We start from the raw sequence: 144,179 nt of genomic DNA, 5'->3' as shown, positions 1-144,179 counted from the left end.
CATTATCAGTTCCTTGTCTGATTCAGAGTATGTTGATCTTCATGGATTGGAGATTGTTTATGAAGTATGGAAGAAACTAGAAAATATCTATAGCAGTGATGAGCATGTTAAGATTACCAAAGAAGAGAGTCTGAGAGGTAAATTTGATGATATGTGGATGGCCGAAGGAGAAAACATTAAGCAGTATGGTCAGAGGATCAACGAGATAGTCAGAGAGATCAAAAGTGTTGGAGGTATAGTGGAGGATACCACAGTGGTTAGCAAGGTGTTGAGAACCCTTATACCGGTCTATGTTATCTGAGTTGCAGCCATTCAGGAACTTAAGTCTATTGATAAAACAAAGGTAACTCTTGACTCCATCATTGGTAAATTAATTGCATTTGAATTAAATGGTTTTGATGGAAGTGTTCAGATATCAAAATCTGCATTTAGAGCCTTAGTTTTAACCCCACCGGTAAGGAAAAGCAGATAAGTGAGCTACAGTCATGAGTCTAGTTCCAGTAGAGAGGTAGATGATGAAGATGGTTTGATTGATCTTGAAGCATTATTGGCCAAGCGATTACCTAGAGGTACCGGTAAGTACTGAGGTAAATTACCTTTGAAGTGTTTTGCATGTAACCAGATTGGATATATTGCTGCTAAATGTCCTAAAGGATATAATAAGAAAAAAACTCAAATTTATAAGATTTATAAAGGAAAAGGTAAAAGAGATTGTCTCATTGCAGTGGATGGAAGAATTACAGATGAGGAATCTGAAGAAGATGCAAATGAGGACATTGTCTTTGTTGCTATTAAAGAAGATACATCAAATCAAAGGGCATTGGTCTCTAGCATGGATAGTTATGATGATTGGATTATAGACAGTGGTTGTTCACACCACATGACTGATGGCCAGAGTAAGTTTCTTACTTTGAGAGAGTTTAATGGAGGTGTTGTGAGATTTGGGAATGACTCACCCTACATGGTGAAAGGAAAAGTATCCATCTCTTTGAATGGTAAAAACAATGCAGATGATGTCTACTGGGTTGAAGGAATGAAACACAATCTTTTGAGTGTTTCTCAACTCAATGACAAAGGTTACCCACTAGAATTCAAGAATGGATTCTACAATATTTATGGAAGCAAAGGTGAATTGATTGCAACGGGCAAACAGACCAGAGGTAACTTGTTTCATTTAAGATCTAAAGTCAACAATTTTTTAATTGCAAAAGTAGAAGATAGTTGGCTTTGGCACCAAAGATTCTGTAATGTAAATTTTGATAACATTATAAAAGTCATAAAGTCCAAATCAGTAAGAGATTTTCCACAGTTGGACAAACTGGTGAATGCTTTGTGCAAGGAATGTCAGTGAGGGAAAATGACATCCTCAACCTTTGAGAGAAAATCTTTCTCAGCAGAACATTTGCTAGATTTCATTCATACCGACCTTTGTGGACCAATCAGGACTAGAAGTATTCAAGGTGATTGATACTTCATGATATTTATCGATGACTACTCAAGGATGATGTGGGTCACATTCTTGAAAGACAAGACAAACGCATTTAGAAATTTTAAGGCATTCAAACCCTTAGTTGAAAATGAAAGCGAAAAGAAGATAAAGTTCTTAAGAACTGATCATAGTGGTGAATTTACTTCAACGGAATTCACTAGATACTGTGAAGACAATGGAATTAAGAGGCAGCTTTCTACACCTAGGACACCACAATAGAATGGTATTGTAGAAAGGAACAATTGGTCAATTGTTGAAGTTGCTAGGACTATGCTAATTCAATGAGGTGTAGCTAAGACATTCTGGAGAGAAGCTGTCAACACAATTGTTTACACAATGAACCAATATCTGGTTAAAAGAGGTAAGGATAAAACTCCCTATGAGTACTGGTATTGTAGATCACCTAATGTCGGTTACTTTAATATTTTTGGTAGCAAATGTTTTATCAAAAGAGGTGATTATGTTGGTAAGTTTGATGCCAAGAGTGATGAAGGCATATTTCTTGGTTACTCTACCAAGAGCAAAGCTTACAAGTGTTACAACAATCGGACTAAGAAGATCATTGAAAGTGTTAATATCTGAATTGATGAATTTCCTGAGAAATCAAGAGAAACCAGTAAAGATAAGGAAGAAGAAGAACCTTACACAGTGTTTTTGGAACTAGAACCAGTGAAGCCAGAAGTTGGAGAACAAAATAGAGTAGCCCCAGTTCAACCGGAACAGTGAGGTTGAATGCAGGTGTGCTAACAAGAACAAGGCTTAGAGAGAACTCTTGTATGATTTACACCATTGAGCCTATAACTGCAAAAGAAACATTTACAGATGAAGACTAGATCAAGGCAATGGAAAAAGAAATTGACCAAATAGAGATGAATAATACTTGGTCATTGGTACCTAGATCGGAGAACAAGAATGTAATAGCTACAAAATGGGTATTCAAAAATAAATTGAATGAATATGGAGTAGTGGTCAGAAATAAAGCCAGATTTGTATGCAAAGGATATGCACAAGAAGAAGGTGAAGACTATGGTGAGACATTTACACCAGTTGCAAGATTGGAAGGAGTAAGGACTCTGCTTGCATTTGTAGCATATAGAGGATTCAAATTATATCAGACGGATGTTAAGTCAACTTTCCTAAATGGAATATTGGAAGAGGAAGTTTGCATTGAACAACCGGATGGTTATGCTTTAACTGTAAAAAAAGGACATGGTGTGCAAATTACATAAGGTATTATATGGACTGAAGTAAGCACCTAGAGCATGGTATGAAATATTGCACTCTCACTTGGTGAAGATAGGTTTTCAGAGAACTAGTGAAGACAGTAACATATATCTCAAGTCAGAAGGAGATAAGATACTGGTAAGTGAGGTATCTTTTGATGATATCATTTTTGGAGGAAATGATGATATGTGTCATGCTTTTGCTAATGAGATGAAGAATGAGTTTGAGATGTCACTCATAGGTGAAATAAAAAAAATCATAGGTTTGCAAATCCAATAGATGAAGGAAGGTATTTTCATTACACAGTCCAAATATGTGAAAGAAGTATTAAAGACTTTTGGAATGGGAGACTGTAAACTAGTTGGAACACCAATAGTTACAGGTTGTAAACCATCTAAGGAAGATGATTCTGCATCAGTAGATGAAAAGGAGTACATGTCAGTGATAGGTAAACTACATTATGTTATCTACAACAAACCGGATATTGCTCATGCAGTAGGATTGGTTGCCAGGATTTCAGAAAAGCCCAAAGGAGACACACATGGTTGCAACCAAAAGAATTTTCAGATATCTAAAAGGCACAATTGATTATGGGTTCTGGTATCTATATGTAGGAGACTTTGATTTAAAAGTCTATATAGATACAGGCTAGGCAGGTAATGTTGATGACAAGAAGAGTACAACCGAGGGAGCATTCTTTCTTGGAGGAAGACTAGTGTCTTGGAGCAGCAAGAAACATAGTTGTATCTCTCAATCAATAGCAAAAGTTGAATATGTTGCAACATATATGAATTGTACCCAAGCAATCTAGACGAAACACATTTTGGAAGGTTTCAAGTTGAAGATATCAGAACTGGTAAGGATTTTCTGTGATAACACCTGTAGCGTCCTAAAATTGCGACACTTGCAATTTCGACTGCATTTGGGTCTTCACGATGGTGGCGCAATGTTGAACCTGAATGGAGACCCTGAAACCTGCTTGCGACACCAAAAATTGCATTTTCTGCACCTTGGCCTGATCCCTCCTTGCACCTTACTGCCCCGAGAGGTGGGACCATGGCGCCCAGCGCCCTGGTCCCTGGCCCTATTTTGGGCCCAGTCTCTTGTTGGGCATCGGGTCTTTAAGTTTGCAAATTGGAAAATATTGTTTCTAGGTCGGCCTAAGGTCGGGAAAATCAGTCTCTCAACCCTAATTGACAAGTATATAAACTACATTTCCTCTTCCAAAAGGAGGGAGGAAAAACATATGTGTGCAAAAGGCGGAAGCGATATTCAAACATTCAAACATTCAAGCATTCCTTCAAGCAATTAAGCATTCTAAGTCTCCATTCAAGGCTAAGTGTTGCATTCAAGACAAGGATTCAACCATTGAAGAGGAGATCACATACAACATACAACATACAACATACATTACACCTTCGCATGTAAGAATACAAACATTCTTACAACAAGGTATCAGTACTTGTTTACATTACAAACATTTACATTTACAGCATTCTCATTTCTTGGTTAATTCCAAAACTGGGGTTTGACCTAAAGGCAAACCCCTAATCCCTAACCCCCTAATCGTCCTCTCTTTTCTGTGTGTACGTTGCAGGAACGTGGCTGTAATTGAAGATCTGGAATCCTTGTGCAGAGACGAACAGATCCCCCTTCGTTTCGCAGATTTTTCGGAGGACCGTGTGCACTCCGGGCACCATCATCCCATCAACTTTCGCTCAAATTTGCAGAACAACATCGTCTCGATATTTTACTGCTAATTTCAGGTCCGTAGCTTCATCCTGTATCCCTATCTCCATTTACAAGCGAATCTTTCTTGCCTATGCATACATTCCTAGTTCAATCATTCTATCTACATTCTTTACAAAAGAGGGTATCCTTGCTATCACAACCATTGGAACTCATTTAAAATCTAGTCTTGCATTGCGTGGGATTAGATCTTGTGGGTTTCAACCCCTCTTTTGAATGTAAAGTCTCTCCTAAGTGAAAACCATCAACCCTAGTGACCTCCCTTCTCTCTCCTTGGAGTTGGGGAGGGGAGAACAACTAGGGTTCGATTTTTTCGCTTTACATTTTGGTGAACCCGACGTGAACATCCTAATTCTGATTATTCACGGTTAGATCTGAAAATTTTTTTTCCTTAATTACATTTCCATGTTTGATCTTTTGCAAATTTTAGAGGTTAATTGCATAAAAACCCTAAAATTTTCTTTTTAGTAATTAAGCTTATGAAATGTTTAATTGTTAATGCTTATTTCAGATCTATCCTTCTATTGCAAATTGTCAATTCATATTTGTGCTTTAATTCTGAAGATTAAGTGGTTAAGTGTCAAAACCCTAATTTTTAAAACCTTCTTGATTCAACCTTTGACTGATAATTTCACTAATCAAAACACCTCCAAATCGGCTGTAACTTTGGATTCCGCAACAAAATCACAATATCTTTCATCCCTGAAAATTTGGAAAAAAGTTGCGAGGACCGTGTGCACCTCGAGCGCCATCGTCCCCGACATTTTTTCCGAAATTTCGGGAGCTAGATCTTACTGTATTTTTCTGCTAAAATCCAGAATTTTGGCTGATTTCATCAATTCTAACACTTTCAAAATTAAAGTCAAAGTTGGTCTAGTGATTGCTCGGATAAAGGCTTATAATCATTCAAAAATTGTTGAAATTGAAATTTGTGTTAAAATTGTGTTTCTTACAGTCTTAAATCTGAAAAGTGTGTTAGCATTCATTCGAAATTTCAGTGCTTTATTCAAATTTTTACAATTTGTGACGTTTGAAATTAAGTGTTTAATTGCAACAACTTTGATTTCCGCTTTCAAATTTGAATTTTGCATGAAATCGAGTCAACTTTTAAATTTCAAAGCTTGCATTGCTTTCAGTATTCCATCTAAAACCATAAAATTCAAAATTTCAGTTTCCCTCTCTTTTTCAAAAATTCAAATTTTGCATTTTTCAACAATCTTGGTAGGGTTCAATTTTGAGATTGCAACTTTAATTTGGCCTATCTACAGATCGTAAAATCACTCAATTTTTTCAGATTAGCTTTAAAATCATCATAACTTTCATCCTTGAAAATTTCAAAAAAAGTTGCGAGGACCGTGTGCACTCCGTTCGCCACGGTCCCTGACATTTTTTCCGAAATTTTGGGAGATTGTCCTGATTGTATTTAACAGCTTAAATCTAAGAGATTGGCTGATTTTATTGAAATTTGCTACCTCTAAAATTCAAAATCTTCTCTCTCTTTAGTGCATGAGTTTTACAACAATAAGCCCTACTTACACTATTCCCGTTAGACGAAGCCTTAGAATTAAGTCCTTCCAAGGTGTAATTACCGAGGAAATGGAACCTAATTTGAATGGCCTTTTTAACGAGGACACGGGTAATTCCTCTAATCCTCTTAATGATGAAGAAGCTCTCCATGAGGTTTCTGTAGAACAACTTTCGAAATTGGATAACCAATTTGATGATTTTCGAAAATGGATGTCTCAAGAATACCCCGATAGCGAAGCTCTTTCATTAATTGAGGGTCTAAAACGTATGGTTCAAAGTGATAAGAATGGAATTGATATTTTGCGTGGTATTGCACACATTGTGGATTCAAATGTGATGCCTATGAAGAGTTGTGCCGAAACTTTAGGTTATACACAACCTCCTACTCAAGTTAATCATTCTATTCCTTTGACAACTTCTATTGTAGTATACCTACTTTTACATCAAACATAATGACTACTTCAATACAAGACATTCCACCTATGATCACCAGTCATGGGGGCAATCCCTCTTCTTCAATCAACCCTCTTCCTTCATTCAATCCAACTTCTTCATTCAATCCTTCAATAAGTGTTCCTATTATATCTCCACAAATGAACATGACGCAAGGGGGCAATTCATTTAACCATTCCATTCCTCCTTGTAGTGTTCCTCCTTTCCAATCATCTCCTATGACTAACTATCATAGTGTCCCACCACCTTACTCTCAATCAATACCCTCTTTCAATAACATAACACCTCCATCACAATCTAACACGTCTAATATGAACTCTTCGACTGAAGCGACCATTAACAATCTTGCACAAACTGTCTCTTCTTTACAGCAACAAATTGCCTCTATGAATCAATCTAAGACTAGTGTGCCCACATTTGATGTTGCGAGCCCACTTTCTCTGGACATTGTTCGAGCTATCCCCCCTAAACATGTTGAAATTCCGCATTTGGAGCTTTATAATGGTAAGGGTGATCCTCTAACACATGTTAAGACATTTCAAACAATATGTACCGATTTTGCTTATGACCAAAGGTTGCTTGCAAAACTGTTTACTAGAACATTAAGAGATAAAGCCCTACAATGGTATTGCTCGTTACCTTCGTATTCTATTACTTCTTTCGAACAACTTGCAAATGCTTTTATTCAACAATTTCAAAACAATATAAGTCCTAAAGTTACTTTGATTGATTTAATGCATTGTAAACAAGGTGTTAAAGAAAAAGTGACTGATTTCATTGGTAGATATAAGCATTTGTATGCTCAAATTTCCTTTCCAGTACCTGACAATGATATTCAAAGAATCTTTATTTCTAATTTACAAAAAGATATTAGAGAAAAACTTTTGTTTTCTGAGTTTACTTCTTTCCAACAGTTGTGTGCAACTCTTCACAATTATCAACTGACTGTGAGTCAAATGGAACAAGCAAATCCTATGGCTCCGAGTGATAAGGGTGATAGTAGTCAACAACCATTTGGGAAGTTTAAACCAAACAGAGAGTCCATTAAATTCAATGAAAACATCATCAACAACAATGTGAATGCAGCATCAGGTGTGCCTCCTATTTCTAAGTTTTTCAAGAAAGAAAGAAAGTTTACTCCTTTGAATGAATCATTGCATGGTATTATGAATAAGTTATTGGAACAAAATGTGCTTACTCTCCCTCCTATAAGGCAAATAGATCCTGCAAAGATTAATTCACCCTACTTTGATAACAAATCTTTTTGTCAATTTCATCGTCAACCTGGGCATGATACTGAAAAATGTTTTGCTTTAAAGGGTAAAATTCAAGATTTGATTGATAATAATACTATCTCTGTTTCTGGTGTGAATGATAAAGGCAACACATCTGTAGCTCCTCCTAACCAAAATCTTAAGATTTTTACCGATCCATTACCTTCTCATACCTCTAATGTGATTGATACTAATGATTCCTCTGTCTCACCTGATGATCTTGTGTCTATGACTCTGAATGTGATTAACTTTGTGGAACAGCAGAAAATCCCTAGAGAACCTTCCATCACATTTGATTCCAGTGAAACTATCAGGGCACCTGTTGGTCCTTTATATATAGTTGCAAAAGTCAAGAATACACCTTGTCGTGGAGTGCTTATTGATCCTTCTTGTATGGTTAATGTCATTACTGAAGAATTTCTTTTTACTTTGCAATTGAATCAAGTGATCTATGATGAAACAAATATGGTTGTGAAATTATTTGATGCATTTTCTTCTCCTACAATTGGTTCTATTACATTACCTATTGAGGTCCATAACAAACCCCTTGATGTGGACTTTTCTATTATTCCGTCGTCCGAACAATTTCGTGTGAAGCTAGGCTATCCTTGGTTATCTTCCATGAAAGCTATTGCTTCTCCTATTCATAAGTGTTTGAAATTTCCCCATAATGGTGAAGTTGTTACTATCAATCATAGTCTCTTTAAACCAGCTGAAAGAACTTCTAGCATTCCTATTGATTATTTTTGGCCTAAACAATTCCAATCTCTTCCACCGCGAAGTGATCATCTTTTCAAATCTTATCAAAAGTGGAAAAAAGATATGATCCTATCTCTAAGTGAACCTAGAACACCCAAACTTGATATTCCTATTGTTCTTGAGAAGGAAGCTCTTCCTTTGAAAGATAAAACTAATGTCTTTCCTCAAGAAGATTCCCAACCCATCCCTATGAATGTGATTATGCCCATATCTAATAAACTTTCTAAAAGTAGACCTATACCTCCTCGTCATGATGAAATTGGTCTTCTTCCTAAACCAAATATTCCTCCTTTATATGGAGCAGTTCCTCCTCCTTCCTCTTATGGAGATAAGAGACCTTCCTCTTCTCCTATTATTCAACCTAAGAGACCACAACCTAAACACCCAAGTGATAAGGATGAGAACATTCCTCCTCCTCAATCTTCTCAACTTCCTGCTAAGACTAGACGAAATCGTTCTGCACATGAATGCCGACGAAAGCATCGTCTTAGAGCTCAGGCAGCTGCTTCTCAAACTTTGCAATCCCCAAAAACACCTTCAGCTAGTATTATTCCATTTTCTCCTCAGCCGAAAATTGAGCCAAAATCTCCTAAACATAAGATGCATGATGGTCTTGATCCTGTGCGAGTTAAAGATCCTATTTTTATAAATCTTGATGATGATATAGATGAAAATGTTATTCATGATGAAAATGTTACTTCTGTTCATTCTGATAGTGAATATGAATATGTTGATGTTGATAACCATTTATCTAATGAATTTTCTAAAGCACTTATCCTAGCTCCTAGACAAGAACAACGTGGCTTGGAACATGAACATAGCCCTTGTTTGGATCTTGTGATAGCTCCATCTGCTGTGTTGGATGTTCCTCCTCTAGCGTGGTTCCTACCTTCCCGAAATATTGATCAGCAAGATCGGGGGGTGGATGACGTGCTAGACTAGTTTCATTAGCATAGCAGACTCTCTCCTCCTCTCTTGATCTCTTTTGTTACTTCTTCTATGTGTTATTCTCATTCTTCTATTTTTTGTCCTTAGTGTTGTCTACTTGAGGACGATGCAAAGCATTGAGATCTCTTTTGGTCTCTCTCATGTTGACTCAAAAGACACATGTGTTCCCTTCTTCTAGGTGACCTTCCTTGATTGGGGAATGAAGAACAATTATGCATACATACATATGATATACATGAATTATCATACAGCATACTGACCCCAAGGAAAGCGAAGTCACCTCGTGCTTTGTGTTTTGTGTCTATTATCCTTGGGCTTATCTCACACTTGGGGGCTAAATCCTTGTGATAACGTGCTCCTTTCCCTTCTCATTTTTATATGTATCACTACCTTAAAGCAATCACCCCCGGTGAGGTGTGTGCGATTGCTTTAACGTAGGGGGGCATACATCCCGTTCATATCTTTTCAAGATACTTGAAAATTTCTTGGTGAATTTAGCTTTGCCTTGAAAATTTTTGGTATTTTTCTTGCATGACTCATAGTGAGGGAACTTTACTACTGACAGTCATGGTTCTCCCTCGTGATCTTCCCTTTTACTTTGTCAATCAAAGTTGTAAGATCCTTAGTCCACTGGGGGCTTGGTGTATCTTGCCTCCTTGACGTGGTGAAAGTCTTTCAATGTTGTTTCCTTGTACTTTACCGGAAGTATGGGCGTATGCTTATACTCCCGCTAAAGTGGGGGCTAAATGTAGCGTCCTAAAATTGTGACACTTGCAATTTCGACTGCATTTGGGTCTTCACGATGGTGGCGCAACGTTGAACCTGAATGGAGACCCCGAAACCTGCTTGTGACACCAAAAACTGCATTTTCTGCACCTTGGCCTGATCCCTCCTTGCACCCTGCTGCCCCGGGAGGTGGGACCATGGCGCCCAATGCCCTGGTCCTTCAGGACTAGGGCGCCCAGCGCCCTGGTCCCCCAGGACCATGGCGCCCAGCGCCCTGGTCCCTGGCCCTATTTTGGGCCCAGTCTCTTGTTGGGCATCGGGTCTTTAAGTTTGCAAATTGGAAAATATTGTTTCTAGGTCGGCCTAAGGTCGGGAAAATCAGTCTCTCAACCCTAATTGACAAGTATATAAACTACATTTCCTCTTCCAAAAGGAGGGAGGAAAAACATATGTGTGCAAAAGGCGGAAGCGATATTCAAACATTCAAACATTCAAGCATTCAAGCATTCATTCAAGCAATTGAGCATTCTAAGTCTCCATTCAAGGCTAAGTGTTGCATTCAAGACAAGGATTCAACCATTGAAGAGGAAATCACATACAACATACAACATACATTACACCTTCGCATGTAAGAATACAAACATTCTTACAACAAGGTATCAGTACTTGTTTACATTACAAACATTTACATTTACAGCATTCTCATTTCTTAGTTAATTCCAAAACTGGGGTTTGACGTAAAGGCAAACCCCTAATCCCTAACCCCCCAATCATCCTCTCTTTTCTATGTGTAGGTTGCAGGTACGCGGCTGTAATTGAAGATCTGGAATCCTTGTGCAGAGACGAACAGATCCCCCTTCGTTTCGCGGATTTTTCGGAGGACCGTGTGCACTCTGGGCGCCATCGTCCCATCAACTTTCGCTCAAATTTGCAGAACAGCATCGTCTCGATATTTTACTGCTAATTTCAGGTCCATAGCTTCATCCTGTATCCCTATCTCCATTTACAAGCGAATCTTTCTTGCCTCTGCATACATTCCTAGTTCAATCATTCTATCTACATTCTTTACAAAAGAGGGTATCCTTGCTATCACAACCCTTGAAACTCATTTAAAATCCAGTCTTGCATTGCGTGGGATTGGATCTTGTGGGTTTCAACCCCTCTTTTGAATGTAAAGTCTCTCCTAAGTGAAAACCATCAACCCTAGTGACCTCCCTTCTCTCTCCTTGGAGTTGGGGAGGGGAGAACAACTAGGGTTCGATTTTTCCACTTTACAACACCAATGCAATAAACATTTCTAACAACCCGATGTTACATGTTAGGACAAAGCATATTGAGTTGAACTATCATTTTTTGAGAGAGAAAGTGCAAAGTAAAGTTGTGTCACTAGAGCATGTATCTACTAAAGAATAGCTACCATATATCTTTACTAAACCTCTACCTAAGGCTACATTTGAGTATCTTAGAGGTAAGCTAAGGGTTGTACCCCTACATGAAGTCAATTAAGAAGATGTGGAAGACACAAGTCCTAGAGCTTATTGAAAATATTGAAGCAGTATTAGTGTAGAGTGGAGCTACTCCACAGGGGGAGCAGCTAGTTGTAGATCGTTGAAGCATGGAATGGTTAACCTTCACTTTGGCATTACTGTCAAAGGACGAGAAGAACTGTATATGATTGAATAGCTAGTTACTAGCTAAAGACATGGAGATATAGTTGAAGGAGAGTATATGGGACAAATGTAAACCAAGATTCATATACCTGTGTATGTGTTTTACTCTCAATCATCACAATCAAAGGGTATTGAAATTTGTATTGCCATCAATGCCAAAGGGGAAGATTGTTGGCATTGCGTAAAGATTGCATTGATGAAGTATAGTGTTGTCATTGATGTCAATAGTAACCGATGAAGTTGTATTACAACCGGTAATGATGTAGTAATGCAACTGGTAGTAAATAAGTGAAGGCAACCGGTATTGGTATTGTTATTGAAGCAGAGTGATCAACCGATAATCCTAACCAGTTGATAAGAAGAACCCTAACCGATGGAGCTTGGTGAATCTGTTGTGATGATATTTGACCGAATGATGATCGGAGGTGAAGATACCCTATATGCATGATGCACGTGATGAGTTTCAAAGTGGATTTGGCACATGAAGAAAACCGTTTATCTTGGGAATGAGAAAATGCATAGCATGGAGTGGAAAATGCGTGATGAGCTACAGGATGATGGTATGATGAAAGAATAAGGATCTGGTCAACTATCGAGAGGGGGGGTGAATCAGTAGATAGAAAACTGATATAAACTTTCACCAATCTCAAAATCAGCCTCTTAAAGCAAACTCTAAACTGACTGGTTTAAACACTGAACTTCAAATGCAATATTACTGACAAGTTAAACCGGTTGACTGTTATAACAGACTAATAGTAAAACAACTTGAAACTCACAAAAAACTTTTAACTGAATCATTCAAATACTTTACTGACAGTAGTTAAAACATATTTCAGATTGTTGTCGGTTAACATAACATATCAAAGTGGATTTAGCAGTTAAGCAATTCAACCATAGTAAACATAACCATAAAAGCATTCACCACTTGACACAATATTTTTGAGATGGAAACCCAAATGGGAAAAACCACGGTGGGGATGAATACCCACAAGTATTCTAAACTCTTCTGAAGTTTGCCCTAATTGGAGCCTAGCCTGTTAAAGCTTTACAAAAGTCCTATTAATAATAGATCCTGTTAGGGACCACCCGGTTAAGGGATTGACTATAATGCCCTATTAGAAGTAATAATCTATTAGGAGTAACCTCGGTAGAGGATTTGAAATCCAAGCTAATGGACCACCTGGTTAGAGGATTTAGATAACACCAAGCTTGTTAGAGCTTACCCGGTTAGGGGATTTGACTGGTGTAATTGTTAGAAAACAACAAGGTTTTAGTGATCTGTTTGAATAGCACTACACTTACTTGTTCAGATCCTTTTCATGCTCCTATCTTCCTTTACACATACTACAGATACATCATCTGGTTTGGCAACCACACTCTCTTACTCTCAATAAAAAATTGCCAACACTACAATAAAACAACTCATCGACCTTATAAACAAATCATCAGGTCGGTAACACATCAAAAACCTAATCATCTCATAGAGATTACAAATAGATAGGTTCAAGTATGACCATTGGATTACATAATAATCATTGTACAATATTCAAGATATCCTTGACCGCTCCTTGATCACCCCTTCATCAAACACTGTAACTCATCATGCGGTTTACATTACATGCAATGAACTTGCTCATTCCCAAGACAAAAATTGTTGTCTCCATGCGCCAAAAACCATTTGAAACTCTTCTCATACAACATGCATACATGTCATAATCATTACCACTCATCATTAGATCATAACCAATACAACTGATTCACCAAACTCCATCAATTAGGGTTTATCATATCAGCTGGTAGGGTTTGCCGGTTGATCTCACTTCTTCTCTAGTAATACCAGTTTCCTTCACAAACTCACATACTTGTTGCAAAAGATCATTATAACAACATTATTACCAGTTATAATTGACATCAATGACATCATAATATTTCATCAATGCAATCCTCATGCAAATTCCAACAATCTCCCCCTTTGGCATTGATGGCAATACAAGTATCAATACCCTTGATTGCTATGATTGTGAATAGAAATCCTGGTTTACATTTTACCATGTACTCTCCTTCAACTAAGTCTCCATGTCTTCAACTATAGATCTTCTCTCTGTCAATCATACAATTCGTCTCCCCAATCATATAGTTCTTCTCCCCCTTTGACAACAATGCCAAAATGAAAGTGAAACATGCAATGTCAAACTTCACTGTTAAGCATCAACAACCTGCAACTTAATGCGCCCCCTGTGGAATAACTCCACTCTACACCAATCCTGCTATAAAATTCTGCAAGTAGCTCCAGGACTGATGTAATCTACATAATGCTCAATTGACCTCATGGAGGGGTACAACCCCTAGCTGTTGGAAATGTGCCTCTAATTCACTTGACCTTTGTTCATACTGATCAGGTTAACTCTGGCCGATGAAACAATGTGAAGAAAATATGTGAGCTCTATCGTTATAACCTTTGTCGATGAACTTGACATATCCGAGTAGGTATTGGCCATCGGGAGTGGTTTTGGTCTGCTATACCAATACCCGATGAGTCCATCTTTCTATGTCTTGAAGTATAACAAAGCTCGAAGAAGCAAGTTTGAAGTCATCTTGATGACCCGATGAAGTCGTCTTCGGTCATCAGGGTAGTATCGGCTATCGGGTGGACTTGTTCGGTGTTACGCCGATACCCAATGAAGTTTCCTTAGGCGATTGGGTTGACATCGGCTATCAAGAGAGCCGAATTATTATTATACCGATGACCGATGAGATCGCCTTCGGCGATTGGGGATTGATCAGATATCAGAGGGACTTGTGGAAAGCTATGTCGATCATATGATGGATCCTCCTTGATTGACTTCTATGATATCAGGAGATCGGGTCTACCTGTTGAAGGCTATCCTGATGAGCTGATGGAGCTGCATTAGTGGAGTCATCTATTGGTTCATCGGGAGATCAGAGCAACGCATTTGTGGTCTTTTAGATGGCCGATGGAGTAGAGACCGACTACGGGTGTGCGCTCGAACCGAAGTCCAAAAGGTGAACACTTGGACACTGAAGATGGTCTTGTCGGTGTATATGAATACAAACCGACCCAACTTCCTGGTGCATGTGGGATTTTGTGTTTCTCATGAATGCAGAACCATTGGTGCAGTCGCTCAAATGAACTGTCAACAATTTGGTATATGAAGCCATTGAATAACTATTGTGTGGTAACTGATTTTGTGAGCTAATTGGAGTATCCAGTTCATGAGAATCTGAGAATGAATACATGTAGTTGCAAACTAAAACTTTGTTGTAAATTTATTTATTGAAAATAAAGTGTTCAACTGTTGGTGGTGGTTTTTTTCCCGAAAGGGTTTTCCCACGTAATTCTTGGTGTTCAGTCTTTGTGTTGATTCTATTTGTTTTTGTCTATGTTATTCTTAATGTTCTGTAGAAATTTTAAACTGCATTCTTTTATGATCTCCCCTGCTAATTGACATTAGGAAGGCATTTTCGCACTCTACTTTCCTTACAAGTGGTATCAGAGCTTGGCCCATTTTGTTATCCTTGTTGGGTAGGGTTGGTTTTTTGTGTTAGTTTTGTTTCAGTGGGAGTCTTGCAGAGTGTCTACTTGTTTGTTTTATAGGTTAAGATGGTGAGCACCTCAGGGTGCATAGACATGGAGAAATTTAATGGTTCCAGTTTCGAACTATGGAAACTCAAGATGGAAGACTTGTTGGTCGACCGAGACCTTTGGATTGCGGTGTCTGCATAGAAACCTACAGGCATGAAGCAAGAGGATTGGGAATTAGCCGACCAGAAGGCAAGGGGTCTAATCAGGCTATGTCTTGCTGATTCTATTATGTTAAACGTCCATGAGGAGAAAACTGCACATCTTCTCTCGAAGAAGTTGGGCGATATTTATCAAGGCAAGTCCTTGGTGAATAAATTTTTCTTGAGAAAGAAGTTGTCCTCTCTGAAGATGGATGCAGGAACACCATTGGCAGACCACTTGAATGCATTCAACATGGTTCTTGCACAGTTAACTTCTGTTGGTGTGACCATTCTGGAAGAAGAATGTTGCATGTTGTTGTTGTGTTCATTGCCTGACTCTTGGGATCACTTAGTGATGGCTATCGGTAGTACTACGACCTAGTTCAAGATGGATATTGTGGTTAATACTCCTTTGTCAGAAGAAATGAGAAAAAAGTCTTCTAAGGCGACAAAAGATGCACTCTCTGTTCAAGGCAGACTGAAGGACAAAGACAAAAAGAAAGGAAAGAAGTCTAAGTCCAAGTCTCAAGAGAGATCAAAATCTCCAGGCAAGAAGTCAAAGGTGAAGTGCTGGAACTATGGGTAGAAAGGGCATATCCGAAAGGATTGCAAGGAGGAGGAGAAGAAGAAGAAGTATTTTGACACTGAATCTTCTAAGAGTGATGCAGATGCATTTGTAGCAGCCCTAGCAGTGCCTACCTCAGATGACACCTGGTTAGTAGACTCTGGCGCATCTTTTCACATGACCTCCCACAAGGAGTGGTTCTCAAGTATGAACAGTATGTTGGTGGAAAGGTATACTTGGCTAGTGATTCTACGTTAGAGATTGTAGGGAGAGGCAGAATTAAAATTCAATTCCCAGATGGTAGAGTGAAGGGGATCAATGGAGTTCTTCATATACCAGGTCTGGCAAGAAACCTTCTCTCTGTAAGTAAACTTAATGATGCTAGAGTACAAGTTACATTTGTATCTGGTGGTTGCAAGATGAATAGGGGTTCCATTATATTGGCAAAGGGTGATCGCATTGGTACACTGTATAAGTTAAATGTTGAACCTATATATTGTAATATAACCTTTAAAAAGTTTGTTAAGGCAACTATAATGATGCATAATGCTAATTCATTGGAAGCTAAACTTCCTACTGAAAAAACAATGCTCTGGCATAATAGGTTAGGCCACATAAGTGAAAAAGGTTTAAAAGCTTTGAAGAATAAGAATCCGGTTGAAGGTATGGATGATTGTAGTCTTGAGTTTGATTTATGCGAACACTACATATATGGAAAACAAAACCATGTTCAGTTTTATTCCAGTTCTCATAAATCTTCTAACATTCTGAATTATGTTCACTCTGATGTGTTTGGTCCAGTGGATGTTCCTTCTTTGTCTAAGTCTAAGTATTATGTATCGTTTGTAGATGATTATTCAAGAAGGGCATTTGTGTACTTTCTTAAAAGTAAATCAGAAGTGTTCAGTCGGTTTAAGGAGTTTAAGAACCTTGTTGAAAATCAGACTGGGAGAAGGATTAAATGTTTAAGAACAGACAATGGTGGTGAATAATGTAGTGCAGTTTTCAACAAGTACTATGTTGATCATGGAATTAAGAGACATAAGACCGTACTTTACACTCCACAACAAAATGGAGTTGCTGAAAGGTTGAATCGGTCTCTAATGGAGAAAGCAAGAAGCATGTTGAACAGAGCTGGGCTGGAACAAAAAATCTAGGCTGAAGCAGTTGCTACAACATGTTACCTGCTGAATCGCTCTCCTACTTTAGCATTGGTTGACAAAACACCTATGTAAGCATGGTCTGGTAAGAAACCTTCTTTAAGACACCTTCGTGTTTTTGGTGCAGAGGCATATGCTCATGTGTCTGATATTAATAGATCTAAGTTGGATAATGAAGCTGTGAAATGTGTCTTCATTGGCTATGAAGTTCGTGTGAAAGGATACAAACTTTGGAATCAAGTGACTGGTAAGGTTATGTACAACAAAAGTGTGATTTTTCATGAGCTAAAACCTATGTCACTAGATCACAACATAGGAAAGAAAGGAGAAGCTGAGGTTGAAATTCCTCTAGCTAAGGAAGAATCTCCATAGATACTTGAATATGAGGAGAGTTCAAGCAGTTTGAGTAGTTCTGAAGAAGAACATGATGATGAGCCTCCTGTTGAACCTCAAGGAGCCTCAACACCAGAGTTGAGAAGATCTACTTAAGAGAGGCGACAACCTGATAGGTATACACCTGATAAGTACAGTCACTCTATGTTGAATGTTAATTGTGCTTATGCTTTACTTGCAGATACTGATGAGCCTAGGACTGTCAAAGAAGTCATTAAGATGCCTGATTTAGATTCCTAGTTGAAAGCCATGAATGATGAAATGTCATTGTTGGATAAAATGAAAGTTGGGATTTGGTACCATTGCCTAAAGGCAGAAAGCTTGTAGGCTACAAGTGGGTATTCAAAAAGAAGTATGGTCTAGATGGCAGCATTGACAAGTACAAAGCAAGATTGGTTGCAAAGGGGTATTCTCAAAAGGAAGGTATTGACTATGGAGAGATCTTTTCTCCTGTGGCCAAGCTAACATCTGTCAGATTTCTCTTGTCACTTGTAGCAACATATGATTGGGAGATTGAGCAGATGGATGTGAAGACAACGTTTCTTCATGGTGATCTTGAAGAAGAGATTTATATGTCTCGCCTGAGCATTTTGTGAAAAAAGGTAAAGAACATTTGGTATGCAGACTCAAGAAGTCTCTGTATGGTTTGAAATAGTCTCCCAGAATGTGGTATCAAAAGTATGATACTTTTGTTTTGTCCTTGGGATTTGTGAGATCAAAAGCTGATCATTGTGTTTACTACAAAACTGAAGGTGATAGGATTCTTATTATAGCTTTGTATGTAGATGACATGTTGTACATAGGAAATACAAAAGGTATGATCTCAGATTTAAAATCTCAGTTATCTATGAAATTTGAAATGAAGGACTTAGGAGCAGTAAAGTACATTCTGGGAATGGAGATCAAAAGGGATAGATCTAAGAGGAAACTTTGGCTCAGCCAGAGAAAGTATATAACCAATGTTCTTGACAGGTTTCATATGTCTGACTATAAATCACAGGTTGTTCCCATCTTGTAGGGAACTAAGTTGTTTGTGCTTGACAGTCCAAAATCTCCTAAAGAGATTGTTGACATGAAGAACATCCCTTATGCAAGTGCTATTGGCAAATTGATGTATGCTATGGTTTGTACAAGACCGGACATTGCCCAACCAGTGGGAGTACTTAGCAGGTTTATGTCGAATCCAGGAAGGCTGCATTGGGATGTTGTAAAGAGGGTGTTTAGATATCTGAAGGGAACTTCAGATTTTGCTCTAGGCTATCATGGTAATCTGAATGATTCAAAGAGAACTCTCAGCATTTGTGGTTAATTGGATTCTGATTGGGTAGGGGACATTGACAGCAGAAGATCCACCAATGGATATATTTTTGTTCTGAATGGTGGAGCAATAAGTTGGATGAGCAAGCGATAGTCTGTAGTCGCTTTGTCCACTACAGAGGCAGAATACATGGCAGCCACACATGCTTGTAAAGAAGTTGTTTGGCTCAAGCGTTTGAGTACAAATGTTGATTTTGATGTAGAGCAGGTTGAAGTGCGATGTGACAGTCAGAGTGTTATATGTTTAGCAAAGGATCATAGATTCCATGCTAGGACTAAACACATAGATGTGCAATTCCATTTTGGGTGTGACATGGTAGAAGATGGAAAGGTTAATTTGAACAAGGTAGACAATCAGGAAAATGTTGTGAATGCATTAACAAAACTGGTGAGCACTCACAAGTTCAAGTGGTGTTCTAACTCGATGGGTCTCAATACCCATCCCTCTCTATAATGTTTTGGAAGTGCTCAAGTAGTCGAGTGAATTCCTTGTCAAGTGGGAGTTTGTTGGAAATGTGCCTCTAATTCACTTGACCTTTGTTCGTACTGATAAAGTTAACTCTAGCCGATGAAACAGTGTGAAGAAAATCTATGAGCTCTATCGTTATAACCTTTGTCGATGAACTCGACATATCCGAGTAGGTATCGACCATTAGGAGTGGTTTCGGTCTGCTATACCGATACCCGATGAGTCCGTCTTCCTATGTCTTGAAGTGTAACGGAGCTCAGAGAAGCAGGTTTGAAATCATCCCGATGACCCGACGAAGTCATCTTCGGTCATCGGGGTAGTATCGGCTATCGGGTGGACTTTTTCGGCATTACGCTGATACACGATGAAGTTTCCTTAGGTGATCGGGTTGACATCATCTATCGAGAGAGATGAATTATTGTTATACCGATGACCGATGAGATAGCCTTTGGCGATTGGGGATTGATCGGATATCAGAGGGACTTGTGGAAAGCTATGTCAATCATCTGATGGATCCTCCTTGATCAACTTCTGTGATATTGGGAGATCAGGTCTACCTGTTGAAGGCTATCCCGATGAGTCGATGGATCTGCATTAGTGGAGTCATCTACTGGTTCATCGGGAGATCGGAGCAATGCATTTGTGGTCTTTCTGATGGCCAATGGAGTAGAGTTTGACTACGGGTGTGCGCTCGAACCGAAGTCCAAAAGGTGAACACTTGGACACTGGCAATGGTCTTGTTGGTGTATATGAATATAAACCAACCCGACTTCCTAGTGCATGTGGGATTTTGTGTTTCTCATGAATGCAGACCGATGCAGATGGTTAAACTTCCAACCGTTGGTGCAGTTGCTCAAATGAACAGTCGACAATTTGGTATCTGAAGCCATTGAATAACTATTGTGTGGTAACTGATTCTGTGAGCCGATTTGAGTGTCCAATTCATGAGAATCTGAGAACAAATACCTGTAATTGCAGACTGAAACTTTATTGTAAATTTATTTACTGAAAATAAAGTGTTCAACTGTTGGTGGTGGGTTTTTTCCCGAAAGGGTTTTCCCACGTAATTCTTGGTGTTCTATCTCTGTGTTGATTCTATTTGTTTTTGTCTATGTTATTCTTAACGTTCTGTAGAAATTTTAAACTACATTCTTATATGATCTCCCCTGCTAATTGATATTAGGAAGGCATTTCCGCACTCTTCTTTCCTTACACTAGCTGACTTCTAAGATACTCAAAAGTAGTCTTAGGCAAAGGTTTAGTAAAAATATCTGCAAGCTTCTCCTTGGTAGAAACATGCTCCAATATCACATCTTTACTCTGCACTTTTTCTCTCAAGAAATGATGCTTCAATTCAATATGCTTGGTTTGTGCATGTAAAACAAGTTTCTTTGAAATATTTATGGCATTGGTATTGTCACATAAGATCTTACCGGTTCTGTAAACTTCATCTTGAAACCTTCCAAAATGTGTCTCATCCAGATAGCCTGGGTACAATTCATATAAGCTACAACATACTCAGCTTCAGCAATAGACTGAGATATACAACTCTGCTTCTTACTACTCCATGAAACAAGTCTTCCTCCAAGAAAGAATGCTCCACTGCTTGTGCTTTTTCTATCATCAACATTACATGCCCAGTCTACATCTTTATACACCTTCAAATCAAAGTTACCTGCATATGGATACCATAAACCATAGTCAATAGTGTTGGCAATTGACACTCATTGGATTCATATGTTGTCATTGATGGCAACACTTATGTGAAAAATGGATTACCTACCGGTTCAACTGAAACATGCTCCCCCTGAGCTGATTGACTATGTTTGCAATATATTTTGTCTAATATCCTCCCCATAGGATTATATACATATACATATTTTTCACATACATATACTCCCCCTTTGGCATCAATGCCAAAGACCGGTGAAAGAATTAAAAGAATAATTACAAATGATTTTACAATTAAAACCTTTCGGATCCAGATTGATGTCGGCTTCATTGAAGTGTTAGATGTCGGTGTCGGTGTCGGTGATGAGCCTGATTATTCCAATGTCAGTATCTGTCGGTGTATGCCTCCTACACAAGAGGGAATGTATGTATATGCTTTCAAAACCCACACCGATAGAAGTCACTGAGAAAGAAACACTTACACATTTACTGAGTGGACTTGTATCCATATCTGAAACATTCAAAACCAGCTGGGATACCCAGATATAGTTGCTAGAGAAATCTTACCCAGAAATCTTGAAATTGGTCAAGCTCCGGTAAAGTAATATTTAATTATTCTTTCAATTATTTCACTGGTCTTTGGCATTGGTGCCAAAGGGGGAGTATATGTATGTGAAAAATATGTATATGTATATAATCCTGGGGGGAGGATATCAGACAGAGTATATTGCAAACACAGTCAATCAGCTCAGGGGGAGCATGTTTCAGTTGAACAATTGACATTCATTGGATTCATATGTTATCATTGATGGAAACAAGATTCTATTGAAGGCATATACCGGCAGATACTGACATTTGGAGGCATACACCGATAGATATTGGTATTTGGAGGCATACATTGACAGATACCGGCATTGGAATAATTAGAGTCATCACTGGCACTGGCACTGACATCCAACACTTTAGTGAAGCCGACATCAGTATGGATCCGAAAGGTTTTATTTGTAAAATCATTTTTTAATTATTGTATAGGGCTGACATTGAATATCTTTTGCAATATATTGTAAGCTGACATAAGGCATATTGTTTGAAGAGGGTATATACGTCAGTCTATTAGTTCATTTTGACATATGACAAGGTAGTAGAATAAGGCGATGCGAAGGATATGTACGTAGGTCATTTTGTATGCAAAATTAATATCATGCTATGATCAGTACATGGTTTGTAAAGAATTCTTGGAGGAAAGGAGATACCGGTAGAAGGGTTCAGGGTTTATGAACCGGTACAGAATAGAGCTTTAACCAAAACTCTTTTTGGCATTGCAGATGCATTTTGTGAGTTCACCATTACTGTTTTATCTCAGCAGAAGCTTGTAGTCAGTGAGACTCTTTTGTGTTGAGCAGTGTGCTCTAGGCAGTGTGCCTTCTTGCATGTGCAAGCCCCCATGCTATGTAATATCTTTCATATGGCTAGTGGATTGATATTTTGGGTCATAAATCCCATCGTGGTTTTTCCTCTTTGAGGTTTTCCATGTATAAATTTAGTGTGTTATGGTGTTCATTCATGTGGCTGGTTTATTTACTTCATGTTATATGTTTCTTCATTTATCGGTTTAGATGTGTATGTTATAATAAGGTAAAATCTTATATTACTGACAAAACACTGATTCACCCCCCCTCTTAGTGTTCTTGGATTCCAACAAATAGTACCTTTCAAATATTTGAATATCCTCTTGGTTGCTATCAGGTGTGTTTCCTTTGGATTCTTCTGAAATCTAGCAAATAGACCAACTGCATGAGCTATATCCGATCTGTTGTGAACAACATAGTGCAATTTCCCTATCATTGACTTGTACTCATTTTCATCAATAGATGCGGCTTCATCTTCCTTAGACAATTTACAGCCTGTAACCATTGGTGTCCCAACTAGTTTACAGTCACTCATACCAAATGTCTTTAATACCTCTTTCACATACTTACACTGTGTGATAAAAATACCACTCTTCATTTGCTGAATTTGCACCTATGAATTTTTTATCTCTCCCACTAGAGACATTTCAAACTCACTTTTCATTTCATTTTCAAAGTCATTTCTCATGTCATCATTGCCTCCAAATATGATATCATCCACAAACACTTCACTAACCAGTATCTTATCTCCTTCAGATTTGAGATATATGTTGTTGTCTTCATTCATCAGGTGTGAATGTAACCTCTCATACCATGCTCTTGGTGCTTTCTTCAAACCATATAGTGCCTTATGCAATTTTTATACCATATCTTTTGCATTAGTCAGAGCATAACCATCTGGCTTCTCAATGTATACTTCTTCTAGTATTCCATTTAAAAATATTGACTTCACATCCATCTGATATACTTTGAATCCCTTATGTGCTACAAATGCAAGTAAAGTCTTGAAACCTTCCAGACTAGCAACTGGTGCAAAATTCTCACAATAGTCTTCTCCTTCTTCCTGTGCATAACCTTTGCATACCAATCTAGCTTTGTTTCAAACTACTACTCCATCTTCATTCAATTTGTTTTTGAATACCCACTTAGTACCTATCACATTTTTATTCACTGGTCTGGGTACTAGGGTCCATGTGTTGTTCTTCTCAATTTGATCAAGCTCCTCCTCCATAGCTTTGATCTAGTGATCATCTCCAAATACCTCCTTAGCAGTTCTAGGCTCAATAGTGGAGATCATGCAAGAATTTTCTCTGATTCTTCTTCTGGTTAACACTCCAGCATCTTCATCTCCAATAATCTGATCAGGATTATGATTGAGTCTCACATTCCTCGGAATAATATTATCATTATCTTCAGGTTCTTCTTCTTCATTATCATCATCTTCTTTGAAATCTACCTATTTCGATTGAACTGGTACAACAACATTCTCTTTACTAGTTTCAAGTTTCGTCGGTTCTGGTTCCAAAAACAAAATGCAAGGATCTTCTTCCTTTTTCTCCACACTAGTTTCCCCTGATACTTCAGGATACTCATCCACTTGAACATCATCACTCTCAATGATTCTTTATGTTTGGTTGTTGTAACATTTGTAGGCCTTACTCTTGGTGGAGTAACCAAGAATTATGCCTTCATCACTTTTAGCCTCAAACTTACTAACATAGTCACCTCCCTTAATAAAACATTTACTGCCAAATATCTTAAAATAACTGACATTAGGTGATCTACCATACTAGTATTCATAAGGAGTTTTATCCTTACCTCTCTTTACCAATATCTGGTTCATAGTGTAGATAGTTGTTTAGACAACTTCTCTCCAAATTGTTTTTGCTACACCTCCTTGTATAAACATCATTCTAGTAGCTTCAACAATTGAGCGGTTGTTCCTCTCTGCAATACCATTCTATTGTGGTGTCCTCGGTGCAGAAAGCTACCTTTTGATATCATTTTCTTCACAATATATAGTGAATTCCTCTTAAGTAAATTCACCACCTTGATCTGTCCTCAGGCACTTTATCTTCTTACCACTTTCCTTTTCAGCTAAGGCCCTATTTGCCTTGAATTTACCAAAGGCTTTTGTTTTGTCCTTCAAGAATTTGACCCACATCATTCTTGAGCAATCATCAATGAAGATCATAAAATATCTGTCACCTTGAATACTTTTAGTCCTTATGGGTCCACAAAGATTTGTATGAACAAAATCTAACAGATGTTCTGCTGAAAAAGATTTTCTCTTAAAAGTTGAGGATGTCATCTTTCCCAACTGACATTCCTTACATAGAGCATTAACCGGTTTGTCCAACTGAGGCATACCTCTCACTGACTTGGACTTACTCACTTTGACAATGTTCTCAAAAATTATATGACAAAATCTCCTATGCCAAAGCCAACTATCATCTACTTTAGCAATTAAACAGTTGTTGACTTTAGGATTCAGGGGAAACAGGTTACCTTTAGTATGCTTGCCGATTGCAATAAGTTCACCTTTTCTCCCATAGATTTTGCACATTCCATTCTTAAATTCCAATGGATATCCTCCGTCATTGAGTTGTGCAACACTCAAAAGATTGTGCTTTAATCCTTCAACCTAGTAGACATCATATGCACTTCTCTTTCCATTAAGAGAAATAGCTCCCTTACCTTTTACCATGCAAGGTGAGTCATTACCAAATCTCACAACTCTACCATCAAATTCTTTCAATGAAATAAATTTACTTTGGCCACCGGTCATGTGGTGTGAACAACCACTATCAATAATCCAATCATCAGAATTATCCATGCGAGAAACTGATGCTTTCTGATCAGATCTCTCCTCTTTAATGGCTACAAAGACAATGTCTACATTAGCATCACCTTTAGATTCCTCATCAGTGATACCACCATCAACTGCAATGAGACAATCTGTTTTGCCTTTTCCTTTGTACTTCTTGAACTTCTCACACTTGTGCTCATTGTCACCATGAGGATAGTTAGTTGTAACGTGTCCAATCTTGTTACATGCAAAACATTTCAAAGGTAATTTGCATCTGTACTTACCGGTACCTTTGGGCAACTGCTTGGCCTACAATGCTTCAAGCTCAACCAAACTGTCTTCATCATCAACTTCTCTGTTGGATCTAGATTCATAATTATGACTAACATCTCTACCTTTTCTCATAGATGGGTTAGAAACTGAAGTTAGAAACTGAAGCTCTAAATGTAGATTTAGATTTTTGAACACTACCATCATAACCATTTAATTCAAAAGCAGTTTGCTTACCAATGATGAAGTCAAGGGTTACCTTAGTTTTATCAGTTGACTTTAGCTCTTGAATGGTTGCAACTCAGATAGCGTAGATTGGTAGAAAGGTTATCAACACCTTGCTAATCACTGTGGCATCCTCCACTTTACCACCAACACTCTTGATCTCACCAACTATCTCTTTGATCCTCTGACCGTACTGTTGTATATTTTCACCTTCAGCCATCCGCATGTCATCAAATTTTCCTCTTAGACTCTCTTCTTTGGAAAGTTTCACATGCTCATTACTGCTGTAGATCTCTTCAAGTTTCTTTCATACCTCATAAGCAGTCTCCAAACCATGGACATCAACATACTTTGCATCAGACAAAGAACTGATAATAGCCTCTAGTTCTTGATTGTTTTCTTGTTGCTCTTTCTTCTGATCATCAATCATAATCCCACTAGGTGCAATATATTGAGTACCAACATGTTCCCAGTATTGACTTCCTAGACTCTTGATATAAATTTTCATTCTATCACTCCATATTTTGTAGTTCTCTCTATTAAAATTCAGACCTTCTTTCTTCATCATGTTCAACAAGATCTTTACCTCAAGTTGTTAGGCTTAGACCTTAGAGGACCTGAAATGCTCTGATACCAATTGATGGTATGATGAAAGAATAAGGATTCGGTCAAGTACTTGACAGGGTGGTGAATCAGTAGATAGAAAAATGATATAGACTTTCACCAATCTCAAAATCAACCTCTCAAAGCAAACTCTAAATTGACTGGTTTAAACACTGAAATTCAAATGCAATATTACTGACAAGTTAAACCAATTGACTGTTATAACAGACTAACAATAAAACAACTTGAAACTCACAAAAAACTTTTAACTGAATCATTCAAATACTAAACTGATAGTAGTTAAAACATATTTCAGATTGTTGTCGGTTAATATAACATATCAAAGTGGATTTAGCAGTTAAGCAATTCAACCATAGTAAACATAACCACAAAAGCATTCACCACTTAAGACAATATTTTTGACATGGAAACCCAAATGGGAAAAACCATGGTGGCGATGAATACCCACAAGTATTCTAAACTCTTCTGAAGTTTGCCCTGCTAGGAGCCTAGCTTGTTAAAGCTTTACAAAAGTCCTGTTAAGAACAGATCCTCTTAGGGACCACCCAGTTAAGGGATTGACTATAATGCCCTATTAGAAGCAATACTCTATTAGGAGTAACCTCGATAGAGGATTTGAAATCCAAACTAATGAACCACCTGGTTAGAGGATTTAGATAACACCAAGCTTGTTAGGGCTTACCCGGTTGGGGGATTTGACTGTTGTAATTGTTAGAAAACAGTAAGGTTTTACTGATCTGTTTGAATAGCACTACACTTGCTTGTTTATATCCTTTTCATTCTCCTATCTGCCTTTACACATACTCCAGATACATCATCTGGTTCAGAAACCACACTCTCTTACTCTCAATAAAAAATTGCCACTACAATAAAACAACTCATCGACCTTATAAACAAATCATCAAGTTGGTAACACATCAAAAACCTAATCATCTTGAATAGAGATTACAAACAATCGGTTTAAGTATGACCGTTGGATTATATAATAATCATTGCACATTATTCAAGATATCCTTGACCGCTCCTTGATCACCGCTTCATCAAACACTGTAACTCATCACGCAGTTTACATTACATGCAATGAACTTGCTCATTCCCAAGACAAAAACTGTTGTCTCTACGCACCAAAAACCATTTAAAACTCTTCTCATACAACATGCATACATGTCATAATCATTACCTTTCATCATTAGATCATAACCAATACAACCAATTCACCAAACTCCATCGGTTAGGGTTTATCGTATCAACAAGTAGGGTTTACCGATTGATCTCACTTCTTCTCTAGTAATATTGGTTTCCTTCACAAACTCACATACCGGTTGCAAAACAACACTATTACCGGTTATAATTGACATCAATGACAACATAACATTTCATCAATGCAATCTTCATACAAATACCAACACAAGATCCAATGTGCGGTGATCCAGGAGCAGTTGAAGTTGTCTAGAACAATGTGTAGTTGACTGATATGCAATCCAACGATTATGATTGAACCGATATGTTGATAACTTAATGATGAACCACTAGTACCAAACCGGTACTGAGAGGGGGGGTGAATCAGTACAAGCACAAATACAGTCCAAAACCGGTTTGACAGCAAATACTCCAAATGACTGATAAACAGGGATACTGGTAAAACAGAGTGCAACCGGTAACATCCAGTACAACTCAATCAGTCATGAACCGGTCACTCAATAAGCTTCCCTCTTAGTTCAATACTACAGTATCATTGTATTCTCATGCATAAACAGATAAACTTAATCATTAGATCTTCACAATAGTGAGTTCAATATGTTTTATAGACAGGCATAAAACATAGAACCTTCATATGCTTAACAAGTAAAACAAAACATCACAAGACAAAAGCATTTCACATGACACACATATTTTTCACGTGGAAACCCAACTGGGAAAAACCACGGTGGGGATGAATACCCACAAGCTGCTTTTTGAACTCTTTAGAAGTCTGCTCTATTAGGAGCCTTGTCCGGTTAAAGACATTACAATAGGTTCTGCTAGGAACTGGTCCTGTTAGGGATCACCCAGTTAAGGGATACCCGGTTAAGGGTTAAACCCGATAGGGTCACCTTGTTAGAGGATTTCAAGAACTCAATAGCTGAAAGGATCTCCTGAGCTCTATAGCTTCTCATAACTCTTTAACCTCGAGTTACCCGGCTAAGGGGTTTGAATCAAGCCTATTAAGACCACCCTGTTAGGGGATTTTGTAACAAGCCAGTTAAGGCTACCCTGTTAGGGGATTTTACAACTATTGAAGTGGTTAAAGATCAACAGGAATTACAATGATCTGTTAATAGCACTCAATGCTAATGCAGATCCGTTTTGGCTCCTCTTCACCTTCTGCACATTCACTTTGTAGGTATCTCTTCTCTCCTTTGGTCTGGCAAGAATCACGTATCACTTCCCTAGGATACACACACACAACTTTTGCCAACAACCTTAGAAAGAAACACAACATCAACCTTATAGGAAACATACAGGTCGGTAGCAAAAACCCTAAACCCTAAACCTGTTAGGTTAAGCAATTCAAGCAGTTCGATCCTGACCGTTGAATCATACTACATTAAATGCAACAATCTTGAATTGATCTCAAGACATTCTCCATCGTCCATTTTCCACCGATTTCATGGCGGTCGATAACCCATCACGCGTTATCACCGTTTGACAGACTTCGCACATTCCCGAGGTAGATAGGAATAGTCTTCTTCATGCAAGATCCTTCACGCGCACAGAGCTTACGTGGCAACACGATCTATCCTCCATCATACTGCTAACTCATCACACAAAGATCACTGATTGAGTCACTTGAGGTGCTCCAATCGGAAACCCTGAAGTGGAAGCTACCTACCAACCGGTAGTCATACAATGCTTCCATGTGTCGGTTCCCATAACTACATGTCGGTTCATCTTGGACAAATATGCTGCTTCACTTTGGCATATAAACCGGTTCATACATATGTCGGTTCCTCTCTCTTTTCACCTATCACATATGCTGGATGTCGGTTCTCTTAATAACACATATTGACATCAATGACAACATACAATGTCATATGTCTTCATGCCGGTTCACATAATGCCAACATATGTTTGTAATCTCTATGAGATTTGTATGTTTTGTGTCGTGTTACCGACCTATTATATTTGTATTTAAGGTCGATGAGTTATTTGTAATTGTGTTGGGAATTTGGTTGTGGTAGTGTGATTGTTGCCGAACCAGAAGAAGTGTCTGCAGAATGTTGTGAATGCAAATAGGAGTAGAAAAGGATCTGATTAAGCAAGGAAGTGATATTTCCAAATCAGCAAAGAACCTATTATTCTCTAACGATTACAACAGTTAAATCCCTTAACCAAGTAAGCTTTAACAGGCTTGGTGTTGTTTAAATCCTCTAACCAGGTGATCCATTAGCTTGGATTTGAAATCCTCTACCGTGGTTACTCCTAACAGGGTATTACCTTTAATAGGGTATTGTAGTCAATTCCTTAACCGAGTGGTCTTTAACCGGATCTGTTCTTAACAAGACAATATTGTATAAGCTTCTAACAAGGCTTAGCTCCTAACAGGGCGAACTTTAGAAGAGTTCAAAATACTTGTGGGTATTCATCCCCACCGTGGTTTTTCCAATTTGGATTTCCATGTGAAAAATCATTATGTCAAGTGGTGAATGATTTTGTGGATGTGTTTTGATATGGTTGATATGATTAACTGGTAAAGCCACTTAGATATGTTTAGATAATTGGAAGTGATATGAAAAGTACTATTACTAATGTTAGTAAAGTGGTTAAATGGTATGTGAGTTTTAGATTTGTTACATTGTATCTTTGATATTTTGGTCAATCGGTAAAGTTTGACAGTGCAGTTGCAATTTTTGATACAGTGTCTAAACCAGTTAGTTTAGCAAGTTGTTTCTAAGTTGGAATTAAGTTTGGTGAAAGTTTAGTTTGTTTTCTATCTATTGATTTACCCTCCCCCCTCTCAATAGTTGACCGGATCCTTATAATTTCATCATATTATCAGATATCACTGCTCAAATATAATGGCCCAGAAGGCTACAACCCTCAGGGAAGTCTCACTGACTTACAATAAGATTTAGACTACAATCCAGAAGAAATGAACTAAAGGAATAACATCTCCAAATGCTTGATTACACTTTTAGTTAAGCACAGATGCCTGCCCTGCAACACCAAACTCTCCTCAATCACAACACCGAAGGATGAATCACTTGTTCACACATAAACCTCTCTTTGATAATGCAGACATTACATCGATCACCAAATTACATGACAATATCACCTATATACAAATCATCAACCGTGATAACAAGGTCAACTAAACCCTCAACCCTCAATTACACAATTACAACACATGATACAGAGATCGACCACCAGACCAATATAATGGTTTACATAGCATAACATGGTCGTAAATTTTTTTCCCAAACACTCAACTCCACCAGAAATCATGCCAAGATCAATTGCAACACGCTACACCACCAGGAAAACTACATAACACGAAAATCATCACCGATTCATAGAAAACACCAAAAACTCGCACAACAATCAAAGAGGATCATCAAAACAAATAGGACACAACTAGGAAACACCAACAAGCACGTTAGAATCATCAGGAACAACTGCACCAACACCACTTATCAAATCTTCATTGGTCAACGTCTGAAAGCTCAAGAACACAACCATTCGACAACTGTCATGAAGAAAGATAACTTGTGGAGAACCAAACCACGATCCATCTGAAATGAAGATACACAAGACCATCCCAAGCAATATCCCAAAATCTCGGCACAAGATCTGATCACATCGGAATATACCAGAGGATATATCAAATTCTACAAAACATTGATCAACAAAAATAACACTTCAAACCGGATCATAAGATCTTCCCAATTTGCAATCACCAGAGCAATACAGAGGAATATGTTGAAATCAATGACAACAACATATCCTAGTAGTAGCAATGACCAACAATATCCAACATTATATATATATATATATATATATATATATATATATATATATCTCAAAAAATTATTAAAATAAAATTATATAACAAAAAATATTAAATATAAAAAAATAAAAATTATTAAATTATGTTAAAAATTTATAGATTTCAAAAGAGTAAAAATTACTAAAAGTTAAAAACAATAAAAAAAAATATTGTAAACTAAAAATTTCTAAGTATGTATATGTATATGTAATAGAAATTTTAAATGAAATGATTGAAGTGCGAGTTAAATGGGAAGGACGATTTGAACAGCTGATAGTTTTTTGCAGGCCATCTACATGCAAGACAAAAAATGAAATATAGTTAGAATTGTGAGGGACCAACACTAAACATCAAGGCTTAGTGTGTGTTCATTAAGGCATGCCGCAAGACATGCCCCTTCAGTTTTGACACTTTATAAAGTAGTGCATTTTACAATACAAATAGGTATAATAGATGAGAAATAACAAAATACTATTTTTGCAAAATACAGACTTAGTTTTGAGTTACCATTCAAAAGTTATTACAAGAACAATTTTTTACTTAAGCAATCTATTTTAATTACAAAAGCACTAACTAATTATGAAATACTTCAAGACCTACATGCATGTAGGTACTCATTGGACTAAGGACGAAAAGAGTTTCACAAGAGTATACACTTTCATAAAAAACTACCACTCCAAATTCAAGTTATGGTGAAAGCAAACAAGGATGCAATGCGTCAAGTTCCTGCCCATAATGTTAATAGAAGAGGAGAGAGAGAAAGAGATGGAGAAATAGAGATAGAAAGGGGGATATAATGAGAGAGGGAGATGGAGAGATGAAAAGGTAAAGATATAAAACCAAAAACCTTTATTAGAGATATTTACATAGAAGCACTAAACTTGTCATCACACAGTACACAATAATGGTCAATCTAGTCTTCATTTCTTATGATTCATGTTTAACCAATCAATATAAACATTAGAAACATTAAGCTCCATGCATGCCTTGCAGTCTAGCATCGTGATTATTAATTAGCAATTACTAGCATCACAATTATTCATTCATAACAAAATAGAGAATATAATAGACTAAAAATACTTTGTATGTTGTTTGGAATATAAACATTATCATTGATATCCATATTCATGAAGCTAGTTCAGTGTCTCAGCATCAACTGTCAGTTTAGGAACATGAATCAAAGCCACACAAATTAAAAGGTGCAGGTAGACTAGATAGCCATCTTTCATATTAAATAGTCATTTTTTGGTTCACTATTGAAAGTGAACTAGAAAGTCATATCTGACATCTGGTGGACTCAACAAAATAGTAATAATGAAATAATATGGACATCGTTAATCAGACTAAGTTTGAAACATAAGTGCAATAGTCATACACATGTATCAACAGTAGTACCATTTGAAACAAAGTAGTCGTCTAAGTTGCCCAGTCACCATAAAGTAGTTAAGTATATATATTTGTTGCATCAACAAATAAGAGACGAGTTTTGATTGCTATTTTGTAGACTAGTATTGAACAATATGATTTTGTAAATGAAAATCCGAGCAAAGCCTGACTACAATGTGAGGAATGCACTATTCTTTTTTGTTTGATGATCTTGTGCCTGCAAAATTTGTGTTAGGATTATTGTAACATAATTAATATTGTATTATATGCGACAATGTATGGAAATATGTGTAGTATAAGAAGTCTTTGAAAAAGTATCATATTTACCTTTAGTAGTATTCTTTGATTATTCATCAAGGTGTATAGCATGGGTGATGGTATTGTATTGGCTCAATGTGAAGTTCCCCATGACTATAAAATCTCATAGAATGAATATTATTGCTGATTTGTCTTTAATGTAGTCTTCTTAACCCATGTTATGGAGACTGGGAAAAAGTTGTTGTATGATAGATTTGTCAGTCGAACAATGGATTGTCTGTTTGTCATAAGATAATTGTTTTAAGATGAAGAGAATATTTATAAGTGACATCTTTGTCACATATAGTGCAATGTGTAGCTTCCTCTTCCAACATTCTATAGTCGTCGAATTTATTGTTGCATTTGGGGCAGTATGCATTAAATGGATTAGAAAAAGGATTTGCCACCTTTAACACACCATCAAAATTCAAGACATGTTAAAGTGTTATTCATGAAAAGGAAAATATCTATAAATTTAAGAGTAGAAGTGCTTAGAAATAATTACCTGAAATGTTGATTGTAGGAGTGCATTGAGTCCTGTTATGCCCTGCATATTCGATCCCATCATTTTCCTCGCCTTGAAAATATGGGTCTCCCTTTTTGAGCTTTTGCCTTTAGTTTTTCTCTTTTTGTTTGTTTATTTTTGTTCACTTCAGAACCCCGGAGTTCTGGGGTGTGTTGTGCTTTTCTTTGTTGTTCACCTTGGAACCCTGGAGTCCCAAAGTTTTGAGGTGTTTTTTGCTTTATTTGTTTTGGTTTCACCTTGGAAGTTCGGAACCCCGGGATCTTGAGTTTTTGTGTTGGTTTCACCTCGGAATTCTGGAACCCCGGGCTCCCGAAGTTTTGTTTTTGTTCACCTCGGAACCCTGGAGTCCCGAAGTTCTGGGGTGTGTTGTGCTTTTCTTTGTTGTTCACCACGGAACCCCGAAGTCTCGGAGTTTCGATATGTCTTTTTTTTTTTTGGTTTCACCTCGGAAGTCTGGATCCCCAAGCTCCCGAGGTTTTGTTTTGGTTTCACCTCGAAAGTCCAGAACCCCAGAGTTCCGAGGTTTGTCTTGTTTTGTTGTTGTCTACCTCGAAGGTCCAGAACCCCGAAGTTACGAGGTCGTTTTAATGTCTTTGTACAAACAACGTGCGATGGGGGTATAAATAGTGAAAATGAACTATTTTGAGTTCATTTGTGCATTCAAGTTTCTAGGTTCTTTGGCTCTAACCTCCCGAGTTTTTGTGCCCGTGTCTACTAGTTTCGCGTGTTTCCTCCTCCGTTAGGTTGGTGTATTTTGTTTTGTTTTTCTTGTTGTTTCGGTAGTTTTGGATTTCTAGTTTTTGTAGTTTAGATTTGGTTTTCTTTTTGTTTATTTTCATTTTTGTTTTAAGTTTTTTTGCCTGTTTAAGTTTTTGGTGTGCCCTAGCTTTGGGACTCTGAATCCCTAGAATCTCGAGGTCCTTTATCATGCCCAAACTATGAACCTCAAAACCTCTAAGTTCTAGGATTCCAAAGTTCATTCCATGACCGCTTTCCATCCCACCTCCGAACTCCAGACTTTCAGAGTTCTGGGCCACCTTTTCACTATCCTTTCCATCCACCCCGAAACTTCGGACTCCCAGAGTCCCAAGATCCATTGTCATTCCAAAGGTTTTGCACCTCGGAAGTCTAGAACCCTAGTCTTGGCAAGCCCGGGACCCCAGAGCTCTGGACTTTGCAGTTTTTATCCTTTTCCAATCTTGGAACCCCGAAGTTTCAAAGTTAGCTATCTTTAAAGGGTTTTACACCTTGGAACCCCAGAGTCCCAAAGTGGGTTATAAAATTGATGTTTTGACAATATGATAAGCTAATTTTTGGTTTCTTCTTGTAGATTAAAGTGATTGAATGGACCCAACATCCAACAAGAAGGCCAAGGATATGGATAAGATACCTATAACCATGAAGTACCATTACCAGGGCCAAACCTATGCTTCAAAATTGGAAGATCAGATCAAATGGGTAATTGATACAGAAGTAGATCATATAGATCTGGGAGATAGTAGAATACAATTGGACAAACCAAGATTGGATGCTCCCCATAGGAGGATCAAGAGGTTAGGCTTGGTGGAGGCAACAATTTTCCCACAATCTTTACAAGCCTTAGAGTTCATCATGACTATTGCATAATTTTATGATGCTGACACTAGGAAATGTGTAGATGACAAAGACTGGGCAATGATAGATTTCTCAACAGACATGTTGGGTTTGGTATTTGGCATTCCTTCTAGTGATGAAGTGTTGTTGACCACCGAGGAAGGCTGCAGGAGTTTGGGATAAGGATGTAGCCACTCGTAAGAAGCATATGAATGAGCATTGGCTAGAAGAAGAGAGAAAGACGGGTTTGAAGGAAAGTAATATATTAAGAGCTGATTTTAAGGAGCCACAAAGAGATTTGATTATCAAGTTGAGTAAGGTCTTCGACAAACCATATTGTCGACAGTTTCACTCATGGATGTTCCAGTTCATGACCTCTATTTTGATTAGGAAACAATATTATGTCTGGGCTCAAATATTATTAGATAACATACATAACCAATTGATTAATATGCACAAAACAAATAAATTCTTCTTTACTTCTTATGTTATCTGGGTAGCTGCTCGAACAAGTAAGTTCTCGAGATCACAAATAGAAGGTAAACTCGAGGATGAAGAAGGGAAAAAGAGAGTATGGGAACACTATACGCAACTCCCTTTGTCTCAGGCAAAAGCACATTTTAAGAGGATAAATGATGCATTCCTCTTCCATTTTATCATAAAAATCACGAGTGATGAGGGCTACAGGATAATCTCAGAGGTAATGACACTAATAAAGGAATGAGGATGTTGGTTCCTTTAGAATCAATGATCTACATACATCTGGGTCAGTGGCTTTACAGGAAATCCAATACTGCTCCCCAGGTATTGTAATGACAGGGTGATGCTTTTGGAACATGTCAGGCAAATGGTTGGGTTACAATCGTTGTTATCCTCAGAGCACAAGTCAAGTGTTGATTTTTCAATAACAATTGGTTACTTTTCTTGTTCAAAAATACAAGTAGCTAAGACAACCAAGCAGGAATTGAAAGATTTACATTTGAAAGAGTTTAATTATACTAGAGAATATTATGATCCATATGGTAGATTGAAGGCAATGATCCCTAAAGCATATGATGGACATAAACCTGAGTTGGAAGACTTTTGGGCTAACCTTCAGGACAGTTTTGAAGTTAGAGAGATGAATTATTACTGGCTTACAGTACCACAAGTAAGAGATTTTAAAATAGAGACAAATATCCCTAAGGAATTAAAGGATGATGGCGAATTGTTAGATCCAATGTACAAGGAACAAGAAATGGATAAGAAGCCCCTTTCCCCAGTAAGATAGTTAGGACAAGAAGAGGTAGATATAGATACAATAAGCCAAAATGTAATAAAGAGAACTAGGCAATGGTTGAGCCTAAGGATTAGGCCTAGTGCTTCAAAGGGGAAACTGAAGGGATAGGATACAGACAATCCTCAGTTCAAGATACACAAGGAGTACACTCAAAGAACGAGGTTTGGTTCTAGAAAGAACACATCTACAAAGCCTGATGAATCCACAACACCTCAACCAACCCAAGAAGAACTTATAGAACAAGTAAAGAAACAAATGCAAAGGGCTGAGTTGTTAAAGAAAGTAGCGGATTTAGGAATAAGGGAAGGATTGGGGGCCATACCACAAGCAAAAATACATCTCATTCGAGTTTCCATTGGACAAGTACTATGAGAAGGTGCCACAAAGATAGATGAGCAGGGAAAGACTGATGAAACAACAACAACATCAGCTCTGTTGATGGGTGTTTTGACACACTCACCAACAATTAGGTAATTTATGTGAACACTCACCACCTCTCCTGAAAAGCAATAAGTTTTGGGAAACTAACCACTCCGAGGTCTCTATAGTCAGGTCTCAATGGTGATGGGAAACTCAATGGTTGATGCGATTGTACCTGTCAAGGGGCCTGTTGGTTGAAACAACTTCCAATAACTTAACTTATTTTTTTTTTGTATTTTTTGATTTAGATTCTCTCTCAAAATAAACAACAAAAGATAGATCAGGGGAACAAGAAAATAACAATGAAATCAATACAATAACAACTGAATGATCCACACAGTGAGAATTTCATAACCCAATATTATAAACATCACTAAATCAACATTCAAATGATGAATTCCAAAAAATATATAAAGTCAGACAACTTCAAATATCAATGGAAATGAATAACATCAAACCAATAATCACCCTATCAATCTAATCCTCGTATACCATTTACATGCGCAATATGATTCATAAAATAACAAAGTATCTAGAAGAAGTATCTATTTTGGGTCCTTGTGTTCCAAAATCCATAGCCATTCCTCCATCCAAATCGCAAAATTCAAAATTAGCTTTTCTTCCATCACTCCACCACCCCTCAAGGTGTGTGCCAATGTTGATCTCGCAAGTTTTGTTCTCCACTCATGCACGAGTCTTCCAACATACAATCCATTATCGAATACCTCTTTTCCACTCTTCCATCCCTCTTATTCAATCCTTTGCATAAATCCTTATCCCATTTCATCCAATCATCCATTTTATTATCATACCAACATCTTTGAGAATATCCTCGTAGCCATGGTCTATTGCAACATATCTTTCAAAGGTACCATCCAAATGACAAGATTCTTGGGTCCTTTCTCCATGTCCTATCATGCATCCATTATCTTCTTAGAAAATAAATCCATGTCCCATTGTGCATCCATTGTCTTTCAAGAAAATGAAAAAGAAAAGAATAAAATATCAAAGAGAATCACCTTGATGAAAACTTGGAAAACATGCATCTTATGGGACAAAAAAAAATAGTAAAGAGAAATATTCATCCACTAGTGAAAACTTGGCAAACAGGCACCTAGGCAAGTAACATGACGAAAACTTGGCAAATAGATGTCCTTCATCTTCTTGCATTCCATAATTGGGGTAGGTTCCATTCAAGCTATCTTATCACATCCTATCCTATCGTCCTTCATTGTCCCTCATCCCTCATATCCATTATCCTATCCACGTCCATATTCCCTCTTCCATCTTTGATCTTGAAGAGGCTAAGGATCTTCCTAGGCATCACACGTCCTATTTGCTTCACCTTGTCCACATCCCTTTTATCCATATTAGTTCCCTTATCGTGCCCTCATCCTATTCATATCACATCCATTTTTTATCTTGCTTATCATATCCATGACCTCTTATTATCCCCCCAATCCATCCTTGATCTTGATATAGAATAAAGACGTAAAATGCAAAAAACATAGTTTCACCTCTTGATATGTCTCTTTGTATGGACCACACACCATTTACTACCATGCTATCATCTTATCTTGTTATGTCCAATCCCCTAGCTTGGTAGAAAGCATGTTATCCCATCACTAGATAGTCCTTAGAAGCTAGCTCATCTTTAATTCCATAATATTCTTCCCTTATTTTCCCTCTATCCATTACAATTTCGTCAGTCCATTCATTCATCCATAACGTCCTTGCCTTGCTAGACAGTGGGGGCAATTCTCTTATCATTATCAATTGATGGAATCCTTCTTGTAAAAAGATTCGAGTATGACTCTTGTACATAGAAAAATGTCCAAAAAAAATCCAAAAACATTGCAAAACATCCTGAAAAAAGATAAAAAAACATCCAAATAATGTACTGAAAGAACCCTTTCCAAAAAACATTCCAAAAAGATCATGAAGAAATCACAAAAACATCACATAAACAAAAAACCCTAAAAATTTCAAAATAATTAAAACTCCAAAAAAAAATCAATCATTTACATTTCATCAATAAACTTGTTCTTTGCAACAGACAAACACTTCAACAGACACGAACGAAAAAACTCATAAAAACACAACACTTACCAAATCACGCATCAACATACAAACTATCAATCACGTCAACAGTCAGACATATCAACTTTTCGTATCAATCAATCAATCAATATTATCTGTATCAACTATCATTTGTCTTATATGGGATGCAGTATACTTGAAACCAAACAACGTCTATCTTAAATGGGGTACTTCATTCCCGAAACCAGACATCATGATTGTCCTATTAGACAAACTATCAAATTTGACAAGAAGATTAGAATGGTTGTTGACTCGCTTGGTCTAGCGAGTCTTATTTTTTTCATTGATTTATCTTTGACCATGTTTCTATGTTGCTCGAGGATATCCGCAAGTGATGAGAGTGGTGAGGATGGTTCATGATCTTTTTGTTTTTGTTTTCTGCTTATGGGATGTTTTTGTGACATTGTGGGGGAAGTATGTTTTTGGGTGTTTGTGTTGGTACATTCATTTTGTGACTATCACACATACCTTGACCCTTGGCATACACACCCAACATTTCAGATTGGATTTGAACATTCCTTGTCTGTTTTATGTCAGTTTTTTTACAAAAAGGATCGCATTATCGCTCTGTCCTCATATTTCACAACGTGATGTATCCACTTGCCATATCAAATAAAGCTCTCTAAAAGTAAGGTGGACTTATGAAAGCAAGGTTTCATCATTACTAATTGTTCCTCATCTAATATTTTTGCTTCTTACTAACCTTTTTTCTCTTTAATCATATTTATTATTTCATCTAATATTCTTGTTTCTTTTGAGAGATCATTCATTTCCTTAATACAAAAACAATCTCTTGAGGGGGTATCCTACCTCCATCCCTTGATCTACTGGGGCATGATTTTTTACAATTTTCTTTGAATTTTTTTTTCTAAATCACATTTTCTCAAAGAGGGGCAAAATGTAGACACTAAAAATTGGTAAACGCCCATGTTCTTCTTTTTTTACCTAATCGCGCATATAGCCTTTATTATTTGTCGATCTTGTTGCTTCCTACTTCCCATTTTATGTTCCGTTGGCATCATTTTCTCCCCATTTTGAATCTAGGATTTCATTTTGTCCTCAGATTCATCCCCTTGGTGTTAGTTCATTCCCTTCGATCCAATGATGTCAATTTTGCCCCAAACCCTGCCCCGATTAGGTTATTTTGCTTCCTTTTTGGTCCTATTACTTCTTGATTCCCATTTTTTTTTGGTCTTGTTGGCGTCATTTTCTCCCAATTCTCATTATATGGGATCATTTGACCTCTTCTCCCATCCCATGGCGGTGCATTCGTCCCTTTTTCGTTCATTAACCTGCTTTGACCTAGTTTACCCGCTTTTACTTGGTTTTACCTGGTTTGACCTGATTTTCTCATTTTCACTCAATTCTTCCCATTTCTTGTCCGAACCTTCCCAATTCTTCCCGATTTCACCCATTTTGACCAAAATTGACTTAATTTGACCTAATCAAGGTCTCCAGATGTTAGTCTGACTAATTTTCCCTTTTAGGTTTAATTAATTAAGCCCCTTTTACTAATTCTTCTTCTTAATCTTTTAATCTTTCATCATTTAACTATCTCCCTTTTAATGTTAATTAAACAATTTATATTATTTAATTAAATGTTCAATTTCTATCTCCCATAATTGAATATTTTATTTAAGTTATTTAATTAGCTAATTGGGTCATAATTAGATAAATTTATTTATTTATTTGTCCTAATTATCCTCTCAATTTTTGAAAATGGCAACAATACCTTAGATAAATTTATGGGATTTTCCCTAATATCTTCTTTGATTTTCGAAAATCCATCTTTTTGGAAATATCTCATTAATCTTAATTTTAAATTCATAAATGAGGTATGCATCCTCAAAAATCTATTTTTTTGCTTTTTCTCTGCTTTTTCCTCATCACCTTCTCATCACCTTCATCCTTCCTCGAATGATAGCTCTGTCGTGCATTCAATTTGGTCCATCCATATGTCAGAAATCCTTTCGATTTTGGAACTTCTCTTTCAATCAAATCATCTAACTTTCAAGCATTTTCATTTTGTCCCATTAGCAGTCTAACTTTCAAGTAGTCTTATTTTGTCAAATTGTTTAATCCTCTAGTTTTAATATTTTCATGCATTGTTTTGAAATCACTTCATCTTAGAATAACGTTTTCAAGTATTCCTTGATATCACCCTTGCTTTCATTCATACTTGCACCTGCACAATTAGAGTGACATCAAATTAGAGGAGAACGAAAGAATAATGGAGCCACATTGAAGGAATAGTGATATTTGTTACTCATTTTTCATGTTATTTGCATTTCATTTCAATGTCTCTGTTGGTTAGATTAGGGTAGTTTATCATAATCATTGAGTTCACGATTCACTTTGGTTTTCACGATTAACTTGATTAACCCAATTTTCCTGATTTGTAATCACCATTAAAGAATTAACAACAATAGTTTCAATATTCTTTGTAACAACTAAACTAAACAAACAAAACCAACAAATAGAATCATAGACCCCTAGGGCTTAGATTGATCACTACTTAATATCATTTGTAACTATAAAACTAAACCAAATAATAAATAGGAGGAATCTTATATTATAAAATAGTAAAAAAATATCTTTGGTCTCTTGCTAACTTGCTAATGCTTGTACTTGCCTTTGACTAAATAAAAATAAAATTATAGGTACAAAGTATGCACTAGGCATTGAAAAAACCAAAGAAAGATTTTCAAAATATAATTATTTTAAGTACACAAAGATTCAAGAATTATGTTATTACGAATTAAAAGTTGAAGAAAATGTGTAAAAGTACATAATTCAAAGTTTTAGTTGTATTTATATGAATTTAATTTTGGTGAAATTTATAGAGAAAAAATGTGGCAAACCTTGTGTGATTGTAAAATGGTTGATATAAGTGTTGGGTGATTGGGGCAATGATCCAAGACATATGTGGTGATTTCAAGGCTATTATGGCCCCAATCATAGCATGATGTTATAATCATATTGATAAAAGTGGTCTTCATATAAGCTAATTTTTTTATGAAATTGATGAATGTGTCAACTAACTGGCATATGCCTCCAACATTCTAAGCAATTACCAATTACAAATGTGTAGTTTACTATGGCAAAAATATTATGACATACTTGCTTCTAAAAAAGTTGCAATAATTTAACATCAATTGAATTGGTAATGATAATTTCTTAGCAATTCGGGCCCTTGACCATTTCATTAAATTTATCAAAATTGATTTGGCTTGTACATACTATTCACAAATTGACAAAGATTCACCACTAAAAACTACTATTGGAGTGAAGATTCAAAGAAGCCATAGATAAATGTGCAAACAACCTATATGTAGTTGATGCAAAGTTGAATTTTTCACGAATTTTTTATCCCATTAAAAAGGGAAGTATGTATTGAGATTTTCTCCTTGTTATCACATATTCAAACTTTTTATACATATCAGTGACTCAATGAATGTCTTTACATACCAAAATAGAACAACACACCACATCAACATGTATCAAGTTAGCTCATAACAACTAATAGGAAGAGGTGAAAAAGTTAGAATTTAAATTTGAGGTTCATTCCTACATGTTGTGGGATTGATCTCGATTGCAAGAATGAATTTGGATGGTGAAATGCTAATCTCAAGGTAGACAAAGAATGTATAGAGGTAAGTGTAAATGATATGCAATAAATAATGGGTAATTATCGAGCATGCGAAAACAAGCACAAAAGAGAGTAAATACAAATGGATTAAGGGATCAAGGCCCAAACCGCACCTAACACAAGAGTGAACCACTTGTTGATATGTAATTGCATTAAAGACATTTCATCAATGAACATAAAATTAAATGAAAAATGACATAGATATGTAAATTTCACCATTGCAAATATATAAACAAAATTATAAATGTAAAGTAGCTGACACTGTTTTTTGTAGCAAGCCAATTTATGTGATATTTTGTTAGTATTCAACTACATAGCTTTTAAGTCAAACTCATTGAGTCATATTTCATAAGTAGTGGTTAACAAGAACTCATCTATCATGAATATGAACATGTTTCATTTAGCACTTATTGCATTTAGGTGATGGCCATTGGGTGAAGTATCAAACTTTTTGGGAGGTCATTATTTTAGCACTAGAAATCAAATGAGCTCAACAATTGATTTTCCCCAAGATCAATCCTAAAAGACATCACATAAATGTTGAATATCTGAAATACTGAGAGGGGAGGGGTGAATCAATATTCCCTTGAACTTATTAAAACTTTGAATTAACCAATCAACTAACATAATTCAAATGTAGCAAAGGAAAAACAACACAAAACTCATAACATTGGATTTATACGTGGAAAACCCAACATGGGAAAAACCACATAGAGGATGAACTCTCAAGTATAGTGTAATATGTAACTGGTTTCACAGTACAAAGGTGGCTCATTGCTGATGGGGGCTCACTGCCCAAATACAAAAGGCTCACTATCGGAGGATAGACTTATAGCCAAAGTACAAAAATTAAACTTCTAGAATTGCATTTGTCATATGCATGAGACACAATTTCGTTGAAGTATACAAATGCTTTTACATCCACTATACATCTACTGCCTAAGTAACATTCACATTCACAGTCACAAAAACTTTTGCATATACAATATGTACACATTAGTTGTTTTTCAACAACCCTACACATATCTCACAAAACTACTGATTATATAGATCCGCACCAAAAACTCTGATAAGTTGGCTCAACTGGAGAGGGGATAAGACCGAGATACACATACGCTATTGCAAAATAGCTTCATACGATGTTGGCTACAATCTTGAATCCAAAACACCTTGTAGAGAACGCCTCTTTCATATACGAATAGGACTGGATCCAAAATTGCCTTGTAGAACATGCCTTCATCATTTTTGGATGAGACCAGATCAAAAGATGCCTTGTTGGATCACAAAATTGCACGAGCTAAATACCAAAACAAGTGAACATACTCTGCACATTTAATGGAGCAAAGACCGGACCAAAACATATGCCAGAGCAAACAACCGGACCACACCAAAGCTATATATGTCAGACTGGATTACATCAATAACATCAATGACAACAGGGCAACAATAAATCCTAAATATCATAAAATCTCATAACCTAATACTTTGTCAATTTAAGTCCACATTAGACAATCAAATTGGAGCCTTCAACAACATTTTGAAATAAATAAAAAATATTCTTCCAAATTCTAAATAGAAAATCTCACTAGGATAAATTATTATTATTTTTTATTAAGAGAATAAATAACCTTTTATCATTTTTATAACCCATTGATACCAAAAACATAAATCAAAGGTGCATGGATAATTTATCTCTTTCAACTAAGAGCTAAAAATTGAGGGATATATATTCCACCAATGCCATCCAATATACAATCATAACCTCATCCCTTTAATCTTCAAACACGACATATTTAATAAAACTTATTTTTTAATAATTTCTTTATAAATCATTCAACTTCACCAATCAACCAAAAACCAATTTTCTTTTTATTTCCACGTAAAAATAACTTTTAAAATACTCTCTCTAAACATTTAATTTTTTTAACATCTAAGCCTCAACCACGTATGTGCTATATACATCAATTATTTTCTTGTTTATTTAGACTCAAATCACTTTTTAATAGGGCATTCTAAATTAAACAACAGGAAAATTAGTGGCATATAAAAAAAGGAGTTTGTTAAATTAGATTAAATTGGAACGTGTGGACAAAGAAGAAACCTGTATTAACAAGGAACTAAATCCGGAAACATATAATACAGAGGAGGACAAGGTTTATAGAAATGGTGGAATGTCGGTACAGGTGAGAATGCAGACGTGGATGGTGACAAGGCAGCATCCATTTCCAGTTGGGCCATGGATTGGCGCCAGGGGAGCTACAAAGTGTGCTACTGTAAGCATGGCAACAGTCTCTCTGTATGACTCTTTATCATCAAAGGTATTTGTACCACTACTGCATGCAACTTTATTTAATTCATATTAGTTAGTACTAATTATAGTGTAATTCATATTCGCCAGTACCAATTATAGCTTTCTGCCCCTTCTTTGTGTGGATGTTGGGTTTACAGAAGGGTTGCCGATTTAGAAAACGTGCAGACTGGAAAGTGAGAGCAGCAGCCGTTGTATATAAAAACCTTCGGCCGGATGATTTCATGCATCCTCTTGACAAACAGGTAGCTGCCTTGCCTTTGCATCATTCATTCTTCTATAATTATAATTAAGCGTTTAATAAAATAGAATATTAAAATAATATCCACGAGACCAAAGCAGCCTATAGAATCAAGAGTAGCATGCAAGCTTCACCTTGAGACACAAGGGTACTAAAGCTTTATAATGCTTCACCTTGAGACACAAGGGTATTAAAGCTTTATAATGTTTATAAACTCCTCTTGATGTTAGATCTTCAGCAGTGGATTTTGATAAAAGAAAGTTTGCAGCTTTGTTCAACTTGGCCTCTTCAAATAAGGTGTTTAGATTGTCTATTCTCAAGGTATTTTTATAGTTGATACGGATGTAATTATAAGTCAAATATTTTAAAGTGTAGTGCTATTTTGTCTCTACTACACCTTGTTGTAAAATAGGCATGTTCTTGTTTCCCACTTTTCCTTAGGTCTCGATCATTTGCTGGTTTCACATCTAAGATGGTTTGAGCTAGTTCTTAATTGAACTATCAACATTTTTGCTTCTCACTTAATATCAACTTCTATGTAAGCTTTTTCACTATGGTCCCATGTGAAATTTAATTTGCTTGATATGGTAAGTTTTCTTCCGATCGATTTGTTTTGTCCACATAGCAGTCTTGAATTTTTCTTTGACATACTTTTTATTTTTTCAATGTTATCTGAACATTCTTGCAAATTAATGTTCCATTTATTTATCCACTTGTTGTTTTGTTTCATCCATGTGTTTTCTTCTGCCTAACTCTTCTTCAATAACAAGCCTAGGTAAATAGTGGTTCTCCACATTTTGCTCTTTTTTAGGTAGCTTAACAAATGGACTGTCATTGATACTTTCAATGGGAAAGTACTTGTTTCAGTTAATAAAATCTCATATGGAACTGAAGTCTTAATTTGGAGGTTGCTTACAATTAAATCCTTTTGAATTTTTGCCACTTACCTTCATTTCTGATTTGACATGTTGTGCCCCAAATTTCACACCCATAATTGATCATTGGAGTGACAAGTAGACCAAACAAAATTCTCTTGGTTTTCAAATCCCATAATTCCACACTCCTGCATCAATTTGTAGTGAATATAAAGCTTTCTGTCCCCTTTGAATTCTTTTTGCTTTGCATGCTTCCTAGCTGAGCTTTTTGTAAAAATTGAGTCCAAAGAACTTGTATTCTTCCATTATTTCTAGAGGTTTACCTTCAAAAAGAAAATTTGTTTATTTTTTCTTTGTAATAAAAAGATCATGACTTTGGTTTTGCTAATGTTCACTTCCATCCCTACCTCCTAACAAAAGAGTTCTAGACTCCTCAAGTGCTCTCTCAACTATGAGCTGTTTTTGCAATTAGGATGAGACCATCTGCATATAACAGTAATATTATTATGTACCTATGTCATGTCCCCTTTTTGGAAATAGGGCCATGAACTGAAGTCTTAATTTGGAGGTTGCTTACAATTAAATCCTTTTGAATTTTTGCCACTTGCCTTCATTTCTGATTTGACATGTTGTGCCCCAAATTTCACACCCATAATTGATCATTCGAGTGACAAGTAGACCAAACAAAATTCTCTTGGTTTTCAAATTCCATAATTCCACACTCCTGCATCAATTTGTAGTGAATATAAAGCTTTCTATCCCTTTTGAATTCTTTTTGCTTTGCATGCTTCCTAACTGAGCTTATTGTAAAAATTGAGTCCAAAGAACTTGTATTCTTCCATTATTTCTAGAGGTTTACCTTCAAAAAGAAAATTTGTTTATTTTTTCTTTGTAATAAAAAGATCATGACTTTGGTTTTGCTAGTGTTCACTTCCATCCCTACCTCCTAACAAAAGAGTTCTAGACTCCTCAAATGCTCTCTGGGCTGTTTTTGCAATTAGGATGAAACCATCCGCATATAACAGTAATTTTATTATGTACCTATGTCATGTCCCCTTTTTGGAAATAGGGCCATGAAGAAGACTTCTATTTCTTGTATGCTAAAAGGTAAAACAAGGGAAATAATTTTTAATATTATTTTGAAGTTGAGCTTGATAATTTTTAATTTAAGGGGCAACTTAAAAAATATTATCATTAAAATAAAAAGTGTGTTTAACACGAATAAACTAAAAATATTTTTAAATACTTTAAAAATATTTTTTTTAATATTTATGGAAATTGGACCCATGGCCCATTTGGAGCACTACAATAGGAGGGTGCTTGGATTCGTTTAAATCTCATGTTTTATCATCACTTTGCCATTCAATTTTGAAAATTTGAGCTTTGTTTTCAAGTTTGTATATGAGAACGAAAATCCTTGGCTATTTTGGAGATATTAGAGGACAAAAACTCTCTTGATTTTCCATAATTGGATTAAGAATGTAAACCTTTATATGCATTGAGGTGATTCTACCCAAGGATCGCGAGCTTATTGATTGTGGTTGTTCAATTTATATTTGCAAGCAAACTACATCACATCATCAAATCAACATCTTTGGGCCAACTTTCAGGTGTACATGTTGCTGCTACAGTGTTGTTACAATGAAATCAACATTTTGGGCCAACTCTAAAATTGTGAAGATTTCTAAATTTATTAAAGATCTCAAGGGTTATAGAAGCAAATTGAAGGTTTCAAAAATCGTGTAGATTGTAGCAATTTGTAGGTTTTAGAATTGATTTTACTTGTTCATTGCCATTTTATAATAGGTCTAGTGTGCCATCATTTTGGAGACTTTTCGGATGGGTTTGTTATCATTTATTGTCACAACAACATTTCTAGCCACTTCCCTTGGTAGCGCTGCTTGGATTCATTTGGATCTCATGTTTTATCTTCAATTTGCCATTCAACTTCCAGAACTTGAGCTTTTTGCTCAAGTTTGCATCTGAGAACAAAAAACCTTGGCTGTTTTGGAGATCTTGGAGGACAAAATCCCTCTTGGTTTTCCATAATTGAATTGAGGATGAAAACTTTCCTATCCATTGAGGTGATTCTACCCAAGGATTGATTTGAGCTCATAAATTGTAGTTGTTCAATTTATATCTGCAAGCAAATTGCACTACATCATCAAATCAGCATTTTTGGGCCAAGTTTCAAGTTTACATGTTGCTGCTATAGTGTTGCTATGGTGAAATTAGTATTTTTGGGTCAAGTTTCAAGTTTACATGTTGCTATAGTGTCGCTACAACAAAATCAACATCTTTGGACCAAGTTTCAAGTGGTAAAGATTTTCAAATTTATCGACGACCTTAAGGGTTATAGAAGCAAATTGAAGGTTTCAGAAATTGTGTAGATTGCAAATATTTTTAGGTTTCAGAATTGATTGTACTTGTTCATTGCCAATTTATGATAGGTCCAGTGCACCACATTTGGAGGGGATTTCCTAGCATCGTTTTCTATTGAAAATTGAGGGTAATGAACATTATCTGCACGATATTCAATTTTTATTGTTGCTGACACTAGGGTGCCAACATTCTGAGGGGATAGTTTACCATTTTTGTGGATAGCTATTCATCTTTTGTTGCAGGGATTAACATCTAAAACTGCCTACTTGAGTACACCAGCAATGAAAGGGCAGATCCATCAACACAACTGCATATTTCTCAAATTAAGTTGCAGCACCAACATCATAGGAGGTTTTATTTTTATAACATTTTGTGCGAAACATTTTACTTCATGCAGCCTCAATCTGTTGTTTGCAGGTTTGCTTGTGACTGTATCGCTGTTTGGCATGGGCTTTGGTTTGCTGTAAAGCTGTTTTTACTGCTCTGCAGCTTCCTCTGGACATTTTCCAGCCTCCACATGGTCTCCTAAACCTTGCTGCAGCTGTTCATTTCCACCATCAGCCATCCAACAGTCTGTACAGGGCTTTTTACCAGCCAAAGAAGGGCTGTAAAGACTTGCAATTGATGTATTGGTATCCAATCTGCCAGCTGTACATTTGTGAGTTAATAAAATATATCTGTAATTTAGAATTTGTGATTTTGTGCATGCTGTCAGTCAATGTAAATCCTCCCAGATGCTACAAAATTGAGTTAAATCATTTTCAAAGGGTGAAAAATTGATACTTAACTCAGATCCAAGCATGATTGATCTTTTAGGGTACCATACTTGAGTGTTATTGGCATTTGATGGTTCAATTCATTCATTTTCAGTCATATCAGCATTGGTATTGATATATGCAAGCATAGTTTTTTAGAATTGAGCATGGTTGCATGCTATAGTGTTAGTGGCTGTCCATTTCACATCAGACTTAAATCAGCACTTTCATTTGAGTAATATGTCATCAATAAGTAACGAACTTTCCTGACAAGCGTGAAGACTGTGATGGGGGTGGAATACCTGGAAGGAGGGTTCAAATACTGTACCAATGCAGACATAGTTTCAATGTTCTTGGCGTGGTGTTTGGAGCTAGAACCGCATTAGTCGGCAGAGGAAATCATGTGCAGTTGCGTGAAGAAAGAATGGCTGGGCGGACTTGAGGAACTGCTGGCCATGGTGAGGGACATTGAAGGATTTGTAAGCCCCCAGGGGGAGATGGATACATGTAAGCGAATTTGCCCCCCCTCTCCGACCATTCTTGGTGTGGAGTGCAACATGCAACAAAGAAATCAGGCTAATGGCGGCACAAATTGGACTACCGGGAGGGGGGGGGAAGGCAATACATGTCCTCTGTCATCACCTGGGAAACTCATTTGGAAATTGCCAAGTGGGGACCCCATGAGGAATGTTGAGCCATCAAGGCTCTGATTGCTCCACCGAGGAGAAAGCACGAGAGGCTGGCAGGGAAGGGGTGGACAAGATAGAATCGAATTCTACTGCTTGGTGAGAGCTCCGGTGGAAGTGGTAGTGGCGAACAAGAGGATGGGTCTCAGGAACCAGAAGAGTTGCAACAAGAAGCTGAGGGCGAAGTAGAGGACGAAATGCAGGTGGAAGAACAAGTAGAAGCAGAGGATGCAAAAGGAAAGAAGGTGGTGGAGGGGGCATAAAAGGAGGCGAAAACCACCAATTTTGTTTTTTGTACTGTAATTCCAGTCGCATATGGCACTGTTTGGGTCTGGGCGGGAAGTTTGTCTATATGGATGTAAGTTTTTTTTGGGTTTGCTGTTGCCCGTTTTTGCAAACATGGGCCTGAATTTTGTAATGTACATGTTTTTTGAATTAATAAAATTATAAGCTTTACTGATAAAAAAAAATAAAAATGTCATCAATAAGTTGAAATTTTGCTATTTAGGTGAAGTTGAAGGTGTATTCTAGCCATATAGGGGTTGACAAGCAGTTTCTAGTTAATTGTTTCTCTTTCAGTCTGTTGCTTCCAATGTATTTTCATTGCCAAAAATCAGAAAAATAAAAAAAGACTAAAAAATTGTCAAAAATTGTAAAAGGGGACATTACAATCTAGCAAGTTGAACTCCCTCCCTACCAACTTTATTTCATCCACTCCTCTAATTTATCAATGTATAGCCCAAACAAAGTTGGGGAGGGTGGGCAACCCTATCTGATGCCAATATCACTACCAAAGCACTTGGACATTCCTTCACTTCCTCTAATTTTATGTAATAACCCACCAAAATTTGATCCAACAAAAATTGAGTATATTTTTTTTTTCTCATTATGTTTTATTCAATTGCATACTCTGGGCATCCATCCAATTAGGATTAGGCATTCATCCATTCGGGATGAGCTTCTAACCATACGGGTTAGGCAATTGTCCATACGGGACGTAAATTTCCATCTATCCAATACGGGATAGGCATCTACCCATACGGGGTAGGCATCTATCCAAACGGGATAGGAGATGCTCTGGCCAGAGACTTAGACTCATCGGGACCATTCGGGTCCTGAGCCACTCACTAAGTACTACATTCTTCTAACAAGAATGCACCGAGGTCGCCGTCCTTAGGAGTAATTAAAAAATAATACAAGCTTGAATTCCGCCTCGGAATTTGGCTTGAAGCCTCGGGAAGTCAAGCGAATCCATACGGGATTCCTTCCGAGTATGCATTGAATTAAGTTTGATTATCTTATCTTTCAATTAGGATTCTTACTCAACCAAGCCTAGACCCCACCCACGAACGCCTGAGTACGAGGGACAACTCCGTCCCAAGACTGCCTACATACCCGCTTCGGCACGGGATCAAGGCGTAAAGTATGTAGTTCTATTTTCTAATCTATGGTTTGATGTAAACTGATTTGTGGGTACGCAACCCTTTCTAGGGTCAGTGTCCCAGACAGTTTCTCTGCGGTTGCTACCCACGATGGTAGCACTTAAGCGAAGGCTCAAGATGGCCTATTGCTTGTGGCCTAAACAAAATAACTAGATCCTAATACTTATCATGAGCGTCACCCAATTGCAAATCACCAATATCCCTTCGAGATGAATTAAATAAATAAAGAAGTAAATTTCATGAGAGCTTTTAACTTGACCATCCCTAAGAGGGGTTTACTATGGTTTATCTCAACGGATGTGAAATTCATTTAAGAGTTATCTTATTAAATTATCGATCCAAGAGGGATTACCCGCCCCTTGGATTTTTAACTTCCAAATGTCCCTTATTACTCCCCGACGATTTATAGGGACGATGCCACAGACGTCGTTAATGCAGCTTTATTAAGCGTTAAGTGCAGTAGTTCAACACGACGGCATTACCCGTAAGCGTGACCCAGAGGCACCATATATACCGAACGCTGCTAGTTTTGGTTTTCCAACTTCCTTTGTTTAGTTTTCTAACTACGAATAACAAAATGAAAGCGTAATTAATCGAAGTAACTACTTGAAGTATAATTTGCATAACAATGAAACTTGCATAATAGTAATTGCATGAAGATATAATTATTCTATAATTCGCATGCTATGATCCATTAATAAAAGCAATTAATCTATGAGAAATTTGCATGACGTAAGAAGGTTTAACGAGTCCAAAATAACAATTAAGTTTAAGCATTTGTATTAATGTAAGTTAGTCTCTAAGACCAATCAAGTGTCCCAACGATTCTTAATGGGTTGAGTAACTAAATTTTAAAAGAAAATAGTCCACAAATTTAAAACTTACTAAGGCAATTTAATTGTGAGCTTGCTACATATTAGCCCAAATTTTTTTTCTAAATCGTAATACAATATCTTATAGCTAAAATAAAAAAAGAATTCGTTATTCCTAAATGCCATTTCTATCAAATAAAATAATACAAATTTTTTTTTTTAATTAAATAACAAGGGATATTAATTTACATATAAAAAAATCTCCAATTTAAAATTTTCGACTTACAATTTTAAAAAAACAAAAAACGAAAGGAACTTTTAATTAAATAAGTTTATTTGGGTAGTATGAGGGCGCGGGGTGGGGACCACGGGTCCCATCACCCCTGCGGCCCTGCATGCGCAGGTCCGCAGAGGTGAGGGGACCCGCGGGCCCCTCCGCACTACTGCGACAGTTACGACGTACTGTCCTTGCATGCCGACGTCTGCCTTGTGCGAAACGCCAGGCGATACGGGGGTTTTAAGAGGTTTTTTCTAAAGTTTGAACAATTTCCATTTTTTTTGTTATATATATATATATATATATATATATATATATATGTTTTTATAATATTATTGTTATTATTTTTTTCTTACAGGAGTATTGCATTTTAATTTATTGTAAATCACCCAGAGCAGGGTAGATAGCAGGCAATAACAATGTTGCAGGATAATTTCAGGGACAAAATGAAGCAGTAACCAGAGGGATTTTTCCATTTCTTTTGTTTTCTACACAGGGAGATTCATTCACAGATAAAGAGATAGTTTATTCTTTTTCATTCCTTTTGTTTTTCACACAGGGAAATTCTTTCACAGAGAAAGGAATAGCTTATATCTTTTTCTTTCATTTCTTTTGTTTCCTACACAGGGAAATTCATTCACAGATAAAGAAGTAAATTTGTTTGTACACACAGGGAGATCTGTTTCACAGAGAAGGGAGATGATTTATTTATACACACAGGGAGATTTGTTTCACAGAGAAGGGAGATGATTTATTTATACACATAGGGAGATTTGTTCACAGAGAAAAGAGAAAATTGTTTGTACACACAGGGAGATCTAATTTTTATCAAAAATAAACTGAAGGCAATGAATCTAATTTCCATTTACTCTACTTCTTTCAAATCTGAAACTAATTTCTTATCAGAATTAAAACAATGAATCTCATTCTCTACAAAATCTGAAACTAAGAATTTAAACAATGAATCTCATTCTCTACAAAATCTGAAACTAATTTCTTATCAAAATTTAAACAATGAATCTCATTCTCTACAAAATCTAAAACTAATTTCTTATCAAAAATTTAAACAATGAATCTCATTCTCTACAAAATCTGAAACTAATTTCTTATCAAAAATTTAAACAATGAATCTCATTTAAACAATGACTCTCATTCTCTACAAAATCTAAAACTAATTCTTAACAAACACAAATGAATTTCATTCTCATAAATAGTTTAATCAAATCTAATCTACCACAAGAATAAGATACACATACTAAGTTGAAGGAACCTGGGTGCTTGCAAAATGGTGTAGAGTCTTCCTTGATCCTCCAAATTGAAGAGAAATCCTCCCAACAAAATCTTGGCTGCCAATGAAAATGGACTACAAAGGAGAATTTAACTTGCAGAATTTCTTATGGAATAGCCAACACTCATTTTGAAACTTGTACCTATTTTATAAAAGAAATTTCAAATTCCCACTACCTAATTATTAATTGAAAAAAAAAAAAAAAAAGATTCTCTCCCAATTTGGCCTCCATGCAAATTGATTAGGCTTAGTGGGAGGAGTTACATGCAAGGAGGTGGAGAAGCCTCTAGAAGCTTCTTATTCCTCCTACAACATGTGCCTTAATTTGGGTGAGGGAAATTAAATAACAAATTAAAAAATATATATGTACTTTCCATGTGTGTGTGGTTTATTATTTTTATTCCCTTACAATATTCATTCAATAATTTATCCAAGGAACATAATAGAGTTTTGTATTTAAATCAAAATGGTGATAAAGGAGGGTTGTGACATCCTCCCCCCCTTAATCTGTGCATCGTCCCGATGCACTTATTAAATGCATTCAAAAGAGTTTATAGTTCATGTTCAAAACAAAAAAGGAAATAGCTGCTGCATCTCCTTAGTATCCTCCCACGTGGCATTCTTCTCGTCATACTGGTCCCATTGCACTTTGCATTGATCAACCTCTCTGTTGCGCAACTGGCACTGGCGCCTCTCCAAGATTCTGAATGGCTCTATCATTATTCCCCCCATTTCTTGGACCTGCAAAGCATCCCAATTCAAAATGTGTTTCTCATCAGGTACATACTTCTTAAGAAGAGATACATGGAAGACATCATGGATTCGGCTCAATTGGGGAGGTAAGGCCAACCGATAAGCAACTGGATTAATTCTTCCCAATATTTCAAAGGGTCCGACATAACGAGGTGCAAGCTTAGTCTTTTTCCCAAATCTTATGGAACTCTTGTGCGGCCTAACCCTTAGGAAGACTTTCTCTCCTACCTCAAACTCCCTTGGTGTTCTGTTTTTATCTGCATAACTTTTCTGCCTATCCGAGGCTTCCTTCAATCTTTGCCTAATTTCCTTAGTTTTTCTTTCCATTTCTTTCAACATATCTGGCCCAATAATCACTCTATCTTCAAGACTATCCCAACTCAGAGGTGTTCGACATGGTCTACCATACAAAGCTTCGAAAGGTGCCATTCCCAAAGATGTTTGATATGTATTATTGTAGGCAAACTCTACCAAAGGTAGGTACTCTTCCCATTTTCTCTGTTGATCCATGCAGTACATGCGAAGCAGGTCTTCCATAATCTGATTTGTCCTTTCTGTCTGACCGTCGGTTTCCGGGTGGTATGCGGTGCTGAAATTTAGTTGAGTTCCTAGAGCTGATTGAAGAGTGGTCCAAAACCTGGAAGTGAATCTTGCATCTCTGTCTGATATGATTTTCTCTGGTATTCCATGCAACCTAACTATCTCCTTAACGAAGCGTCTAGCCAAGGTGGGTGCATCATCCGTCAGATTTCCTGGTATAAAGTGTGCCACCTTAGTGAGTTTGTCAATTACCACCATTATTGCATCATGCCTAGAAGGTGACATGGGTAACCCTTGTACAAAATCCATGCTAATAACTTGCCACTTATGTTGAGGTACATCGTGCAATTGTAACAATCCAGCTGGGTGCCTATGTTCTGCCTTTACTCTTTGACACTCCAAACATTTAGCTACGTGCTTGACAATATCGCCTTTCAACCCTTGCCAAAGGTATAGCTTCTTTAGATCTGCATAAAGTTTGTTAACTCCTGGGTGGCCTGAATAAGGGGCATTGTGAGCCTCCGAAAGGACTACTTCCCTTAAGTTCCCTGAATTAGGAATATAGATTCTATTATTATATCTGAGCAACCCATCTTCATCGAATGTGTACCCTTCGACCTTAGGGTCGGTCAGCTTGTGTCTTATAGTTAATTTGACTCATTCATACCATGGGTCATGTCTTTGTTCATCCATTACTTGCCTTTTGAAAGAGGTTTTGAAGGTTGCTATAGTCATCAAGTGTCTCCTCCTACTTAAGGCATCTGCCACCCTATTTTCTTTTCCCTTAATATATTCAATCTCAAAGTCATATTCACTTAGAAACTCTAACCACCTTCTTTGTCTGGCATTTAAGTGAGGCTGAGTAAAGATGTATTTTAGTCCTTGGTTGTCCGACTTAAGCTCAAAGGGCTTCCCTAGTAAGAAGTGTCTCCACTTTTGCAGGGCATGCACAATTGCTGCCAACTCTAAGTCGTGGGGTGCATAATTGACTTCATGAGTCTTTAGCTTCCTAGATTCGTAAGCCACTACCCCTTCATCTTGGACAAGTACTCCTCCTAACCCTTCAATAGAAGCATCTGTTACAACTGTGAAGTGTCCATTTGGGTCTGGTACCTTTAGGATGGGTGCTGAAGTTAGTTTTCCCTTCAAGATTTGAAATGCCTTATCACTTTGCTCGGTCCATACAAACCTTTTGCCCTTCCTTTGCAACGAGGTGATGGGGTTTGCTATCTTAGAGAATCCTTCCACAAACCTCCTATAGTAACCTGCTAGCCCCATAAAGCTTCTTACCTCTGAAACATTCTTAGGGATTGGCCATTCTACTATCGCCTTTATTTTATCTGGGTCGACTGCTATTCCTTCCTTTGATATTATATGCCCAAGATAGTGAATCTTTTCCTCAAAGAAGGCACATTTGGACAATTTTCCATATAACTTATGTTCTCTCAATCTTTGCAAAACAATTTGTAGGTGCGCTAAATGTTCCTCTTCATTTCTAGAGTAAATCAATATGTCATCCAAAAATACCAAAACAAACTTATCCAAGTAGTCATGGAATACACTATTCATCAGGTTCATGAATGCAGCTGGGGCATTAGTTACTCCAAAAGGTACTACTGTGAATTCATAATGTCCATATCTCGTCCTGAAAGCTGTCTTCGGAATGTCTTCTTCCTTAATTCTGAGTTGATGATACCCTGACCGAAGATCTATCTTTGAGAAAACTGCCGCTCCTTTCATTTGGTCAAAAAGGTCCTCTATGCGAGGTAAGGGGTACCTATTCTTTATGGTGACTTTGTTCAACATCCTATAGTCGATGCATAGCCTTAAGGTTCCATCCTTCTTCTTAACAAATAAAACTGGCGCTCCCCATGGTGATACACTTGGCCTTATTAATCCCTTGGCTAAGAGTTCCTCTAATTGCATTTTGAGCTCTTGTAATTCGGTTGTGTTCATCCGGTAAGGTGCCTTTGATACTGGTTCAGCTCCTGGGAGTACTTCGATAGAAAAGTCAAACTTTCTCTTAGGGGGTAAACCGGGTAGTTCTTCTGGAAAAACATCCTTAAACTCCTTTAAGAAAGGGGTATTTTCAAATGTTGGGGTATTTTCCTCCTTTCCTTCATCAATTTCAACTATAAAGATTTGTCCTCCTCTTCTCCTTTCCTTCTTTAATTGCATTGCTGAGATAGTTTCTATATTAATGGGTTTAAACTTTCCTTGGATTTTGACCCTTTTCCCCCCATCATCCAAACATTCAACAACCTTGCTATAACAATCTACATTAGCTTGATGGTCTGCTAACCAACTCATTCCCATAATCATATCATATAATCCTAAGGGTGCCACATAGAGATCTACCCTTGTTTCGAACTCAGGGAATTGTACCCTTGCCCTCGGTAAACACTTAGTTACTTCCCTAGTTGCCTTATCCCCATATTGAACCGTCCATGATGACTCCATTTGATTAACTTTTAATGCATATTTGTTCACTAATTCAGGTGAGATGAAACATTCAGATGATCCAGTGTCAATTAGAATTGATATTGGTTGTTCAAATAGTGTACCTGTAGTTTCCACGGGAACATTTTGGTATCTTCTTCTTTGGTTCCTAACTGCTGCATGAATCCTCTGTTGGGGCCCTTGTTGGGGTTGATTGGCTCTAATTTGTCCTTGCATCCTGGGGCAATCTCTAGCAAAATGATTTTCCCCGCACATAAAGCATCCGCCTGGAGGACCTCTCCTACCTTGATTTCTAGGGGGATCATTCCTTGTTTCATTTCCCCTGGGTGGATAAGTTATCCTGTTCTGCTGGTCATTTCTGTTATAGTTGCCCCTGTTATCATTGCCCCTGTTGTTATTGCCCCTGTTGTTATTGCCCCTGTTATTATCATTTCCATTCCTCTGATATTGGTTAGGCGGTGGTCTCCTTTCGGAAGAGTTATTCCTTTGACCCTTGTTGAAATTAGTGTTTCCATTGAATTCTTGCTTCCTTTTAAATGAGTGGTTCCCATTATAGTTCCGTCCTGCTAGTGTTTGAATCTTCCTCTCTTGCCTTAGGGACTTTTCAAGTACTTCATTCATATTTCTGGGTCCATGCATATCAACCTCTGCCCCTATGTTGGTATTCAGCCCCAAAATGAATTTCCTTGCTTGGCCTCCTTCATCCTTTTGGTACATAGGCACATATTTAAGCAACTTGGCGAACTTATCCCAATATTGTTGAACGGATAGGGACCCTTGACGTAGATTATGGAATTCTGTCACTTTCTCATCAAAGAACAATTGAGGGAGCCACCTATCTCGAAAATGGTGAACAAATTGATCCCATGTGATCGTATCCCTGTTATACCCATTTTGTTCCTTGGTGTTGGTCCACCAACTAGCCGCCTCCCCTGTGAGTTGATAGGAGCCCCATAAAGCCTTAGTTGTTTCGCTAAAATCTCTTAGCTCAAAATATTTTTCCATTTCATTTAGCCAATTCTCAGCCCCTTCACCAATCTGCCTCCCGTCGAACTTAGGAGGGGTGATTTTCTTCAAATCCTTGGAGAGTTCCAATATGTTATTTTCCTTCCCATTACCCATCACATTTCCTTGATTGCTACCAGGGTTTCCATTCTCGGTACCACTTCTATTCTCATAGTCATTCTGCCTTTCCCTAAGGTCCTGCAGTGATTGTTCCAGGAAGTTGATTTTATCTCTTTGTTCGGTTAGAAGGTCGATTATAGCTTGGACCCCATCTCCGTTATTCCCTGGGTTGTGTCGAACCTCTTCATGATCTTCCTCATGGTTCCCTTCATGGTTTTCCTCATGGTTTTCCTCATGGCTTACCTCCCTTTGACTCCTAGTACGTCTTCCATTACCCCTTCCTCTTCCTCTTCCTCTTCCTCTTCCTCTTCCTCTTGCCATTCTGGGTTTTACCTGAAAGTTAAATTATGTAGTTAGTTTTTTTTTTCCTTGTAGAATAAAATTTAATTTCTATTATTGTAAAACATTCCCTTAGTTGAATAAATTGAAGTGAGCACAAGGCCTAGATTTGAACCTTTGCTCTGATACCACATGTAATAACCCACCAAAATTTGATCCAACAAAAATTGAGTATATTTTTTTTTTCTCATTATGTTTTATTCAATTGCATACTCTGGGCATCCATCCAATTAGGATTAGGCATTCATCCTTTCGGGATGAGCTTCTAACCATACGGGTTAGGCAATTGTCCATACGGGACGTAAATTTCCATCTATCCAATACGGGATAGGCATCTACCCATACGGGGTAGGCATCTATCCAAACGGGATAGGAGATGCTCTGGCCAGAGACTTAGACTCATCGGGACCATTCGGGTCCTGAGCCACTCACTAAGTACTACATTCTTCTAACAAGAATGCACCGAGGTCGCCGTCCTTAGGAGTAATTAAAAAATAATACAAGCTTGAATTCCGCCTCGGAATTTGGCTTGAAGCCTCGGGAAGTCAAGCGAATCCATACGGGATTCCTTCCGAGTATGCATTGAATTAAGTTTGATTATCTTATCTTTCAATTAGGATTCTTACTCAACCAAGCCTAGACCCCACCCACGAACGCCTGAGTACGAGGGACAACTCCGTCCCAAGACTGCCTACATACCCGCTTCGGCACGGGATCAAGGCGTAAAGTATGTAGTTCTATTTTCTAATCTATGGTTTGATGTAAACTGATTTGTGGGTACGCAACCCTTTCTAGGGTCAGTGTCCCAGACAGTTTCTCTGCGGTTGCTACCCACGATGGTAGCACTTAAGCGAAGGCTCAAGATGGCCTATTGCTTGTGGCCTAAACAAAATAACTAGATCCTAATACTTATCATGAGCGTCACCCAATTGCAAATCACCAATATCCCTTCGAGATGAATTAAATAAATAAAGAAGTAAATTTCATGAGAGCTTTTAACTTGACCATCCCTAAGAGGGGTTTACTATGGTTTATCTCAACGGATGTGAAATTCATTTAAGAGTTATCTTATTAAATTATCGATCCAAGAGGGATTACTCGCCCTTTGGATTTTTAACTTCCAAATGTCCCTTATTACTCCCCGACGATTTATAGGGACGATGCCACAGACGTCGTTAATGCAGCTTTATTAGGCGTTAAGTGCAGTAGTTCAACACAACGGCATTACCCGTAAGCGTGACCCAGAGGCACCATATATACCGAACGCTGCTAGTTTTGGTTTTCCAACTTCCTTTGTTTAGTTTTCTAACTACGAATAACAAAATGAAAGCGTAATTAATCGAAGTAACTACTTGAAGTATAATTTGCATAACAATGAAACTTGCATAATAGTAATTGCATGAAGATATAATTATTCTATAATTCGCATGCTATGATCCATTAATAAAAGCAATTAATCTATGAGAAATTTGCATGACGTAAGAAGGTTTAACGAGTCCAAAATAACGATTAAGTTTAAGCATTTGTATTAATGTAAGTTAGTCTCTAAGACCAATCAAGTGTCCCAACGATTCTTAATGGGTTGAGTAACTAAATTTTAAAAGAAAATAGTCCACAAATTTAAAACTTACTAAGGCAATTTAATTGTGAGCTTGCTACATATTAGCCCAAATTTTTTTTCTAAATCGTAATACAATATCTTATAGCTAAAATAAAAAAAGAATTCGTTATTCCTAAATGCCATTTCTATCAAATAAAATAATACAAATTTTTTTTTTTAATTAAATAACAAGGGATATTAATTTACATATAAAAAAATCTCCAATTTAAAATTTTCGACTTACAATTTAAAAAAAAAACAAAACGAAAGGAACTTTTAATTAAATAAGTTTATTTGGGTAGTATGAGGGCGCGGGGTGGGGACCACGGGTCCCATCACCCCTGCGGCCCTGCATGCGCAGGTCCGCAAAGGTGAGGGGACCCGCGGGCCCCTCCGCACTACTGCGACAGTTACGACGTACTGTCCTTGCATGTCGACGTCTGCCTTGTGCGAAACGCCAGGCGATACGGGGGTTTTAAGAGGTTTTTTCTAAAGTTTGAACGATTTCCATTTTTTTTGTTATTTATATATATATATATATATATATGTTTTTATAATATTATTGTTATTATTTTTTTCTTACAGGAGTATTGCATTTTAATTTATTGTAAATCACCCAGAGCAGGGTAGATAGCAGGCAATAACAATGTTGCAGGATAATTTCAGGGACAAAATGAAGCAGTAACCAGAGGGATTTTTCCATTTCTTTTGTTTTCTACACAGGGAGATTCATTCACAGATAAAGAGATAGTTTATTCTTTTTCATTCCTTTTGTTTTTCACACAGGGAAATTCTTTCACAGAGAAAGGAATAGCTTATATCTTTTTCTTTCATTTCTTTTGTTTCCTACACAGGGAAATTCATTCACAGATAAAGAAGTAAATTTGTTTGTACACACAGGGAGATCTGTTTCACAGAGAAGGGAGATGATTTATTTATACACACAGGGAGATTTGTTTCACAGAGAAGGGAGATGATTTATTTATACACACAGGGAGATTTGTTCACAGAGAAAAGAGAAAATTGTTTGTACACACAGGGAGATCTAATTTTTATCAAAAATAAACTGAAGGCAATGAATCTAATTTCCATTTACTCTACTTCTTTCAAATCTGAAACTAATTTCTTATCAGAATTAAAACAATGAATCTCATTCTCTACAAAATCTGAAACTAAGAATTTAAACAATGAATCTCATTCTCTACAAAATCTGAAACTAATTTCTTATCAAAATTTAAACAATGAATCTCATTCTCTACAAAATCTAAAACTAATTTCTTATCAAAAATTTAAACAATGAATCTCATTCTCTACAAAATCTGAAACTAATTTCTTATCAAAAATTTAAACAATGAATCTCATTTAAACAATGACTCTCATTCTCTACAAAATCTAAAACTAATTCTTAACAAACACAAATGAATTTCATTCTCATAAATAGTTTAATCAAATCTAATCTACCACAAGAATAAGATACACATACTAAGTTGAAGGAACCTGGGTGCTTGCAAAATGGTGTAGAGTCTTCCTTGATCCTCCAAATTGAAGAGAAATCCTCCCAACAAAATCTTGGCTGCCAATGAAAATGGACTACAAAGGAGAATTTAACTTGCAGAATTTCTTATGGAATAGCCAACACTCATTTTGAAACTTGTACCTATTTTATAAAAGAAATTTCAAATTCCCACTACCTAATTATTAATTGAAAAAAAAAAAAAAAAAGATTCTCTCCCAATTTGGCCTCCATGCAAATTGATTAGGCTTAGTGGGAGGAGTTACATGCAAGGAGGTGGAGAAGCCTCTAGAAGCTTCTTATTCCTCCTACAACATGTGCCTTAATTTGGGTGAGGGAAATTAAATAACAAATTAAAAAATATATATGTACTTTCCATGTGTGTGTGGTTTATTATTTTTATTCCCTTACAATATTCATTCAATAATTTATCCAAGGAACATAATAGAGTTTTGTATTTAAATCAAAATGGTGATAAAGGAGGGTTGTGACATTTTAACCTTGACTTGTTCATAAATCCTATGAACAATTGCTTGAAGTTCATTTGGAACTCAAATTTCCTCCATGCTATTTCAAAGTATGTCACAACATATCATGTCAAAGACCTTTTTGAAGTCCACAAAGTAATAAAAGGACTTGATAGCTTGGATGTCACATTTCTTTTCGATGAAGTACCTAAGGGTGACACAATGATTGATAATGTAGTGTTTTGGTCTAAAGCCTACTTGTGCCTTGTCCCTTATTTCCTTTTTTCTTTCAACCATTCTACATTCAATCATGCTCCTCAATTTTTTCCAAGAAGACAATTAATCATAATAGTCTGGTGATTTGACAAATATTGATATCATCACTTTAATAGAGAGGGGTAACTACACTAGTCATCCAATCCTCCGAGAGGCCCTCTTGAATGATATTATTGAAGATACATTTGATGTGAGGTGTAAGGATCCATATAACCCATTTTAAATATTTTTCTTGTAGCCCATCTATATCCTACACTTTCCTCCTTCAAGTCTTTTTATGCCTTGGTTAATATCTTTAGCTACATTGCTGATTATGCAAGTATGGGTACATGTACGAATCCATGGGTACGACAATTTTTTTCCTTGGGTACGGGTATGGGTACGCCCATATATGTATGCATGCATGCATGTATATGTATGTATGTATGTATATACATATATTCATTTATTTATAGATACATACATAGATAGATACATAGATACATAGATAGATACACACACACATATATATATATATATATATATATATATACATACATATATATACACACACATATATCTTTTAAATTATAAGTAATAAATTTAAAATGATAGAAACCTTGCCTTTAACTAATTTTTTCTAAATATCATTGGAAAAGAAACAGTCAAATGGAAAATATTGGTTTCCACAATTGTACTTTATTCCATCACAAGGAAAATAACAACCTTGAATTTTTAAACATCCTACTAGAAGTGACCTCAAACTATAAACTATATTTTGGGATGAAAATCCCTTTACATGGATAAACATGTGAAAGAAGAAAGTTTTCAAGAGGGAACTAGTAACATAATGCATCGATAATGAACTCATTAGAACCATGAGTATGAATTTGAGTTTCAGTTAACTAATTAATGTTGTTAGAAAAGAAAAGAGAACTTCAAGGTGAGCATATCCAGTCTTTTCAAAAGACCAAAGGCAATGAAAATAAGCAATTGATAAAATTTAGAGCCTGGTATGCCCTTGGGTTTGCCTAGGGTACTACTTGGGCACCTAGGCAATACCCTGGGCAAACCTAGGGGCATATCAGAACTGGACTAGTACTCATAAAGGACCAAGTTCAGGACTGGAGGTTGAGGCAAAGAACCTGGTAACTGAGATCTTTAATAGAGAATAGCTTAGTGGTTGCATTGATTAGCTGGGGGTTGTGTTTGTCTTGAGCATGTTCATATAGCAACTTTAAATATACAAGCCATCAAGCATCTATGATATTGTTTTCTTTTTCTTTTCTTGTAGTTCCTTCTAAAAGCTCTTGGGGTTATGTTTTCTAAGAGTAATCAGTTCCTCCCTTCTATTCATGTACCTTTCTTTTTAAGACCGTAACAAATTTTCATACTCCTTATTTCCTGTCTATCCTACATTCTCTTAGGTTTCTTTTTGTCTATTTGCACTTTTCATTGAACCAAGGGTTTGTTGGAAAAGTATTTTATGTTCCTCCTTTGGGTTTAACCCTTTTACATGCACTTAAAGCCTTGTGTGCAAAAGGAATCAGCATAATTTTGCTTATTGGATGGCTCTCCATCCAAATTGTATTGCTTTAGATTCACAAAAAAATCGTTCGAGGGAAGTTTTGAAGAATTTTTTTATTTTCTTGAGTTACGAGGACTTTACTTTGTAGAGACACCTTCTAATTGAAGTGGACTTGTTCATATTGAGTAAAAGTTCAAAATTGTGTTAAACTTTATAAAGGAAATGACCAATACAAATACAAATTTTCAACTTGGATCGTCTAAAAGCGATGATTATGTTTTGAATTTTAAAATGATATAAATTAATGAAATGTAGAACTCTTAATGTAGTTTATGTTTATAATTTTTTAATTTTTAAAAAATTAGTTGGATATATATATTTTTTATAAATTTAATAGAAAAATATTGATTGTTGAATTATTTTGAAAAAAGTAAGGTCAATGGGATGTTGCAAATAAAAAGCAATTTTTTTTCTCTGATATTTTTCCTACATAGATACCTTGAAAATCTAGTGCATGGATTTTTTTCAAAATTTTTGATGAATATTTTTTTAATTTTTAGTAATTTTAAAGTCAAATTTAATCAAAATGTCATAGTTTTCATGGGACGTCAGCTTTTGTCTAAATTTTTTTATCATTTAGAAAAAAATATACTCTTAGAGAAGATTCCCTCCTTTAGTGCACTATATACTTTCAAAATTTCTAAACAACCTCATGTTTGATTATAATAACCTACTTGCAATAAATTAAAAAAATTATAAGAAAACTAGTTAAATATCAAAAAAATATATTTTTGGATTCTAGAATCCGAGCTTTACAAAAGGGTTTTTTAGGTTTTCATGGAAGTACCTTTGGTTGGAGAAATTTGGAGTTGAAGTTGAATTTGCCCCAAAAGAAGTATTAAGCTACCACATAGACAACCTTGAGTGAAAGTGTTTCGACTTGAACACTTTTGCCCAAAAATGTTTCAATCAAAATAATGCATGTAAATTCGATTTTTCTCATATTCTAAAATTAAAATATAGCTATTTAATAGTTTTGGACAAAAGGGTTTCACCCAAAACTCTTTGTGCCACATAAGTGTCAAGTTTCACTTGAAACTATTTAGGGCGAAATAATTTTGCTCAAACTATTTTGTTGGTCAAAAGTGTGACATATTTTTGAATTTTGACCCTTTTGTTGCTTGCTTATGTTTATGTCAAGCTTTACATTTATTGGACTATGATCTGATTTCATTTCTAAAGGGCAGTCCCCAACTACTAACTCCAACAATCTGGGGATATAGCTTTGTGAGAAAATAACATATTTTACTACACGAACATTGTAAGTTTTATAGGTGACGCTGTTCGATTTTGGCCATGTTCTCATACCATTGCTTATGACCATGTCATATAAACTACATAGCACCAATAATTTTTCTTTGTAGTGTGTACATCTTGTGAAATCCTTTCCCAAAGTTGATCCCTTTCTTCCTCCAACTACAATGGATTACTTTTCTCTTTGTACTCATTTTTCAAATCGAGGGATAGAATGTTTGCCGACCTTGCATTGAAGTCACCTATTATTAGGACTTCCCCCATGGTACTAAAAACTGAAATGTCCTTTTAAGCAATGCATAAGGGTCTTCACTATTTAGGTTCCCTCCGTTATATTATTTTAAACGTTTTGGTGCAAAATTGCAGGCAACCAACCTTATTGTTACCTGATTTTTTGTTATTTTCAGCCATATGTATTGCTTGTTAGACCTTTCTCCATTGTTATAATTCTGCACCATGATTCTTTGATTAGAATCGTTACACCTCCATGTCCTCTACCACCATTTGTCCTTTCATTCCACACTGAAGCATTTTTTATACATCTCAAACTCTGAGACTTCGTAGCCATCATGCTCATGTGTTTTCGCAATGATAATGTCTTTTTTTCTTGCTATGGTTTAATGTTCCCAATTGAACAACTCTAGGAAATGGATGATTTATCAAAGATATGCAAGTTGAAACAATAATCAAATGATCAATGTAGATGCCAAACTCTAATTGATCAGCAATAATGCAATATTGCAAACCCTTGTAAATCAAATTTACTGTAATGTCCCTTTTTGCCTAGGTAGTTAGTTTGTCTTGCCATTAGCCTATTCTTTAGGTTCCCAAGGCTAAGCGGAGATAATTAGGGGACTTCGTTCTGATGGAGAGCTAGAGCATGTGAATTTAGCGAGTTTTGGCTGGCTTTCTATTTTTAGCTTTTCCACTATTTATAGTAAGTGCTATTTTGGGCAACTGATTATAGCTTCAGTGTCCTCTTAGCTTTTGTGTGCAGCATCTTCAGTTTTAGGGTTTCAACAATTCTTGCTATTTTTTAGCATATTACTATTTATAGTATATTGCAAGAGCATCCCAGAGAATCTAACTGTATCATACTACATTAGACAAATTTCGTTTGCGGAATGAAATGGAGATAGTAGGGCAAGTCTACTACAACATATCAAGATGGTAGCAGTTGGGGATTTTTCGTTTGAAAGATCTCTTCACCAAAAGTTCGCCCTATCAAGCAGCCCAAAACTGGACCTATAAGAGATAGCATGTGGCATTCGTTCGTACCTTGCGGAGCTTGCACAACACATTACATGGTAGATATGGGGCAAGGCAACCCTTAGATGAACCCGCACCCCCCCGCATTGAGCTTTGTGACTTCTTCATCTTCTTGGAGCCAACTTAGACGTTTTGCTAGTAATAGGACTTGGGGCCTAGTTGAGGCCGATGCAGATTGCTCCTAATGCTTGGAGCTAGTATTTAAACACCTTCTAATTTCATTGAAAAGCAACTTTTGTAGTTAGGGAGTTAGGACTTGGGGAATTAGGATTCGAAAGATATTTCCAGCATTGTTTGTAATAAGCCTAGGGCAGCCTATGTGCTTGCATGTGGGGACAATGGGGCCTGATGTATTTTGCATATGGGAAGGCTTGTAGGCATGTATGAACTCTGGTATGATCCATAAAATTGCATTTTTCTTATTTGTGCTAAGAATTGTGTTGAATTATGCTACATTCCATTCCTTCCATTCTTAACTACATCAAGTGTTACTAGAGCTAGAGTTGAATCATTTGGGAGCATGCGTTCCAGAAGAACCTAGCGTAGATAGATCGCTGACTTGAGGTAGACTGTGGGTGTTGTCAACCGAGTGTTGAATTGAGGGAGTTGCAACCTTGAGTTAGACTGCCGACTTGAGGCAATCACATTTAATATGAAGGAATGTAATCATCGAGGGTGATGCCAGTGATGGCAAATATTACCATAAGGTTAAAGGAGATGATGGGCATGATGAGGGCAATGAAGAACCAATCAGATGTTGTAGAGGATAGGAGAAAGCACATAGACCCTAGATTGGAAGAGGAGAGCGAAGATGAGGAGCCAAGGATCTAGGACCAAAATGAGGAGACTCAAGAGGAAGAAGAATCAAACCAAATCAAGATGATTGAGGCTGTCACCAAGATTGGGAAAAGGCCTAGGATAGGGGTCCCTAGCTATGTTGTAAGTTTGAATCCGGAGGGACTGATTGAATGGATAAATGAGATGGAAGAGTACGTTGAGTGTGAAGAGGTTGAAGGTCTGGAGCGAGTCAGATTTGCCAAAACTAAAATGAAGGAACATGCTACTATTTGGTGGAAGGAGATACAATTGGATAGAAACCGGAGAGGAAAGGAGCGAATCACAAAATGGGAAAGGATGGTGGCAAAACTTAAACGTCAATTTATACGCGTTGACTATGAGTTGGAGATGCTGAAGAAACTTCAATACTTGCAGCAACGGGAGAAGATAGTGAAGAAGTACACTGAGGAGTTCCATGAAATGATCATAAGGATTGGTCATAGTGAATACGGAAGGGAGAAAGAGGCGTGATACATCAATGGTCTCAAAACCAACATCCAAGAGGGATTAAGCCTGGTCCAGATGACCACCATGGATGAAGCTACCAGTTTGCATTGAAGGTAGAGGAAAAGCTAGTCAAGAGAGAAGAGTAGATGCTAGGGAGCAGGAACTGGAGGATTCTAGAAGGCTGGTCATAATGCAATGAGAAGAGGTCTTACACTGAATGAGACAGAGAGCAGAGAGTCAGAGACCCTACCGGAAGGAGGAAATAAGACCTAGGGAAAATTCTCATTGCAACTAGAGAGAATGTGAAGACTGTTGTCATGATGTTGGATATTGGAAGAAGGAAAGAATTTGATCGAGGACTATTTCGGGGAACTTGTTTCAAGTGGAGGGAGGTAGGACATTGTGCCTTTGAGTGTTGCCAAGAAAGTGCGAGGAAGTGTGGGGGGCCCAAAACCAAAACAACATACACTGAGGAAGAATGGCACAGATCATCCAAATCCCTAGGATGTTTGGAAAGAGGAGAATTGTCGGTCATGAGAAGAGCCTTGTTGTAGATAAAGGTTAAGGAGAAACGACATAGAGGAAGAGCATGGTCCGGGTAAGTGCAAGTTAGGAGGCAAATGTTTTGTAATGTCATCATTGACAATGGAATCACAACAATTTGGTCTCGGAGGAGATCATCCAAAAGCTAAACCTAAAGAGGATGAAGCATTTGAACCCATACCAGATTGCTTGGATTCAAGATGATCACAAAATCTTGGTAAGTGAACAATGCCTTGTCAAATTTTACATTGGATCCTATAGGGATGAAGTGTTGTGTGATATTATGTTGATGGATGCCTGCCACTTGTTGTTGGGGAGACCTTGATAGTATGATAGGAGAGCCATACATGATGGGAGAAAGAACACCTATACTATGACTATGAATGGAAAGAAGCATATCTTGATTCCCCTAGAGGAAGAGCAAAAGAAAGTAGTGTACAATAACACAAGAATTTTTTTGGTAGATGGGAGGAAGTTCCTAGATGGATTGAAGCATGAGAATACTTGTTTTACACTCATTCCAAGGAAGTGTGATAGTAAGGACTCAAGAGGTATCACCACAAAAGAAGTTTTGTAGAAGGAGGTCTCGGAGTTGCTTAAGGAGTATTAGGATATTGTGTCAGAGAATTTTTGGAAGGATTGCCACCAATCCAGAGTATTAGTCACATAGATCTCATATCCGGGGCAAGTTTTCCAAACAAAGCAGCACACTGGATGACATCGACAGAGAATGCAGAGTTGAGTAGACAAGTATGGGAGTTATTGGAGAAGGGGCTGATTCGAGAAAGGTTGAACCTTTTGCGGTACCTCCTGTCTTGGCACCAAAGAAAGATGGGGAATGGAGGATGTGTACTGATTGAAAAGCCATCAACAAGATCACTATTAAGTACCGGTTTTCTTTGCCAAGAATGGATGACATCATGGACTGTTTGGGTGGTGAGAGATACTAAACCAAGATTGATCTCAAGAGTGGGTACCATCATATCAGAATTTGGGAAGGTGATGAATTGAAGACCGCATTCAAGACCAATGAAGGATTGTATGAGTGCTAGTCATGCCATTTGGAATCACTAATGCACCAAGCACATTCATGCGGTTGATGAACAAAGTATTGAAGGAGTTCCTAGGTAAGTTCCTCATTGTTTACCTAGATATTTTGATTTTCAGCAAGACAAAAGAACATATTTGTCATATTAGACAAGTGTTTCAATGACTGAGAGAAGAAGTTGTTGATCAATATCAAAAAGTGGAGTTTCACGAAGAGAAAGCTGGTTTATTGGGGATTTGTTACCACTCGGAAAGGATTGAAGATGGAATTGTAGAATGGCCAACACCAATAGACATTGGGGAGGTAAGATCTTTTCATGGCTTGGCAAGTTTTTACCAAAAATTCATTAAATATTTTAGCACCATCTGCATATGATGGAGACCAGAAGGAGTTTAAGTGGACATTTGGAGCACAAAAGAGTTTTGAGTTGTTGAAAAAAAAGGTTATGGAGCAATCGGTATTGGCCTTATTGGATTTCAACAAAGTCTTTCAAGTGGGTTGTGATGCGAGTGACGGTGCTATAGGAGCAGTCATAAGTCAGGAAGGCCAATTGCATATTTCAGTGAGAAGTTGAATGATGCCTAGAGAAGATACTCAGTCTATGATTAGGAATTCTGTGCCATAATTCAAGCCTTGTAGAAGTGGAGGCATGACTTGCTACCAAAAGGAGTGTGTGTTGTATAGTGACCATCAAGCCCTCTAGTACCTAAATAGTCAAGTTAAATCAAAGGCATATATGGTGGGTGGAATTCATGTATAGCTAGACATTTAGCTTGAAGTAGTAGAGTGGGAAGTCAAACAAGGTTGCAAATGCACTGAGTAGAAGAAGAAACCCGATGATGCAAGTGAGGGTGGTAGTGATGGGATTTGATGAGTTAAAGCATTTGTATGAGGCTGATCTTGTTTTTGTAGAGGCTTGGAAGGCAAGAAGAGACCCAGTAATGTTTATAGAAGCAAGTGGCTAGATTATTTCATTCAAGATGACATGTTGTTCAAAGGGAACCGATTGTGTATTCCCAGGATTTCAATTGAGATAATCTGATCAAGGAGAAACATTCTGGAGGACTAGTATACATTTTGGTATTGACAAAATTGTAGCTTTGGTGAGTGAGAATTACTTTTGGTCTCAAATCTATAAGGATGTCCAAAAATATGTTTAGGAGTGCAGGACATGTCAAGGGGCTAAAGGAACCAATCAAAATGCCATTTTGTATCAACCTCACAGTTTCAGAAAGGCCTTGGGAGGACATTAGCATGGACTTTGTGTTAGGTTTGCTAAGGACTCAGTGAAGACATGACTCCATATTTGTGGTAGTGGACCAATTCTCCAAGATGGCACATTTCATTCCCTATAAGGAAACTCATGGTGCAATGCACAATGCTGATTTGTTCTTTCGGGAAGTGGTGAGATTACATGGAATATTATGGAGCATTGTTTCAGACCGGGACACCAAGTTTACTGGATATTTTTGGAGAACATTGTGGAAGAAGATAAAGACAGACTTAAGTTCAGCTCCACATGCCATCCCTAGTTGAAGGACAAACAAAGGTGGTAAACAAAAGCTTGGGAAACCTACTTAGATGTTTGGTAGGAGACAAGGCTGGAAATTGGGATTTAATTCCTACAACAAGAAGATTTTGCATGCAACAATTCAATAAACTGAAGTACTGGAAAGACACCATTTGAGATTGTTCCTAGATTACATTCGAAGGGAGTGGCAAAACTCAAGGACATTAGCTTAGAAGGTAAGAGGAGTGCGGAGGCAGAGGAGTTTGCATACCACATGGAGGCTGTGCACAAGTCAAGCAACATCTAGACACCATGAGTGACAAGTACAAGGACCAAGCAGATACCAAAAGGTGGCATAAGGAGTTTGCTATTGGAGATGAAGTCATGGTGTACCTCCAAATGGAGAGGTTTTTGATAGGCATGTACAACAAGCTGAAGATGAAGAAAATTGGACGTTGCAAGATCCTCGGAAGATTTGATTCCGGAAATGCTTATGAGGTGGAGTTACCAAAGGGTATTGGCATTTCATCAATCTTCAACATTGTAGATCTCTACTAGTTTTATGGAGCACTGACTAATGAGGACAACACATAAGCCTCACCTCGGGACCAACTACTAAAACAACAACTAGAGTAGGTAGAGGAGATTTTGGATAGCTAGACTAAGCATAGCACCCAAAACAAGGAGTATAGGGAATACTTGCCAAGTGGAAGGGCAAGCCAGTAGAAGATGCAACATGGATCTCAAAGACTAAATTGGAGCAACTTGGATCATTTCTAGAGCTCTAATGTGCGAGGCACACTTTTAAATAACCCCAGGGGTTTGATACAGGAGCACCCTGGAGAACTTGATTGTATCATATTGCATCAAACAAATTTTCTTTGTGGAATGAAATGGAGACAACATGGCAAATCTACTATAACATATCAAGATGGCAGTAGTTGGGGACTTATTGTTCAGAAGATATCTTCACCAGAAGTTCACCCTATCAAGCAGCTTGGAACCTAACCTATAGGAGACAGTGTGTGGCATTCTTTTGTACCTTATGGGGCTTGTACGACACATCACACGATAGTTATGGGGCAAGAAAACCCTCAAATGGACCCACACCCCTCCGCATTGAGCTTTGTGACTTCATCTTCCTAGGGGTGACGTACATGTTTCGATGGGAATAGGACTTGGGGCCTAGTAGAGGCCAATGTGGATCGCTCGTAATGCTTGGAGCTAGTATTTAAACACCTTCTAAGTTCATTGATAAGTATCTTTCATAGTAAGGGAGTTAGGAGTTAGGTAATTAGGATCTGGAAGACATTTTATGCATTTGTTTGCAATAAGCCTATGGTGGCTTGTGTGTCTACATGTGGGGCTAATGGGGCCTGATGTATTTTGCATTGGTTGAGTTTGGTAGAGATTTAATACCCTTTCAGAGTGATGATCATTATTTTCAAAGATTCATTTTTATGCTCCTATTTCTCTGGGTAAATTTAACATCATTCTGGGTGTTGATCCATTGGACTCCTTGCAGCTGGGCGCCCTATTTCCATGTGTCATATGTCAATTTTGGTGGACTGAATTTACAAAGAAAACTGCCCTTTCTAGGGAAGTGCACCGAAATCCCTCTTGGCACGTGGGAACTTTCAGAAGCTAAATCTGCATTTGTTGAAGGCCTATTTCCTCTTTCAGGAGTGTTTGAATACCAAGGGTCTGATTTGAATGTGTGGGTGCAGATTTGAAGCTTTGTATGTGCCTGGAAATTACTTGTAGGAATCGCCTCTATGATGCTTGGCTTCCAGATTTCTGTAGCAGACTTCTGAGTACTCTTTCCTGAGTGTTTTGAAGCTTGTTTGTGAGGTTTATGAATGATAACTTGATTAAATGTTCATGACAGACCCGTGACTACTTCGTATGACCCTTTAACGGTGATTGGTTAATGCATCAGTCTTACGACAGCAAGTGGACATTCTATCTTGAAGGCATTTTATGTTTAAATTATCTTGTCAAGTATTTACTAGTTTGTTTTACAAGGTTGAAAGACAAAGGAAATCAGATTTTATGAACAACAGTACCATTAGCTTTTGTATTTCAGTTTGGATGATGTTCATGTTGCTTTTCATAGATATATGTTTGCTTTGAATGTTTGGGAAACAATGATATTGGAATATTGCTTGCAAATCCTATGTATTGGTAAAACATTTCATGCTAAACTTACATCAGTAAGACAAAAAAAAATCCGGGTAGCACATCTCACTTACACTTCCAAACAACAAATTCAAACCCTCATAATGCTGGTATACATCCTCATTGTATGTGTTAAATATATCAAGTATAACTGCTGATCTACTATGTTACCCCGAGTTTCCGAGACGGGGACGGCAGGGGGCAGGGGGATGAGGTTTCGGGACGGCAATTTTTTTGCCAATTTTGGGGACAGCAAGGAGACGGCTATATAAAATATAGGAAAAATTTAAACTATATAGGAAAATTCTAAATATTGATATGAAAACATGGATATTTGTCAATATGCATGTGATATTAAAAAACTAACAAAATGCCCAAAGGCTATGCTGCTGCTATATAGTTTTATTTTCAAAATACCAAAAAATAAAGTATAAACATAAGATTTTGAAATCATGGCAAATGCAAGGATTCTAGCAAAATCAGCCTTCAACATCATGGGCCTCACAAGGCTGCCATGAAGTTTCCACTTTAACGTTCAGGATGTAAGGGTTGTAAAGGAGTACAGAATATTAGTATTCGTAGAGATTATAGGTTGCAGTACTTCAACTTCAAATCTGAATAAACACCTTTGACTGTAAGCATTTCCTATATCAACAATATTTATTGCTGAAGAAGCAATATAGCAAAATTACCTAATCAAAATTACCCCCCAAAAATTTATTAAAAGTCTGAATTGTAAATATAATGCAACATGCCTCCCAAAATGTGGGCAGCCAATAGATTCGAATATGTAATAACTTATTTATTGAAACAAACTGAACAAAATTGCCAACCATCAATATTTCACTATCAAAATATAGTTAATCCCCCATCTGGAAATGTACTATTGCTGAGGTGTGGGGACCACAAAAAGAAATAAATTTTTTTTTTTTTAAAGCATTTTAGCCTTTTTTTAATTTCTAAATGTGCTGGGAATTGGGAGGTGGTTGGCCGTCCCTGGGACGGTTAGGGGATGTCACAAGCGTCCCCAATTGTCTGGGGGGTAGGGGGACGTCCCCTTTGAGAATCACTGTCATCCCCAAGTTTATGGGACGTTTCCCACATATTTTGCAATTTTGGGGATGGTGGGGTGACGTCCCCAAGTCCCCGAAACGTCCCTGGTACGGGGACAGGGATTTTAGCCCGGGGACGCATCCCCGAGTAACGTAGCTGATTTTTGATTGATTTCTTATAGACAATGATATACACTGAAATTAACTAAATATGAAAGTAGATAACAAGTTGTTGGATGAATTATGACAGCAGCAATAAACATGGAAACACCAATGTAGAAACACCAAATCTAATTTTTATTTATGACAACCAATGTAATCAGAAACAAACCATAAAAATTACCCACATTAGGTTTGGAAACAATTTGAAAATGCCTTTCAATCAGCCATTAAAATATATATTTAATTTGCTTGCAAATAATAATAAATCCAAATCTTGACAAGATGAAATCTTTATAAGTCACTTTAGCAACAATATAGTGGCCCTGTCGCAGCAACATGTAAACTTGAAAACTTGGCCAAAAAAGTTGATTTGATGACGTGGTACAATTTGCCTGCAAATATGAATTGAACAATTGCTGTCAATAAGTCCAAATGTGATCCTTGAGTAGAACAATCTCAAATGATGTGGGGGTTTTCATCACCAAATCTAATTATAAAAAAGCAAGAGGCTTTTCATCCTCCAAATCTCCAGCACCAGAGTTTTCATCCTTGAATACTTTAATTTTCAAAATGAAAGGAAATAATGAAATTATAAAATCAGTTGACTTGATGTGAGCCTTGACCTCTTTTTTATAAGTGCCTACTTTGGGGCCGCTTTTTATTTTATTGACTTTTACCTCCAAGTATTTAAAAATACATTTAAATTACATCCAAAGGCCCCTTTTGAATTACATTTTGAATAGTGTTAAAAACACTTATTTAAACGCTACATAGGATCTATAATAATATTTAAGTTGCCCATTTGAAAATAGAGTGATTGGGTCTGTTAATGTGTTTTTAGGACACAAACACAAAATAAAATATCAAGGTATTCTATCTTCTCTTGAACAAAGAGACCTTATATGCTGAATGATGTGATCAAATAAGGAAACTCCAAGGTTTACAATGCGAACTATGCAACTTAGTTGCTATGGATAGACTCAGTGATATGATGCAATTTTGCTGGAATCACAAGGGGACTTATGTTTATGAACACCTGGAATGTGGAATCTTACCTATCTCGCTTGGAAAATAAAGATTAAAGAGATAAAGGGTTTCAAGATCCTATACTAATCCTAAGAACAATGATGACAATGGATGATACTTAGATAGACAAATTCTCAAATCAAGCTTTGCTTTGCCATGATGACAATGGCTACACAAACTTGATGCAATCTTCTAAGGAAATGGAAGATTTTCACACTGTGGCTACATCACCCATATATCCAATGCTAGTGCAACTTGAGCAAGCATCCACAATCGAATTTAGCATAGTAATGAGGTTCAGGCTAACTTTACACTGCAACTTACAATCGACAAACCACAAAAATTATGAACCAAGGAATTCATCACAATTGTAATGAAAAACAATGCACTTTATTGAAAGAATAACATGCCTTTTATAGGCAATTATAAGGCAGGTGTCCAAATTGGGACTAACCATTCTTTGAAGTTAAATTGACTCTAAAAATAGAAACTCTCAATTCTATCACGAAGTCTCTAAAAATATAACAGCCAACTAAAGAACTCACTAAAATATAACCAACTCTAAAAATATATTTAAATAACCATTAATAAACACATAACTAACAATAACAATTAAATATTCTAATACTCTCCCTTAATGGTCATTCTATCAACTACCTAACTGATGACAAATTTGCTTATCAAAAAGCATAGAAGGTTGACTCCTCTTCAGAATGCTCTGCGACATGAGTCTGCTCCTGCTCCTGAGACCCTCCCTGGTTGGACTTCTGATCAGCCAACCTCTTTCTGTAGAACCTTTAGATATGTCCAGGTCCGCCACAATAGTGACACTCGCAGTGTTGGCAGCTAAGGCAGACTGGCAAACCTCCAATGTCTTCCCAACTGAAATAGGGAATGTCATGCCTGTCCTATGCTTCTCTTTCTGAATGAAATCAATCTCTAGAAGCTGTCTCACCACTTCCAACAAGATCATTCTGTCAGAAGGATACCTAGGAAGCCTGTAGGCTTCGGATTGAAACCCATGAATCCTAAGGTATGTGAAAGTGGGAAACTGTATATACCACGATCCATATTTCTCTATTAGCTCTGTTGCCTCCTTGGACAACCTCCTGTGGATTCCGCCTTGCAGCATCTGCGTGATGTACATTGTGAATACATCATTCACTCTCTTATAATCTTCAATTCTATACATGTTCAATTGGGGATAGCACTCATAACTCCTGAATTGTCCTTGCCCATTCCCGACTTCACCTCTGCATATCAATCCTTTGTATGTAACAAACCGTGCAAGCAGGTATACCAAGTAGGAAGTCATGGCGAATGACTTGGACTGCTCTACATTCCTTAGCTGAAAGTCCAGATTGTCACTTATGATTCTAGACCAATTTATCAATGTCCCTCTAAGACAATCCTGGATGAAATAGAACATCCATCCATCGTATATTGCACCTTGCGGCATCCCCATCACTTGGTTAAGAAGGAATACTAAGTCACTATATTCCTCTTTGAAGTCTGTACACACGAGTGTCTTGGGAGCCTTGGAATGATGAAGCCTAGGCTGAATCATCCACTCTTTATTCACTACATTTTTACACGCATCCATCTTCTTCGTGTATCGATCTTCATATTCATCCTTAGTTACATTCTTCATATCTGCTCCACGTGGAATTCCAAACACCTCAGCAATCGCATCCTCAACAAGGTAGGCAATGACAACGCCCTTAGGAGTTTTGATCATTCGCGAGCGAGGATCATAACATCGTGCACACTCCAGGATAAGCTCACTGCACTGTATGGACTGTGGGAAACCAACGGCTTGAAAGATACCACTCTTCATAATGTTTACATATGCTGGGGAAGGAATTTGATTTCCAACTCCGAACATCCGCTATCGCATTAGGTTCAGGATCAAGAAATGCATGTTTGTATCCGCAATCTCCCTCCATTTGGATGACATCTTGGATTCTATCCAGAATCCAGTCTCCACAATTCTCTGTTGTTCTCTTCTTTCCTTAAATCCGGACTTCGACATCTTTCCTGTACGAAGCTTGAAGTTAGAACTTAGGAAAAAAAAATACAATATTCTTAATAAAATTCCTGACTTCTTAATGATTTAGATCAATTAGGGTATGGAAATCAGGAAAATAGTCCACACTCTAGGTAGATTTTAACAATTTTAAATACAAAATGTGACAAGATTAGGATATGAAACCCTCATGAAATCAACACCTCCTTACACTTAGAAATTTTGTGCAAACCATAATGCAAAGGAGTATACCGGATCAAGAGTGACTAAGGAAAGGCGTGAAAGATTGTGTTTTCAAATAAAATTATGTTTGAGGACACCTTCCAAAGTCAACAATGGAGGTCAACAAAGTCTGAAGACAACCTGCAACTGCAACAGCCCTCAAATGGTCAAGTGATTGACTGAAAATGATTTGAAAACTCTCCCAAATGCAAATCGTTAAGTTTGGAGTTGGCTGGCAATGAAAGTTTAAGTCTGAAAATAGATGGACAGCCAACAATGGAGGTCACCCCTGCTGCAATAATGGCATTTAGGCTCAGATCTGAGGCAATGACAGAAAGTAGGAAGCAATGGCGGTATCAAGCATGCATGAATCCACCAAAATATGTCACAAAACACTTGCCAAATAGAAATCGTATTTTCCCAGCTATGGCGCCACCTTCAAATCTGAAACATGTCTTCAATATGTATGCAATCTGCCAACAATGAAGGTCTGAGAACAACAAATAACCAAGGTGATCTCAAGGAAAATCTTCAAAGTTTGGAGTGTAGGAATTCAACACAAATCGCCCCTTCACCAAAATTGTGGCAAATGATCTTCAATATGCACTCCAAATCAATTGATCAGGTCTGATAACAGCAAGTTGAATGGCGGACTTGAGGGAAAATCGCAATAAGAATGCTCTGAAATCACCAAAAGTCGCCAAAGTAGAAAGTCGCCACTTAGGAAAAATCGCTGTCTCCAAAATCAAAAATCTGAAAACAATGGAGTCAATAAACTCCAATGGCAGCAATCAAGTGGATTGCCAAGATGGAAAAATGGAGGAAAAATATAAGTCTTCAATCAAACACCTCTCCAAAGCACTTCATCAAAAATCACCAATAAGAGAGAAAATTGCCCTTGCATGGAGACACCTGGCAAATTCAATAATAAAATAATGCTGGACTCCTCTCTTTAAACTTGCTTTCATCACCAACTTTCACCACACAAGCAATGTGGGATAAAACACTTGTTCTTGTACTTGCTTGGGTGAAACTGATTTGCTTCTAGAAGGTTGAAAACATTAAATGCTTATTGCAAATCATTTAATTGTTTTTTAAATTTATTAAATAATCGTTGCTTTATTAAAAAGAAAACAATTAAAACAAGGCTCACTTTATTAAAATATTGCAATTTAAATCAAAATTTGAGCCACTTGGGAAAATCGATCCAAGTAAGGATTAAAAAATCCCATCAAAATCATTTAAAACGTCAAAATATTCCCCATAAGGGAAAATTGATCTTAGATTGGATAAAATTCGCCAACAAAATCCATCAAAATGCACACAAAATGGGGCTAGGGGAAAATCGACCTTAGTCTGGATGAAAATCTGGACTCAAAAATCACTTCATTCACTCAAACTACCCCTTGGTGGAAAATCGACCTCAGTCAAGATGAAAATCCGGACTTAAAATCATTATAAATGCTCTCAGTGGAAAATCGCCTTTAGTTTGGACTGAGAGTCTGCACATAAATCCTCAAAACTTGTCACAAAAGACTTGGTGGAAAATTGACCCAGGTGTGGAATGTCATCCGCAATCCTATCCATACTTCCTTGGTGGAAAAATGTGGGTAGTCAGGACAAATCCTAACACTTAGTCAAAATTTAATGCTTCGAGGGGAAAAACGACCCGAGTATGGATTCACAGTGGTGGAAAAATGGAGCAAGTATGGATTCCAAAGGAAATCCATGTCCAGTTTGGATTCTGGGAGGGGAAAACCATGGGTAGTCAGGAATATGAGGGGAAAAGCACCTCTAGTATGAAATTTTGACCTTTTAACCCTCTTAGGATATGGATTTTCATCTGGAAAATGATGATTTTTCCACTCAGAATCACTAGGAAACTTCGAAACTTAATAAAATTCAACTAGACTTAGGCAAATTCATCAAAAATTGGAGCGTAACACAAGGAAATCCATCGGGATAAAGTGCGAAATCAACTTGAACAACTCCCTAGGAGCGAGAAAACAACTCCAAAAGGTCTAAAAACACCTTAGCACTTAAAATCACCGATGAGTACATTTAAAAACACGTTAACGCTCCAAAAGGGTCTACACTTAGACAAAACTAGGATCATCTAAAAATCTCAATTTTCATGCGCTTGATCCTATAACCTCAAAAACCCTAAACGACACTAGGCATGATCAAAACTTCGAGACTCGGGCACGGGAAACACAAAATTGCCCATTAAGCAGTTAAAACACTAACCTAACAATGTAGAAAGCAGGAAAAGAGGGGGTCCTCGTTAGCAATGGGGCGATGTGTGAAAAGGTCACAACAGGTCACAAGAGAGATTTTAGGGCTTACCTTCAAGTGCTAATTGTTGAATTGTAAAACAAGAGTACTAGGTTGAAAATTTATTCTACCTTAGTGCTTATTGTGCTAGAATCTCCTTTTCTCACTCAATTATCCATTTAGTCATTGCTCTTCATTGGTCCAATATATTTAGCTGTAAGACTTTTTACTTTCCTAGTAATTGAGTTTATTTTCCACTACAAAATGTAAGCTTAGAACAAAAAGTTCAATGTTAGAATTAATTATTGACTATATATCATATGGAAAGGATTGTGTCATGGTCACTTTCTAGGCCACTCTATGCCCGTAAATCTAATAAGAGCCTCTCTTCCCAATCCAATACTTAAATTCCATATGACTTCTAAATCACGCTAACCAAGATGTTAGTTATTTCCTTTGTTTGATCATTTGCTTTGGGGTTATGTGGACTCAAGAGTGAGTGGAACATTTTAAATTCCACCATCAAGTGTCTCATATTTTCAATCACAATGTGAACCTCTCAATCCTTTGTAACTTCAACATTTGAATTTGTAGCGTTGAAGGTTGAATCCAAACCATCGCCCTCATTTATTAACTGCAAATTCTCTTTTGACTCCATTGGTACCCCTGCAAACTCCATTTTTAGGCCTCTTGTTGTTAGTTTTTTGTTGGTAAATTCTCAGTTTTGCATTAGGTACAAGTCAATTATTGTCTTTCCAAGTCAAATTTGCCAAAGTTGTCTTATTCGTGGTCTTTTCAAATTGACTTTTTTGCAGGATAAAATACGACTTCACAAAGTTTGATAAAGACTTAGGATGGAAACCTTTAATTAGCATGATTAAAGAACTCTTTAGCTTCCTATTTGGAAGGGAATGTCAACAAACGAATAGTGAAGGGAAGATAGTAAATTGTCGAAGTTCAATGCACTTTCAAGGTGTCCAAGCCAGCTCAAAATGGTGCTCATGTAGTGGTAAATTTGTGAAGAGGGTGTAAGACTCCTTCAACTGCTCCTTAGGTACACTTTTAGCATGGCCAAGCCATTGGGAAACCATGACCAAGTGAGGATAAGTTGGCAAGTGCAATAAAAAATCAGCCTAATAGGCTAACTCTATGAGTTGTATATTTAACTCGGTGAAGCCATGGCAAATTCATGCCAAATGAGTAGCTAAGTGGCTACTAGAGCGTGGTTAAAGATGAAATAGGGAAATGCCACAAGTAAGATGCACATTTATATGGGTCATATTGATGCCAAAGCACACCTAAGGAGGGGCAAAAGAATACCAAATCAGATCCCAAACACGTAAGTGAAAATGTCATTAAAAAGGCATGTTTTCTAAGTGGTTGACACGATATGAAACTCTTCCTCAAACATGGCTAAGTGTCTGCAAAAATGTACCAAAGCACCTAAGTTGAATTGCCACTTAAGTTGTGCACTTCTAGAGTGGTTGAACCACTTAAAATATCTGCCCCAAATGTGGTTGTACAGCTACAAAACTGTGCTTGAGTTGAGGACACAAATCATCAAGTTTTAGGCACACTTTTGTAGTGGGTCAGCCTGTGATGACCCTGCTTTCTGGTTGGGTCGGCTAGCCTCAAAAATTAAATAATTAATTATTAAATATTTTAAAATAAAGTTTTGGGCCAACTTTTCCAGCTTGTGGCAGTGGTGTGTCGGCCCAACTAGCATCTTATAAACATTATTAAATATTATGTTTTTATCTTGGAGGCCGACCTGTTTGGGAATTTGTTTGGGTCGGTTTTCTAATCTTGGCCAACTTAAAGAGCAATCTATATATATTTGGGTGGCAGATGTGAAGAGGGCATGGAAGTCTATTTCGCATAATGGCATTACCCGAATGTTTGACTTTGGACTACTGAAAGAAAAACTTCAGTAATCTTTCCAGGTGGGATGGTACCCCTACCTGACTCATCTTGCACAATGCAGTGTTTAATTGTCATATCTTTGTAGGTCTAAGCGCCATTCATTTGCTAAGGAGATTGCCAACTCATCCCTAAAGGAATAAAGACAAGATTTCTGAGTTTGGAAGCCAATAATAGAGGCAATTCACAACTGGATGTTAAGTAAGGGACTGTAGCACACACTAGTCTCACGTGGGCTTCAGGGCTGGGGTTGGAGACTATTGTCTTTCATCAAATTATGTGAAGCAACCATATTCATATGTAGTTTTACCGCAAACAGAGATATATAGACATTTTGATATCTGGTGTTGGCCCTTCAAGAACACCTTGCATCTCACACACATGTTCCTTGAGTGCATCATTGCAAGGAGGATTCCTAAAGATTAGAGTGCACTAATACTTTATATTGGTAGCTAGCAGAGCACAAAACTGAGATCGGGTATCCAGAGCGTGGCTGTTGTAGCTTGCACCTTAAACCGCAAGCCCAATCGGTAATTGATCTGCCTCATAGCAATCAGTGGAGTACAACAGTCAGGTGGCCTATTTCATATATACATTCATAATTTCCAGATCTAAATGTTATTATTGTAAGGAAGTGTTTGTGTAATAGAATGGTTTCATGAAATGGAATTCTGATTATGATTGAAGTCGAATAGTTTGAAACTCTTGTTTATTGAGTTGATGTGCCAACCTGGAAATTAGTTAGATTGCAATTGTAAATACTGTGAAAATTTGTATTCTTTTCCTACTTGGTATATTTTAGTGGTATCAGAGCCACCTTCCTGCCAGCCTGTGAGGGTTTGTTCATGCAGATCCATGAAAATTAGAAGCTATGGATCCAATTGCGTTCTTCCGCTATTTAAAGCCAAATTGCTAGAAAGATGGGACAGAGAATCCCTAAAGGAAGAATTGCGACCAGATGAACCTACTAGGGAAGTGGCCTAATGTCATGCCAATATATGAACTTAAGGCCATTTATAGGTCAAGATCTGTTCTTTGCTGACTACTTTGAGCTTCAAACGAATGCACGAAGGAGTAGATCTAAGGAGGAACCCGACAAGGAGAATTTTGGATTGGAACGATGAGATCCAAAAAGGTACACATTTTAAGCCATCAAAATCTTTGAAGAGTATTTAGGGCTGTGTGATCAAATTAAATATGTATTTGTTTTTTATGATTATTTGAGATATTTGGATTGGATAAATTAAGGGAAAGGGAACTTGAATATAACATAAGACAAATAAGAACAAAAGAGAAAAATTTAGCAGCAGCAAAGTGGAATCTGAAAAGATGAAGAGTACAGAAGCACAAGAGGAGAAGTGATAGTGGAGCATAAAGAAGGATCGGAAATTTAAGCTCTAAAATAGGAGGACTCCTCAAAAACAGAAGATAATGATCAGGAATCATCAATCCAAACTTTAGTTATGAATACAATTGCCTCATGTAATTATGATGATTTTCAGCTTATGAGAATGATTGGCCCAGGCAATACAATGCAATATAATAGTTGTGATGTTGTGATAATTGCTTTGTTTAAGATTGAGGGCCATAAAGAAGAGCTACAGATTCATCTAGAAAATCCCATGATTATGCACTATATGGAGGTGGGTTGAAAAACATTACATTCCTTTGTTCTAGGATTGATAAATACAATGATGGAGTGTGGAAGAGAGATGTTTATCTTAGAGTAGCACAGTTGAGTGGTGGAGCAATGGTCTCAAGGTTGGTATGGGACCTTGGCATTCAATTTGGGTATGCAGGTGCAGATTGCTTGAGGACAAGCAATCTTGGGATGGGAGGACTGTGATGACCCCGTTTTCTGGCTGTGTTGGCCAGCCCCAAAAATTAAATAATAAATAAATAAAATTATTTAATATTTAAAAATAAAGTTCTGGGCCAACTTTTCCAGCTTGTGGTGGTGGTGTCTTGGGCCAACTAGCATTTTATAAACATTATTAAATATTTTGTCTTATCCAGTGTTACTTGGAAATGCGTTTCCGGCCTTAAGGCACCCGTTTCAGGGACTTGGGGACAGCCGGAAATGTTTCCAAGCCATCCCTGATCCTCGAAATTTTTGGAAACTGTCCCGGAAACTTGGAAATGGTCAACTATTTTTCCATGGACCGTTGACCGTCCTCGGGACAGCAGGGGATGCCCAAGCCGTCCCCTAGCCGTCCCGGGGACAACTTGTGGTTTCTGACGCTAAGGGAAATTAAAAAACAATTTCTTTACTAAAAAAAAATATTATTTTTCAGTTTTGAAAGCAATTAATTTTTTTAAAGAAAATCTGGATCCTTGATCGCAGCGAGTAAAGTTTTTCTGATTTTTTAAAATTAATCGCTTGTAAATTATTATAATATTTATTAATAATTATTAAATATAAATTTAATAATAAATATTATAATAATTTATTTATTATTTATTAATAATTAATAAATTATCAATTTAATAATTATTAATAAATAATAAATATTATAATAATTTACAAGTGATTAATTTTTATTTTTTTGCAAAGTTTCGTTTTGTTTAATATTTTAGATAATATTGATATACTTTGATATTGATATAGTATTATATCGATATCAATATAATACTATATCGATATCATAGAGTAATTAGTATATGATATTGATATAATCTATAATATATATTGATATCATATTGCTTCCCAAAGTTCAAACGAAAAAAAAGAAAACATTGCTGGGCGTTGGACGGGAGGAGTTCACGGCAGGTAGGGAGGAGTTCATGGGAGGCAGCGCTCAGGAAAAATTGGAAAATAAAAAAAATACTGGTGAAAAATGAAAAAGTGAAGTCAGAGACTTAGAGTGAAAGGGTTTTTTGATTTTAGTCTGAGAAGGAAAAAAGATTATGAAATTAGAATTAGAATCAAGACTCTAATTTATAAATGTTATTATGTTGCTATGATTAAATTTCAATTATATATATATATATATATAGCCTTCTCTGTTCCGGGAAAAAAAAAACGTTTCCGAAACCCGTTTCCCCGTCCCCCATCCCGGAAACTCGGGGTAACATAGGTTTTATCTAGAGGCTGACCCGTTTGGTAATTTGTTTGGGTTGGTTTTCTAATCTTGACCGACTTAAAGAACAATCTATATATATTTGGGTGGCGGATGTGAAGAGGGCAGGGAAGTCTATTTTGCATAATGGCATTACATGAATGCTTGGACTATTGAGACAAAAACCTCAGTAATCTTTCTAGGTGGCACAGTACCCCTACTTGACTCACATATCTTGCACAACACAGTGTTTAGTTGTCATAGCTTTGCATGTTTGAGAGCCATTCATTTCCTAAGGAGATTGCCAACTCATCCCTAAAGGAAGACAGACAAGATTTCTGAGTTTGGGAGCCAATAATAGCGGTAACTTACAACTAGATGTTAAGTAAGGGACTTTAGCACACACTAGCATCATATGGGCTTCAGGGTTGGGGTTGGGGACTGTTGTCTTTCATCAAATTCTGTGAAGCAACCATATTCATCTAGAGTATTACCACAAGGGGAGATATATAGACATTGATATCTGGTGTTGGCCCTTCAAGAATGCCTTATGCCTTGCATCTCACACGTGTTCCTTGAGTCCATCATTGCAAGGAGGATTGTTGAAGAGTAAAAGTGCGTTAATACTCTATATTGGCAGCTGGCAGAGCACAAAACTGAGATCGGATATCTAGGGCGTGGCAGTTATAGCTCAAGCCTTAAAACACAAGCCCAATCGGTGATTGATCTGCCTCCTAGCAATTAGTGGAGTACAACACAGTCAGGAGGCCTATTTCATATATACATTCATAAGTTCCAGATCTGAATGTTATTATTATAAATCTCTTGTTTACTGAGTTGATGTGCCAACTTGGAAATTAGTTAGATTGCAATAGTAAATACTACGAAAATTTGTATTCTTTTCCTACTTGGTATATTTCACAGCCAAGGAAAAAGTGTTCCTAAGTGTGGCGAATAGGAGACAAAGTTCCACCTAAAGAGAAAACTTGGCTAAGTCAAGAATTTGGTGCTGAAATAAGGAGGTCAGCCATGAATGATGGTTTCAAGGTTGTGACATTCATAGACAAAGAAAACTTCTTTTCCTTTGTGAAAAAATCAGTGAATCAATCAAGGATTCTAATAAAAAACTAGTAGTTATGATACTTGTTGTGAGGTATTCACAAATCGCCCCATTGCAAATGGTGACCCCCACTCTTTTCTGCTTTCTAGGATAGTGTTAGAGTCCTTTGCTATTAGCCTTAATGTTGAAGGGGCATAGTTGGTTGAGGGGCCGGGAGTCAGGAGGATAGCTCTTCTTTTGGGGGTGAAATGAGGTCAAAATGAACATAAAGAGAAAGAGGTCTGATGGAGGAACTCTTCAAGATCAAGCCCAATCAAGCAATGCAAGGAAAAATCAATTGGGTCAAGTACGTAGGCAACTTCAAGTGCCCCTCTCTTAGAGCGAACTTCACTCTTATTGCCTCAGGTTGAAGGTAAGATCATATCAAGGCAAGTTTTGAAGTCTTTTAGTACATAAGAGCATAAACTAAAACATAAAGTGATAAGGTTCAACTCAAAAGTGCATTTTCAAGCTACTTCAAGTGCCCTTAGTTGAGAGTGAATTTGTTCCTAGAACGCACCATGAGCCTAGTTTCAACAAGCTTGAATGAATAGAATGAAGGAGAATGAGCAAGAAAACACTAAGTGTCAAGTTTCAATCCACTTCAGGTGCATGAGCTTTGGAGCGAACCTCACTTCACGTGCATCCACTTTGGAGCTAACTTCACTTCATCTGCATCCACTTTGGAGCGAACTTCACTTCATGTGTATCCACTTTGGAGTGAACTTCACTTCATGTGCATTCACTTTGGAGCGAGCGTCACTTCATGTGCATCCACTTTCGAGCGAACTTCACTTCATGTGCATTCACTTTGGAGTGAACTTCACTTCATGTGCATCCACTTTGGAGCAAACTTCATGTGCATCCCTTGTGGAGCGAACTTCATGTGCTCAAGACTCAGAGCGAAATTTTTCCTAAGACCTCATGCTGAGCATGCTACGATGTGTTGGAAATTGAGAAAGTGAGTGTAAGTGAGAGAAGGAAAGTTAAGTGTTGATTTTAAATAAACTTCAAGTGCTCCTCTTGAGGAGCGAATTTCACTTCATGTGCTCTTTGATAGGAGCGAATTTTCCTTTTTGGCATTCCATGAGGTAAGTTTGACAAGTTTTCATGAATGAATGTTTGAGAAACCTAAGGTTTGAGTCAATGAAGCAATGAAAATGATTGAGAGCAAGTTTAGTTCTGATTTGAAATTCACTTCAAGTGTATGCAAATTGGAGCGAACTTCAAGTGCATGCAAATTGGAGTGAACTTCAGGTGCATGGATGTTGGAGCGTACTTCAAGTGCTCCACTCTCAGAGCGAAATTCCTCTAGAGGCCTTCCCTAAGGTTAGTTAGTTATGTTTTCATCAATGAATGGCTAAAAGCTTTAAGGTTGAGCTCATAGAATGAAGAGAAATGAGTGAAAGCAAGTTCAAAGACAAGTTCGAAGGTAACTTCAAGTGCATGGATAATGGAGCGAACTTTACTTAATGTGCTCCTAGTGGAGAGCGAATTTACCTCATTTGCCTAAGAGAAGATGCAAAACTACTTATAGATCATTCTCTTGAGCCGATTTGATGCTTAGAAAAGAATAATTGAGTTAAGATGAGGAAAGGCAAGTTTTGAAGGTCACTTCAGGTGCATCCAAGTTGGAGCGAACTTCATGTGCACCATCTTTGGAGCAAACTTCATGTGTACCATTCCTAGAGCGAACTTCAAGTGCTCCACTTTAGGAGTGAAATTGCTTGTAGAGCCCTCTTCCAAGTAAATTTGATGCCTCCACTTGCATGAATGACAAAGTATTCAAACCTGAAGTGATGAAGGGAAGAATTGGACTAGGTTTGAGAAAACTTCTATTGTCCACTATTAGGAGTGAAATCCTCTTATCAAGCCTGCAAAACATATAAAAGTAGAAATTATATCAAATTAGGAGATTGTAGAGGTTATATATCACGTGTGTTTGATGCTTATTTGTTTGTTTTGCAGGAGATGAAGAAAGAAATCAAAGGAGATTACGTTGGAGGAGGATCAAAACAAGTGTCCTAAGGAGAAAATTTCAACATCAAGACCAAGATACAAAGAAGATATCCTCAAAGGGACTTCATAGACAAGCACAAGAAGGTGACTATACAAGAAACATTCACTAATACAAGAGCAAGATCTACACCATCATGCAAAGGAAAAAACTTCATTTACAAGCACAAAATGCGCAAAAGGAATCTCAACTCTCACCACACCATGGAGACATGAAGAGATCAAAGGAGTATGAAGGAGAAGTCATACAAAACCCCAAGGCAAGTAGGTGAGGATGGAGGAATTACGCAACTACATCAATTCTTACCATCACCACTACTTTGAACGAACTTGAAAGGTTGAGTATCAAGAGATATCTCTTAACATCCCTTCATGGTGATGAATCAAGTCTATGAGACCAAGTTGAAGATGGTGTCCCAATCACCACTAACAAATAAGAGGAATTCAACATCAACATGTCTAGATGTAATGTACCTGACTCGTCCATGATGGCACAAACTTCGAGGCACCTACCCCCATTATACATTGGTCGAATGTTCGAGATATGACATGTGTCAAAATGTTGTAATTATTTCATTGGCCAGAATTGAGTTTGTTGTAACAAACCCTTATTAGGGTTTTATTGTAAAATCTCGGCCATTGATCTCAAATTGATCTAACCCATTGAATTGTATTGAGAGAAATATAAAAGGCTCAAGCTCTTCATTTGTAAAGGTTAATAGTAGTAGGAGAAGAATAGAACAGAAGATAGAATAGAAGTTAGAATAGATTAGGAGGAGAATAAATTGTTGTTAAAGACTTTTAAATGAGATACTCTTTTCATTGAAGTTATGGTGAAATGTATTATTTCAACAAGTCTCATGGTTTCTACTTCTCAATTTACTTTCATGTTGATTAGATTGAATGGAGGAATTTGTTGAATGCATTTGTGTGGAATCCGTTTAGTCCGTACCACTAGCCCTTTGCTGATTGTAAGTGTGCCTTGTGTGGTCAACTGGAATGATACGAGCCTAACTTCAAATTGTTATACGTCTATTGTGTATGCATTAACTTGAATGGTAATCAATGTTTGAGGGTAACGATTTGAACATCTTTGAATTGCACCTTAGAAGATTGCATTGATCTTGTGTCAAATTGTTTAGTTTGATGGTGAGACCTTGCCTAGTAGGATTCCATCTAATCATTCACCCATCTTCTTGCATTCTAGGCTTTAAGATAGAATTCCTCAACCCTTTCTCTTTTGTCCTTTTTTTCAATTCAAGCTAGTTTAGGACAAAAAGCATCTCAAGATTGCAACATCAGATGATTGAGTTCCAGCAATTCAAACATTCAACAATTCAACGTAAGTCCCTTCGTGATTCTAGCATAATCACATCAAACCAACAAGCTTATCCACACGTCGTGACCCGACATACCAGAACCTTGGAGTTATCTCAAGTGATCCTTATGCAAATCTTCAACATTTGAGTAACTTTGTTCAAGAGAGGATAAGATACTTTTGGGTATTTTATTCTCTATTCGCATGTGCATGAAAAACACATCAACAATACTGAATTCACAATGAGAAGGATTGTTTGTGAATAGTTTCTATAAATCATATAGAATAATCCAATGCACTATGGTCGAAATTGACAGAAACCATCATGATGTCTAGTTTGGGGTCAGAATTTTTAGTTTCAAAGTGTTTGAAAAAGTGAGAAATGTTTGTCAAGTTAAAGATGGGGTGTTTAGCAAGTCTCATATGCTTTAGAAAAAGTTTGCCAAGATTGAAGGATTCAGCCAAAATTGCGAGTAAAGATATTTCAGCTTTTTGAAAATCACTCAAAGTGGCAAAAGTTGTTATTTTTCAAAAGGGATGGATGTGAATTTATTTTTAAGCTTTTATTTATTTAGTTGTTTCAGCATTAGCTGGTTTTATAACCTTAATTTAGAGGATAGAGATAGGGCTGCTTTAACATGGTGCTTTAATGGGATTGTTTTATTATTATTTTTCCTTAAAGCTTCCTCTTGGGAGCTTATAAATAAGTGTCTTGAGCACAAAAGTTGAGAATAAGAGTTGATGTTAGATTAATGCTATGGAAATTGTTATTCCAGCTATGAAGTTAAGTCTTGTGTTTTGTTTTGTGAATGTATGTAAATTGATGTTAAGCCTATGTTGCAAACACTTATGTTGAGGTCATTGATCTTGTGTTTGTAATTTCGAGTCTGAAATTGAATTTACTTTGTCAAGCTATGCATTGATGCTCATCATCCATTAAAATTATTAACTTTGCTTATTCCTTTAGAAATTTATTTTTTGGAATCATGTGATGTTTGTCCATTTAGTCATTTCTTGTTGATGTAGAATATTGGTCTATAGTTTAGCCAATAGCCGGCATCCATTGGTGTTATTTTGTCAAGTCTTTGTTTACAACCAAATATTGGCCTTTGCTTTAAATTGTAGAAAGTTGTTGTCATTTGTGCTTGAATTGTTTAGCCTCCTTAATCAGAAAATCTCATTGTAGGTCTTGATTGTTGATAGTCTAACACTTGCATCGGAGAGGAAAAAATATAGTGAGTTAGATATTTACATAAAACCTCATGAAATCTTGTATTGTGCACATAATTGTAAATTCTATTAGTTTTAGGTTTGAAGAATTCTTATATTGTACACACTATGCTATTTTGTGTTGTCTTGAAAAGGACAAATTAAAACTCTAACTGACCCCAACTTGGCTTTGATAGATGTAGGCCTTTGATACTTGATGTCTCTAACTTTTGAAGCATTGAAAGGCGGCAGCAAAAGGAGATTGAAACTAATAGATCTGAACTAGATGCCTGGGTTGAGGAGGAATGTAGGCTTAGAGGAACTCGTCATTGTCTTAAGAGGGATTCAACAACTCTTAAGATTGAGCAAGTATATTCTCTTGGGACACCAAGAGTTGAGCATTCAATAGTTGTCAATGAGATGATGCTAGGTTTGGATGTTTGAAGAAAAAGAAATGCTACTGAAGGCTTATGTTCTCACATTGTCCTCAAGACAATGGTTACACAATTGATGAGGAGTCTAATTGTTTTCTCCATTTAATGGACCCAAAAGTACATTGTCATGATGAAGGTGAGGAAATTTCTGAATTTTTCTCTCAACTTGATGTTTGTAGAGGAAATGAACACACTAGAAGATTATGTTCTTGCTTCTTTGTGATAGAAGATTATGGATGACAAAGTTTGTTACTGCTTTAGCATGTATATTTTGATAACAATCTAGTGCTTGAAGATTCAATTTTCAGTGGGTTGTTAGATGTGGATTCACTAGATAAGATGAAGAAGTGTTCACACCATGAAATGCATAGCTAATACCCATATAGATGTAGAAAGTCGAAGGTAGGTGATGGGATTTTCTTTCAATAACTTCAGCTTTTCTTGAAGGATGATTCTTTGATTGAGTTCAAGGTTGAGTATGTTGAAGTGACGGGTGAAGAGAATCAAATTAGATATGTGGTGATTACCATTCCTATATGTGCTATTGCCATGGGATCATACTATATACCTTTAGGAGGCACAATATCTTCACATTCTAGAGAATTTCTTCCTTATGGAAGAAGACTATCTAGAACCATTGCCCATCAATTATGGTTGTTCCTGCTTGCTTGATCCTTGGCTCTTCATGAACATGTCATATAGTTTCTTAGGTTGTGAGCTGCCATGGTTAAAACCTTGACTCAAATGGAGGTTTTGTTACTTTTCCTAGCCCATTAATGGCTTTGTCTAGTCAATGTGTTTCCTTTTTGCCCAAAGTAGGTGACTAATGTCATTTTCAATCTTCATGATGTTGTGTTGTGTTTTCCTGTTCTATGCTATATTTTCTTATTGTTGCGTTTAAGGTTAGGTGTTTGTTGGTATGCTTGAGTCTATTGCTCTCATATAAGACATTGGCCAAAATTTTTACTAGAGATTTTGAAGTTATCCTATGATCCAATTAAATCCCATGGTCTTCAGAAAGAGCCATTTGTTGGCATCAAAGTTACAAGACGTGCTAAGACTCGCCTAGACTAGGTGGGTTCTAAGGCAATTAGAGAAAATTGAGGCCTAGAGATGCAAGACTGATGTACATTGTGAGTCTCATTGTTGAGACTCAACCATCTAAGTCAGGCTTCAAATTAAAATAAAAGAATGAAAAACAAAAAACATTTAAAGCTGACATTCTAAAATGATGCAAAATGTTGATGCAAATAAACACTACACAGTTGTATCCAAAAGCACAATACAATTTTTAAGATTCTAAAATGAATCCAACATTCTCAAAAGTTTCATTTCATTTGCAATCACAATGAAGAAAAAAAAAGAGTTTTGGAGATAAAAGCACATGACAATGAAGCAAAAATCAATAGACAACTCGAGCAACAAACATTGATTGACTACAACTTGAACAGGTTTGTAGCAACTCTTAATGCATCTAAAAGCATCTATGGTGCATTTGGAAGAACCCACCATTTATTTGGAGCAGCTCATCATCAGGTTGAAACAAATTTGATGAGGCATTTTCCTATTTCAATTTTTTTGTGTGTTTTTGTTTTAAATTTTGTGTGTCTTCTACATTTATTTATTTTTTATTTAGATTCATGGAACAATTTCTAGCTGTTTTTCTAATATTCATCCATTTTTAGTTGCAAAACCTAACTATTTTTATTTAATTTTTTTATCGTAGTTTATTTAGAAACCCTAAATGTTAATTAATTTTCCATTTATTTGTTATTGTAGCATACTTAACATTTATAAATTATTTTAATGTCAACCCTAATTAGAAAGACCCTTATTGGAAACATGTCTTCCTAGGAGCAAAGAAAGTGGAGTTGGCTTGCAAACATTGCAAGACAAGAATTAGTGGGGGAGGCATTAATTGATTGAAATGCCACCTTGCACAAATGCTATGCTGATATGTTGAAGTGTTCCAAGTTTATGAGATTTCCATATAATCATTGACTTCCAAAAATCCTCATAAATCAGTCATATGTATCTAATTTTTCCACTTCAAGATTATATCACTCTGCAGCATACGTTATTCCTAACAGATTTTTGGTTCTAGTGTGCAATTTATCTTCGTATAAGACATAGCATTCATGACATAAAAGCTATTTTTTGCAACTATTATCATAGGAGGTTTGGCAAGCATTAGTAACTCATAGGTTTGGTGTGTATTTTGTTTTGGTTTTGTTTCTTAGCACCTTATAATTTTTTATGTTCTTTTGATTTTTTCCTTTGAAATTACATAAATATTGCATCAAACATTTTTGAGGATGATGATATGTTTCTTCTTCTTGTTTACAGAATACAGCACTTCTAAGAGCTCTTCCAGGCTTGAATGAATTTGGCAAGATGTTATTGGGTAAGTGTTTGGGTGCATCTAAATAGTATATACTATAATCTGAATCAAAAGATTAGTTTTAGGTAAGATTTCCATTTCTATTAATCTATCTTAATGTCATAAGGATATAAACACACATTTACTGGATCGTTTTTGTCTGCAATCCATTCTCAATACAAGGAATAATACAAAAGATAATTGCTGACAGTAAAAAAGGCATGTCTCCTTTTTTCCTGTGATTTGCATGACATTAATGGTGTGGGATTAGATTTAAACCTCTATTTTGCTTTCATAATTAATCCATGTCCTGTTAAAATAACCTCTATGGTATTTGAACTCCTTGACTGCCAGCTGAACTACTCATGGAACAAATTTTAGGCTGGAATCCTTAGCTGGGTCTGAGGATGTTAACTTTACAAATAATCATGCTTACAGTAAGATAAAGAGTTTAGAAATCGACAAATTGGCACTTAGTTGGGCTACAAAAGCCATCTTGAAGAGCAAAGAACACACCTTTCATCCATATACCACCGTCAAGAGAAATTGAAAGGCATTATGTTGCTCAAGAGTGAAGGCACAATGACCAGCATGTTGAATATCCGAGCTAGTTAAATTTTTTATTGCTAAGTGCTTATTTTCTCCTTTGTGCTGGATTGTATGTGAAATCTCTGAATTTTGTCTAGAGCTGCATTTATATTACTTAGAAAGTGTGTTGTTTCTCTAGAAAGACGTGCACTACACCTGTAAGATTAGAATTGACTTCTTTGTGTTAAAGAGAGGGAGAGGGGATTAATGTGTTATTAGTAAGTTTTTATTTTCTCCTGTGTCCTGGACTGGAAGTGAAATTTCTGAAGTTTGTCTAAACCTGCATTTATATCACTTAGAAGGGGTGTCCTTGCTCTAGAAAGACATGTACAGTAAGCCTGGAAGATTGGAATTGACTACTTTGTGTGTGAGAGAGAGGTCATAAATGTACTAATGTAATTATGAACCAACCAATTGTAATACTAGAATATAATAATGCAAGAGTGTATAAATAATGACTCACATGAAATAGATGAAACAAATGTACATACATGAGAGCTCTCTGATCAACTCCTAGTTCATACTACAAGTCTCCATGTCAACCTGAGGTGTTTCTGTTGGACCTACCATCTATTCCATACAAAGTCAATGGTTCACAACATTTCAGAAAATTCTCTACAAATTAATATTTAATGTTTTCTTATAGTTTCCTTTTATTAAGGAGAGGCAAGGTCTTACACATACAATATTAAACGGTCTAAGAAAAGTGAATAGTCATCAACATTTAAGAAAACTCTATAATTATATGTTGTCGAGTCTTGTTTTTATATCCTTTTTTACAATTGAAAGGAGGCCTTTTTTCTTTATTATATATCATTAAAATACATTGTCATTATTCCTTATAATTCTTTTAATATTTGAGAAGGGTTCTCTTTGCTATACATATGATTTAAATATGCGTTTTCTTTCAATTTCCTTTTAAATTATTGAGAGGGAGTCTATTTGCCTATGTTCTACACACACACATGAAATGACCATTATAAGCAAAGTGATAGCTCTCTTATTTAAGAAAACTGTCCATTATCTTAGCATATCGTGTTGATTTTTCTTATAAATACTCTTCCATACTTGAGAGGGAGTCTCTTTTCTTTTGCTTCTGCTTTGTGCATCGCAATCTCAAGTTCATATGTATTAAATCTATAGATTTTAAAGGTTTACTATCATTGACATAAATGGATATTAAACGTAAGGTACTGATAGCATGCAGGGCCAGTAGCAGAGCAGATTATGCTTCTGGAGAACATAGGAACCTCAGTGCTTGTGACTGAAAATCAGGTACAGTTACTTTCTTACTACAAAATAAAACCAGAGTTTTTTCCATCGTTGTTGGAATGGTTAAAATGTTTTTTTTTCTCAATTCTTTTCCATACTGTTGTGTGAAAGTTTAAATTTGTGACGTGAAAATCAATTTTAGAGATGCACGGAAATGGGTACAGTTTCGAATAAGGGTACACCAAATTTTCAATATCCCTTTATACAGATGCAATTGGATATAACTATTATAAAAATTGCATATATATTCAATTGTTAATACTTTATACATCCAAGATTCTGACAGAATAGAGCACAAAGTAGAAATATATTTATACAGATTTTGGTTTTTATATTTTTAAGTTTATAATATTCATTTTGTTTGATTATATTTGTGTCTTGTGATATGTGTGTATGTTTGCACATGTCTGTGCATGTTCAATTTATTTTTTAGGGTGTTATTTCTTTTGCAAATTTTAAATGCTTTATTCCTCCCCTAAACTGTATATGGCATTGGGCAGTGTGTTACCATTTTCAAACATATTGGTTACGTCACAAATATAGGATCAGAAATGGATATGATATCATTGCCATATCTGTGAGTATCGTATCTGTATCCAGTATCTAATACATGAATACGTGTATTTGGGCATGGGAGGGGATACATCTATAGTTTACAAATTCTGTGAGTACTCTTTGTTTATTGTGCTGCATGAGTTTTTACAAGTTTAACTAGTGACTTTTGATAGACAAAAGAAAAGCGCAAGTAAAAAAGCCGGAACGGGTAAAATGCTGCTTAAAATGTGTTTTTCACACATCCTTTTTGCTATAAAACCATGCATTTTCTCTTTCGAGATGTCAATTTTTAATTTAATACTTCGTAATTAAATTTTGCATAAAAAATATGTTTTTTAAGAAATTTTAATTTTTAGTACTTTCTAAGTTGCTGAGTCAAATATTTTGGGCTTTCCAAGTACTCTCCAAGTTCGAGTCATGCAATTTTTTTTGTGAAAGTACTAAAATAATTTAAGTATGCAATTCTGATCATGCCAAAATGATCTTGAAGTTGTAAGATGATGATATGAAGGAATTGGGTCACTTACTAAAAATAGCATGCTCCTCTAAGAAGTTTGGAGAGTTCCCAAGAAACTGGAAATCAATTCTGAAAGCAACATAAGGCTCACCAAGACCAACTAAGCTCACTACCAACAACATCTTTGCAAGAAGAACTTTGGAGTTCTCCCCAATTCACCAAGTAGCTTATGGGAAAAATCGGAAACTGAGCTAAAAGATCACAAATCAATCTTTCTTAAAATGGGTACATTGCAGTCCTCTCCACAGAATTGCTTGCCCTCAAGCAATTGCAAGTCTCAAACAACTGTACGTTGCTAAATAACCAATGTGGTCTAGAATCCGGAATCAATCTAGAAGGTTTGTGAACCTTTTTGTTTTATGTGCTACGCTAGGCATACCTATAATAAAACCTCTTCACATTTCTTGCTAAAAGAACAACAAATTTCTGCAAAAATTTAGGGAGCTCCTTGATATTTGACTTTCCTTTACCATGATTCCATTGCACCATTCAAAAAACTTCTAGAAAACTAATGCTAAACTTATCATATTTAACTTCTTGAACTCTAGCATGATAGTCACAACTGTGTAGTGGTCTGCGGTCCAAACCGCAAAAGCAAGTTGAGAACAAGAAATTACAATTGTGTGGTGCTTGAAGTCCCACATGATAAAACACTTGGTTAGTTGAAATTCATATCCTTTTTAGCTGAAACCATACGCTACCTATCTTCAATGTTTGAGTGGTCTGAAAATGCACATTCTTGCAGCTATTCAGGTCTGATATCAGCAATATATAATCTAATTTTCTCAAAATTAGCACCTTGAAAGAATATCAACTGCTGCAAAAATGAAAATCTTTCAGTAAAAATAAGAAATCTAAGCATTCTATCAATTGAAAATACCTCCCCATGAGTTGCCAATTGAGCAATGCTTCAAATCCTAATTAAAATTTCTCTTCAATCCACTCATAAATATACAAAAGGAATCATATGATGGTTGATTGAAAAGAAAACAGCAACATTAACTCTGCAATTTTGATTCATAATCCCCCATGGTACATTCCTTCCATCATCATTGATATCCAACAATTATTTTTGATGATCTCTTGCATACACACTCACCAAAGAAGTAGCTCCATCAAGTTTATGCTACACTATTCTGATATTCATGTGAACTTCAAAACTAGAGATAATGCTCTCCATACAACCAATCTCAAAATCATGATAGTGCTCCTCTCTTTGTGGCGATCCCACAAAGTCTATCATGATGCCTTGATGATTCATGCCATTCAAAGTAGGAAGTAAACCATTTTTTAGATAATTGTTCTTCTAATCCCATGAGCTTATACTCTTGATGTTCTTCCCAATTACTATTAACATGCATCACAAAACCGGATTGTAAAATGTTAACTCAACATCCATGTAAGAAAAGGGATTATCAAAAGATTGGAAGTTATTCCTATCCTCTTTTCTTGATTTTGTTCCTTGCCCATGATGGAATATTCTCTCCATTCTCTTGCATGTAACAACACGAGATCCTCCATTAGACATTCCTCTCAACACCATCCTCCTTCCATCAACTTGGAATTTCAACTCTATTGTATGCAAATTCAAAGTAATCTCTCCCAAAGAACAAAGCCATTGGATGTCAAGAACAACATTGGTGTCTCCAATGCTCACCACATAGAAATTGTCATTGAATTCATAGTTGCCCAATTGTAGACTCAACAATGGTATCCTTGAGCAAGAAATAGTGAATCTGTCAGCAACCATGACTCTGAAGCCTTTACATTTTTCAGTCTTGAGGCCTCTTCATGCTACAACTCCATCAATGAAATTGTGTGTAGCTCCTGTATCAATAAGAGCAACAATTTTCTGCCAACAAAGCACTCCAAGAACCCTAAAAGAATCATTCTTTTGTAGACTTGAGAGCTAGGTAAGGGTGCCTTCACTTTCCTTTTCTTCTTTAAACTCTTCAAGTGCTTCTTTCTCCTCATTTTCCTCTGAACCAGTTTTCTGTTCTGAATTTTTTGATTCAGATTCATTAGATGAAAATACTCTCAAATGATGAATACTCCCAAATGATTTCTCAAAGCACTAATGGCTTGGGGCCCATGGGTCCTTGCGTGTGAAGCATAATTTTTTCCTCCTTAGTTCCTTTCCAAGGTCATCATCTTTATTTGAAGAGAGACCTTTGGGCTGATTTGATTCCTTGTTAAAATGTTCCTTATTTTTTTTCGTGTTGAAGGGTTTTAAGTGGAAATTTTCTCCTTGGAGGAGCGAGCTTCATGCTCCTTTCTTTCTTGATGACTTCTTGGAGTGTAGGTGGGTCAAAAGCCTTTACCCACAATCAGCACTTCATTGGAAAGGACTGCAAGTCTTCTTTTTGAAATGTTCAGCACTATCACTAAAAGTCTCTGGAAATCAGCAATGTGGGAATCAACTGTTCCATGCTGTCTCAGCTGTTCAAGTTCTCTAAACTGCAATTGGGGGTCTTTTTTGCCAAACTCTCAATGAGTTTATTAGTGAACTCATCGTAGGTGGTAATGAGGAAAACTTCATTCCAAAATTCATTTCCAAAACAATAGAAGAAAAAACAGTCCAAGAAGAATATGTCCTCCGAGGTCAAACAACAAGATGCATAGCACTATTATAATTCAAAAGAGAAGATATAATGTACCTCAATGCAAGATGAAACAATAACATATGATGCAGGAAAGCTTAATTATGAGTGGGAGAAGTTTTTTCACATGAGTCCAAGTTTTTTTCATATATCGGAAAGCTAAATGCTCATTTTTTATTTTTGTTCTGAAAAGACCATTCTAAATGAAGTTGTTTCAAAAGCTTGTGTTCCAGTCATACAAACATCAACAACCATATCTTCTGGGAAGGTTGCATAAATATATTGGATTGTAAGTCATTAGGAAATCCAAGTTCAAGTTTACTATAGAAGCAAATGACATTGATGAAATAGAATGCAATGTAGTACTGCTTGAGTGTAATGTTGTGTTTGGAACCCTCACATGTGGGACAAGAATGTAATTTTCTTGAAGATAGAAACGAACTGTTTGATAAAGAAAGGTTTTCCTTGCCTCAATAGTGCATACAAAGGGAAAGAAAACAACACTCCTGTGTCTGCTAATTGAACAAAAAAGTTGATGAATGCGAGGAAGATATATCTTGTTTCTCTTTGTATTTCAAACAAGATGAAAGAATGTTTGGGGTAGAAATGTATAATGTAGGTTGTACAAGGGAGCAGAGGAAACAATCAAATGAATTGATTTAACAATGCAAAGAAGTTTTCCAAGAATTGAGGTTTTTGCCTCCAGAAAGAGAGTTGGAACATGAGCTTTTCTTCCCAAATCTCCATTGTCCAACATTCATTTGTATCAGCAATCTATATTTGAACCTAAAGAAGTGAAGTAATTACAATAGACCTTGGACCAAGATGTGATTAGGTCAAATATGTTACCATGCAGTTTACTGATAGTTTCAATGCCCATTTGGAATTGCTCATGGAGGATATGCATTGATTAGAGAGCCCTCAACTATAAATTAAATAGTATCTACTAGCTTAGATTGATGTTTTTGTTGATCGAGTGTAGCATGCAAAATGCTTCATAAAGTTGGATTTTAATTGATTTGTCATCAAGTTTTACTAAAGAAGGCAATATATGGGAGATTTTAGGACAAATCGTGGCTTGAATGTGGCTTGTACTTTTATTTGGGTTGCATAATTTGTCTATTACTTTCATAAGAGTAATAGAGGCTATGCTTCACCCATTAATTGATTCTCATGTCATTTTGTATGCAGATGAAATTCTTCTTTTCAATGAGTCATGGTTGGAACATATGCAACATCCACAATAGGTGTTGGAGTGTTTTCAAAATTATTTTTCAACTCCAAGAAGTGTGATTTCTCAAGGAAATCATTTTGTATATTTTCTATATGCTTTTGTTGGATTATAGTTAAAAAACATACTGCTAGGATAGAAATGATCCTGAAATGGCAAAAAACCAAAGAAATTTTGGGTGTCTTCCAGCATCTTTGCAAGTTCAGAGTCTCTTTCTTTAAAACTACAATAGAAGGAATTTTGGTATATGCACTGAAGAAATAGAAGGATTATGTGATGGGGTAACTGTAGTGCGCTCTCAATTACGAAGAATTTTAATACTTGAAAAAACAGAAATTGTTGCACTCAATTTTTTGTATGAATTGGTTTCCTTTGGCAATTCAACTTGGTACAAAGTACACGAAAGGGACAACCAATAAGTTAATACATATGCTATCTAGACCTCCTTTTCTTAAAATGGATATAATAGGCACTACCATGCTACTTGAACTAGTCAGGTGTCAGATGTACAGGGAGGAATATGCAGAAGATGTTGAGTTTTGGAAAGAATTTCATAAATTATAATATTCAGAATCACATGATCTAGGAGGATTTGGAACTTTTAACTTCTCATGCTGTCACGGTGGTACTTCAAATTTAGTTTAGTCTTTGCCTCTAGCTTTGTCATTTTTTCACTCTCAATCATGTTGTTAAACAGTTAAACCATGAATTTCAAATTTCTTGTATCTGATGTCACCCATCAGTGTCATCCTTGTTCAACATATATTTTCAACATTATTTGTACAAAACAACATAACATGGTATATGAATTAGCAGAAGGTGAGTGGTTGGTTTTCTTGTGACTGTAACGTTATCTCATTATCTTCCTTACTAGTGTATTAATGTACAATAGATATTCATTGATTGATTGGCTTAGGCTAGATGGTTCAATTTAGTTGATTCATTCTATCTCTCTATCATAATACAAAACTTGCAGATTCCAAGATATTATGATTCTTCCTTACAGCACTACCATGTTCCATTATTCCTTCATCCTCTTTGTTGTAGCACTCTGATTATTTTTATTCTGATGCTCACTGTGGAATAAACTGTTTCTGCTCATAACACATTAGAATTGGTTCTAGTGAGGTGTCCCCTAGGTCATCCCTAGGCCTTGGTTCAGTGTTACTAGATTCTTATCTCGCTCATCTTAATCCTTCTTTTTATTTATTCTCTCGCTCATATGAGGTCTAGCTATAGGAAGTTTAGACTTGAAACATGTGGCTCATCATCTTACCTTCCTATCTGTTTTACTGTCTACATGGCCCGAATAAATGCGTACTGTTATTTCAGACATCTAATTGAACAAAAATAATGAAAAATGTTTATGCTTTCAGTTTTCACAGTGAATCATTTATTTACGAGCTTCACCTCTACTTGGGAACTTCATCAGAATGATATTAAGCTTTTTTACTATTTATTTTCTTTGCTTTCTCATAGTTAAATTTGACAGCCATAAGACTTTTGGTGAGATTGAAAAGTTATTTTTCGTTGACTCTGATTGCAATGTAACGTAAATTACTGATTACATTTTGAAACTAATGCTTTACACAATCTAACAGCTTTCTGATCTTCATCAAGTACTGGTTGAAGCAGCAAATCTTCTGTGTGTTGAGGCTCCTGACCTCTATGTACGGCAGAATCCTGTGCCAAATGCATATACCTTAGCAATAGGAGGACGAAAGCCATTTATTGTGGTTCATACAAGTATTGTGGAGCTTCTTACCCTTAGGGAGTTGCAGGTACATGCTTCTTCTCTACCCCTTCACTTCTCATACACAAAATAATTTGTATATATAACCATTGAAAAGAAGATTAAAAACAAATTCCTAGTGTGCATGTTATCCAGTATGCTTCTATAACTTAGTTTTATGTACTAAAGGCTACCACCATTTATGGAGGGACTAGGTAAGTACGGATAACTGATTTCTAAATGTACTACTAATTATTAAGATTGGCACGAGTACTGCAAAAAAAAACCCTTGTTAGTTCCTCCCATGATCCATTGGTTCTGTGTGGGGTATAAATATGTTTGGGTAATTAGAGGGCATCCTTTATATCTTGGACAATTTTCTTTTTGTGCAATTAGAAATATGGTTTTGTAAGATTCGGAAAATTGTACGTATTCATTGTCAAATCCTCCTTTCACTTGACTCTTATCCTAACCATGTCAATATAGATAAGAAAAAAATTGGAGAGGGCTTGTGAATGGCTGCATTGAAAGATAAACTAGTGTAAGGATTGGGACACTTTAAATAAGAACAAATTTCTCGCTGATAGGGCTATGGGAAGTTGCTGGTGGATAATAAACATGAATGGAAAATAAAGACCAATCTTATCGTCAAGGAAAGTTCACATTCCATGTAAACATTTGAATTCTTATGGTGTGCATATAGAAAGATAAAAGCCAAAGGTAAAGGTTGTTTCTAGGTCATGGCCAAGCGAGACAGAAATTTGACATATGAGACCCACCTTTTGGAAATTAAGGGAAATTTCTTAAAATTACATTATCTATTGTATAAAATCTGTACTATTGGATTTCAATATATAACTAAGGTTGGCAGAAAACCCAAAATTGAGCTAGTCATAAATGATACAAGTTATTGGGCATAAGCAATTTGCATATATCTGCTTACACTGCTTATGTAAGAGAGAAAATGACAACAAGAAAGGATTAATGCAAGGGGTTCAAATGTAGAGGACACAAATGCTTCTTATAGTTGGTATAGGGGTTGACACATTGAGGTATAGAGCCTAATCAATTGCAAACTAAAATTGGCAAATTTATGGAAAATTTAATTAATATTTTACTAAGATTAAAAGTTACCTATATGGGATGATTTAGATTGTCTGACGTTTCATTCATATCAATGAATGTATAGGAGGTAAAGTATTGATTTTGTATATTTTACTTTTAAGCGAATTAAAAGATTGATGGAAGAGCATTTAGTCTAACAAAGGAAGCAAAATAAAATAGAGATGATTTGAGGAACAATTAAACTAATGTAAAGGTTGAAATAATAGTTGAAAAAGTGAGCGAAGACTTGCTGGACTCGTGAGTGCTTTTGAGTTTATTAGATATGTATGTAACTTAACAGTGGCTTGCTAGATGAATCAGACAACAAAACTTGTGAGATACTTGGTGAGTTTCCCCTGCCAAACGAAAATTCATCTGATAGAAAATACAAGAAAGCTAAATCCCCACAAATTGTCACTTTTGCCTTTTTTTGTAATTTATCCTTTGTTTTTGTCTATTAAATCTTATCTGCCTGAAGCAATCACCAAGCAATTTGAAGAATTTTTCAATGTTTGAAGTGCAATTTGATAGGTTTGTCTTTGGAATTTTTCGTTCTTTTTTGTTATTTTTTCTTTATTTCAAAACCTTGCTTCTTATTTTGTCCTTTTTTCCAATGCCTAGGTTCTTTGCAATGTGCAAGACATAAACCTTGGCAAGGTGTAAAGAACCCCGCATAGAAGCATGACACTCTAGGTATGATCAAGGGCGTGGTGACCTATAATTATTGTGGATTTAATACGAGAGGAGGCATCAATCACCTCAATTGCCAAGTTGCTTGAATCCTTGATCCAGATGTCAAGTTGTGTGACCAAGTGGAGTAGGAATTGGAAAGAAAATCAATGCCCAACTTTCCAGCAATGAGGACAAGAAAACAAAAAGGAAGAGGGTGAGGGATGCCATTATATTTGTGATGAATACTACCCTTGATTCAGTAGGAGACTCTCCCATTGCTTGTGGATTTAGTGTTCCTCCACTCACGTTGAAGAGAGTTCAAGTCATTTTCATTCCCTGTAGTGTTCCCAATTAACAATCTTTGCTCAAAGATAGTGCTTGAAATTGAGAGAATCACCATGAGATGAGGATGGCTGTTACATTTTTTTGGTACTATAATAGTACACCATTTAATGTGGCTAGTAGTTCTTATTGGGATGCATAGGTAAATGCATTGATTGTTGCTAGTGTAGGATTGAAGGTTGTCATGTTCCTTTTTTAGAATTAGAATAATTGGGGGAACTCGTAGCCTATTTCTTCATTTTCCATAGGCTAAGGGATAAAGTTAGGGAAATGATTAATGATGATATTTTAAGATGGGTCTAGTAGCTTTATTCTAAAATAACAACTCAATTATTATTATAATTTTATTATTTAAAAGTATTTTTAAACTTTTTTGGAGGGAGTTTTAAAAGGGAAAAGGAAATTCAAATTAAAGGGCCTAAAAGGAATTTATAGGAGGGCAAATTGATCAAAGGTAGCCAGAATTGTTATTATAATCAAATCCTTTTTTGGATTGTAATGTCCCATATTCAATTAATTTATGTTTGTGTATCAAAGGCCTATTTCCTATTGTTAGCGTCTCCCTTGGTTAAAGTTTAATTTGTTCTCCCTCTTCATCCCTCATGTGCCTATCAGGTTCAAAAGTTGCTAAGTGTTGAAACTAAGTAGCTTCGGTAAGATAAATGATTGAATGAGAGACTTCATTTATCTCTCATTCAATCATCTACCTTATCAATATAACTACAAGCGAATGGTAGACTTCATGATTATATGCATTCCACAATTCAAACATCGGATTGCACAGTTCGATATGTGGACATCATTACCAAATGTAATCGATTGTGCCATGACCATATTTCATATGCTATGATTGCAATAGAACAGATCGAATATATGATAACTATCATAGTTATCATATGATAGCATCGATTGATGTTATCATATGATAACTATAAATAGTTATCGTATTAATCTCATCATACCGATTTGTTATCGGTTGATTAATGTAATAGCATTTGACGTGAACCGATTTGGTATCGGTTGTCAAATATTAAATAGCATTTGTTTTAAACCCGATAGTTATCGGTAAAGTGCTTCATTGAAGCGATGCCTATGAACCGATCAAGACATGTCTTGATCGGGCATGTCAAGAGACATGTCCGGTCAAGGCATGCCTTGATCGGTGGGCATCACATATAAGTAGATGCCGTGTGAAGTGCTGTAGATAATATATAAATTAATCAATGGCATCTACAGCAATCTGAAACATAAGAAGCAACAGTCAATAACATTAAAAGAATATCAAACCTCCTACAACTTAGATTTGAATATAAATTTGAATAACATTTACACTAAGGTCTAGATAGTTTCTAAGTGTGGAGGTAAGTTCAATTTTTTAAGTGTGCAAATTAGAGTTCTGGAGTTTTTGGCATTCTTTTTCTCCAAGATTTGGCTTTCTCTTTATTCCTCTTTATTCCAATTAGAATATTAGACTTTCCCATACCAACATGTCTTTTTGCCCAACTTTGTTGTTTCCTTTATTCCTATTGGGATACAAGACTTTCCCATTTGGGCATACATTTCTTTCTAATTCCTTCTTTTTCCCTTGTTCCCATTGTTATTTTGGAGTTCTCCATCTCGTAATCCCTTTCCTTGACCCCTACTCTTTTCCCTTTCCTTTGTCAGAGATTCAAAGTTCCTCTTAATAGCATGCCTCAGAGTCAAACCCCGATCCTTGGCAAGTGGTAAGAGTCACAAGGCATCCTCATTCACTAAACTCCGAAACTCATGCATTTTGCATTGTTTTTTTCCCACCTACCTTCCTGCATTGTTGATTTTCCCAAGTTTTATTGGATGTATTTTAATGTATATATGTGATTCAATCTGATACTTGCATTTTTGGAATTCTATGTGTTCTCAAATTGAATAACATTATACTATATATATTCCTTTGCAGAGGCATGTCCTTGAACGGACATGTCTCTCCTTTAATTATAATAATTTAATCAATATTATAATGTTTCATCAATCAATTATTAATCTAGAATAATATAATAGATTAATATTGAATATTAAATTTTATATGATTAATAATAATATAATAATATAACATAATAATATATTATTATTAATCAACATATATTATATGTATTCTAAATGATCATTCGACTGAAGCTACAAACATTAACACTCCCTCTTAGCTAGGGAGGATGATCAGACAGAATGTGTAGTGATCTCCCATGTCAACACTTATGGCCCTCACCATAGCTACACAAAACATAATTAACACTCCCTCTTAGCTAGGGAAGATAAAATCAATGCAAATGCATTAAGTCTAGATTAATTATGGAATAGAGAAAATATTATCTCACTATGATATTAGGAAGTATGGTATAAACAAGAATATCAAGGCACATGATATTCACCATAACTCAAAAATATCATCTCATGATATTGGGAGTATATGCATCAACCTTATGATGCTCATCATAGGGGACCATAGTCTCAAGGTGTGAATTTGCCTCCGTCGGCGATTCTATTCACAAGCTCTTGCGTGGATTGCCTCTGTCGGTGATTCTATCCATAAGCTCTTGTGTGGATTGCCTTAGTCGATGATTCTATCCATGAGTTCTCACGTGGATCGCCTCAGTCGACGATTCTATCCACAAGCTCTTACGTGGATTACCTCAGTCGGCGATTCTATCCATGAGCTCTCACATGGATTGCCTCAATCGGCGATTCTATCCACAAGCTCTTATGTGGATTGCCTCAGTCGGCGATTCTATCCATGAGCTCTCACGTGGATTGCCTCAGTCGGCGATTCTATCCACAAGCTCTTAAGTAGATTGCCTCAGTCGACGATTCTATCCATAAGCTCTTGTGTGGATTGCCTCAGTCGGCGATTCTATCCATGAGCTCTCATGTGGATTGCCTCAGTCGACGATTCTATCCACAAGCTCTTACGTGGATTGCCTCAGTCGGCGATTCTATCCATGAGCTCTCATGTGGATTGCCTCAGTCGGCGATTCTATCCATGAGCTCTCATGTGGATTGCCTCAGTCGGCGATTCTATCCACAAGCTCTTATGTGGATTGCCTCAGTCGACGATTCTATCCATGAGCTCTCACGTGGATTGCCTTAGTCGACGATTCTATCCACAAGCTCTTAAGTGGATTGCCTCAATTGGCGATTCTATCCACAAGCTCTTACGTGGATTGCCTCAGTCGGCGATTCTATCCACGAGCTCTCATGTGGATTGCCTCTGTTGGCGATTCTATCCACAAGCTCAAGTTATTGTAAGATCATCACCTTCCAATAACCTCAAAAATACAAGTGGAAATCATTTGGAAGTCGTCACTTCCTTATGATTTACACAGGGCCCATAAGGCATTAAATGATTTCATTAGTATAATAATCAATTGAATCAAGTTTTACCTCATAAGTGTTTCACCTTCAATAGTGAAAATCCCTCTCAATCACTATGATCGAAATTGTCACAAGTTGACTGAACCATCTGCTCCCTCTGAAGCTCAAGTTCTTGTATCAACCTCTTGTCCTCTTTTGAAATGTCAGACTCCCTCTGCATCTGGTCTCAATCATCAATTCATTTATAAGCATCAATTTATTTTTCCCTTTAATTCAATTTTATTGTGCTTTCATCCTGAAGGTATGTCAGAGAGAGATTACAAATAGCTCATAAACTAAATTATCTCGAACAGAAATACCAATGATAGAAGTATACAAGATTTTACTAGCCAATATTATAGCATAAATTACAAACTCAATAATTCATGTGCCTTAATAAAACATGGAATACTTATCTTAAGTTTAAAACATTTCCTTTTATAAGGTGAGCCCATATAAGAAATATCACGCATGAATCATCTCTCATCATAATTCCCTTTGAATGATGTAGAACATTTTCATAATTTTGATCAACACTTTCATCATGATCTGCCACACACAGTTGTTAATAACTTTTTAAATTTCCAAAATTTATCCGATTGCTTCGGTGAGATGTTAGAAGATATAATTACAAACATTTCCTCCAAGTTATAGCCAGATCCAACGGTTAGAACAAAAGTTATGACATTTTTCCCAAAACTGCTAACCCTAGGTAGGGTTTCAAGTGACCTGCACCAAAGTCGTCATATCTTGCACAAAACTGAATCAAATTTGATGAGATAAACATATTTGAAAACTAGAAACACAGATCTTTCCATCCATATATTATAGTCTTCATTTTGAGGCCAACCAAGGGCCGTACAATGGCATATTTCAGACTGAAAATTCTAAAAAAAACTGAATTCTCCAACCCTCTCCAACCTCCAAATTAAACTTCACAGGCCTGAGCTCTGATATCATGTTGATTTTCCCAGGTTTTATTGGATGTATTTTAATGTATATATCTGATTCAATCTGATACTTGCATTTTTGGAATTCTATGTGTTCTCAAATTGAATAACATTATACTATATATATTCCTTTGGAGAGGCATGTCCTTGAACGGACATGTCTCTCCTTTAATTATAATAATTTAATCAATATTATAATGTTTCATCAATCAATTATTAATTTAGAATAATATAATAGATTAATATTGAATATTAAATTTTATATGATTAATAATAATATAATAATATAACATAATAATATATTATTATTAATCAACATATATTATATGAATTCCAAATGATCATTCGACTGAAGCTACAAACATTAACATGCATGACTGAAGTTGCCATTGTTGACCTGATTTGATGTCACAACTCCAAAAGGGTTTTTCCTGCCTAGAAACAATTGTTCTTCTCAAGGGTGCAGATTCACATATACTTCCAAAAATTAAAATAGGTCAAGATGACCATGCAACCATTAATGCGGTGGTTAGGGTTTCAAGCTCTAATGGTCCTCACACCATCTTTGGACTGCCGTTACAACAATTTCACTGTTGTGATTGGAAGGAGAAGGAGTTCCCCTCACCTCTAGGTACATTTGCACATCCCAAGCAATTTTTGCACAAGGGCATTGAAAATAATGGGCATGGGCGAACCTTGTAGTGCAAAGAGACCTCTTTTCTTCTTCCAAGGTTGCATGAATAAGTTGAAGGAGGTTTATTGTGAGATTTTCATTATTTCAAAGAACATTTATTCTACACAAAAGAACATCTCCCCAAAAATGCTCTTGGCATTGGTGTTCAAGCAATCATATCTGAGAATGAAAACCCTTAGATTGGCTAAAATCAAAGGATAAAAAGCTTTTGGTTTCAAGGATCATAGGATGAAACCCCTTTGGTTCTGTATGACAATCTCACTCAAAGGTTGTGAATGAAATTTCATGGTTGTAGATTTAGTTGTAACAAGTTTGTATGATTTGTAGTTGTTGTGGAATCAAATAATCTAGCTATTACACGTTGTTGTGTTGCAGCATATTTTTATGTATTTCTAGACTTCATCAATAATAAGAAAATTTCTAAAATTTATCTTTCTTAATTGGCCCCATTTGTTAAGATTGGGTTCTAAATGTCATTTTGTAAACTTTGAATAATATTTGGGTTATTAATGTTAATGTAGAGTTGTGAAGAAACTTGAATTTTTTACAAAATCTTTTTTAAAATATTTAAATCTGAAATTTATTTCCTAAAATAATTGTGGGTTTATTACATAAGAATCTTGCCAACTTGTAGGGCAAATTGACTTGAAGTTTGAGGTAGAGCTTGCATTGGTTCCTTCTTTGATGCTTCATTCTATTGGTTTTTTCATGATTCATGGTACTAATCAAAGAGATTGCAAAGCAACTCTCAGAGTTGCAGATGATGATGATTTAAAGAAGTTAGTTGATAGACAAACTCTTGATGCTTGGAAGCAATAGTGCAATTTCTTATGGAAAAGGTCAAAATTTGATTATTCAAAACCCTCCTAGGGTGGTTAACTCCAAATGGAGCATATGAGAAATTAGCAGCATCATAATCACATTAGCTCAAGTATGCAGATGATTTTCACAAAGGGAAAGATATCTCAATAAATATAGAACATCATATGGCATCTACAATTAATTTTCCTTCTATTTATTAAAGTACTTTCAAGACCTTTTTTGGAGATGTTAGGGTTTGTAGCCAAGAGCAAGACAAGAAATGTCATTTTTTCAAATATTACACAGAAGCCCAAGGAGCTACATGAATAGAAAGATCAACTGTTGGTAATAGAAGAGAAAGAGGTAAAGTCCTAATTGAGTTGGAAAGCACAAAAAGGCTCATTAAAGAGATAACTCTAAGTTTTAAGAAGGTACGAAAGGCAAATGAAGTAAATGTTGTTGGGACTAAACATACAATCACTCTTGTAGCTTTGCAAGTAGTGAAAATTAATTTGGAAATGATGAAATCAGAATATCTACATTTGATTAAACATAGAGATACGGTCATCAGATTTGTAGAGATGGCATAAATGCATCTAAGGAAAAGGTTGATGAAATCACCTTTGAGCTTAAATCAACCAAGCACCCTTTAGAAAGGACCTAAATGGCACTTTTGGAGGCAGAAGAACAACTTGATGCTGTAGCAAATTTCATGAAGCTAGAGAATGAAGTAAGTTCGAAGGAAATTAAGTAAGTAATTAAAGAGCTTGATAGGCTTTGAGAGAATTTTGATTTAGAACAGTTTTTGGGAATACTAAAAGTTGCAAGTATAGAGTTGGGCTTAACTAAGATAATTGGGCAAGGAATTGACGATTACTAAACAAAGCAGCTTGAGGATGATGCAGTTAGTTGGGAATCAGAAACGATGACTTGAAAGGACAACTACACAAATGACCCACCCTTTGAAATCAATGCAGAGGTATATTCTAGTTTAGAATTTTCAGCTTGTGATAATATGAGAATAACATAGTAGAAGCCAACTACACCACAAGAAGGTTTGAGCATTGAGAATTGCAAATTCCCAAGATTGATTTGGGTATGAAAAAACCAAGATGATGATATTAATATTAAGGGAAATAGAAATGCATTTTTTGACGTCCTTCTCAGAATGTCCATTCCTTATTTTATTTCTATCATGTTTGGTGACTAGACAGGTTTTAGAAGATAGAAAATGCCAAGAGTATATTTGTTGCTAGCACCCTAGATGGAAATGGGATTGATGATGAGCATGTGAGATCACATGGTCTTATGGGGTACATGTTGATGTGTATTTTATGATACCTCAAACACAAAATAAAATACTTAGTATTCTATCCTCTCTTGAACAAGGAAATCTCAAATGCTAAACTTCGTCATCAAATAAGGCAACACCAAGGTTTCTTTAGTCAAGTCTTGACATGCAATTTAGATAGTCTTAGTGAAGTGATGTGATTTGCTGGTATCACAAAGGGACTTATGCTTCTGCAAAACAGCTGGAACTTGGAAACTGACTTTACTTCTACCAAACAAAGATCAAAGGGAAAGGGATAGGAAATCTAATTTAAGACCTTAAGACAATGATAATGATGAATGATGCTTAGATAGACAAACTTCTTATATCAAATTTTGCTTCGTCATGATAACAACAACCACACAAAACTGATGCTATCTCCAAAGGTAGTAAATGATTTTCATATTGCAAGCATCCATTCAAATACCCAATGCTGGCACAATCCAAATGAACATCCTCAATCGAACTATTGTAACGATGAGGTTCAGACTAACAATGCATTGCAATATGCAATCAACAAATTACAAATGGTATGACTATGAACACCAAGGAATTCATCACATATCATCGCATTTCTCCATCAAAATCAATGAACTTTAACCAAAACTTGAGAAGTAGAAACAATGCAAAATGTTGTGTAATGTCCCTTTTTTAGCGCAACATGATATGGGGTGTCGTTAGCCTATTCTGACACAGTCCCGAAGGCTAACAAGGACATTGGTGGGATCCTAAGGTGTTTTGGCCTAGGTGTTTTCAGTTTCAGGCCAATCGGTGCTGCTCTGACAGGGTTTCTAGACACTTACTATTTATAGTAAGTTAGTCTCCAAGCAGTGACTTGAAATTTTTAGTGTTTCCCTAGTTGGCATAATTATCAGTAAAAAAAAATTTGAAGGCGACAATGATCTAAAGGGATTATCAACAATGTTTTAATATTTAACGATAAAGTGTTAAGTTAAATTAAATATTTAACTTTATCGTTATATTATAAGGTTGGGAATATAAAGTAATGTTTAAAATATTAAAAGTTTCCTTTAATGTGTGCATTGTGGGAAATAATATTTTATTCTAAAATGTATTATCCCACATTTAGGAAATGAAGTGTTTGCATCCAGGAAGAAGATATAAATTGAGGTTGAGAGCTCTCTTTTGGGGTATGCTTGGATGAGATTAATGTTATGCTGTTGGATTTCGTAGAGATCTGATTATTGGGCTTGGAGGACGAAATCCCTCTTTGCTAGCATTCTCTTCGCTGTTGAAAGACACAGTCAGGAGGATTAATGGTGTTTTCATTTAGGAAATACATTGGGCTTCATCTGGTGCTCTCGCATGAAGTTTTTACAGGGGTTTGAAAGTGCAGATTTGAAGATAATGTTTTTGCTACAGTACCGCGTGAATAGTGTTTTGCTACAGTACCGCTTGAATAGTGTTTTGCTACAGTGCCGCGTGAATAGTAAAAATGCTACAGTGCCATGAATAGTGCTGCTATAGTGCATGAACAATGTTGGTATGAAGTTTACTTGTTTTTCCTGCTGATTAGAAGTTTGGAAGGCTACCATTACATTTGCAGACCACAACTTTCAATTCCAGATTTTTTCTATCATATTTTCATAACTAAGCATTGTAATTGTTGAATACAAACCTGAATAATTGTTGCAGCCCATAAGGCAGTTGAATGTGCACATTTATATTGCAAATCAGTATTTAACAACAAATAAGAAGTTTCGGGTTTTGCATATATTGTTGTATGTTTGTCAAGTGTTTGATAAAATGCCATGTTGATTATTAAGCAATTTAATTGATATCACATAGTAGTTTGCAAGTCTCTTTCAAAATGAAAATAGGGGTGGCCATTACATGTTGAAAGTCAAAGAACACACAAAGATCCACCATTTCTTCGATGAAAATCATGTATTTATTTTGACATAGTCTTGGTAACAATCTCTGTCTCCTCCTCCTACTGTTCTAACTCCTACTACTCTACTCTATTAACCTTACAAATGAGAATAGAAAGCCTTTTATAGACTTTGAATTACAATTCAAGGGCGAAGATTGATTTGAAATCATGGCTAAGATAATTCAAGGCAAACCCTAAATGGGGTTGTTACAACAACCACCACCTACATTGAATATTTGACCAATGAGATCATTACAACATTTTGGATACATGTCCTTCCCTTTAATTCAGACCAATGAGAAATCTCGTTAGGTACATTGAATAATATTTGATGTAGTGCCACGTCACTTGCTCCTCCTTTAATGAGTTAGGTTCAATGCACCTAAACATGCTGACTTGGTATCATTGAATTGGTTGATGATGATCAGGTGCCACCTTAGCTTGCACATATCCCTAGCAATATCTCTTGATACTCAACATCATCCAATTGCTTTATGTGATGGTTCATATTCCTATTGGTGGTGGTTTTATGCACGCTCAACACAGAATAAAATACCGAGAGATATCCTTTTCTCTCTTGATCAAAATCTTCTATGTGTTAATCAGCTGAACTATGTGATCACAAAGACGACTCCAAGGTTCCCAAATGCATATGAATAGTCTCAATTCGTTCGTTATGATTTGCTGGTAATCTCAAGGGGGACTTCATAATTCTTTGAGGAGTTAATCAATCAAAGGATCCTGTTGATTCTGGACACTTATAACTTCTTTTTTTTTTTTGGAATGATTTTGCAATAAGCTCTTTGCAATCCTACTTCTACTAAGACTTGAAAAAAGGAAAAAAGGGTGAGGGTTTAGGAAGATAATTTTAATCCTAAGCTAATCCTATGAACTCTGGAGACAGAAATTGCAAAAGTGGAATTTAAACCAATTCTTGTTTCGTGAAGTTCAACAACTACACAACAACGACGCTATCTTCTAAGGAATTCAAAAGATTTTCATATCACTTATATTCACCACCACATTGAACAATGAATATAGTAATAGAAGTTAAGTTTTCATTCTTGTTCAAGCTAACTTTGCAAAATAATTGAAAGCCATCCAATTAGAAAAAGTATGAACACATCAACTCCACATTAAGCAATTTTATCAATCTTTCATTCAATCTATCAACTAGAAATTAAATCTATTCTAATGAGAACCAAGAAACCATGCTAACTTGCAAAAGTGGACAAAGATTCACCAAACTTTAATGAATTAGGTCTATTACTTAAGAAGTATCACTACAACATTTTTTCCGAAATCTCTCTCTAACAAATGAAAAGAGGAGGGTTTATATAGACACCCCAATACAAAGCAATGGCCCAGCTTGATCCAAGATCAACGACCGAGATTAAAACTTTAAACTCAAATTAAGGTAAGCTACAACAGCTACCCAAAACGGACCAATGAGAAATAAACAACAATTAAATCCAGCTTTCTTCTAGAGGTGAGCATCCCTTATCCTATTCTTTGGCAGAAAATTTAATGAACCTGGTCACTATGGGGTCGAGCTCATCCATTGGGGCACTAGGCATAATGCCAATCTTGTATTCCATTGGATCCATCTCATCTTCACATGTGGCAAAAGTGGCTATCCAATCTTTTTCTTGTTTTCGAAAACCATTCTCAATGGGCAGAAATGAGGATGCCTTGCTAAAATGTTGCTTCTGGATGGGATTTGTAGAATTGAAGAAGATGCTCTGAACTTTGGCTTTCAGGTTCTCTACATCCAAGTCCTTGTTTCAAACTATTTCCTACTCAAGCACATCGGAGACTATGACGAAGACCTTATCTTGGACAGCTTTGATTGTTTCTTTTGTTCTGGCACCATCAATCTTCATCCTCTCCAAGACTTCTCCTCTAGCCAACAAGGCGTGGTACCATGCGCTGAAGCCATATGATGTCCTAGCATCAATTACATTTCCATTGACCAAGTCTTGTTCAGGGATTCCTTTTAGCACCTTTAAACATGGGATTGACTTCTCTTGAATAGTTTGAAAATCATCCTAGAATTCAACTATGCTCTAGATTCTATATATGAATGAAGAGATCTGACCATAGACCTGTGCCAATTCTTCCATGAATTTGATGGCCTTATCTGCAACTTCTGTAATCCATTCCTTGGCTTCTTTGGCTGCCATATTCATTCCTTCAAAGCTCTCAACTGATTCTTGTGGAAGAGCCAAAGGTGGAGTGACTGTTGCCTCTTCTCTTCTAATAGGATTTATCAAATGTTGCATTGTAGTATCCCTTTGTCAATTCTGACCTCAAAATGCTGATTAGAGGCTCAAGGAATATCGTCAAACACTTTGCATAAAACCTCTTTACATCATGTTTCTATGTTTCAGTCTAATAATGATTGCTTGAAATGATGTCAAATTTGATTTAAATGCTTTTAAATGGTTAGTAAGATGTCTAGGCAAAGAACCATAATGCAAACGCACTTCTTTTTGTCTTTTTGAATGCATATAGATGATCCACACAATGTAAATATGCACCTACAACAGCTAGACATTAATACAAACAGTTGGCATGCAAACTAAATATGAGAGATACAACTCTTACATTCAAACTCCTTGTCACTAGAATGATATTAGAATGCAATGAGATTGCTTACAAACTGAAATGAAATGCAAAAGGCCAAGACTCTTGGCTTACAATGATGTATCCAATGCAAGTACTAAACTGATATAAATGTGCATCCATAGCTGCTTAAGAACAGCGACTAATACAACTGTAAAAAGATGCCAACTACACTAGAAAAACATGAAAGAACCTGATGTAAATAAGTTCTTTGATTGATGAAGATGTGGCAGATCCTTATGCAAAGAATGGAGTCTCTTTGAAGCCAAATCATGCCTCTCATGCAGCCGCCCCTGTTCTAGTATGAACTTCTGATATAAAGTCGTAGCAGCAATAATAAAGATCTTCAACAATGTATTCTTTCAATGTATTTAAATATGCCAAAGATATTCTCTGAAAACCCCTTGAAGATTCAGAAAGAAATGTAAATCTTATCCAATGAAGCACCAATTGAACCCATGTATGAAGCCCATAGTCAAGCAATGATTCAGTTGGTCTTTCACAACCTCAAGATTGCATAAACACTGAAGAGATTTCGTTCTCTAATGGTGAAGTTGCCTGAAATCCTAGGTCTCAATGCACAACACCCAAAAGCAAAGACAAATGATCATCAATAATGAGTTTGGTTTGCTTTTTGAAACCTTTTATATCCTCTCAACTCTTAAATGCCTTTTATTCCCTTTTGAAATCCACTTTAGGGTTTTAATAAAATTTTATGATAATTTTTCAAAAGGGTTGATCCCTTTATTTGGTGCAAAACAAAATAATATAAAGTATATATATTAATAATCACCTATATCTCCCTTGAAATTGGTACTTTATATTATTCCTCATATGCACTCTATAATTTGACTTTATAATCATTAAATGGCCTTTTATAATAAAGTCATTAAATCCTCCCACTTTATAATTTGACTTTATGATATTAAATCCCCTTCAATTATAAAGTCACATGAAGTCAATATAATATTCCCTTAAAATAATTAATTATTATTAAAGTAACACTTTAATAATAATTAAATGTCATAACTCTATTAATAACCATTATCTAATGATTTTGACTTCATCACTGGCTAGCCCATTGCTCCCACTGTCAATCTGGATGCCTTACTAAAAATGGTAAGGGTCCCTTTCTAACATCTACTGACTTACTATAAATAGTAACTCCCTCAAAACGGAACCAGAAACCTCTGAATATCAATGCTTTATAACAAATGAAAGATTTGGTGAGATAAAGACTTACAACGACCACCTAAAGAGCTCCAAAACTCCCAAACTGGACCCTCTAATCCACCATACTAGCCTACAAGGGTCAAAATAATAGGCTAACCCCTTGAACTCTGATGCTCACGAAAATGGGGACATTATAGTCTGCCCTCTCTGAAATTGCGTGTCCTCAAACAATCTCTACTACGAAGCAACTCCACTCCACCAGAGGTCCAAAAGATGAACCACTAACAACTAATAGTATTTTTGGTAGTATTAATAATTTATACAAAAAGAAAATACATTAATAATTGATAATATAATTCAAATCATTTATATATATAATGCCTTGAACAGTAAAATAATAATCTCAGACTGATATTTAGGAAGAACTCTTAAGGTAATAGTCAATAAGAGGAATATGTAATTGCAATTTCATTCTTGCTGTTACTGTTAGCTGCCTGTGTTGATTGACATGATTCTAACATCTTTCCAATGAAAAGGGGAAAAAAAAATCCAATGTTTTTCTTGCCTCTTTGGATTTTCTCATATGTGTCTAGCTGTCTTATCATCTTCTAGTAGCATCATCTTATTTGTAGGATATCTTGGACCCTCAGGCATGTGATATTGGGGAATTGAATATACCAAGATCCAAACTTGCTTATCAAATCCTTGGCCTCCTGTGTCAATCGTTGATGAGTGCCTCCTTGGAATATACATTAGGAATGCATCATTAACTCTTTTGAACTGAGATTTCTCTTGTATATGCAATTGCGGATAGCAATCATATGCTTTGAATTGACCATCCTTGTTTCCCATAACGCCTTTGCAAATCAATCCATTATATCTGTAACATCTCGTCACCATGTAAATGATGTAGGAACTCATGTAAAAAAAAATTGTGTGCTCCATGTTGCTCAACTGCTCATCTATTCTATTATTGATTATTTTTGCCCAATTTATCATCTTGACACCGGAAGTGACCTCATCGATGAAGTAGAACATCCAAGGAACGAATGGGGATGCTGGAGGGATTCCCGTGACTTTGTTTAGCAACAGGATGAGGTCTCCATACTCTTCTATGAAATCTGTCTGGAAAAGTTTCTTAGGCATTTTGGTATAATGAGCCCTTGGGTTTTGCAACCATTGCTTGTTGATTGTTTCAGGAACATGAGTCAAGATTTGCTTCAAAAATTATTAAGGTTTCCTCTTTGGTCTTGTATATGGTGGAATGGTAATCTGGAATGCCAAATGCTTCTTTGATGACCATTTCTCCAAGGTAGGCAAGCACTCTACCATCAGGTGCCACAACTTGTCTCTCTTGGATGTTGTAATGTCTGGTACCTTCTACTATCAACTTGTTACGTTGCATAGCTAGAGGAAATCCAGCTGCTTGGACAATTCCATTTCTCATCATTATGCATGCTAAGGGTGAGGGAAAGCATTCATCGAGCCCATACATTCTTTTCTTGAAGTCATTGAGGTCCACATGGCCAAGGTTGGTATCTGCAACCTTCTTCCACTTTGTCACAATCTTGGACTCCAGTTGTGGTCCTTTATTATTGATCTTCATCTGCGCCTTTCTAGAAATTCCTTCTTGAGCTGACATCTACCATTTGAAAAACATGAAAAATATCTTAGTTTTAAAAATGGGGGTTTGATGTTTGTTTCTAGTTTGGAGTGCAAGGTTTGATGGAATTTCAAAAGATAATTCTAATTGAAATTAAGTTTGATTGTGAAATTTTTGCCTCCAAATCTGCATAAAGCGTAAAAAGCAAGATGATCTAATGTAAAGATATGTTCGCTGTGCCTAGGAAAGATTTCGCTGCCTCTGCTGTCTTGTAGATGAGCTTCACTACACCTGCAAATCAATTCGCTGCCCTAGACAGACAGTCTGCTGACTTTGGATAGGGTTTGTTTACTTTCTCCAATAGTTCGCTGATGCTAGAAGGAGATTCGCTGATGCTAGGAGTATTTCGCTGATAGAAGATTGAACTTGCTGAATGGAGAAGTTCGCTGAAGGTGTGTGGATACAATGAATGATACTTGCATATATATAGGAGACTTGGCCTCCTTAATTCACCTAAGTTGGCTAGCACATATAATCTTAATTTTATCCTTTAACTTGGCACCAAAACCCCACAAGTTACATATAGGGCATGATTAATTACAAGACTTACTTTTACCGCCTAGAATAGGTCCAGACCTTTTACAGTTTAATTACAATTATTTTGGGCCCAGCCCTAATGAGTTTAAACGCATAGATAATGATCAAACTTTAATTGCTTTTAGCAACATTAAAGTTTGATAATCCGAGCTAGCTAGATAATTTCAACATTGAGTAGTCCCAAACTTGACAATTTATTTCTTATAGAGTTGTTAATTATTAAGACAGTCAATGGGTGCACAAGGCATGCATTTTGGTTAGAATGGGTCCTAGTATAAATTGTCTGCGTAGAAACTTGTTTCTCTTGAAGTATATGTGCTAAATTATAATAAATATATAATTTTTTTTTTGTAAAAACCAAGTCATTTAAGTTCATGTTGATTATTTTTCTCATCTAAATAAATGGCGTGTTCTCTAATTTTATAAACCCCAAGGATAGAGTATCTTTTGTTTATAGTTACTATCCACAAGTAAACATTGATCACTACATTAATTTAATTTTCCGAGATTCGAAACAATTAATATTTTATCTTTCAGGCACGACTTATCTCTCCATGTCTAATCTCTAATATTGATCAAAGCATTTTGAAGGTTCGTAAGAAATAGATAATAGAAAGAACAAGAAGCATTTAACTTGTTAAGAGACATGGCTTTGAGTTGTGCTTATGGCTACAAATGATATCAAAGAATTATTCAAATGGTAGTGTTGAATAAATTTCAGGATTCAGAAACTTAGCAATGGTCTATCTCTCATGAGTATTGGTTCACAAGAATCTGGCTCTAATGAGCTTGAATTATTTACTTTAGACTCATTGCATCTAAATGATGTTCCCAGCAGTAAAGCACTGGGATTTCATAGATCACCATTGCAGTACTATCATGTCTCAAGCATGCTTAATAATGAATTTTGCTCTACAATTATTCCCACTTAGCATGCAGCCCCATGTGCAAAACTTGAGCATGTATTGTATCGAGTATTGACAATTCATGGCGGACATCTAGCTCTCGTTTTTCGTGAAATTGATGTTTCCTTAGTGCATCATATGTAGTATCATTTTTCCAGAAGTTCAAGCGCTTCACCCTTGTGAGCATCACCTAAAGCAATGAGTGTAAAGTGGATTGTGCTAAATCATGAGAGATGGCTTCTTGTGCCCTGCTCACAAAAGATGGTCCATGAAAACTGTCTCAAATTGACAAATGTAATTCTGAAAAAAGATATTATAATGGTGCATTGTAGAAACACCAACTGCATAAAAATGAAAGAGCTTGGTAACTCATGGTCCATAAGGGATAATACTTGCTGAAGATTTTGGTATTGAGATGGATGACCTCCTGAGAGGTCTTAGGGCTTCACCCTAGTGAGCATCACCTAGCTGCAGTGACTGACAAGTAGATTATTCAAGCTTGTGGGAGAGGGGTTTTGGTGAATCACTACACGGAAGATGGATCATGAAGATTGACTTAAATTTAAGTTGTAGCTAATTATTGAAAAAGGATATTAAATAATGTTGCACTGCAGAAATGCCAGTTGCATCAAGAAATTACCAATGAATTTGAATCAATCCATCAAATCTTTAGCAATAATGTTTTCATAATGTTTAATAAAAAAATCTCTATTACCAAATTTTAAATGGACATGAACCTGTAACATTACAACCATTTTGTACAGCTAAACCAATTCTTTGACTAGGTGATAGCACCATCATTAAGAAACGTCTATGGTATTTGGTGATTCTTATTTCTGTTGTTTTGTTACGTTAATTACTAATTTGCTGATAACATGCCAAATGCTTGTTTATTTTGTTAATACAGGCAGTGATAGCACATGAATTAGGACACCTCAAGTGTGACCATGGCATCTGGCTCACTTTTGCAAACATTCTTACATTGGGTGCCTACTCTGTACCTGGTAGGTTTATGACTATAGGTAATATTTAATTTTGTTGGGCACCTTTTAGAACGAGCTTAATAGTTACTGAAAACTAAACATTGGATTCGATCATCTTCAGGTTTAGGTTCTTTTATTGAGGAACAGTTATTCCGGTGGTTGCAAGCAGCAGAACTGACATGTGATAGAGCTGCCTTGCTTGTGGTGCAGGATCCGAAAGTAGGTATTACACTGGAAATACGGGGATATCAACTTTATGTTTTGTTTTCAGTTGTTGAGGAAATTATTTTTGTATTTGAAGCTGTAAATATGCAGATTCATCAATATATCAATAGACATTTTTCTCAAAAAATGCAGCTTATATTGTTTGAGAGAACAAAGATTTCATCAATCTAACAGGATTACATGGAGAGTCTCTTCCTAAGAAAACTAGAAAACTAAGACTTGAGCCTATGCTGCAAGATAGAACGAAGCAACCTCTTTACAAAAACAATTGAAAGATTTTTGACCAGCAAAGTAGCCTTATTCATCGATTTTACAGGAATTCAACAAGAAGCAACCAAATCATGTGCTGCAACAATTTGAAACTGTCCGTGCTCGTTCAAGTGTCCACATGTAATGATCCTTTCTGAGAAAGGTGCACATTAAATAGTTTATATAATTATTTCCATGCCCAAAAATTCTTGGCATTTAAACATCTCCAAAAGACTGATCAATTGTTTCGACTCTGGCACACAGACTGCATGAAGAATCTATAAAGCCAACTTTTTAAAGTCTTGTGTTGACCACCAATCCCTATTGGAGCATTAATCGCCCCAATACTTCATGCCTTAAATATTATTGCCATTTCTATCTTTTTGCCAATACACTTTTGGATCTCTCCTTGCCAACCTTTTTATTCAATATTGAAGTAAGATTGGTCTCATGCCTAAGTGACAAGGAACTTTTATGACGGTTGTATAATACCTTCCCAATTCCTTTGGGAATTTCTCCAAATGAAAGTTACATTATAAAAAGACAAATTTAGGGGATAGATCTATAAAGGTACTGATAGACTAGGCATGCTCTATTAAACTTTTGGGCTCAGTTTAAATATCACCTAGTGACCACATCCTCATGTGATTCCGCAGAACCTTATAATGACAAATCCCTTACTTTGGCAATCTTTTACTTGCAAAAACATCAGCAAAGACTAAGCCGAATTCTTGTATAATGAAATCTCCAGAGAGACATGACAACTAACTCCGAACCATCCCATTGTTCCTCAAATTTCAATTGAAGTTAGATGCCTTTTGCAAATCATCCAACTCTCTTTAAGTGGGACTGAAAATGAAGGCGAAAGTGCCTTTGCATTATCAATAATGTCACAAAGCTTAAGGAGCCCCTAGTACCTTAATTTTGCTTCCTAACGATTTTATGTTGGGCATATTGGGTGAAGAATGTTGGGTATATGAAGCCCAACAGTCACATGGCTGTTTGTCTCCCCCAGAAGACTCTTCATTTCATATTTGATATGTTTATATAAATGGCTATGTGCAGCCCATACATAATGTACTGTGTAATTAGATATTGGTTAATAAGAATCCTCCCTGCGTTTCTGGTGGACGTAGCCACTTAGTGGTGAACCACGTTAATCTTGTGTCTTGAGTTTTTTGTTGTGTCTATTATTCTTTCTGCTGTTTTCTGTTCATTATTATGTGTTTTTTTTGCTCGTTTTTAAACAAACAATTGGTATCAGAGCTTAGGTGAAGTGATTGAGCAGAGATGGAAAGGTAGATAGATAAAGGATTGAAAATTTTGAGAAGATGCAGAAGTTCGAAGTTAGAGAAATTAGTTGCTGGTATTGTGGCAAGCGAGGCCACGTCAAAAGAAATTGTTGGTTTCTCGAGAAGGCTAAAAGGCAGCCAAAAGATGAAGACACCGATCTAGTCATCGAAGATTTTCTTGCAAATTTAGACTCAGTGGAGAGTAAAATTGTGCAAGCAAAAGTTAAAACAAAACACCATGTTCATTGGTGGGATGGCTGGAAAAATGAGGAGACTTCGGCTGAAGAAGAAGAAGGTTTGAAGTATTCGTTGTTTGAAGATTTTTTTGATTCGACTGAAAAAGAGGATGTTGAAGCAAGTGAGGATGAAGTTGATGAGGTTGAGACCAAGACTCAGGAGGATTATGAAAAAAAAAAATTTATGAGGTTGAACGAAGAGAATCTCCTACTCACCGACAAACTGATTTGTATGGAACAGAAGTTGATGGTTTTGTGTCGCATCATGAATATTGGAAAAGATAACTTTGAGAAAGAATGGGATTTTTCTGAAGAGACCGTATTTCAGCAAGAGGAAAGTGATGGGAAGCTCCTAACTGAGGACTCTTTCCTCACAAAAATGTATGCCTTGTTGATAGGAAAGCCTTTCTTTGGTGGAAAGAATCTACAAGAGGATTCAGGGTGCCTGGAGATTGAGTATCCCAGGAGCGCAGGGATTATAGAGCTCACGGAGGTGGGAGAGAGCCTCTGGCTCAAGGCTGCGCAAGATCCAAAAGACTTCGGAAAGGCTGAGGATAAGGTCTTTAAGGAAAATGAATTTCAAAAAGAACAAAAGAGTGATGATTTATTGCTCCAGATTGTAGAAATAGAGGCGGAGTGGAATGCATCGATTGCAGGTACTGCACAAGTTTCTGCACAAAATACAACAAATTCATTTAGTGAGGCAACCGTGAGAATTGGGAGTGATGTTTGTAGGCTATTCACACCTGTACGAGAGTTTTATATTTGGGTATTAAAATCTGATAATGGTGATCTTCTAGATATTCTATTACGGGGGAGCACAAGAACAAGAGACTTTGATGGAGGAGTGTATTATGCATCTGTTGATAGTAGTGTTCTTGATTATGGATTACCGGATGAAGTAGTTAGAGAATATGTTTTTAACTCTGATCTGACTTGGAGAAGATTAATTCACATTGTTCATGAACAGAGTTTGGCGATATTAAAATCTTCTCAAGAGCTGCTTGTTGTATGAGCCTTGGAATGGAGATGCAGGGAATGTTACAGGCTGTGCCGGTTGGACTTCACGGGGGAGATTGTTGGGTATATGAAGCCCAACAGTCACATGGCTGTTTGTCTCCTCAGAAGACTCTTCATTTCATATTTGATATGTTTATATAAATGGCTATGTGCAGCCCATACATAATGTACTGTGTAATTAGATATTGGTTAATAAGAATCCTCCCTGCGTTTCTGGTGGACGTAGCCACTTAGTGGTGAACCACGTTAATCTTGTGTCTTAAGTTCTTTGTTGTGTCTATTATTCTTTCTGCTGTTTTCTGTTCATTATTATGTGTTTTCTTTGCCCGTTTTTAAACTAACAAAGAAAGCAACGAAATCTGTTCACTTGCCACCTTAATACCTTGTTAATACATGGGATCATCCCCAGACATGACCGGAACACATTGCTTTGGTTAATTGTTTTTTCTATATATGCAAGGTTGGTGATTAGTGATGCTACTTAATCTCGAACATGTTCTAATGAGCACTTCTTCCAATGTACTTGCAATGGCAAGACTTGATATTTTTGGGCATCTCCGTGGATCTTTTAGACATGAATAGATATGGATCAGACGATTTTATTTTTCTTCATTTTAAAAGATCTTTGTAACTATTTTGTTTTCAATTTTTATTGTTTTGTGAATTTAGTTGTACCTGTAGGCACAAATGAGTCAGGGATGTGTCAATCCCGACCTTAAACCATAACGCTTTTTGAATGGGCCGAATAGCCTCCTTATAGGGTTTATACAGAACTAGACCACTCCATAAGGGGTTTTGCCTGCCAAGTTTTAAGAACTGGAACTGGAAGTATCTGATACTATGGCTTTGAGAAATCACAGCAATGTTAGCATAACCTTATTTTAGACCTAGCATATGTTTTCATACTATTTTTAAACTCAATGGGCTAATGGAAATTTGAAATTGATGTGGTCTTTTTTATGAAAAAGGTGGTGATTTCAGTGTTAATGAAATTGGCGGGAGGGTGCCCATCTCTGGCAGATCAATTGAATGTAGATGCATTTCTGGACCAAGCTCGATCTTATGATGCTGCCTCATCAACCCCAGTGGGTTGGTATCTAAGGTATACATCCACTATACCTACTCTACTCTTCTCTCTTAAAAACAAATCGATTCCAATTTCAATTGCAATATTGTTTGTCAGGAATGCTCAGACACGCCAGCTATCCCATCCATTGCCTGTTCTCCGTGCCAAGGAAATAGATCAGTGGGCCACAAGCCCTCAATACAAGGCTCTCTTAGCCCGTTCTGCTGCTATTCAACAAAACAAATCTAGCTGAGAAAAACTGGAAGACATATAATGTAAAATATAGAACATGTCCTATAATTCTTATAATTCGATTCCAAACTAAACTGTATTATGCGACGTTATATTCATAGGCAACAGGAATTTCTAAGTTCAGGGATGAGGACCCCTTTCCCACATTTAACCCACATCTCCTGGACTCTTATGATTATATTAAATTGTAAATTGTAATATAGTCATACACTTTATTCATATACTCTCTGTCCCAGTACCAGTACCAGTATGACTCATTATATTGTGAAAGGCTAGTACTTGCATCATTACAGAGATCCGCTGCGAGAACATATCCATTTGAACAATAAATATTGCCATGCTCTAGCAATGTCTTTGAAAACTAAAATTGCCAAACATAAGAACCTTAAAAGATAGTTCAACTTGCAGGCAATGAATTACATGGATTAGTAGTTAACATTTAACAATATCGACATTTGTGAAATATCTATTTAATTCTTACCTACTTCTAAAACAACTGTGCCTTTTTAAAAAAAAAATTACGAACTGTATTTTTTCTCCTAAATAGTACAAGACATCTTTGTGAGTATTGGATTTTTCATGGAAAAAAAAAATTCCCTACTTTTTTGTATTGTCTTAAGCTGGATGGCACTAAAACTCAAACTGCCAATTCACCATTACACCAAACGTCTAAAGACAATTATTCTAAATTTGTCATGTCAAGTGTAGTAAATTTCATTTAATTATAAATGCCATATTAGAAATAAAAATGCCTTGTGACAGTATATGGTAGATCAAGGCTAATAGACGGAGACCCACTAGATTGTACTTCAATATTACATGAGTGAAATGGTTCTTTAATAATTTACATAAATCTTAATAAAGTAGTCAACAACTATTTTAGACTGGTGGAGAAATTACGTTCCCTTAAACCTGAGATGTTGCATTCATTGAAGCAGAAATAGCTTAAAAAATGCCAGTAATTGCCACCAGTAAGAGAACGGCCTGGATGACCATTTAAAAAAAAAAAAAAAATAGCACAAAATTCGATGCACAATTAATCACAATTTTTTGTGATTTCATCAGAAATTGAATAAATTGCCGTGCCCAAAAACCTCTAAAACCCGATTTTTTCATTTTCATTTCTCGAGATCAAACTTGAAAGAAGATTGAGAGTTCAACGAAACATCACATTCCATTTTATCTGATCGATCATGATCTTTCATCAGTTTTTTTTTTTGGTTTGTTATTTTCATCTTGACAATCTAAGAGAAGTTGAATTTTAGTTGGTATTGAGATTTTTTAGGAATATTTTAAAACTGGTAATCTTCTAAATGTAGAAGTGCAGTTCAGCTTAAAAATTGAAGTTTGGAAATTTAGAAAGCTGATAGATTAAATTGTAATCCATGTTCTCATGGATTTATTTAAGTATGTTTTCTGCAAAAATTTAAGCAGCTAGAGTGTTTTCATGCATGCAAATTTTGGGAAAAAGATAATTGAATCTTTCATTTTTTAAATGGAGCAACTACCAATTAGAAATTCAAAATAGATTGTGAAAATAGAGGGGCGAGAAATAAGCAGCAACTTCATATTGAGAAAAATGCCACATGGCTCCATTAATTTTTCCTCCACGTGACTTCATAATTTTTCCCCTCCTTTTCATTTGCCTCCCTTTAACTTTTACTTATAGAAATTATTATTAATACTATTCATTTATACAAGTAAATAAATAAAATAGGCAAGAAATTGTGATGCCGTGCAGCATCCAAGTACACATTTTCATGAAGACAATAAATTATGTCAATAGATAATGTTGGACTCAAAATTTTATTTATCAATGCAGCAACAAATGATAAACAAATATACGAAATATACGGTTGAATTCTATTCACATTTTAATAGAGGAAAAACAATAAGTAGCAAAATTAAATATTCATGAGACCACCATGTTTTTCCTTTAATATTTTAAATTGTAACGTGTAATTTAGAGTTTGTGTTTTGGTTTAGGGTTTATTTTTTGGATTAATATTAAGGTTTAACTCTTAACAACCAAAGTAAATGGAGACCCTAAACCCAAAATCTAAACATTAAATTATTGTTATTCTAAGGATAGGGTTTACTAATCACAACTAGTATAACTTATTTTGGTCTAAGGTTACAATTTTCTAAATTGTATGTCATAACCTGAAAACACCAACATTAAACATGAATGAAAACCCTAGAGATAAACCCTAAAACTAGAGTGTTAATCTTAAATTAATGTTCTTTTTATGAATGAGATTGGAGTTTTAAATATTTTGTGATCCCTTTGAATGTTCATGAAAATTGGCTATAAGTAGTTCATATGACCAAGTCCCTTTTCTATTGTAAGTGAGGCTTCTCTTTATTGAACACTAAAAATTAGAAATATTGAATCATTAAGTGCATGGAAAATGAATCTTCACTAATTAGAAAAATAAATAGAAAAGTTCCTCCTTTTAGTACAAACTACAAGAAAACAACAATACACCTCGAATAATAGAAAACCACGTGGTAAGTATAAGTCTTATATAAATAAAATAAAGGATTTGTAGCTACATTGCATAAGTTCCACAAAATAAATCTCTTGAAGGCCTCTCCTTGCAAGATGCTATAAATATTGTTTCGATAATGTCTTGACAAGATTTAGATTCTCTAAATGCTCCTTTTGTTGATGGCAAAAAAAAAGTCTCTTAAATGATGTGGATTGCCTATTTATAACACCATTGGGTAGTAACAATATATAATTAATATGCAACTACCTCATAACCACTTGAAATCCCAAAGTGACTTAAGTCATCCTGGTTTCATTTTTAAAATATAAAGTAGGGTCTAATGACAAAGTCATTTTCAAATTAGAACACAAGCCATGCATACTTTTTGCAATCCTCCTAAATATGACCTTACAAAAGTTGGCTCTCACTTTCAAATCCTACAGAGGGTAAGGTATGTACGTCTTGTTTGTAGCACAATTAGGTGCATCTCACAAGAATTATGGGTAGACCCATGCTACTATAAGCCATATGTATACCCATAAATAGATTGCCTAGTATTGTGGACTATAAAAGGATATTGAAAATGTATTATTTTAATTATCATAATTATCCTATGAATTTATTTTATTGGGTTTAAAAGGTGATGAACATTGACTCTTGGGGATAGCATACCCTTATGGTATGTGATATTATCCAAATTTAAAAGCAACTCAACTAGATTAGTATTATGCCCATTGGGTTATAGATCAACATGGAGAGGAGAGGAGAGGACATGTTAGAGTTGACCAAACCCAAAATGACGAGAGAAAAGACATAATGACATTGATACAAAACCCAAAATTTATTTTAAAAAGTTCTACAAGACTTAACCAATTAGACATTGACACGACGTAATATAGCATATTAATGTGGATGGTATTGCTTTGGTTATAGTTTGTTGAAAAATGTTATATGATCAAAGTATGTTTGCGTCAATAGCTATCATGTTATTTCAAGTATTGCCACAACAATATTACAATGTTGTTATTTCAAGAATCGCCACAATGATATATATTACGAGAGTCATTTAAGTGTAACAAAATACCTATTATGATTTTATTTGAGATATCATCACAATGATACCTAACTTATTTCATGTATCACCAAAGAGATACCCTTAATGATGCTAATTGAGGTATAACCACAATATACTTATCATGTTTTTTACTTAAAGTTTTGCCACAACAATATCTAGCATGACAATAGTTGAGATAACCACAATGATACGTATTGTTTTTTAATTTGTCACCCTAACAATGCTTGTCAAATAATAGAATGATATGAAGGGGAGAAAATATTTTAAATAATAAGTTGGTGTGATTTTGTAGAAAAATTATATATGTTAAAAAATGTTACAATCTTAGCCATCAATTATTTTAAAGATATTTTAATTTTTTATTTATTGGTCAAACACGATTATTTAGTCTAGCCCTTAATTAGTGGACGTCACCCAAGGAGAATGTTCTCCCCTCCAAAACATCCAATTTGTTCAACAAATTCAACTTAGAAGCTCATTTTATTCAACAAATTCAACTTATTCAAATTAGAAGTCACAATAAAAGTCCAAGAGTCGCCACTTGGAGTTCCACTTTAGATGTCACCATGCGATTTGAATTGGGATCTCCATTGTGAGAACTTAATGACCTTATTGTTTGATCACTTTTTTTAAAATTTTACTTTTTTGTTCTTATAGTGTTATTAATATTTTGAGGCATGTTGCTTTATATTCTTACTCTATACATTGTGATGACTTAGTACATTGTAAAGCATCTTGATTGTTGTAACTAGATTTTATACTCTATTGGGAGGATTACCTCCTTGAATGTCACCATAAACACAATATAAGCATTCTCTTGATTTATTCCTTTATTTATATCCATCTATTGTCATTATTTTCTTTGTAGATTCCTTTCAAATGGTATTAAAACTCTTTGGAAGGTCATATTTATTGCATCAATATTGAATTAAAGGCTTACTAAAACAATCCATTATATGCTCTCATCTTAACATTAAAAGGTCTTGGTGATTAAAAGGTGGTCAAATTATTAGGGTGTTAAGAATTTTTTTTTCACATTTTTGTGAAGTAGTTTTCTAAGTTAGAAACTTCTATTGAGAGTTTTAAAACAAAGTGTTGTAATTTCTATTTAAGCTAGATTATTTTTGTAGTTGTCTAAGTTAAAAAATTGTATGTTGGGGGGATTCAAATATTATAGAGCATTGCTATCCTAGCTAAGCTAGATTCCCCATAAAAAAGTTCACGTGAAATGAGGCATGTTTTGACTTCGATACCTAGGCCTTTGACAACATTTGCAAATGGACTTGATCTTCCACATATCTTTCATATCAAAATAACCTCTAGGGTTAGCAAAAGCCTCACTATAGGAAGTCTTTTGTTTGAAATTCGTAGTACATTAATTAACACTTAGTAATAGTAAGTTACTCTCATCATAGTTCATACCTTAGAGATGGGATAGTACAAATATGGGATGGTGGAATCTTTCATAATTAAAGCTCTAAAATATTAGGTTACTTCATTATTTATGAATGAAACAAGTATGCTAGAGAGCCTATAGACCACACCCACCCTAGCATAAGAATCTCCCTTTCTCCTAACTATTCAAATATTCATGCATAGTTGAATCCAATACATTTGAGTTGTTCCAAAGATATCCATATAGTTTTTTTTGGCACAAACTAGTGGAATAATAAGCAATAGTATTAATAAACTAGATGGCAATATTTTGTTTGCTAGATTTGTGTTAGTCACAACACTAGTATTTGGCTCATTTCAAAATGCTCCCTTCAGATCTCCTTCTTGTTCATGGTCTATCCTCAACGAGGCATGATCTGATGCTCCTAGGTTTGCAGGTTTTGACTCTAGCCAATGCTACAAGCCCTCTCCTACTTACATGACTTGCCTACTTGCCAGTGAACTAGTGTACAATACCCACCAAAATACCCTAGAGAAATAAAGCAAACTAACATACTAATAGAGATTAAAAATTTAAAAACATCATCTAATACAACACATACAATCATCTACTCTAGTGCATTAAACATTTATTATCATAACATCCAGATAACATCACAAACATTTAGGCATAATCATGAACTAGTACGCAAGCAGAATTATATGCAACATAATACTTCTAACCATCTCCTCTAGGGTACCTCAACGTCATTACTTACACTACCAACATAAGCAATAACATCATGATCACTATCAAACAAATGCATACTAATCCATTATCTCTTATTCTTTCCATGCACATATGCAAGATCAATTTCAATCCACTTATCATGAATGCAATCTTAATCAATACGGTTACCCTACAACCCCATTAGGTTCATTTTAGAGTACCAATACCAAATGTTCCTAATCCCATTTCACATTATTAACCCTATAACATTCAAACATTCCTATATGATCTTTCCACGTAACTATTCCATTTCAATGATCATTGTAACATACACATGATGCTAATGCACAACAATGAATCCAACCTCATCATTTCCATTAATGAATCAATTCCCATATACAACATGATACATCATATGTTCTTTACATAAGTGATGACCATGTTCGATTTTATCAACTTACCATTTCATATACATTATCCTTTTTACATCAAGAAGCATAACTCTCAATTATACAAATACAATAATTTCATGAAATCTACATATACATATGCCATATGAATCATGTACATCCATCTACTACAAAATCTATCCATAAGCTGAAGAGATAAGAATCTACGTCCGCGCATAATGCAACCAACAAAGAACATCCCAATGGAAGAAGGCATCAAACTACCCAACCATGTGGAACCAAAGGAACCACCCCCCATGCTAGGAGATGACATAAGGTCCCACACACACTCTAGACTTGAGCTGACACCTAACGAACCAAGAGACTTAACAACTCCAAATCCACAACAAGGCAATCTCATAAACATAAGTCAAATCACAAAATATAGAAACTCCCAGAGGCATACTAACAATCATTGCATAAGCAACAAGATCCAAGGACAAGGACACATGTAGGAATGGAGTGTCATCACATGCTATCATTACATAGAAGGGAAAACATCACTCTGATAGCCATGTCTCTGCATGTTATCCTCACAAAGAAGGGCATATCATCCTGATAGACATGTGGAGCCACCTCAACCTATGAGAGAACAAAGGAGATTGACTTGCCATCACAATAGCCTTCCCAAGCTTATCCTAAAACATCCTCCCTAGGACTAAGTCTTGGGGCTCACAACCACTATTATCTTGATTAGGTGAATCCTAATTACCCAACCCATCTAATTAATTGTTATGTTATCACTTATTTACAACAAGAAAAACTTTCAATGTGCCCTAATGGTCTAGACTCTAAGCATCCTTACTAGGAACCTCTTAGCAGCCTATCTCTCACGACCCCCTGATCATCACATGAAAGCCCACTCCCCCTAACCATGTTCCAATACCTTAGAGTAACATAAACAATAAGGAGGCTCAATAGCAACATCAAGAAAGTATCCACAACGCATAAGCAATAAGCACAATATTCAAATGCCAATATGCCGAAACATAATCAAGTGCCTCAACAATAATTAATATGACAATAAATACAAGCAATGCACAAATCCATCTTACTCAGATCCTCAAACAATATCAAACCCTCAACAGTGAGGCACAACCATCTCGCTGGAGCTAAAAGAAACCATCCTCAACAACAAGGCTCATCAACTCATTGGAGCAACAATTGCACATCCTCAACGACAAGGCGCTAATCATCTTGCCGAAGCCATAAACACATTAAATAACCATATCCGAACTATAAGCAATGGTGGAGAATCTCAGAAATATCAACAATGCCTCTAGTACAAGACAATATTGAAGAAAACGATTCAAAAAGTACAAGACCATCAAATACGAGACACACAAACAACTCTTATCGCCGCATCACACGATAGTGGAATAGTCGTCAGATGAAGCTTTGTTTCGATTTGTATAGAAGGCGCGATAGGACTGACCACACGATATATCCGCTCGAAAACAGAACCATGGAACTACATGTCGGGAGTTCTGAAGTTCCAGGAACCCTCGATACCCCCGACATTGGCTTATAAGGAAGGCCGCTAATAAAAACTGAAAGTGGGGATCTTGAGTTTGAAAGATGAGGGGGAATTAACAATAAACTGAGACGCAAAGCAAATAAAAAGCCACGAATTTAAGCAAAACACCAAGATGAAATCAAAACATGAGATCGATAAAAAATCTCAGATAGCGACTCCCGAAATAACCGAAGAAATAATCAACTTACAAAGAGTGGTAACAGAGCTCTCCTAATCTCACGAGTAACATATATAGCTCAATCAATACAAAAGCCATTCTCACAAAAGCTAAGCAGTCGAAAACACTAAAGATACGCCCGACACACAAAGAACAAGGTCAAAAGCCACACACACACACACACACACATCCCCAATCCATATATTAACCTTATAAACGATATCCAAATTTATTTTGCCCACAAATAATTTCATGCATGAGGCATGCATTCTTTTTTAAACAAATAACAGAGAAAGAGAGAAAAATCCACCAACCTGGATATTTAGAAGTGATGGTAAGCAACTCGAAGAAGAGCCAAATACCATCAAGCCATAACCAAGCAAACCCCCAAAACCGACCAAGTTCTCCAATACGCAGAAAAATAATCCCAGAAGCTAACCCGCAAAATGCTCAAAGAACTTAATAAATAGATTTCATTCAAAAACTATGCAATAGAATCAACCAATCAAAATATTTTAAAATACTATATTTCGTACCAACCCTTTCTGAATTCGAGGTAGGAAATATAAAATAATATTATTTGCTTACTCCACAACCTCCAACCAATGGAATAATAGGGTAGGTAGAAAAATATAATATTTAATCAACCCAATAGTAACAAAGGAAATAATAACAATATAACAACCAATAACAATTAAATAATAAAACAAGTCCCAATAAAATCAATCAAAGCCAATTCTAATAAATGCCACAAATAATTATAAAACCATAACCAACATAAAATCATACATATTTAAACAATAAATAAATATCGAATAAACATTAAATCAATAAATCAGTTAAATAAATATCATGGCACTAAATAAATACAAACTATTTAACCAATAAATTAATAAAACATTAACCAAATAATAATAATAAATCGCTCAATAAAATATCCAATCTAAACATTAATTTTAATTTATTAAACTATGTAAAACAATTATTAAATAATTAAATAATCAATTGCTCATAATCACCACAAGGCAACCACAACTCAAGATACTAACATGACGACTTATCTTAAGACACTCAATTGACAAGGATGACAAATTAAGCCTAGAGTGTATCGAGGGAACTCTGTCATCTCCAACAACTTGCCATTGGGATAAAGATATGCTCAAACCTATGAAGCCAGGTGAAGTTGATGTTTGGTACATGCAATCCTGCATCCACCAATCCTTGATACAACATATACAATAATATGTATCATTAATGATCAATCAAGTGATAGAGAATCACAACGTCATATCGATCTTTGCAATGAGTGATATGACATCATCTCTGATCATGAATACACTAGAAGACAAATACAACCATCATAGCAACAACTCAACCAGTATGATCATGAACTACGATAAGCGTAACCAAGATATCATACGATCCCATAACAATATATTAATCCATCCATGAGTCATAAATACATATCGATCATTAAATATAAGTCCATCAACATAATAATCAAGGATATATGTCATCATCCATTTAAGTCATCATATAACATATGTCCATGTAAAATATCTAGCATCATCAATCATATAAATCATTAAGCATCATAAGGAAAATCAAATATCCATCATCAATCATAAGCGTCTAGAGTCTAAATGAGATCATAAGTATCGACTAGATATCATCAAAACATCAATCATAAGTCTAAGCAAGTCTATTGAAGCATAAATCAAAATGTGAGTCTAGGAGGGACACTACAACTAGGTTTATTGAAGGTCTTGACATTGTAGAAAGAGGTCTTGGCATTCAAACTATATATATTATTACTGAGAGTGAGAATGAATGACAAAGATTTCTTTGCAAGATCAGCAATGGAGAATGTATGTGAGGATTTTAGGTGGATCAGGAAGAAGATGAAGGAAGTTGATTTGATTTGTTCAATATAAAGGGTTGAGATTAAATAAGCCAACAATATCTAAGCAAACATAAATAGTTTGTTACAACAAAAAATGGTAGGAACAAGCAATTAGTCGGTGATTTATTTTTGGAAATAGAGGGAAATAATTTTTTTAATTAAATAATAAAATAATATTTAATTAATTACCCATGGGAGGTCAAAATTAAAATTTATTTAATTAGACATGACATTAGGTTGGACTAATTAACTAGTATTTATTTAATTATTTTATAATTATTTTATATGACTAGACTAATGTTGCATCATTGTGTAGGTGGAACAAGTACAAGAAATATTTTGCAAAGCAACATATTCATTGGCGTAATTCAATAAAAATCCTATGCAATATGTTGTTAAGATATGAATTCAACATTTTTAAATTTTTTTTTTTATATTTTTGCAAAGCAACATATTCATTGGCGTAATTCAATAAAAATCCTATGCAATATGTTGTTAAGATATGAATTCAACATTTTTAAATTTTATTTTTTTATATGAAAAACTTCTTATTGACACATTAACACATAATCTAAGTGCATGGTCTTATCAAGTGGTCCCACTAGTAGTGAGGGGCTTAAGCCATGAGTAGCGCACATTCAGCCACCACCAAGGCTCAGCCTACTTGCCATCAAGGCTAGCGGTGGGATTTATTTTTAAAATATCTAGCGCCTTTTTCCCTCAACCTATGATCATATGATGTCTACCCCCAGGGACCCCAAATTAACCTCTAATGCCTTAATTGAACATTTAAAAAAAAAAAATGCCATAACTTTCCATCATAATTCAAAATTTTACAAATTAGATATCAATGAAAAGTTTGTTCTAAGCACTTCATAGTGGTGTAGATCATTTTGCTAGATTATGCTGCAAGTCCAATTAATTTTTTTATTGAATTTAAATCTTTATTTTGTTCTTTGAGCTCACATTTTTTTCCTTGATGTTTGATTTTCATGATTCTTGTGGCATTAGAAAGGTATTAAGGATCTGCATCAAGCCAATCATGTATTTTTTCTAGATTCAACCTCATGTACATTTTATTTAGTTTTATTTTATGTTTATATTTTTGAGGATTACTTGGACATTATGATACTTGAGCAAAAATTTCTTTATCAAATCACTTCATTTCGGTTGCTTAATATATATTGATATTTGATTATATCATTTTAGGAGTGCATCATTGTAATATCATTAATTGTGTAACTCCTTGTGTCATAATTATAACTAACGATAATTATGAGTCCTGGAAAAAAGGTGTGTGGCACATTATAGGTGGCTCAATCTTTTTCCTTGTCTATATGGACTCATACCCAAGCAAGAGACACATAGGAAGAAATCAATTTGGAGTGAAAAAAATGATCATATCATAGGATTGATTGGTATAAACATTGGTTCTAGCATCTTTTGGGATACCTACTATCAAATCTCAGGAATCATGCACCAATGCACCATTTAGACCACAATTTGGGAGATCTATGGAGATCCACATAATCATCCATTCTCAAATGATCCTACATCAATTTTTCTCATTCCTTCTTGATGATGTTGATTATCCACCCTTTGGTAATGATAAATTAGAGGAGCTTGAATATGATGTGAAGCTTGATAATCTTGACCTGATCAAGAGACATCTCTTATTTCTTCCTCTAGTCCAATTGATATAAAAAATCCATCTTTTATTATTACATCAAAGTTTAGAATTGATTCTTTAAGAGCTTTTGCTTGAAGACTTGATCGTCTTTCTTTCTTTCAGACCGCATCGCATTTGGATCACTTTCCGGCAAGATATCGCTCCATGTTTCTATGACAGTTTCTTGTTACCAGTTGTTCCTTTGTTACCGGTTGCCTGAGACCTATTATGGTGATCTACCGGAACCCATTTTGAAGCTTGCGGAGCCTTGGGCGTTGATTTCGATGTTCCTTGGCATGTGGCCGACCTTTTCCCGTGATCTACATTTCATCCTTTGGATTTTCGGGAGGAATCTCTTGGTGGAGGCCGACCTTGTTATTGTTCTTCAGGTTTTGATCCCTTTTGGGCCGACTGGATCCTTTGGATCGATATATATATTTGTAATTATGCTTTAGAACGTAACGAAGAAGAGAATCAAGGAGCTACATTGTGCATAGAAGATAGATCTTTCGATTCAAGGTCTCGGTGGTGATCTATTCTACCAAGCCAATGAGTCGGTATGTTGTAACCCGGCTATGATCAGTTGGATGTAATCACATTTCATGCAATAAATCAATCTGTTTCGCATTGCCTCCATCATATCTTTGTGTTTCCATTGTGTTTACTCTTGCTGACCGGTCCAGATTGATCTCCTTGAGGTCCCTCCTCACCGGTGACTACTTCAATCATAGTCTTTCGTATTCATCTTTGCGAGATGATTACTTGACATGTATTTCAAACTTGTTAATGAAGTCTCACATTTTAGATTTCAAAGAAAAATTTGAGGGGTTATTTCTCCTCTTTGATGATAGACACATCATAGGTATTGTCACATCATTTTTACCTTTGGATCTTGTTCAACCTCCTTTTTCACTTGATTTTGGTTAGTCACCTCTATTGATTAGGCATACACCTGATTTGATTGTGGCATCATCATCTTTCATAGACATGGCAACGATTGAATAGATTTCAAAGACACGATCTTCCTACATTTGGATTGTTCTTCCTACTAATTTCTATCTAGAATGGGGAGAATCCTACATCTATTATTGGTATTGTTTCTTTCTAAAGGAAGACATTTTGTTCACATATGAAGTGGATCATATGTTTTGTCTTCAATCATTTATCATTTTTTTAGGAGCTTGCACATTGTGGGGAGGCTGCTTCGTATCTCTTTTTCCTTCTTATGTAGGGGTAATTTATTATGTACTTCTGATGGATCTCATCCTTGGGGGGTCTTGATTTCTCCATCCATCACTTTTTCGTGTTATTTGCATCTTTTGTCTCTTTTAGAGTGGATTTTTTTCTCACTAGGTTTTCTTTTCTTTTTTTCTTTACTTGTAAGAGATTGCATTATACATGGGTACCTAACATGACCTAGTGTCTAGGACCCATCATAATCATAATCATCATCATTATTGTCATCTTTGCATCTATGCATTTATTTACATTCTACATAAGTTTCACTAAAGGGGGTTGTTAGTGTGAATAAGGGTTTTTCTCCTATTTGATTTGTGTGACAAGGAACATTATCTAACTTGTTCCTTGTTAAGTCCTTTTCACACATGTTCACATGTTAAGTTTACTTAGGGAGTTATGAATCTTTCTAGAAGTCTCTAGTTGTCATGTGATCTTATTCTATCTTATCACTAGTTCTATGCATACGATTAAGACAATTGTCCCAATCCTAATCAATCATATCTCTCAATATTGCCTATATAAGAAAGACATTATATGCATTTTAAGAATTCATCATTTGTCAATAGATTTAACCCATTATACAAATTATTGAAAAGTATTTACTCTTGTTTCTCTCTTATGGAAAGCATATTTTTCATATTGCATGTGATCCTAGGAGCTTGAGCCCATTAGTGACTCCGACAGTGTGAAGGTTTTTTGAGCTATAGACTATTTGGTGTAGTAAATTTTATACCTCTACAATTTCACACTCACTTTGATGGTTTCTCCTAATGTAACTACAACCTGTAACTGCACCCGCAAGTTGAAAAATGGTGTGTTTGTGGCTATATAGGGTTTTGCCTTAGTCAAACCCCTTGTTTTAGTGATTTCCACCTCCACAAATAGTTGATATTGTATTAAAAAGTGTGTGCGCCCTAGAATCTTATGTGTTTGTAAGATTCCTACGAGATAAATGCAAACTAGAGTTCTACCCTATGTTTTGAGCAAAACCCTAAAATGAGTGTAATGTATATGCTTCAAATCACAAATGCAATGTAGATCTAAAGAGATAATGCAAATGCTAAAATAAATGATATGTGGATTTGAAACTCAATAGAGATATGAAAATAACATGAAATCATACCCAACCCTAAGGAAGAGATACAAGCCAGTCAATAGTCGGTGATTCCCTTATTATTCTTCAATATTTCCTAAGCCTCCATAATTGATGAAGACTTGGTTGATGGATGAATTTGCTGATCTCGGACTTCACACAAAGCTACACTTTCACTTCACAAGGATCTCTTTTCAAATTGCTTGATTAGGAGGCTTTATATATGAAACCCTAATTTTAAATTTGATAATAGGCCTACTTAGAATTGATAAAATTGACACAAATTGGGATTTGAACATTATAATACCACCAAATTAAGCTCCTAAAATTCAAGGAAAAAAGTTCGGGACCATGGTGGTGACCAACGCGGTCCTATCAACTTTTTCTCGAATTTCTAAGGATGTGTGATATTGTGATTATAAAGTCAAATCCGACACAGTAGGTCAATCCAAGACGTGCAGATATGCAAAAATGTGCCTTGAAGATTAAAATTAGGACATTACTAAGATTTATTTTATTTTTTAAAAAGGCGCAGTTAGGGTTAAGGGCCCAATTTTATAATGTGTGAATTGGTGAGAGAGGACTTTAGATTTAATTAAATTAATAATTAAATGCCTAAAGGAAGCCCTACAAATGCAAGATGCAATGGGACACAGTAAGACGGGTGCTAACCTAAGTGTGGAATTGAACTACCTTAATTAAGGGTGTACAATTTATGATGCTACAACAGATAAACTTACTAAATTTGTGAGCACAAAAAAAATTACATGGTGTAAGGAGGCCATGAGCCTTGTTCCAAGTACTTTTTTGACTAATGTATTTCTTTGGATGTATTTACAATGTATGATGTCAAGTGGAATAATATTAGGATTAAAGTGTCGTTAACCTTGTAAATACTATGTAATTAATTACTCCTTATGTTGTTTCTAGATCATTTATAAGGGATGATGGATTCACCATTAGTAGTAGATATTTTGGATCATAAGAATTTTACCATAACAATGATTAATTTTGTTTGGTCCAATAACTTAACTTTTCTATTAAGGGTCAATATCTATTTTTTTATCAATAGTGATATACTATTTACCAATCTAAAGGAATCTTGGAGGATAAGGTTATTTTGGGCATTCAACTATTTTAAAGAGTTTTTATGAGGTTTTCTAATCATTTTGGGCAGTTATTATTGAAGATAAAACAACTTGTGGCTAAAAAAAAAACCTCTAAATTGATTAAAAACTATTAACAATCAGGTATCTAAATTAGGTAGGTGAGTAAAATGGTTGCAACCTACATTATTGTATACATTAAATCTTTCATTTAACCAAGGGAGGTGTTGGGATTTGATAACCAACTTCTATGCCTCATTTAGAGGGTGAAAATTGTATGCAAACAATTATTAAGGTGGTAGTATGAGTGTGTAATTAGCGAGAGAGAAAGACTTTGATTGTAGGTGGTAGAGGATTGAATATAGATGAGGAGAAATGAAGGATTTCATGGTATTTCTTGGTAGAATTTTTCTCAAAGGAGGTTCTCCACGTAAAATTATGTTATGTGTTTAATTCTTCAGCTCCATATTTCTTTGAGTTGGTGATTTATTTTCTTGCATTCTCCATTTAGTTATGCACCAAATAAAATATAATTTATAGTTGAAATCATATTTCTATTTTATTGTTGTGCAACTTGATTTCTAACAATGTCTACTTCTAACACTAATCACTTTGATCATTTTGATAACATTAATTAAATATGTTTTGATTATTTAATTAACTAATTTTAACATAATTTCTTCCATCATTAATAGAATAAATCACACTTATTTATTCTATTAATTCAACTCATTCGACCTTTTCTTATAATTTTCCCACCTCAATGGAATAAATCACATTTATTTAAGTAATTTAAAATCTTCTTATAATTTTCCACCATCCATCAAGATTTGATCAATTTATACCCTTTGTTCCTCTTCCATCCTTGTCCTAATCATGTGCACCAATCACATGAATACCACTTATCATATTCTCATTCTCTCCTACATGAGAATGAAGCATAGACATCCATCTCTTGAGATACCATCATCCATATAATTATCATCATCAAATTTATTTAAATCAAACCAATTTATAAGAAACTCAAAGGAATGAAATTGGATGCAACAAAGTAATTATGTTGCAACATTGAAACCTCACATGCTACTTCAACAATTAACCATCACTTGGAGAAATCACACATGGTCATCAAATGTATCTAATGGGTGAGAGATTTCATGTATTTTTCCATTCTTGCATTTCATTAGCTCTAGTTTGAGGTGTAATAATTTATATAGAATAAGGTGCAAATTTATATTAATCATTTCCTATTGGTATAACACTATATTTTGGTGTTCATACAATCTTAGATGTATCATTTCCCTCGTTGGATTGCTCCTTATAGGATGTATATCCTTGTCCCCAATTTGTTGTAATCTTCTATATATTCATAGGTTCCAAAATGCATTTTCTTTTGTAATTCATATTTTTACATATTTTATTGCTTATAGAATGTTATTTCTTTACGAAATAGGATACAATTTTATCATTTTCACAAAGCCAATATCCTTTTATATCTTTTATATTTTAATCTATTAGGAACTCATTTTATATGAAGGTATTCGGTCTATATTGAACTAGAAGATATCTGCTTCTTTAGATGGTTACTAGGACTACCAAAATATTAAGATGAGGGGATTTTCTCCTACAAGAAAGGCATCTTGAATCTCATATTCTCTATAATATCAATATGAGATTTAAGATATGATGTTGTAGATATAGATACAAGGTTTGTTGAATTTATGTATGAAATAGATTGCTTGAGTTTGAGATTCAAGCTACCATCAATAATGGTGCAATGATTAATTTTTTTATAGTGACCTCCCAATATTTTATAGTCTTGAAGGGGATGTGGATTGGAAAATATCATCTATTCCTCTCTTAAGTATGAAAATATTATTTAGAGTTCAAAAAGAGAAAACAAAATAAATCCTAATTTAAACTTATCCAAACTTCAAATAAAGCATGTAGGTGAAATCAAACATTAACATTCAAATAAACAAGGCTACCAAATGTGAACTCCATTGTTGCAAGTTGATTTTATCAATAGATTAGGATGTGATTGCTCAAATAGTTGCTTCAAAATCCCTACAACATGTACTTATTGATTATAATGATTTTATTTTTGGAAACTCTGAGCTCTATTTATAATTTTTTGAGAGGGATGAATGGTGAAGGTTTGTTTGGAAGATCAATGGTGGAGAATGATTAAAAGGATTTTCCTCATATCAAGGAGAAGATGAATGGTGTTGATTTAGTTTGTTCAAGATGAAGGGATTAGAGTAAATTAACTAAAAATAGAAATAGTCATAATAATTAATTGGAACAAAAATTGGGAGGAAAAAATAATTAGTTGGTCATTTAGTATCAGATATGCTAGAGGGAAAATAGATTCACTAAATAATTTTTCATCTGAGGTGTAAATTTATGTAATGAAATAATTAAATTATTTAATTAAAAAATATGGAAAATTAAATTAAATAATAAAATTATTTAATTAGGTGTGACATTGGTTTAGAGTAATTAAATATTATTTATTTAATCGATAAGTGATGAACTAGATTAATTCAAATAATATAATTATTTAATTAATTAGTGGTCAATTAAATTGATTAAATAATATAAGTTTATAGTTTTTTATTAAGGTAAAACAGGGTTTGAAGGAGCCCCATAACCCTTCACATCAAAATGCTGCCAAAAACCATAAGAAATAAGAGACCCGACAACCAACTATCACAAAACAACAACAACCAATAAAATAATTATATAGTTAATTAAATTAGTGCATTCAATTCATTATATAACATATTATTTAATCAATGATGATGAAAATATTATAATGGAATAGGTTTAAGTAAGGTGACATTGTTATGATGCTAGGACAATTTAGGTGTCTACAATTTTTTTTTTATATAGAAAGTGAATTCGAGCCTTGAAAGTTAACTCATGGAAGAGTCAAGATTAGTTAAAGATTCCTTTTGAAAATAAATGAGTTTTTCATTTTAACTAAGTTGTATCTCTTATTTTCTACTTGCCAATATTTGATATATTATTAATTACTATTAAGCCTAAATCTCTTAGTGTTGGAAGAATAATTTTTCTAGACAGTATCATTAAATTACAAAAGTAAACATTGAAATTTATCCTTGATCATATGTTGCTCGTTTTTAGCATTAACACAATATATAATAGGTAAAATATGTTTATTTTTGTCTAAAAAATCATGCGTGAGAATATTATATTTTAGTTTTTCCACTGGAATCATGTTAACATCTTTTGTATATGCTTACATGTTATTTATTACCTATTTCTTGACATTCTTTTTGTACCTTGCATCCTTTGTGTACAATATAAACCAAAGGGGAAATATAACATCACTAATGATTTTTCATGATTTGGGTGCAATGGTGTATCTACATGATAGTTATAATCATTTAATGTTACTAAACATAGCTTCGTCACCATATTCAAATGAAGGATACTTCTACATAGTGAAATACCTTATCAAGTTATCTATATAATCAATTCCTATTCTATGTGATTAGATCCTTTTGGAACCTTATCCATTCTACTAGAGCCCTTTACATTTATCCACTTGTTTGAAGCCATTATCTTCTTGATTGAATTATTTTACATTTATCTACATAGTTGGAGATTTAACCACTTTTCATAACATCTAGAATCTCTTGCCATATTCATTTTACATTTTAAAGGGAGTTTTGTCAAGTTATATTATGCTCATTT

At 35.8% G+C, this 144,179-nt stretch overlaps 1 protein-coding gene across 1 annotated transcript; it reads left to right on the top strand.

The window, feature by feature from the left end:
* The first annotated feature begins 36,150 nt into the window (after positions 1-36,150).
* LOC131041528 (plastoglobule-localized metallopeptidase 48, chloroplastic) lies at positions 36,151-125,993 on the top strand. Its single transcript, XM_057974656.2, has 10 exons — positions 36,151-36,564; positions 44,821-45,069; positions 45,200-45,304; positions 93,707-93,764; positions 95,536-95,603; positions 102,105-102,284; positions 121,217-121,313; positions 121,414-121,511; positions 125,283-125,416; positions 125,498-125,993. The coding sequence occupies exons 1-10, from the start codon at positions 36,151-36,153 to the stop codon at positions 125,631-125,633; spliced, it is 1,539 nt and encodes a 512-aa protein (XP_057830639.2). The 3' UTR covers positions 125,634-125,993.
* Positions 125,994-144,179: the final 18,186 nt, after the last annotated feature.

This window comes from Cryptomeria japonica, chromosome 2, assembly GCF_030272615.1.
Source record: "Cryptomeria japonica chromosome 2, Sugi_1.0, whole genome shotgun sequence".
NCBI classification, from domain to species: Eukaryota; Viridiplantae; Streptophyta; class Pinopsida; order Cupressales; family Cupressaceae; genus Cryptomeria; species Cryptomeria japonica.
This window is presented reverse-complemented; position numbering and strand designations above follow the sequence as displayed.

Coding starts and splice junctions, on each gene's coding strand:
- LOC131041528 (XM_057974656.2), top strand. CDS start 36,151: ATGGTTGGGTTACAATCGTTGTTATCCTCAGAGCACAAGTCAAGTGTT. Junction 36,565..44,820: donor ATAAGAAGCCCCTTTCCCCA/GTAAGATAGTTA, acceptor TTGTTAAATTAG/ATTAAATTGGAACGTGTGGA. Junction 45,305..93,706: donor TGCATCCTCTTGACAAACAG/GTAGCTGCCTTG, acceptor TCTTGTTTACAG/AATACAGCACTTCTAAGAGC.